This window comes from Helianthus annuus, chromosome 1 (assembly GCF_002127325.2).
Source record: "Helianthus annuus cultivar XRQ/B chromosome 1, HanXRQr2.0-SUNRISE, whole genome shotgun sequence".
Taxonomy (NCBI): Eukaryota; Viridiplantae; Streptophyta; class Magnoliopsida; order Asterales; family Asteraceae; genus Helianthus; species Helianthus annuus.
Window position 1 is genome coordinate 132,457,606 of NC_035433.2, and position 121,896 is coordinate 132,579,501.

The 121,896-nt window shown below is 37.2% G+C and overlaps 7 protein-coding genes and 1 long non-coding RNA gene across 10 annotated transcripts; 4 read left to right on the plus strand and 4 right to left on the minus strand.

The window, feature by feature from the left end:
• The first annotated feature begins 24,180 nt into the window (after positions 1-24,180).
• LOC110878590 (B-box zinc finger protein 25) lies at positions 24,181-26,513 on the plus strand. The gene is made up of 2 exons (XM_022126928.2): positions 24,181-24,789; positions 25,863-26,513. Exons 1-2 carry the CDS (start codon positions 24,274-24,276, stop codon positions 26,082-26,084), a joined length of 738 nt encoding a protein of 245 aa, XP_021982620.1. The 5' UTR covers positions 24,181-24,273; the 3' UTR covers positions 26,085-26,513.
• A 3,542-nt stretch (positions 26,514-30,055) lies between these two features.
• LOC118480198 lies at positions 30,056-31,508 on the minus strand. The gene is made up of 2 exons (XM_035974920.1): positions 30,441-31,508; positions 30,056-30,096 (listed from the first exon to the last, which is right to left on the minus strand). The coding sequence occupies exons 1-2, from the start codon at positions 31,492-31,494 to the stop codon at positions 30,062-30,064; spliced, it is 1,089 nt and encodes a 362-aa protein (XP_035830813.1). The 5' UTR covers positions 31,495-31,508; the 3' UTR covers positions 30,056-30,061.
• A 16,792-nt stretch (positions 31,509-48,300) lies between these two features.
• On the plus strand, positions 48,301-50,817 carry LOC110878581. Of its 2 annotated transcripts, none has more exons than XR_004861820.1 (3): positions 48,301-49,054; positions 49,151-50,049; positions 50,502-50,817. It is a non-coding gene; the product is annotated as an uncharacterized LOC110878581 (long non-coding RNA). The 2 variants fall into 2 exon arrangements; XR_004861819.1 differs by lacking the exon at positions 50,502-50,817 and having other exon boundaries at positions 48,310-49,054; positions 49,151-49,440; positions 49,967-50,236.
• A 27,842-nt stretch (positions 50,818-78,659) lies between these two features.
• On the minus strand, positions 78,660-83,964 carry LOC110878574 (fructokinase-2). The gene is made up of 4 exons (XM_022126919.2): positions 83,455-83,964; positions 80,308-80,640; positions 79,075-79,191; positions 78,660-78,956 (listed from the first exon to the last, which is right to left on the minus strand). The coding sequence occupies exons 1-4, from the start codon at positions 83,860-83,862 to the stop codon at positions 78,825-78,827; spliced, it is 990 nt and encodes a 329-aa protein (XP_021982611.1). The 5' UTR covers positions 83,863-83,964; the 3' UTR covers positions 78,660-78,824.
• Positions 83,965-92,450: 8,486 nt separating this feature from the next.
• On the plus strand, positions 92,451-96,466 carry LOC110931629. The gene is made up of 3 exons (XM_022175016.2): positions 92,451-92,505; positions 95,335-95,744; positions 95,845-96,466. The coding sequence occupies exons 1-3, from the start codon at positions 92,451-92,453 to the stop codon at positions 96,406-96,408; spliced, it is 1,029 nt and encodes a 342-aa protein (XP_022030708.1). The 3' UTR covers positions 96,409-96,466.
• On the minus strand, positions 94,628-100,451 carry LOC110878559 (uncharacterized CRM domain-containing protein At3g25440, chloroplastic). 2 transcript variants are annotated; one of them, XM_022126907.2, is made up of 7 exons: positions 100,310-100,449; positions 100,145-100,207; positions 99,531-99,633; positions 99,078-99,426; positions 97,830-98,231; positions 96,732-97,123; positions 94,628-94,645 (listed from the first exon to the last, which is right to left on the minus strand). In XM_022126907.2, exons 3-6 carry the CDS (start codon positions 99,608-99,610, stop codon positions 96,788-96,790), a joined length of 1,167 nt encoding a protein of 388 aa, XP_021982599.1. In that variant the 5' UTR covers positions 99,611-99,633; positions 100,145-100,207; positions 100,310-100,449; the 3' UTR covers positions 94,628-94,645; positions 96,732-96,787. The 2 variants fall into 2 exon arrangements, with proteins under 2 accessions (XP_021982599.1, XP_021982590.1); XM_022126898.2 differs by having other exon boundaries at positions 100,145-100,451.
• Positions 100,452-102,250: 1,799 nt separating this feature from the next.
• LOC110931625 (microtubule-associated protein RP/EB family member 1-like) lies at positions 102,251-102,820 on the minus strand. The gene has a single exon (XM_022175012.1). The coding sequence runs from the start codon at positions 102,818-102,820 to the stop codon at positions 102,251-102,253; it is 570 nt and encodes a 189-aa protein (XP_022030704.1).
• A 6,176-nt stretch (positions 102,821-108,996) lies between these two features.
• LOC110878551 (myosin-6-like) lies at positions 108,997-115,442 on the plus strand. The gene is made up of 4 exons (XM_022126886.2): positions 108,997-109,500; positions 109,583-109,873; positions 109,939-110,299; positions 115,213-115,442. The coding sequence occupies exons 1-4, from the start codon at positions 109,081-109,083 to the stop codon at positions 115,440-115,442; spliced, it is 1,302 nt and encodes a 433-aa protein (XP_021982578.2). The 5' UTR covers positions 108,997-109,080.
• Positions 115,443-121,896: the final 6,454 nt, after the last annotated feature.

The following is a 121,896-nucleotide window of genomic DNA, read 5'->3' on the forward strand; positions in this document are numbered from 1 at the left end:
GAGTTTTTGGTCATTATCTCGTTGAAAAAAAAATAAATAAATAAATAAGCGAGCTAGAAACTAAATGAAAGTAGCCATTCTATGTAATCTGTGGTTGGGGATAGCGACTCTACAGCCGGAATACCGCTAGAATGTGTGAAATCGACCTTGCAAAATAAATAAAAAGTACCGAGGCCTATGTAATCTGTGGTTGGGGATAGCGACTCTACAGCCGGAATACCTCTAGGATTAGGGAAAGCAACGTCTACGCTCGTAAATGTGAAAAAAAAAATGAAATGAAAAAATGGGAAGAATAGATTTGATTTTAAACTCTCTTGATCTTGGTATAAGGCGGTTAGGAAATAACCCAGTGGTGGTTCCTTTTGTCCTATAAGCTTGAGGGGGGAGTAGGTGGACTTGCAATTCGTAGCGTGAGACCCTAGGTGGATTGACCGAACTTGAACCTAAATTGCATGATAAGGGCTTGAAACCGGGTTGGGTTTAAGAGGATCATTATACTTGCAATCGCGGCTAACACGAGTATCGATTTAATAAAATAACCTAAGCTTTTATCCCGATCGACTATCTTGGCTATGATTCCGTTTGCATTATTCTTTTTCGAGGACGAAAAAAAAAGATAAGTGTGGGGATATTTGATGTATTGCAAAATACATCGGTATTCGCGTCGGTTTTAGTCGTTAGTTAGTTAGTTTTAGTGTCGGTTTAGTTTAGAATATACATACTATTGATTTATTTGTGTTTCCAGGTCTTTACAGCCAAAAGGAGCGAAAACGAGCAGAAATCTGGAATGGCGGAAGGCTGGCACGGAAACCGAGGAAGTCGGGAGCTGAAACGCAGAAAATTTGCAGTTCTGGGGCTCCCAGGCGGGCCGCGTAGACTTAACAGTCAACTTCACGCGCCCCGCATTGACTTAAAGGAGAAATAGAGGAATAACATCCTCTCGCGCCCCGCGTGAACTTAGTCAGATATCTTAGGCGGGCCGCGAGAGATTTGTAAAGCGAATCAGGATTGTAAACCCTAGGCGACCCGCGTAAGCTCAAGCCAATTCTTCACGCGGGCCGCCTGAAGAGTCTGTGTCGGCAGAAGGTTGCGGATTGCATGGCAAGTTAGGGTTTTTGGTTATATAATAACATATACGCGTGCACAGCCGGATTATTACGAACTTGGGCATCTTTGGGCAAGAATTGGCTGCTGATTGAAGGCTGTGGACGTGCTTGAAGCATCTTGGAAGCTTGGAATCATTGGGATAGCGTTTTTGAGCAGTCGGGAGTGAAGATTCGGGTTCTACATACCTTTTTCTTTCGTTCTTCGTTTGTTTAGATTTTGTTACCAATGAATTCAGTTGATACAATGTTTTTGACTTTGTTTTTGATGATGTTTTCCGGCTAAAACCATAAACTACCTAGGCGATGACTATGGCATGACAAAGTTTGGATTTTTATTTGATTATTGATGTGGTTGTGGACTTTTCTTGTATTGTAAACACTATGATAGTTTGTCTTGGTGCATATGTGTGCTTGTGATTATTTATTTATTGGTTATTTGTTCCATTCGATTCTTGGTGACGGTCTTTATCACGGAATAGAGTCGAATTAGGGTTCTTGACTTAGGTGAGTGTCTATATCACATAATAGGTCATTAATTCTTTAGGGTGAAAAAGTGCACTAGTAACCTTAGGAACAATATTCGGTAATTAATTAAAATCAAGTGTGCTGCTAGACTCGTCGCGGAAAGGCTCGAGGATATTAATAGGTCTCGGAGTAGTTATAAGGAATTAACCACCCATTGTCTATTAAGCCAAGATTAAACCCATAGTTGCTTTAGACGTTCGCGCGGCAAAGTAGAGCGTCTTACATAAGCACTTTCAAGAAACTAGAGGACGGACAAGAAATCTAGAAAACCGGTAAGCGTAACATCCTAGGTAGTGCCACAAGAATCGCCTCGAGAGTGTTTGAGGGGCTTAGTGGTATCTTAATAGGTTTAGCATTAGAAGATCCCGGTTCCACACCACATCATTATCATATAGGAATCCATTCTGAGTTTAGCCTGCGTCTAGCCTAGGTAGTCTTCATTCTCACTGATCAGACCCTTCGTTTGAGTTCGTGTCTAGCTTTCTAGTATTATTTTATTATTTTATTTAGGATTTTTAGAAACCCCCCCCCCCCAAATTAATAAACAATTTAGTATGTCGTGTCAGTTTGAGTCTAGATAGAGTCGTAGCGTAGTCAGTAGAGTCTCGTGGGTTCGACACTCGGACTTACTTTAGCTTTACTACGTCGATCGGTTCACTTGCCGGTTGCGTGATTTAGGGTTTAGGTCGAGTCTTAGTTTTATAAATTTAAAGCTTAGTGAGTCTAGAAATAGGGTAATTTAGTTAGTTTTATTTGACCCATTTTCAGCACATCAGTATCTCACGCTCAGTGGGCCTATACTTGTGACGTGTCTGTTAATCTTGACTCGGTTTCTACATCGGGCCCTGAACGTACAACGAGCTTGTAAATCTGTATACAAGATTAAATATAATTGCCCCAAGTTATAAAAGATTAATCTTGCCTCTGTGCATTTTAATCAAAGTGTCGAAATAGTTTGTGCCTGGTGCATCTAAATCAATTTTCCTAAACTCTTTTCAAATGAGTCAGTTGAGTGTATTTACCAGTGAAAACTGATGTATTTTCAAAAGTCTAAGTGACAGGTACAGGTACGTAATAGGCAGGAAGCTGCTCAGGACGTTAATAAGGAATCTTGCAAGTTCTAGGCGCCTAAAGTCTGTTGAATAGTTTTCTTTTATTTGATCCGCCTGTGGATCTTTTTACTTTCCGTTGTAATACTTGGATATTACTTTTATTCGGATGGTAATATATATATCTTTTGCTTCCGCTGTGCATTTAAATATTGTGTCAACTACGTCACGATACTCCCCACCGGGCCCACCGGTTGACACGTGGAAATTCGGGGTGTGACAGTTATACCTTATGGTCACTTCGTTTGGTTAGTTGTATGATAGGTTGTTTAGATGCCCTTAGAAAATGACAAAAATGCCCTTTTCATGCATAAATCTGATTTAAGCATATGTGACCAAACTTTTGACACCTAAACTGATATTATAACATTTTCAAACATGTTGGCATTTAAGACTTATCATAGGACTTGTTTAACCATCCGAACGCGTAGTTACACAAATGACACGTTAACATAGCATAAGCTACCTTAATGGGTCGTAACGGGTCAAAAGCACTTAGGATTACTTTCAAATCAGAATGTAGACTTTGTTAAACCATTTCACATGAGTTCCAACACTCATTTGGTTTACAAGACCTCATTCTATCCGATTCCTCCGATCATGTACCGTTACTTTAATATAGTTACCCGATGTTAGGACACATTAGGACACGTACGAAGCTTTGATATTTCACTTGATTCAAGGATACTTTGCAATCCCAAGTGAGTACATAGCTCCCCCTCTTTTATGCTTTCAATTGTTTTGGGGTGACTCATATGTGCTAAATGCTTTTCAAGTTTTCAAAACAAAGACTATGGTTATATTAAACATGATGATTTCAATAATGTGAACGAACTTGTTGGTGCGTTAGTTCATAACACGAATGACATTCATTAGCTTTGATCAAGCCAACCAGTAGTATGTTATGGTACAATAGGACTGATAATCCCGTTATTGGGTTATTCACTGGATTTGGTGGATAGTTTGGGGTAACAACAGAATCTGTTATTTTAACAAATCATGTGTTGATTTGTTAGTCGAGTTAAAGAGGCCTTTCAGGGTCTATTAAAGATACCCCATGGGTAGTATAGTCGAGTCACACAGGTTTGAATGTGTTCATTAAAGAACGACCAAAAGTTTTCACATTTAAAACAAGGACGATTGACGATTGATTTAAAACAAAGACGAATGATGGTTGGTTTAAAACAAGGACGAATGACGATTGGTTTATAACACGGACGAATGACAATTGATTTATAACGTGGACGATTTGGACGATGGGTTTATGGTAAGTGATTAGATAACGAGACGGGTGTAATGCGATAAAAACATGGTGGATACGCCGTTGGCACTTCCTATATATAAGTGCTTTTATCACATTACATGTCGTAGCGTTATCTAGATCACTTGAACGAATGTTTTCAAATGATGTCACACAACGATGTTTACATAAAGATATAAACCATATGAAGTTTTCTTTCAAAGACGATTTACTACTTGGTTTTACAAAACAAATGTTTTCGGTCAAGATTCATGGCTACAAGGTTTTGTTTTACTTATATCAACTTGTAAAGTTGATAAAAACATATTGCAGTATCAAACACTTTTTAATTTCAAGATTTATACTCGTCGACTCTCGAAGTTGGACGAGGTATTGCAATATGAATTCAAATCCATGAATTTGACATACAAAACCTATGTACTCGCCAGCTTTTTATGCTGACTGTTTTTCACATATGTTACAGGTTCTATTATGTGACGATTATTGATTGCTTGCTTCACATAGGATGGACGCAGGCCTTAGTGACTTTAAAACTTGAAAGACAATTGTTTATATTTATTTGGTTTGTATCAAAACAATGAGTCTATTAACGAAATAAAACGAAACTTCAAATACCATGTGTTGTGAAACAATGATTTTGTGACATGACTCCCCAACGTTTCCGTCGCGGTTTGTTGTATTACACGGTCGGGGTGTTACACCTGGCCCACCCCAGCGGCCCAACCTTGTAGCCCACCCGACCACTCCAACCTCACAACAACACCTACCCACAACACCGTCGACCCAAACAAAACCAACTTACATACCTAGAGCCCGACCCATCACCAGCCACACACACAGAGTCAAACTCACCTCTCGTACTGTCCCTTCCTCCTTCACCTCCCTCTCGAACCATTCGTACGAGTGTTATAGATGGTAATTTGAAACCAAAGCATATTCTTAATCTCTACTCATCTACAGTTGTCCCTATCCCTAGAAATCCTAAGGAAGCCTTGTCCACCACGGAATGGCATAGTGCCATGACCATTGAATTCAATGCACACATGAATGTTATTAGAAGCATGTGGTTATTTTTTCATAAGTTTCATTCAGAGGGTACATTGGAATGTTATAAGGCTCGATTAGTTTGTGACGAGAGTAATTAACATATTAGGGTTAATTGTGGTAAGACTTTTAGTCCGGTATAGGTACCGTGTTCATCCTTGCATTATCTCAGTAATGGCCTATCCATCAATTAGATGTTACCAATGCATTCCTTCATGATAACCTCAACGAGACAGTTTATATATACCAACCAATGGGATTTCGACGGTATATTCTGGACCATGTGTGTTTATTAAAGAAATCTCTTTATGGTTTAAAACAGGCACCATGAGCATGGTATCAAAGGTTCACGGATTTTGTACTTACATTAGGGTTTCATCAAAGTAAGTGTGATAATTCTTACCACAAACAATAGACCGCCTACTTACTCATCTATGTTCCTGATATTATTCTTACCATAAACAACAGTCCGCCACTGCTTTTACTTGATATACTATGGCGTTTTATCAATACATTTCAGCCTGCATGTTTTTTTCTCTGGTGTTAGTCTGACTATATCATGGCGTGTTCAGGTAATGTTTCGAAAGTCTGATTGCACCAGCAGTTATTCATGTAAGCGTTTCGAGCAGTTTGGTTTGTTATGTAGACATGACTTTTACGTTTTGAGTAGCGTGGACATTTGGGAATTTCCAAAACAATATATTCTTAACAGATGGAATAAAGATGCTACTCCAAATCGTCATACTAATTACACAATGAGCCGTGATTTTATAACTAAGCTTGATGCTTATTTTCAAGGTGTGATGGGAGAAATTATTTTTGTGACCGTGTATACTTTGAATCGTTTATTGAGCAACAAAGAGGATATTTCCTTGTACAAGGATCATGTCCAATCCTACATGAAGAAGGTTCATGATATGCAGTTTGTTGCCCTAGCTCCTAGCACGAGGGATAGATTTGTCGAGATAACAAGGCATTACCAAAATGACAAGAATCCCATAAGAGTTCTGTTGGTTACAAGTCTAAAGGATCTGGATCTCGTAAGCGATTAAAATCCAATCACGAGGAGGCAACTGAAAAGACAAAAAAGAAGATGGGGCGAAAGAAAGACAGTGTAAGAATGGTAAACAATTCGGACACTATGCATCCATATGCACACAGCCGATAATCAAAAGAAGATGACATGGTCTTCCAGAGCAGATACAAGCGAAGAATAGCTTTGGTGTTTTCTTTAAAGAAATTGTCCTCATATTTTATTTTTTGCAACTGAGGTTTTATTTTTTTAGCGTTAATATTATACCGAGGTTTAATTTTTTAATAACAGAATTTTGGCGTTAATATTAAACTGAGGTTTTATTTTTATTTTTATTTTATTTTTGGCTTTTTACTTGTTATTAATTACTTTTAGTCCTCCCTTTTTAACTATTGAAATTACCCCAAACCACTTAACACACAATTATTGGCGTTTCATAGATTAATAATTTATGCATTCATCAAAGTTAAAACAGAAGGAAACATAAAACATAAAACACCATAACACATGAAAACATTATTCAGAACTCATCATCCGATTGGATTACATCTGAGAAGTACCCATCACTCCCCTCATCTTCTTCTTCCGATTCTTGTTCAATGTACTCATCTTCATCTTCAGTTTTAACGGCGTCCTTGTCCCCAAGTGCTTCCATTTAAACATTACCTCCAACGAAGCCACTGTCGGGGTTATCTCAGCGTTTAATCATCTTGCATTGCATAACTGTTCTATAAACCTAAGTCTCACGTTGGTTAGTATGTCATCAACTATGTGGTCATCTTCCTACCCATCATTCCACACAACCATTACCAATTCATAATCTTCATCGTAATGCAATTGTCACACCCCGATATTTCCACATATTACCGGTGGGCCCGGCGGGGAGTATCGTGATGTAGTTGATATCATCATAGTCAATACACACAATATAATAGCACAGCGGAAGGCTTGGTGAATAATTACTATTACAAACCATAGTGCCCGAGTGTCCAAATAAAAGAATATACAGACTTGGTTGTAATAGAGATCCACAGGCGGATCATAAAATAAAATACAAGAAACTGAAATAATAGACTTCAGGTATCTAGGGATTTGCAATATCCTCTTATTAGACACCTAGTAGCTCCATCCTATTTAGGTGAGGTACCTGTCAATCAGTCTTTGGAAAATACGTCGGTTTTCACTGGTAAATACAATTAACTGACTCATTTTAAAAATATTTATGAAAATTGATTTAAGTGCACAAGGCACAAATCATTTATAACTTGGGACAATTATTTAAAATAATCTTGTATACAGATTTACATGTTTGTCATACAATTGGGGCCGGTTTGGAAGTCGGTCATGATTAACCGACTCACCACTTATAGAACCCACAAAGGAATTATTCCCAACATGTGGGTTTATTTTAGCATTTGCATTTGTCAGGTGTATGCCTACACCCCGTGCATAGGTCGTGGCCATTTTCAAAGGAAATGAGCCGAGGATATCCAGGACACGGTCGTATTAACCCCCAATGTTTATGCTATCAAACAAGACAGATTAAAATGGGTTATGTAAATTTATTAGTCACAATCTGATTAAATGATTTCATACCCGACCAAGCAGTATTATAATAATACCGTATCCCAAGCCCGTATAAGGGAAAATAAGTTAAAAGTATTTACCTTAGCTAGATGTGAAGAAGTAACTCAGCCGTATATTCCTAAAGCCTTACGAAATACCTTCTACTGAAGCTACTCAATCTATATGGAAGGTTTAATAACCTATTAGGATACTAACGGGCCTTTATTTAAGTCAAAGACTTAGACCGGTTAGTTGGAAGGATACTTTACGGTTCTACACGCTAGATTAAGCGGAGACCGGAATAGAATGTGGTTTAGACCCGATAGGATACTTGTATAATATGGGTAAACTAAACACATTCTGGAATTTGAAGATTTAATGATAAGGTTAAACCCGTTTCGGCTATTTTACGTAAACTAGTCACATAAACCGATCCGAACGCATAGGGTAACCAAATGAATTATATGCAGGTCTCAAATGTTACTATGCTTAGAATATGTTAATACATCAGTAGGATGTTAACATATATGCCCAAAAAGTATTTAAAACCAAATTTAAGTCCCGTAGGGGCATTTTGGTCATTTTAAAGATTATAAAAGAGATTTTTATAATAAACTGAGGTTCTGCTCTTTGGTAATCAGTAAAAATATTTATTTAATCAAATCATATCAGTAAGATATTATACATGTGTGATAATTACCATTTATGGCCAAACTATGCCCCGAAAGGGCATTTTGGTCATTTCACATATGCTTTTAAGGACATTTTTGGAAGTCTGAGTTCATGACTTATACTTACTGTAATTATATTAAAATTTACTTAAAAGTTCAGTAGGTAACAAGTCTTAGGTGTTAAATATGGTTTAAAACCATACTATGCACCTAATTAGCGTAAAATCGCTAATTGACGATAATTAAAGTGTTTTATGAAAATCTGAGATTTTGATCAGTTTTAATTGTCCAAAATAATTTATTTAATGTATAAAATTAGTAGGAAAAGGTTTGGCATTCAAATCATTTGTTAATCTCATTTTATGCATAAAAAAGGTATTATCGTCATTTACCGAATTATACAAGAACTCAATGATATGATCAGATTATAATCTGATAAAAAATTCCAAAAATCCTTAAAAATAATATCTTAACTGTAACACCCCGTATTTTCTTAAATAAAATATTAAGTTCCCAAAAATTTTCTTTCGCAGCGGAAACTCCCAGTCATATATTTAAACCATAAAAACATTTAAAAAAATGATTTAATTGTCAAAAAAAAATTTGGTGTTACTCGTCATTCATAGCAATAGAATCATAAACGAACCTTTACATATAATTAAGAACATAAACGACCTGTGAAAGTTTCTCTACCCGTTCCTCACTAGCTTCATGTCTAACAATGTTAACTAACCTGAAAATGATACACATCGATTTTCGAAAACAAGTGTCAGCTTTTTAAAGCCGAGTAAGATAAAGGTTAAATCATAAACAAGTAAAATATCATTAGTTCATTAAATCATTCGTTTCATGTGATTGCAACTTATGATCCAAACACCACAACATGATCAAGCAAACAACCCTAAGATCGTGCCTATCGTCATCTTATCTAATCTTTATCTTTTCATCTTATCGCATTCATATCATAAACCTTTATCTTTATCGTATCACGTGGTTTTATTCGTTATCTTTCAACATTCATCTTTCATCGTTAAAAACCACGTGGAGGATAGTCCTTATAGTCCTTAGGTCTCCAGAACTACACATGGTAAACCATGCGTATCGGGTAGACCGGTCGGGGGAAAGTCCACTACAACCGACTAAGTGAAGGAGCACAAAAGCAATTCACTGTTGTCGTTAGCCATCGTCCGTAGACAATAGCAAGCAAGTACTTCACGCATGTGGCTCTTGGGCGTGTCTTTAAAATCTTAGTTGCCACGTACCGCTCATGGTGTATGCACACCAAATCTTGGGATGGATCCATCAGAGAGTATTACCTCTCAATCATGTTCGTTTTTTTTTTAGTTCTTTATCTTCTTTTCTAAGTCTTTCTTTAATCTTTATTCTTTTAAGATCCTTAGCGTGCATGTGTCTTAGAGATTCAAAGTCTAGTGTCGTCTACATCGTTTCGTATTATGTAAAGGCGATTTTCATCACTGGCAAGTATAATAATCACACAAGCAACTAACTAAAGTCATCATGCGAACAATAGTACAAATAAATACTACACCCGTAACCTGACCCACCATATTAGATCATGTGCATATAATACCCACATGAATCAAAATTAACTTGCAATAATAAGTAAAATAGTTTTGATGTGTACCCGTGATTTCAGAAAACAATATCTTACCTGAACAAGGCTCACTAGTCAAACAACTTTACAATCGCTTCTCACGACAACGCCTACATTTATATGAATAACGCGTACTAAGATCATATGTTAAAAGAAATGATTCGCTATCTAAATTGAGTCCCTATTCGACTAGTTGAGTTTCTGAAACACGTTAATCCCCTAATTATGTGTTTTGCTTTAACTTGTTGATCTTCAACTCTACAAGCAAGTATGATGCTAGATAAGAATAATTACTCGATGTTACCGAATAATAAACGTATAATATTTGTTATAAAATTGTAACGATAAAAATATGTTGCTAGTATACTTGATCATAAAATATGGCCAGTACTGGAATTATTAGATTTAGTAGATTATCACCATTACCTTTGTATCAGAAGGCATTGATTTACTATTATACGCATGAAAAAAATAAAAATCAAAATAAAAAGAAAACAATTCATAAAACTTCATAGTAAAAAGAAACAGATGGTTTCCATTATCTCTATATAGATCTCGATCATAATCCTTATTTACGTTAAACTGAATTAATCTACATGATCCTATGTGGAATTTAATATATACTCGATTACGACAACACCACGATGGTATGATTACCAGTCCGAGAAACTTGACCAGTCGAACACTTTTAAGTAATTAGTACAGGAACCGTAACATGATGGTTAATTAATCAGGAAAATACATATTCTTAAATCTATTTACAGATAACTAACTCATCATTCAGTTTATGGAAAAATCTTTACTAACTGATATAGTACAAGTGATTTCAAAAGAATTGTCATGACAATGGTGAACCTTCAATAAAAGAGGGTATTAATGAACAAGATGCAGTCGTCGGATTCTTCGTCGACTGCCCCGAAGTAGATTCTACGCAGAATATAATGGCATTAAGGAACATCGTTTACCTTGGGATGATTAGTAGTTTAGATGGCGACTCGCGGATGTGGCTGATCACCGGAACCTCGGCTTGAACCAGATGCGCAACTTGTGGTGGCGATTCAAAGTAGGGTAGAAGAAGGGCGTGACCAGTGGCGGACCCAGGAATTTTTTTATGGGGGTGCGGAACATTTTTAAAAATTTTAGGCCCCTAGGTACATAAGTAAAAAAATCGGTTCGTATCGGGTCGGGTCGGGTCATGTAAAACAAATGAACATCAAACTAAATTTATATAATCATCAAAAACATGTCAAACCTTGTTACAAACATAACTAAAACGTCGACGCCCTACGGGTTTTCATTTTTTGAAATATATCCAAAACATCATCTAAAGCTAATTTCTTAAGCAATTCTTTCTCTATATAACATAAGTTCATCACTCTATAACATAATGTTTCAATTTTAATTTTAATTTTCAACTATTCAAGCCCTTGAAATCATAACGTAAGTTGTAATCACCATAAAAATATATAAACAACATAATCACCCTAAAAATCATCTAAACAACCATAAACAACGTCAAAACACACAAAATTTCAAACCTATTTAACAACTTTATTACCCTTTTTTCTCCTATAATATCAACCAAAATCATCAAAATAACAAAGAAACTTACCCGTGTTCGGATTCCGGTTAGATGTGGTGTCAAACAACGGTGGTATGGAGGCTGATTACGGTGGTCGCCGGCTGCTGGACTGTTGTCGCTGGGTGATGTTGTTCACTTGTTCGTTGGCAGTGCAGGGACGCAAGAGAGAGAGAGAGAAAGAGAGAGAGTGCGGGAGAGAATTTCTAAAGGTTTTGGGCTTTAATTATTTTAATATAGTTTGAAATATTGTAGGGTTTGGTTAATGGGCTAAGACTTAGTGGGCTAGCTAGTTAGGAATTATAAGTGGGTAAAGGTATAGGTATTTGGGTTTAGTTAGGTATTAAAAGTTATATAATTTAGGTAGTATTTTTTTAAAAAATAAGAGTTTACTAAAAAAGTTAAAATATAAATTGATAATACTTTTTACCTAAGGGGTGCCGACGAAAACTTTCAAGTGTGCGGTCGAAAAATTCCATGAGGTGCGGACGAAAAATTTCAAGGGGTGCGGACGGAATTTTCGACAGAACTTAGCACTAAATTTTTTTTCCCCGGGGGTACGCCCGCCCACCTTGAATTATGCTTGGGTCCGCCCTTGGGCGTGACCCTTCTCAGATGCACAACTCTCCTATTTAACTATATTGGTAACCCTCATCATGATGACTATTGCGATTATGTAGTCGAAAAATCCCGATGGATTTGGAGTGCAAGCTTTGACGTGAGAGGAAAAGAAAAGGAATGATTTCCTAACGATTTTGTAGATTATCTCCATTCCCATATTATCATCATTCTTCCCTTTATTATATAATTAATTTTAACTAATAAATAATAAATATCAAGTAATAAAACCTTAAACACGTTTATGTGTATCTCTATATAGAAAAATTCAAATTGAATAAACACCAACTATATCATAAATTTAAATAGTGCCAGCATATAAATCCTAACTTTACTTATTTTAAATTTCAAAACAAAATAAAACAAACAATAATAAAATAAATTATTCAAAACTAAATAAAATAAACGGGTATCACATTAACATAGGTGATGAGTTTTGGGTCAAAACCTATGCTTAAACATGATTTATGCAAGATATCGCCATTAAATTAATAAAAAGCTTCTATTTACGATATCGAGCATAACTCCTGTTTGAGACCAAGAAGTGATGTCAAATTTTCGGGACATACTTATATATCAGTAACAAAGGTTTTTGTCCTCTCACATTTCTAAAAATCTTGTTCATATGTCAAAAGGGCAAAATGGCATTTATAAGCATAATAACGAACATAAGTATATAATTCAAACTACTAAGGACCAGGTAATATAACTCCAGGGGGTTATACTACAATGTAAAGTGGTCCTAATGGAAGCTTAAAACATGGAAGGATTAAGCTTAATCGGGTCAGAACTGAAAGTCAAAGCAAAAGTCAAGCTTTTGTGACTTTCGATTGTGAACCGACCCCTAAACTGATAATTGTCGGATTGAACATGCTTAGACATGTTCAAATACTAATTACCAAGTTATTAGAATGATAAAATATGATTTATAACCTCTGCATTGTTAGTTATAATTATTATTTAAAATTCTAGTCAGTTTGACTTTTTGACTTATTAGTTTGACCCGACAATTAACTAGGCAAACGAAATAATTAGGAGGTGCCCTTTTAAGGGTTAATCACCTACCTTAATATGGTCACATAACCACTTTTAATTCGGACAGTGGCTGGACCATTTGTGATTAAACCGAAAGTCAAAGTCAATTTACGATAACTTTGACTTTTCGGTTTTTAAACTAAAAACTGAACTAAGGAAGGGGGCTAGGACACTTACAAAGGGTCCTAGTTATCTTTTCTACAAACTTGAGCTCCCTTTAAGGCCAGGTATCTCCAGATGAGAGTGTAGGAGTGAATGCAAATGAAATGAGCAAAAGAACATGACACTTAAGTGTCTTTATATAGTTGATTGCCATGAAACAAGATCAAGGCAGGTGTTTAGGAGGTATCTAGGATCACCCCAGGTGTCCTAGTGGTATTACAAGTCCGACAATCAGCCCATGGTATCAATTTGAATGAGTTTAAGTCGGTTCTGAGCTGAAACCTGCAGCTGGCAAGAGTTTTCTGCGCTGGGCACTTTTACGCGGGCCGCGTAAGACTCAAAGGGAGTCTACGCGGGCCGCAACAACCCTCTGATTAGGTTAAAACAATTTCAGCTTTGGCAGTTTCTGTCCCTGATCCTTTAAAACTTTATATAACCTCGTTATTGGCATAAAAGGACCTTGTAGTTAGTTTGTAGAGGTTCAAGGGAGTATAACCAAACTTCGTTAGGCCCAATTTAGTTAAACGATCACCGTAGCATAAGTTTCTATACATTGACGCTTTTAACCCAAAGTCTTGAAAACTTGCGTAACGATCTCGAAACCATGTGAAACTGATGTCACTTATTCTTGAGAGTATATTTGAATATTACGAAGCCTCGGGTTCGTTAAAAGGTCACTCAGAGGTAAGAATTAACATGTTGACACAATTAAGCCCTGTAGTTTATAATCTTTCGATTATTTTCATAAACGGCTTCTTATATCCAATTAATCACTCATTTAAGAATATATTCTTCATGTGTGGTCATTCAGAGGCACAAGTTTGGCATGTTGACACTTTTAGTCCCTCCGCATACATACTTTCGTCGTTTGACAACTTTAGTCCTTTAAATTCAATCTTTCACATATTTAGAGTTTAGGACACGTGTCTTTACATAATTGGACACGTTTTTACGTGGTGTTACAGCCATGATTCAATGATTGACTCGACAATTTGATTTTGATTAATCCCTTGAAATTTTTTTGTCAATCTTCTTATCACAGTCTGTGTTTTGTCAAACAAGTTATACAAAGAAACGCCAAGTTCTAGTATCCGCCTCTAAACATCTTCTTCCATGTTCAGTATGTCGTTTACAGTTTTCACCGTTACCCTTTTTCTGCCGTCGAATATTTGATAGCAAACCTATTGATTGATGCGTTGAACCTCTAAGAGATAATGTTTGTTATTTTTTTTTTTGTTGTGTGTTTTGAAGTTTTTGGGGTTTGGCGTTTTGTAGAGAATGGCGTTTATTTCAAGTATGATAAATGAAAGGGATACATTGTTCCTTTTGCATAATGATGTTTTAGGCGCGTATTTTTTGGCGGGAGTTCTTTACAATAAATGAAAAGCAATAAAGCCTCTGGCATTTCAGAGACTTTATCATTCTGGCGTTTCAGAGGCTTTTATCATTTATGTGACAACGAGTGGCATGTTTGGCATTTCCTTTTTTCAGTCAAAAGACCCTTTTACCCTTAATAAACTCCGCACTTTACGAAAGCCATTGATATTTACAAAAATGTCACCACTTTGTTTTAGTTCATAGATTGTTTTAATACAACGGATGGGAACCGTTTTCACACTTTAGAGCGTTTTCTCCAGATCCTGCCCCTATATATAGGGTAAGGTTCATGCGAGAACCAACTTTAGGGCGAGAACCAATGTGAACATAACCAAAATAAAACAAAACAAACAATGAACCCCCACCCCACCACCACCCAAAAACCTAAACACCCACCGCCCCTTAAAAAAAACTATACCCCACCAAAAACTATCCAAAAACCTAAACCCTCCACCCCCTCCCCCACCCGAGAAAAACCTAGAAAAACCCTAAACCTCCACCCCACCCAAACTAAATGTTAAAACTAAATGTTAAAAAATTTGAATTTGATTCGTTTTTGACCAAGTTCTCGCGGTTTTTTCATTTGTTCTCACGGTTCTCACAATATTTAGCGTTCTCATTTAAACCCTCCCCTATATATATATATATATATAATATGGTTTAGGATCAAATATAAAGGCTTCCAAAAATAAGAAGTCGTACAAGGGGGATCAAATGGACTCCGGTTGACCTCATTCAAGCGGCATTGAAACCGTCTCATCGAACTTTACGTTGTTAGATTTTAGGTTTTCACTTTTGGATTTATAGGTTGTAGATTTTAGAAAATTTTATTTATTATCATTGTGTCTTTTCTATATTTACGTCGTTGTGTCTTTTTTGTGGCTTGTTGTGTCTTTTTCCTCGACATTGTGTTATATTTTTTGGCATTGTGTTATATTTTGCTCGACATTGTGTTATTTTGTGCGATCCATTATGTCTGTACACACTTTTTATTTTTAGAAGGCTTCGTAAAATACGATTTACCTTTTATAATGATGAAATTCCAATATTAACGTATATAGTTACTGCGCCAAATGGATAAAGTTAAAAATAAATTCAAGTTTCTAGCGAATATATAACTTAGTGATACGTTATAAAAGTAAAATATTTATTAAAAATAAGTTGGTAGGTTTAACTTTATACAAGGGTGGGGGATTAGGTGGAATTAATAAAACCATTAGAATTAAGGTGTTTTAACCTTTGAGTTTAAGGGTTTGAGCCTCGGCAAAGACGGATTTATTGTAATTAGGGCTGTAAACGAGTCGAGTTGAGTCGAGCCGAGCTAGACCCGCTCGAGCTCGGCTCAAACTCGATTCGAGCTGGCTTGGCTCGAGCTCGAATTTCAAATTGAGCTGGGGTTTGAGGCTCAAGCTCGACTCGATTAGAATTCGAGCTAGCTCGGCTTGGCTTGGCTTGATCTAGCTTAAACTTACGAAGAACCGCAAAATTTACTACTTAAAAAGCCCTTAAAAATGAATTTCTTTACAGACTAAGGGCCATAGTTGGCATTTAATTTAGGGGAATTGGCCTGTAATAATCCCACTTTGACCTTATTGGCCATTAATAATCTCACCTCAGAATATTCTCCCTAACAGCCTTTCTCCTATTTTTTCTACAATGGTCCCCCGTTAAAAAAAACTTAACGGAGTTAAGCTTTTTTCCAAATTATAAACAGATTTTTTAGGGCTTTTGATCGGAACGATGATACGAGTCCATTGATGTAAAACTTACTTCGAAATAGTGCTCCAAGTGACTTGATTTTGGTTAATTAGAAATTTAAACACCCGAATTGAAGCGCCGGTTTCATCGTTTGGAGCACCGTTTCGAGGCAAGTTTTACATCAATTGACTCGTATCGTCGTTTTAATCAAAAGCCCTAAAAATATGTTTGTAATTTGGAAAAAAGCTTAACTCCGTTAAGTTTTTTTAACGGGGGACCATTGTAGGAAAAATAGGTGAAAGGTGGGACTGGTGGGGGAATTATTCTGAGGTGGGATTATTAATGGCCAATAAGGTCTAGATGAGATTATTACAGGTCAATTTCCCTTTAATCTAACAATATGACTAAATATGCAAGTATAAATAGTTAATTGATTTTGTACATTGTCTTTACCTTTTTTTACAGGGGATATACTCCCTTAATTTTTGTTTTCTAAGCGAGTGGGACAAAAAAAATGAAGGATGTAAACCTTATTGAGCCAGCTCACGAGCCGAGTCAGGCCAAGCTCGAGCTCGGCTCGTTTACAACCGAGCCAATTTCGAGCCGAGCTTTCTTCTAGCGAGTTTCGCACAGCTACGAGCCACGAGTTTTTTGAACACCCCTAAGTGTAATTTAACTTCTTAAAAAATTATACAAAGTAAGAAAACACATAACAAATTAGGAGGTGTGAAATTATGTCGGCAGGTGTGTTATTTGTGGTGCTTAACGATTGTCACGAGCCTTAAAATTTATGTGTTATGATATCCTGAAAAATTAATAATATGGCCGTATTTCGGATGCGATATGTTTATTAAAATATGTTTAAAATAACATTTTATCTATGTTCATGTGTCGACAGGGGCGGTTCTTAGTAGGGGTGTGGCAGGGTCACGGCCCGGGCAAGTTTTTCGGCCGTAGTGCTAATTTTCCGCATTTCGATCGAAATTTTTTATATATACTATGTTTGGCCCGGGCTTTTTTTAGTGCCCGTGTCTTTCGGCCCTGGCACGTTCAACGGGCAAGATCCACCACTGTGTGTCGAATTAATAAAAATTTCTTAATTTATTTAGAAATTACGGATACACGAACGTTCTATCGATTCATCACCGTTCCAGAGCTCTGACAACATAATGATAAACTTTAGTTAGTTTTATCATAATTATTTTTACATAAGATTATTACAAAAAATTTAAAATATGATTAGTTTTCTGTTGACAATCATCTTACATTGATATATAAAGATTTTCGGATAAGATCACCTTTTTAGTTTAAAAAATTGATATTTATAGTTGACTAATTAATCATTATTACAAAAGAGGATGGTATCATCATTAAAAGTTTAAAACCAATGATTGTCATTAGGCCGGTGGGTGTAGGGCCGTTCAAATCGCTCGCCGCTTATCGCTCGCTCGACGCTCGTTCGAAAATTGCTCGGAAAATGCTCGTTCGATTTGACGCTCGGTTGTAAACGAGCCGCTCTGCTCGGTTCGGTTTGTAAACGAGCCAAGCATGAGCAAAGGTTTGCTCGGCTCGGTTCGGCTCGAGTTATTAATTTTAACTAATAATTAGTATATATATATATATATATATATACATACACATATACACATACATATATAAACATGTATATACACATATATATACACAAATATATATTATACATATATATACACACACATTACACATACATATATACTTAAATATAAATAAAATTTATAGTTTTATATATGTCACTCTATTAGATTTTGATCCACTATATACAAATTTACAACTATATCTATACGTGCTAGCCCAACCAAGCCAATAAAAAAATTAATATCAAAACCTAAAAGTTAAATCCTAATCGATAAACGACAAGCCGCTTATCCCCTCAGTGTTTCATGTCGTTACCCTAAGTCGATCAGCTTCTGCTCTCAACGTAATTTGTTCGTGCAATATGATCATCGCCTCATCGGCCACAACATTGTTATTCATAAGAAAAATATTATTTCATGAAACGTGCATTTTTTAAAGACATAAAAACTTGAGACCAAACATTGTTACTAGCTCTGTTATCGAATTTCAATCGGGCGACACGGTTGTTCAAATCGCTCGGACTTCGCTCGACGCCCGCTCGGAATATTTATGCTCGAAAAATGCTCGCTTGATTTGAGGCTCGGTTTTAAATGAGCCGCTCCGCTCGGTTCGGTTTGTAAACAAGCCAAGCATGAGCAAAGGTCCGCTCGGTTCGGCTCGGCTCGTGAACAACCCTAGGTGGGTGTGGCTTAACGCTACCGCGTCACCTCATCCTCCATAGCGCCCCGGAGGCCCCATCGACCACACCACGGCAGTGAAAGGGGGGCGTCATCCCATCGTAAGCTCACCAGCACGTTAACGAGGGGTAATTGATTTGAACGATGAAGGTGTTGGTCAAAAGGGGGCGCTATAGTGTAAAGAGGGGGGGGGGGGAGCTTTATACCACACCCTGCATGTTAAAGGAAGGGGCTTTAAAGCTCAATGTGTGACGTGGACATGACATGACGCTGAGGTGACGTGATAAATCCCTTAGGGGTTTTATACCACTCCCTCCAGCCTTAGAAATAGTTTGCCGTACAAATCAATCAAGTTTTAAAACTGTCGAAAAAACTTGAACAATGTTAATAAGCGGGTCCTCTTTGCTCTGGATTCTTTTGCCCTTGATTCTTGAATATATGCAAACAATGGTCTATGATTGAATGAGGTATTATTGGACATGAGATCGATGATAAAATGAATTATTTGTCGGTAGATGTTTTAAGAGTTAATCACATGTTAATGCTTAACTAAAAGAAATGAAAAAAAATAAGCAATTTAGTTCTCGAGTTTCTTATAAGCTGATCTTGAGCTTAACATGTTAGCTCGTTAAGATACACGAGTCAAGTCGAACTGGCTTGTTTAACTTCGTGCCTGACTGCCTGAGCCTAAGCTAGCTTTGTTTAGCTAGTTAAAGAGGCAACAATATTACACGAACCTGGAAATCAAATCAATACAAGTACTCGAACATGACACTTACGTATTCATGGGTTTACATAAACACTAGTCGCTTAACCTGACTTTATTGCATATCAGTATTCAGAAATTACAAATACAATAATAATAATAATAATAATAATAATAATAATAATAAATGTTTTATAGGAATCCGTTCACGTAAAGTTAAACAAACACTTTTATTAATCACTTTAGAATATATAAGCAAAAGAAGGCAGTAAATTACAGTACAATTACAACTAAAATAAAGAAGAACACGAACATAACATAAACATAAAATCGAAGTTCTTGGCTAAGGATCGTGTTAGACACGGGTCTCTTAAAACAAATTTCGAGTCTCTTAATAAAACTCGTTTGTTTCCAGAATACCACAGGTTAAGCAGTATTTGTAGTCCAAAATTAGAAAATATACATTTTCTATATTTGTAAAAAAATATTATTTTCACAAAATTTCAGTAAAATAGTTTTTCTTTATAGCAAGCAGAAATTAATAAAATAAAATCCCAGCGCGCTGCTGGAAAAGAGTATCAGTACACACATAAAGTGGTTGCATTCAAAGAACACGGCTTGCCTTTCCCTTTTTTAACTTTTGATGAAAAGACCCCCAAAAGCTAGATACAAAATACATTTCAACTTTTTCCTTATAAAATAAACACATGACTTCACTAAAATTTTAGCCTCACCTTGTTTAACTTTTATTTGAAGGACAACGATATTTTATTAAAATGAAACCAGCCAAAAGCTAGAACAAGCAACAAACAGAACATAAATCAAAGAATTACAAAGCTAAAATATTAAAAGAAAGCAAACCTGCCCAATCCAAGGTCCATAATTTACACCTATTTATCACCCATAAGAAACCAATAGGCTTATGAATGTCCAAGAAAAGAGCGGGAACCCGTAGTGGTGGACCTTTGCTCGTGCTTGGCTCGTTTACAAACCGAACCGAGCGGAGCGGCTCGTTTAAAACCGAGCATCAAATCAAGCGAGCATTTTTCGAGCAGTAAAAATTCCAAGCGAGCGTCGAGCGAAGTTCGAGCGATTTGGACAACCGTGTCACCCAATTTAAATTTGCTGAGAGAGATAGTGACAATGTTGGGTCTCAAGTTTTTATGTCTTTAAAAACATTCACATTTCATGGCAAAATATTTTTCTTATGAATAACAATGTTGTGGCTGACGAGGCGATGATTATATTGCACAAACAATTACGTTGAGAGTAGGAGAAGATTGACTTAGGGTAACGACATGAAACATTGAGGCGATGAATGGACTGTCGTTTATTGGTTTAGGGTTTAACTTTTAGTTTTGATTTTAAGTTTTTATTGGCATGGTTGTGCTAGTACGTATATATATAGTTGTAAATTTGTATATAGTTGACCAAAATCTAATAGATTGGTACATATAAAACTATAAATTTAATTTATAGTTAAATATATATGTATAAGTGTGTGTGTATATATATATGTGTATGTGGGTATATATATATGTATAATTTATATTTGTGTATATATATGTGCATATATATGTGTATATACATGTTTATAGATGTATGTGTATATATATATAATTAAAATAATAATTCGAGCCGAACCGAGCCGAACGGACCTTTGCTCATGCTTGGCTCATTTACAAACCGAACCGAGCAGAGCGGCTCGTTTACAACCGAGCGTTAAATCGAACGAGCATTTTACGAGCAATTTCCGAACGAGCGGCGAGCGAGCGACGAGCGACGAGCAATTTGAACAGCCCTAAGCCTCACCTTGTTTAACTTTTATTTGAAGGACAACGATATTTTATTTAAATGAAACCAGCCAAAAGCTAGAACAAGCAACAAACAGAACATAAATCAAAGAATTACAAAGCTAAAATATTAAAAGAAAGCAAACCTGCCCAATCCAAGGTCCATAATTTACACCTATTTATCACCCATAAGAAACCAATAGGCTTATGAATGTCCAAGAAAAGAGCGGGAACCCGTAGTGGTAGAGCTCGACCAAAAGTTTCGCGGGTGTGGAAAGTCATGAGACCAATTTTTTCCTATCGTCATGTTTTGGGTCAGCTATTCGATTCGGGCCGGGTCAAACAATAATAACTCCAAATAAAGCTAATAATTTCCATTAATTCAAGGGATCCGTTCTTACACATTAAAAAACTAAATATGAACCATCAAGTTTCAGTTATATAAAAACTAGTTTAAAACTTTATTTAACCTCACTTCAAGTTTAAAAACAATTATAAAAAATTACTAAAAGCCCAATTCTTCACATTTTTTTAACTCAATATGAAAATATGTATACTTTTTTGGACGATAAACTTGGTTGGGGCAGAGAATTTTTAGATAAAATAATTGGAGAGGGCGGACTTATATAATTTAAAAAATTTCGGACAAAATGTCGAAAAAAATTACTCTATTAATCGAAACAATGACAGGGACGGATGCACCCCCTTGCCCTTTAAAAGTTTCGCCCCTGGGTAACCCGGGTATACCCAAAGCCAAAAGGCCACTCATGTCCGTGTTCACAGACAAAGCGAGTGATCCGGCCCGTCATCAATGATAGGGAAAACACATTACCTGAAAGTCAACTATAGTAAAAACCCTAACATACGCATAAGATTTTGTCACAAACAAAACTCCAACCGACCCACTATGTTTAACTAAACTCCAACCCTTCTAACTTTATATTAAACTAGTAAAATTCCTTGCGCTTTGTGGCAGCAGGCCCGGCTTTGTGGGCTGGGCAGCCCGGGCTAGGGATGAGATTTTTTACTGAAATACCGGTACCGTACCGATCATAAACGATACCGGTATCGGTATTAGATTTTTCGAAATTCGGTATTGGTAAAAAACAGTATCGGTACCGGTATTTTTCGGTAAATACCGGTATTAATACCGAATTTAATAATCATCGGTAAAAAGCATAGAATCCATTGAAGTAAGTTAATTTTTTAATGGTTTGGTTATATTTTATCAATATATCTTTTCTTATTTTTAGATTTTTAATATCTTTGTGCTTGGTTATGTAAGGAGACGACACTATTATTGAAGAAACCCTTTTTGTCGAACTTGATGGTGACTCGGAATTGGATAAAAGTCGAACCCATGGATGTTTAATATGTTTACTTTTTTTTTATATTCCTCTATATATTACTCTAATGCAGTTAATAATGGATGGATGGGTTGCACATAATATTCTTTTAGGTAAACAATGGATGACACCAAAGCGGTACCAATGTGGTAAAGTACCGAAATACCGGTACCGTATCGGTACCGAATCTATAAATACGATACGGTAATCGGTATCCACATTTCCTCAATTTCGGTAACGGTATTTACGGTATCGGTACCGGTACGGTACTGGTATTGTACCGATCTCATCCCTAGCCCGGGCAGACGCCAAGGCCCAAAAGGTTTATAGGGCCCAACAAAAATTTAGGGTCAAAATTTTTAAATGAGCACTGTTATCTTAAATGTTTAATAAATGACTTTAGTAACAAAAAATGAAGCTAGATTAATGGTTAAGATACTTAAATTTGAAAACCAAGGTCATGAGTTCTAAACCCTTCCTTTACATTTTTATTTCCTAAACAATTTTCAGTTAATCCCATGCATTTTTTATTTCCTAAACTGTTTTAAACTATCAATTCACTTAATTAATTGACTCTTCGATCTTGTTAACAAGATAATTATATGATTAATTGGTTAATGTTTTGGGTTATAATCTTGAGGTCATGAGTTCAAACCCCATGATTAGCATGTCATATCGTGGTTTCCTGATATATATTTGATGAGTTTATATTATACCAATTTTTTTGTTTCGCCCGGGGCCCAATTTTTTTTATAATTCTCGGAGACGGCCTTGTGTGGCAGATTCGAAATGTAAAGTAACTCGAATTTTTACCGTCTAAATGAAAACGTATTATATTTGACCCGACTTGTTTCTAAACAAAAGTTATGTCAAAACGTAGACAAAGTAAAAAGCTCACATAAATATAAGCACGGAAACGTATTATATTTTATCTGACTTATTCGCGAAAGAAATTTATGTTGAAACGTTAACTAACTTACGTAAAAAAAAAAAAAAAAAAAAAAAAACCGTATTATGTTTGAGACTACCTATTTCTCAAAAAAAAAAAAATTATGGCAGCATCGAAACATAAAGTAACTAGAATTTTTTACCATCTAATGTAAATGTATTATAGTTGATCCGACTTATTTTAAAAATCTATGTCAAAATATAAACCAACTAAAATGGTACAAAAACGTATTGCATTTGAGCCTATCCGTTTCCAAATTTAAAAAAAAAAAAAAAATCTATGTCAAAATATAAACCAACTAAAATGGTACAAAAACGTATTACATTTGAGCCTATCTGTTTAAAAAAAATAGACTGAAGCGCAAATCAACTTACCAATACGTAAAAAAAAAAAAAAAAAAAAAAAAGCAGCACGTAAAAATTGATTATAAGCTTTTAAAAAATTGAAGGGTTGTAAGCACGATGGTGAATTCGTTTTGAAAACGAAAATCAAAATGACACTAAAAGATTAAAAAAAAAAGAAACAGTCACGTGGAGTACGTATCTTGTTATTGTAGGTTTATATAAAATAGTATTTATAAGGTGAATTCACAACCACTAATATTAAAATACAATCAAAATAATATTAAAATACATTCCAAATAATCAAGAACCACTAGAATCAAACTCACTCCTAGCCACAAAAAAAAGTCACAGCGTACCAAGTGTGAGCGATCCACTGTCTTCAAAATCTCAAAAAATCTCCTCCTTATCATCTTCACCCTCCAACCAAATTCACAAAATCTACAACATGAAGATTCAATGCGACGTATGCGAGAAATCCCCAGCAACCCTAATCTGTTGCGCCGATGAAGCAGCACTGTGTGCGAGATGTGACGTTGAAGTTCACGCAGCAAACAAGCTAGCAAGCAAGCACCAGAGGCTGCTACTCAACAACACACTCTCCGATAAGTTACCGCCGTGTGATATCTGTCAAGAGAAAACGGCGTTTATATTCTGTGTGGAAGATCGGGCTCTGTTTTGTCGTGATTGTGACGAGCCAATTCATTCTGCGGGTACTCTTGCTGCTAATCATCAGCGGTTTTTGGCTACTGGAATAAGGGTGGCGGTTGGATCTGGTTGTTCGGGTGTGGGGAGTGAGAAGAATACGTATGAACCGTTGCCGCCGGCTGCTGAGGTTAAGATTGCGGCTGTGCCGGAGATTGTTCCGGTGAAAACTCCGGTGCAGCAAGTTGGTGGGTATGGTTCACCGGCGTGGGGTGTTGATGATCTGTTGCAGTTTGATGATTTTGAGCCCTCTGATAAGGTAACTACACTAAAAATGTATTTATTTTTAACTTTTTTTTACATGATATTATTAGGGGGTAAATGAGACTAACTTGGTTAATCTTGAACTCGGCTTGTTTAACTTACTTAAGCAAAAGCTCGCCTTATTTTGAACTCTATTCTGATCAATGGTTTATCAAGCTCGAGTTCGGCTTTTTTATTATATATTAGTTCCTTTATATATAAATAATTTTAGATTTTTTTATGGTCTCGGTCTCGGGCTCATTGTTAAACAAGTTTATTTTAATGCTTTAGGCTCTTTAAATTCAGCTTGATTCGAGCTTATAAACGAGCCACTCTCGAGCAGCTCACATGCTTGATTCGAGCTTTTAAACGAGCCACTCTCAGAGCAGCTCACATATAGATTGGCTCTTTTACAATGATATATATATAAAAAAGATAATAATTTTAACAGAATTTACAATTACAATTTATAGGGTAGGGATAGTGTACATTAATTCAGAAGTGTGAGAAGTGTATTATAACACTATATAACACCATATAAACACCGTATAACACTGTGTAACACCATATAACACCATATAACACTATGTAACACTATATAACAATATATAACACTATACATCTATCATATAAATGCTATCAGACAAAATATAGTGTTATATTTGTTATAAGTGTTATATGGTGTTACATCGTGTTACCCGGTGTTTATATGGTGTTATATAGTGTTATATATAGTGTTATATATAGTGTTATAATACACTTCTCACACTTCTGGATTAATGTACAGGATCCTCTACCATAATTTATATATATATATATATATATATTAACTTTTTTGTTTTAAATCAAACGAACCAAATGAGCGAGTCAACTAGGTAGCTAACGAGTGAGTCAACAAACGAGCTTTTACTTTGGCTCGTGCTCAGCTCATTTACAAATTTCGGAGCCAAGCCGACTCACCTCGTTCACTCGTTTATGAATGAGCCAAAGTCGCATGTTTATTAAATAACCCTATAACAATTAAACATATGAAAGTTATTTCACATAAATCTATGATGAATACTAAAATCTAATTCCATTGATGTGCAGAAAGAACAACTCGAATTCGGGGATATCGAGTGGTTAACCGACTACGATGTGTTTGGCGATACAGCTGCCGAAGTTCCTCAACTTCCAGCGTCACAACCGATCAACACCGGCTCATTCAGGCAAACGAAGCTATACGGGTCGAATAACAAGAGACCTAGATACGATCTACCGTATATTGAAGATGATGATGAGCACAACTTCATGGTCCCTGATCTTGGCTAGACTGAAAGATATGTTTCGAAATATCTGTTTGGTCCTCCTATTTTTAAATAATTGTGTTTTGGTCCCTCCGGTTCTAAGATGATCTATTTACCCCCCCCCCCCCCCTCCTATTTAACCGTTGGTTAACGAGGGTTACGTGTTGGTGATGGCGATGCGACTACAAGTCCAGTACTATGACTAGTATTATTAGTGATGGGCTGAAAGTGTATATCATTCATAGTATGAGGACCAATTATTAATTAGTTCTAAGTCCATATTATGGATGTTTGATTATATTTTTATGTAGTGTTGTTATGTAATTTTTAGTGTTGAGTTAAAATCACTTAGTATGTCAGTTTGGTGATTATTTATGGATAGTAAGTGTTGTTATATGGACTCTAATGTAATCAACTAGTAATTTTTAATTCTAAGTTTTTTGATTTGTTTTGATTTTGTTCTTTGACATTCTGTTAAAAACTATGGTATTGTGATGATTCAATAACAGAAACAACAAGAACTACACAAAATAGCGACAAAACAAAGTGACAAAATCTTATTTAACCCAAACCAAAAAAGTACCCCCCAAACCCTAGATCTTACAATCGTAAGATCAATACAAAGAGGAACGATACAACCAGACTTGATGATCATCCACTGATGATCATCTATACCAACAAGTACAGCAGATCTCTCCAACAGATGAGAGAAGACAAAGTACAACCGGAGATACAACCGGAGATAACAAACCCTAGATCTAAACAGAGAAACGTAACAATAATTGGGAGTGAATAATGATCGAATGAGAGAGAAAGTGACTTTTATACTCCTGCTGATCAACAGATTCACTTAGCACCTTGAAGTATCAGAATGTCCATAATACACCCCTGCAAGTTACAACGGACTACCTCCAAAATATCTGGCCCATGAATCTGTTATAACAACTTAAACAATAATAACGATCAGTAGACACAGCCCACATATTAGGCCCAATAAATAAAACAGTATAACCCAAATTGAATGAACAGCCCAGTATCTTTTAACACTCCCCCTTCATTCAATTGGGTTTAAACAAATCCAATAATCCCAAACGATCACAAAAACCATTATGTTGAGTAATACTCAGCCCTTTTGTAAAGATGTCTGCCAGTTGATCCTCGGATTCAACCTTTGTTGTAACAATGAAACCATTCGACACCTTCTCTCTTAAAAAATACAAATCAATCTCAAAATGTTTCGTACGCTCATGAAACACAGGATTTGCAGCTATTGACATAGCTGCACTACTATCACAAAATACTTGTATTGGAAGACTACATTTGACATTCAACTCATTTAAAACATTCACAATCCACACAAGTTCACAAGTAGCTGAGCACATGGCACGGTACTCAGCTTCACCAGTCGATCTTGAAACCGTGGATTGCTTTTTACTTTTCCACGAAACAAGATTTTGACCCAAAAATATACAGAAACCAGTGACAGACTTACGAGTATCCAAACATTTAGCCCAATCAGAATCTGCATAACAGGACAGATCAAAACTACCACTCTTTTTGAACATTAAACCTTTACCTGGACTAAGTTTTAGATACCGTAACAACCTTAAGGCAATTTTCAAATGAACAGTCAACGGCTTATGCATAAATTGGCTTAAGTACTGAACAGAATAACTAATATCAGGACGAGTTATAGACAAATAGATTAACTTACCAATCAATTTTTGATAATTGGTAATATCAATCAACTCAGTCCTATCACTTTCAGCCCTCTTATTCACAACATGACTCAACTCTATTGGAGTATTTACAGGTTTACACCCAAGATACCCAAATTCAGCTAACAACTCCAAACAATATTTACGTTGATTCAAACACAGCCCACTTTTATCATATACAACTTCCAAACCAAGAAAATACTTTAGTATTCCCAGGTCTTTAATTTGGAAATTATTACTAAGCAAAGTTTTCACTTTATTGATTTCCAAATCATTATTACCAGTTACAATTATGTCATCAACATACACAAGTAACACAACAAATACAGAGGGCTTGGATAAAACATACAACGAATGATCACAAGAACTTTGAACAAATCCTATACCAAGCAAAACATCAGTTAGCTTTTCATTCCACTTTCTAGGGGCCTGTTTCAGCCCATACAAAGACTTAACTAATTTACAGACCTTAGACTCATTTTTGCTATAATAACCTTCAGGAAGAGTCATATAAACATCTTCCGATATTGAGCCATATAAAAACGCATTATTTACATCTAATTGGTATAATGACCAATTATACTGAACAGCCAAGCTCAAGACACATCTTATAGTAACCATTTTGACTACCGGTGAAAAGGTTTCACCAAAGTCAATCCCTTCCCGTTGGTTATACCCTTTAGCAACTAACCTCGCTTTATAGCGCTCAATCTCACCATTAGACCGATACTTAATCTTGTAGACCCATTTACATCCAATGGGTTTCCTACCACTAGGTAAGTCAACAAGTTCCCAAGTGTTATTCCGCATTAAGGCTTCCATTTCAAGGTTCATTGCTTCAACCCACTTAGAATCCTTTGAAGCCTCATTATAACAACTGGGTTCAGTTGACTTACTTAGTTTACTAATAAAGCTCACATTTTCAGCAGATAAACATGCATAATTCACAACTTTATTAATATCATATTTCACATTACCACTTAACACAAAATCCTGGAATTTTTTAGGAAAAGATACATTTCTAGAAGACCGTCTAAGACCTTCTAGATTTCCCTCAGCTGGGCTGATCTCATCAGTCGACACAACAGTGTCCTCTGCCCTGCCAGACTCCCTACTACTACTACCTTCTACACTAGAACCTAAGTTATGACCTGAACTACTTAGACCAGGAGCGGCAGACGTAGAGGGACCTGGCTGCTGATCATCACTGACTGTGTCGTGAGAATCAGTAGTACCCTCTTCATCATTGGGAGTTAAAGAAAACTCAGGTGAATTTGTTTCATTTTTATCAAAAAAGTTTATCAAGTTTAAACTGTTATCAATATTAACTTCACCATTAATTTGTTTAGACTTAAAAGGATACACATGTTCATAAAACTTGACATCTCTAGAGAAAAAAACCTTTTTCTCATCTATACTCCAAAGTTTATAACCCTTTTTTACATTAGAGTACCCTATCAAAACACACTTATCAGCATGATAAGCAAATTTGTCAGGTTCATTCAAAATAGTACTGAAACAAAGACACCCAAAATTTCTAAAATAAGACAGAGAGGGTCTAAAACCAAACATTAGCTCATATGGACTCTTTCCACTTAACACAGAAGATGGCAACCTGTTAATGATATACACAGCAGTTAGCACACAGTCACTCCAAAATCTTAAAGGAAGGCCACTCTGAAACATTAAAGTTCTGGCTGTATTTAAAAGATGTCTGTGCTTACGTTCAACTACCCCATTCTGTTGTGGGGTATATGAACATGAAGTCTGATGCACAATACCTTTCTGTTTACAAAATGTACTCATTTGATTATTTATAAATTCTGTACCATTATCACTTCTAAACATCTTTACCTTCTTTTTAAACTGTGTTAATACAAGTTCATAAAAGTATTTCAAATTTTCAAACACTTCAACTTTACTTTTAAGCATATAACACCAAACAGTTCTAGTAAAGTCATCAACAACAGTTAGAAAATATTTATAACCTTCATAGCTAGACACCTTGTAAGGTCCCCACAAATCCAAATGTATTAGATCCCCTAATTCCTTTGACTTATGATCACTCAAAGGAAAAGGAACCCTAACCTGTTTGGACCTGTGACAAACCTCACAAGGATTATGTTCAACATTTTTAACATCCAAACTATCTTTTAACACAGCCAAAACTTGATCAGACGGATGACCTAACCTACTATGCCAAAGATCAGATTTAACAGAACTATTAAAGCACAAATTAGCAAAATTACCATTTCTACCAACAAAATACAACCCATTCTCTTGTCTACCAATCACCAGAATTTTCTTTGACCTCAAATCCTGTAACATACAGTTGTTCTCATTAAACAAGACAGCTATTTTATTGTCTTTTGCTAACTTGTGAACAGACAATAAATTGACACTATACCCAGGAACATAAAAAACATCTTTTATAATAACATTGTTAATCAATTTAAGATCACCAATTTTTAACACACTAACACTTGTTCCATTTGGGTGACCAACCTTTAACCCACACTCAGACACATCTATACAATTAAACATGTCCTTATCACTTTTAATCATGTGCTGATTAGCACCTGAATCAACAACCCAATTATATTCATGACTAAAACACACACTGCTAGAACAACTCAAAAAACCAGACATACAAGCAGACATACCTCCCATATTGGACTTCTCCTGATCCCCATCAGGTTTTTCACCAACTAAACTCATTAGCTTTGCAATCTGTTCTGGAGTAAAAGGCAAAGCAGACACAGCAGAACTAGAAGGACCAGAAGACATACCAGACCTACTAGTATTATTACCATTATTTTTACCAAAAGACACATTACCCCTTTTTTTCATACCAGGTGGATAACCAATTATTTCAAAACACCTATCAACAGTATGACCTATCATATTACAATGAGTACACTTTAGATTTGAATTAGGTCCTCTAAAATTTCTTTTTGATGTGTTTTGATTAGATTGATTAGACCTAGCCACATAAGAGACACTTTGACTCTTAGAACCACTACTTGAGAGTCTATGTGACTCCTCTCTAGAAACAATAGAGAAAGCAACTTTAACTGATGGAAATGTTTCTCTTGTTAAAATATTAGTTCTCACAGGTTGATAGATATCATCAAGCCCCATGAGAAACTGCATTAACTTTATAAGAGCAGAGAAGTCATTATAGTCCTTAGCAGCTTGACAAGAACATGAAGGCAGTTGAAGCATTGCATCAAACTGCTTCCACATTGTTGTCAACTTATTATAATATTCAGCAACAGTACTACCATTTTGAGCAATACAGTTTATTTTCTTATACAGATCATAGACAACAGAACCATCAATCTTATCAAAAGACTCTTTTAAATCAGTCCAAACTTCAGAAGCTAGTTTAGAAAAAACTTGACCAAGAAACAACTCTTCTGAAACAGAATTCAATAACCAAGTAAGTACAACAGAATTGCATCTATCCCACTGAGCAGCTAATATCTCATCATCCTTAGACTTTTCCACCTTACCATCTATAAACCCATACTTGTTTTTAGCTTCTAAAGCCAACTTCATAGCACTAGACCACACAGCATAATTCTCAGTACCTTTGAGTTTAACACTAACAATGGTTAAACTACTGGAGTCACTAGGGTGTAAGTACAATGGATCTCCTATATCCAATTTACCAATCAAAGTCTGAGAAGTACTAGGAGCAGGTTCAGGAGGCATAATGACAAACAATAATAAGATACCAGATATACAAACAAACACCAGCAGGTAAACACCAAATATACAAACAAACACCAGCAGGTAAACAACAGCAAACACACAGAACAAAAGACAAAACAGCCAAAAAACACTATGGCGAAACTGAGTCAGGGACCAGATTCCAGGTTCATCACTCAATAGGTGCCTGGACAAGCCTTTACTCAGAAGCCAATCTACCCTAGACAATCAATAACAATCAAGAACAAATATATGTGCCGGTCCTCACTACCCCGACTTCAACTACTCCAATCAACAGAAATAAAAAAGAGAGATAGAACCAGCTTACAGTGGGTGCAATAAAACCTTCGAAGATCACCAGATCTGTAGTTTTCAAGAACTACTGGATCTGATGCAAGAAACCACAAGAAAACCCTTCTGGTCAGTTTGCCCTAGATCTTCTAAGGATCTAGAGACCAACACAGAAGTCTTGACAAGAAGAGGGTACAAAGATCCTTCAGATAGTGAACAGATCTAACCAGATCTGTTAACAACCAGCCAACCCTTAGCTAGGGTTTAGTCCAATCACCACCAAGAACAACCAGATCTAACCAGATCTGATATCAACACAAGTTTCCGAGCACAGAAACCCTAAACAAACAACAATAAAGAAACTAATCAGAAAACACAAGACCAAATGCAGCGGATATACAACCAGATCATCAACAGGAGCTCAAGGCTCTGATACCATGTTAAAAACTATGGTATTGTGATGATTCAATAACAGAAACAACAAGAACTACACAAAATAGCGACAAAACAAAGTGACAAAATCTTATTTAACCCAAACCAAAAAAGTACCCCCCAAACCCTAGATCTTACAATCGTAAGATCAATACAAAGAGGAACGATACAACCAGACTTGATGATCATCCACTGATGATCATCTATACCAACAAGTACAGCAGATCTCTCCAACAGATGAGAGAAGACAAAGTACAACCGGAGATACAACCGGAGATAACAAACCCTAGATCTAAACAGAGAAACGTAACAATAATTGGGAGTGAATAATGATCGAATGAGAGAGAAAGTGACTTTTATACTCCTGCTGATCAACAGATTCACTTAGCACCTTGAAGTATCAGAATGTCCATAATACACCCCTGCAAGTTACAACGGACTACCTCCAAAATATCTGGCCCATGAATCTGTTATAACAACTTAAACAATAATAACGATCAGTAGACACAGCCCACATATTAGGCCCAATAAATAAAACAGTATAACCCAAATTGAATGAACAGCCCAGTATCTTTTAACACATTCTTAGTAATGATTTTACTTTAATTTTAGCTAACGTAATGTTGTAACATATCAATGATTTTATTGGTTTTTTTGCATGTGTTACTTGTTTGGCCAGTTATTTTTAACGGTTTAAGTGTTCAAATAACCTTTTTACGAATTTTGAGAATTTAGATGTTATTAACTCTTATATTGTGGTGATTAGTATGTGATAATTAGTTATATTGACTGGAAATTCCAAAATTCCAACTAAAACGTCATCAACATAGTTTTTATGTGTATTCAAAATCGTACAAAAAATTAGGTAAACATAATCAGTTTCACACACAAACTTTCAAAGGTAAAAAGCTCTATGAGAAAACATTTGACTTATACCAACCAACAAATCGTCCTGTTCCATTCCAAATTAGCATTCTATAGTTTGAGGTAATCCATGTAACAATTAATACCATCGGTTTCGAACATCAGGAGCTTAGACTATGCGTAGTGGAAGCTTTGAGCGGACCTGAGGCGTGCCACCTAGGAATGGCCTACCGTTTTTGGAGTCATGCCGGTTGTGGTGCTCAGCTACGAAGAGGAACAAGCAATCCATCAAGAGCTACGCAAGCAACAGAGAAACACATAATTTTCTCATCACGGATTTAGTTGAACATAAATGGATCCATCATCATACACGAGATGATAAGTAGTATTGTTTTCTTATTTGTGTAACGCTTTGAAATATTTATATTAATGTTTTTAATGTTAAATTTATAAATGTTTAAAAATTATTTTTGGTTAAATGTTTAAATATAATGTAAGTTAAAAATCTATATCTATACATCCTAATAAAGAACATACCTAGGGTGCCACATGACACTTTTCTAGCCTCCATTTCACACATGGCATTTTTTAGGCTACACTTTGACACATGACACTTTTCAAGTCTCCACAATGGTTCTTTTCTCCTGCATAAACAACCATCCTTTATTTTCCGGTTTTTTAAGGACCCGTTTAACAATATGGATCTAAGAACGGATTAGGTATAAATACTCATAACCCATCTATAGTTTTCATTATTCCTCAAATCGATGGGTTTCTGCAACTCAGACCCACCGCTCTTTCTTCTTGCTTTAGAAATCCGTCCAAAATAATACTCTTAGATGAAATCGTTTGACCGGTAAAACTACACCACGCTTTCTCACACACACGATTCGATCAAACGCCTCTTTCAATGAAACCCTAATCTCCTTTTTCAATTTGATGCTCTCAGTTTCGTTTATGTTTTGACGCATTGCAATACCACACAAACTCAATCATCGGTAATTTTGTTCTCAATTTCGTTTATGTTGAAGCATTGCAATGCCACCACCCTCACTCGATCTGTAACCCTCACTGATTTCCCATCGTCCACCACCGGAGAACCATCATTGCCGTCCATCTCCGATTCATCGCCACAAATTTTAGGGTTTTTACCATTCGCTCTCTATATTCGTAAGTTTTCTTATTTAGTTTTCAAATATATCTTCGTTTATTCGCATGTGCATATCCAATCTGATTATTATTATCTATCGTTTTGGTTTATAATTTCCGCTTGGTGTTAGTTATATTTCTTTGTATTGTCTAATTAGTTTTTGAATTGTAATTGAGTTATAAGCATGCTGGTTGATTCGATCTTGAGTTTCAATTTGGGGCACAAAGTTTGTTAATTTAATTTATTATTAAGGTAACAATAGGTTTTTGATTTTGAGCCTACATTGAAGTTTCTTGACTTGATTTTGGCCTGATATTGAAATTTGTTAATGATTTTTGTTAGTCTCACAAGGTTTGACATTGATATATTTATGAATGTGGATATTATATAACAATTAGATTAATTATTTGTGGTACTTGATAAATTAGATTATCATTCATGTGTGTGTCTAATGAGGATTTGACATTGATTCCTTTCATGCTAGGGCAAGAAAGTATATGATGTGATTGTTACCTAGGTGTTCATGTCATAATATATGTAATAGTTAAGCGGGTATATTCACATTGATTCTGATTGAAGGATTAGGAAGCGCTACAAATGAGAGATAATGAAGGAACCAGTCGAAATCTATGAATTAGGGATTCAGGTTGGAAGGCATCTCTTATGGCGTTGGAAGGTCTGTTACATTTTATCTCTGCACATGGGAATTTTTTTCGAGGTAGATAACTTTTGTGTATTAGTAGTGCTCATGTAAGATGATATGTATATGTAGTTCACCATGCTGCAGCTTCTCCTGTATCCTGAATTTGACGACTCAGCCCAGTTGTCACAGGTACACGGTATTCTCTCATAACATTGTGGAAGGTTCCATGATATGCTTATTTCACAGGTATTATGCGATTCTAACATTATATTCGATGGTCTCATATTGAAACAAATAAGCTTCTTGCTGAACTTCTAGAGGCAAAATAAGCAAGCGACAGGTAGGATTATATGAGCCATGAACAACCTTTTCTTCATGGTGTAAGTTTCTTTTCCACTTTTTTGGTTATCAAGCAAGAGGTTCTTTGCCATCCAAATTTGATTGTGACTACGCATATGTAAGTTTATTTTATTTCATTACAATTAGAGTTAAAGCTTAGGTTTCCTTAGAAGCCTTTGAAGGATAGGCAATGAACTAATGAAAACGATAATGGCAATGTAGGTACTTGGACATATTTGTTACCATATCCTAGAAGTTGATCTTAAGGGTTGTATCGCCACTTTAACCAACTTCAAGAATGTAGGACCGGTTTTTCGACCGTTCGATTGCGTAACGAACGTTTCACGTGCGGAATCCGTGAACGTGCGTGACCGAACACACAATAATGTACTACTAACGTGATTCCATTGCAAGATTTGACGTGTACGATACAAGAATCACGATTACACCACTTTCTCTCTCTAGACTTTCTCTCTCTAAACTTGGATCTCCACCAACACAAATGTGAGAGAAGTCTTCCAAAAACTAACTAATGACATGACATAACCACCTATTTATATGGTCAAGGCACTTTAATGATAGTTATCATTAATTACAAGTTTGCCACCTTGCCATTTCTATCTAGATACGACATTATGCGCTTGATTCCTTCCGGCTTTTCACTACGACTCGGATTGACGAAGGCGATAGACAATAAATGCATCAACAATCTCCCCCTTGGATATTGCCGTAGTCAATCTCGTAGCGAAACTCGTCTTTCTTTCTCTCTAAGACTCGAACGAAGATGTAGTCGACAGACAACTGCACTAACAAACTCCCCCTTGGATGTTGACGGAATCTTTAGTGAGAGTCTTCAAATACTCTTGCTCGAACAGAATCCTGGTGGATCTGTATTTTCTTCAGCTTCCGTTGCTCTCTTTCTTCAGGCCCTTCAGGCTCCCCCTTTCGTCAAGCTTCCGTGCTTTTGGGATCGACACCTGGCTTTCCAGATACAAGCTCCTTTAGCGTTGAGCTCGTCTTCAGACTCCCCCTTAGACTTAGCTGTCGGGATCGTAGTCTGGCTTTTCGTAGCAACAAATACGGTCACTGCACTCCAATCGTTGTATCTCCAATCTCCGCCTCGGTTGGTGAAACCTGCACATCTCAAGCACTCTATTACAAACCAATAAAGTTGTGATTCAACTTAATGAATCAACTAAACATTTGAGAATTTTCATATTTAAAACTGATTAAAAATTCGAAACATTCCAAATTCTGATTCAAATTAACGAATCATCTTAAACATTTCAAACCAATTAACCAACCTGTCTGTTCATCATGTTTAGCCTTTGAGATTTTGAATGTCAGCTTTTCAATATCAGTTGTCGAAAATCTTTTTGGATTTTTCAAAATAAGAAACATAAATGCAAAAACAGAAATTAAATGCAGAAATGAAATATGTACAAACATATTTTTGTGAGTTTGTGCAAGAGGATCATATCAGTTTTGAGACACATCACAAGCACCGTTAAGCTTTTAATCGTTTTAAGTTCTAAACGATTCACGTTGATTGACGATATAGTTGTCCTCTTAAATTTTCATACAATTTTCAATCTATTCAGGATACTATTTAAGTGTTTTATGAACTTAGTTCAATTCATGTGTCCCACCTCTTGAATATACTCTCGTATCCAGAATCCCAATATTCAGTCTTACAGGCAAGAATACTACAATGATATCTGTTCATAAATTAGGGGTTAAATGCGAGAACTGAGGGATCTCAGGTCAGAACTTCCGTTCAGCAGAGAGATATCAGCTTCGACTTAGCAGTGTGTCCCCTTTAGAGGATCTTTTCAGCTACAACAGATGATTATCAATTTTATTGTCTAATCAGCTGAGGGCTTTATGCTATGTTTCAAGCATTTTGCGGAAAGTATTAGCCAAGGACTAGGTCAGAACTACCGTTCAACAGAAGTCCCGGAATAATACCCCAGACATCATAGAGTATAAACACCTAGTATATCAGAATACGAGACCTTTCAAACGAGATTTCAGGGGTTACCTATATATCCAAGTAGTGTTCCCCACGAATTTCACAAGTTTGAAATTTTAGGTTTATATCCCGAATAAATCTACTAAATGTACAAAAACCTATCGTCACATCATCAGTGAGACCGTTTATTACATTTGACATTACATTTCTTTAGCGTGTTGTGATAGTCTACTGATGTACTATCATTTCCTCTTTTTTTCACAACAAAACTCGTTTTTGATTTTTTCGATGTTTTTGACTTTTTCAAATTTTCTAATTTTTTTAAAATTTTTCTCCCCCTAAAATCAAAATATGTTTCAATTTTGATTTTCTGAGAAAATTTGAAACAAACTGTACAAACTTGACAACTTGATGAGAATCACTTCAATTCTCTATCCACCTGGCATAAACAATCAGAACTCCCCCTCACAACAAACTATATTCCCATTAAGATTTCAAAACACTTAAGTTTGTTTTAATCAAAATGGTTTTTCCGGAAAATTAGTTTTGTGTGACATTTCATAAACACGGGGTTTCATCACTTTGTTTTTCAAATTACCACTTGTAGGAAAAATGAATCAAGTACAACTTAATGTCCCTGATTTATCTTTTGAAAGACGAAAAATCACCAGAGTGAAATTTCTCAAGAAATATGCCGATTCATGTTCCACGCTTACCAACCTGGGAACTCCGGCAAGTAAGGTTTTTCATTTGAAAAGTTTCACCCAAGCCTGACTGTCCTTGGGTGATTTTGAATTCTTGTTCAATAATGGTGGAAAGTTTTTCTCATCCATTGTTAAACCTGAATTCTCAGATTTTACCTCAATAACCGGCTCTTCTGGTTTTGACGAACCAGAATCATTGCCTGAATGTGGCTTGTCTAACTTTGATGAGCCAGATTCATCGCCTGAAGGTGGCTTGTCTGACTTCGGCACGTCAGATTCATCGCCGACCTTTTCCTTCTTCTTTAACTCCTCTTTTGTCCTCAGATTTGCATCTGACGAATTCGGTTTACTTGACTTTGTTGTCGAGTGAATCGATTCATCAGCACTCTTATTCGATTTGTCGGGTGAACCCGAGGACAAAATCTTTTCCAGATATTCTCTGGCCTTCTTCCTCTTCTTTCTCAGTTTGTCTTTTTGCCCTTGAGAAAACTTCACTTTCTTTCCTTGAACTTTAGGTTCTTGGACCTTCTGTTCTTTGACATTCTATTCTGAAACTTTCAGTTTCTTGGGCTTGACAGTGACTGGTTTCTTTGCCAACTTCTGAGAATTAACCCTCAATCTTTCACTTGATTTCCTTGGGCAATCTCTCGCAATGTGACCTTGGATTTGGCAATTATAGCATCTCCTCTTCTCAAATCTCTGTCTCTGGCAGTTAACAGCAATGTGTCCTTGATATCCACATTTGTAGCACATTCTGTTATCGTACCAATCACCATTGTCATACCAAACGCTCAGATCAAAGCACTGTTTGGCTTAGTGATACTCTTTCCTCTTCTTGATTGTTGGATTTGTCTTTTGAGCACTGTGGTCAAACCTGCACCACTTATTACCAACAATTTTTGAGTTTTCATTTTTCAATTTTTGTGATTTTTGATTGCGATTGGATGATTGATCTGATGAGCTTTTATTATCTTTTTGAACAATTTCAAATTTTTAACTTTTTGTTTTTGTTCTACACTCTTCTTAAAAGGTTTCTGCTTTGAGCATTCACCTATTTCAGTAGATTGCAAAACAGTATTTTTGAATTTTTCTTCTAATTTTAAAAACAATTTTTGTTTTTCAATGTTTTCATTTACATCATCAGATGTCTCATCACAATCTTCAACTTTGACATTGTCAAAGTTTGTGACATCGTCACTTATTGGAACAGAATTGATCGGTTTTGGACATGAAATATTCACATACGTTGAAGAAATCACAAAACCTTTCAATTTATTTTCAAGCTCATTTATTTTCTTTCGAGCTTGATCGCCTTCTTTTTCAAGTTGAATAATCTTCTGAAGATGAGAATCTATCATTTTTTGCTTTTCGATGTTGTTTTTGCTAAACACATCCCTCCCATCTTCAAGAATTTTTATTTGATTTTGAAAATCTTTTTCCATTTTTACTTTTTCATTTTCTGAATTTTTTATTTGATTTTTCAAAATATTTTCTGATTTTTTAAAATTTTCATTTTCTAATGTCAAACTCTCTAAATCCCTCAAGAGTTTGCATTTTCAGTTTTCAGATCTTCACAGTTTAAGCACTTTTCAATCATCTTTACATTCTCAGCTTTCTTCTCAACCTTGATAGCTGAAATGTCTTTAACCTGCTCTTCTACCTCTTGAACGATTTCCTCAGATTTGCATTTGACTTCATCAGTTTCTGCATTACTAATCTTTTGTAGTTCAATTTCTCGCTCTTTAATCTTCTCGATATACATGCCCAAATTCACTTCTAAGTATATCTTCTTCCAATCTGACAAATACGTTCTCCACCCATCATCCGGTAACGCATTTGCTAACTTGTTAATCCATTCCTCATTTGTCTTGGTTATCTTCAAACTCACCATCATCCAATACAGCTCGACATACCTTTTTATCAATTCTTCAATCGATTCTCCATCGATACCTGAAAAATTATTGAACTTGTTCAGTGCAGTATAAATTGCAAAATCCATGTCTTGGTAATGAGAAATACACAGCAACAGATTTTCAATCAATTAGAAAATTTCACAAAAATTTGATGAATATCCGATTGTTGAAAATCCTATGACAACAAATCACTTCGAATTACCTGCAAACACACAAATAAACAATCAGTTTAAACTGAACTGAAACCGTAAAAGTGTGTGTTGATGAAATTGATATAGAAATCGTGTTGAAGATCCGCGAAAATGTTCCAATGAATGCACACTATTAATTCAACTGTCCCCCAAAAATTTCGGCTCAGGTTTTCAACAACTATCTTAACAGAATTGGCCCACTAAGATGAAACTCAAGATATACGGCCCAAAAGAAATCTTGTCTAAAACCTTAACAGATTTAAATCTGTCCAATAACACATAACAAAGTCAACACTTTTTTTTAATTTTTTAAACTGTTTTTACGAAAACCAATTCACACCAATTCACAACATCATCATTTTCATTTTTTATCTTTGCCACTATGTTTTTTTTAGTTTGAATAGTGGGGCGGTGCAATTAAATGGTTGTTTGGCCCAAATTTTAGTAATGGGCGGTGCAAGTAAATGGTTACTTATCAAACTATTAAATGGACGGTGGCCTCTAGAATTTAGTGAGCATCTTAATGAGCTGTGATTTGGCCTTTTTGTTCCACTAAGCCGACCAACCAACAAACATTCACATGCAATATGAAATCAGTAACAGTGGCCGACAACCTGTAATGCTCAGACAAACTTGTGAAGAAGGTGACTAATAAGCGACCCTAAAACCAAATCTTTTGAGCGGTCCAGACTTTGACACAAAAGCGGTTCTCAACTGTTTGAATAAGCAGACAACATATGTAATTATGAGCGACCCAAAGACTGACTAATCAGCAGACCATACCATTTGCCCTATGAGCGAACCAACCTTCTGACCAAAAAAGCGATCCTCAATTTTGATCAAATAAGCGATCCAAAACACTGCATTACGAGCGGACCAACCTGTTTGATGCGAATCGGACCAAAAAATCACGATATCTCCAAAACGACTTGGAGTTTCGATCTGAAACTTGGTAGGGTTGTAGATCGGGTCTATGCGCACAACATATCCAAAAATCAGACGAAATGGACCGTATTTACCCGTTCAATTTGACGAAAAACGATGAAAAACGTGAAAAATGAGTAGAAGATGAAGAAATCGACGAAATCGGATCTGATTTGGCTCTGAAATCGCTGAAATCTGTACGAGAACGATGTGTTTGATCAAGCAATCGAGCTCCTAGCTCTGATACCAATTGTAGGACCGGTTTTTCGACCGTTCGATTGCGTAACGAACGTTTCACGTGCGGAATCCGTGAACGTGCGTGACCGAACATACAATAACGTACTACTAACGTGATTCCATTGCAAGATTTGACGTGTACGATACAAGAATCACGATTACACCACTTTCTCTCTCTAGACTTTCTCTCTCTAAACTTGGATCTCCACCAACACAAATGTGAGAGAAGTCTTCCAAAAATAACTAATGACATGACAGAACCACCTATTTATATGGTCAAGGCACTTTAATGATAGTTATCATTAATTACAAGTTTGCCACATTGCCATTTCTATCTAGATACGACATTATGCGCTTGATTCCTTCCGGCTTTTCACTACGACTCGGATTGACGAAGGCGATAGACAATAAATGCATCAACAAAGAATCCATCTAACAAGTGGTGATGTGGAACTGCTCCAAATATGGTAGGGTATCTCAGGAATCTAGATGTGAGCAACTTTAATTATGATTTCAATAACATTAAAACATATGTGGCTTAAATTTGTTTACAATTAAATTTGTTTACAATTAATAGGCTTTGTTGAGCATCAAGCTTCACAGTCGTGTAATAACAATCGGAAAACCTCTTCTCTATCAAGCATATTTAATCAACAAAAATATTTATTCAACAAAGAGCTAATACAAAAGGTAAAGCTCAAGGTAACCAACTGTAACAACTCTCACAAAAATCAATAATTAGGATGATAATTAGTCAATAAGGAAACCCTAATTGAGACACCCGAGTAATTCTGCATTAACCCTAAAATTTTCAGAACAATCGGAATCAGGATCAGGGCCCCTAAAACTCAAGGGGGGCAAACCCTAGTTGGACGATTATCTAAATAAAACGTTGTTTAAATCTGATTGGTCAAATTAGTTGATTCAGCCAAGCTAGTCCCGAGCCTAGGCAGCCTATAATTAGACTGCTTAGCTTACGGACCGTAAGGGAAATGGCATACGGTCCGTAAGCGAGTCCCAAAAATCACTATAAATAGCCGACCTTGGGACTTGAACAATGAAGTTGAAACGACGCTCAGAATCTCTGTGTACGTCGAGTTATATCAATAACAGTCCACACCACACACCAAATCTCGAAACGCTGCCGCAATCAGGGTATTAACTCGATCGCTGTTCAATTCTTTTCTTTCCGTCAGCTTTTATTTTTGTAAATAATAGCTCGGGATTTTACCCTCTAAATCCCTAAACTCTCCTCGTTATCAGGGTAATAACTCTAATCGCTGCTACGATTCAATCTCCGATCGACTGAAACTATCTGACGGGATGTTTAAGTGATATCCTTTGTCATTAGTCGTGATTCTGACAGGATGTTTAAGTACCACCCGAACTCGGGGAATACTCTGTCATTCGTTGTGAATCCGATGGATGTTTAAGTGATTACACTTTGTCATTCGTTGTGAGGGTTTTTATCTCGTGATTATCGTTAAAGTTGAATTGAGTTAATACACTAATACGAGTTCTTGTGTCTAGAAATTAGAACTCACAATCAGTAAGCTGTTAAACTAGTATATCAAACTTAACAGTTAAGTTAACTGAGTAGATTAATTAATTTGTTAATTAAGTTTAGTATGATTAATTAATCAGTTAATCAATATTAATTAAGCTAAGCAAGATTAATTAAGCTAAGTAAGTTATTTAGTTAAATGGAAAAGCAAACTTAATAGTTAAGGAAACTTAATAATTAAGGAAACTTAATAGTTAAGGAAACTTAATGGTTAAGGAAACTTAATAGTTAAGGAAACTTAATAATTAAGGAAACTTAATAGTTAAGGAAACTTAATGGTTAAGGAAACTTCCTAGCTAAGGAATAAATCTACCTATAAATAGGAAGCTTAGGATTCATTTTTCTTTGCTCATTTCTTTTCTTCTTCTCTCTATACGTTGGTGTTCTAACCAATAATCACCGATGCGATGCTTGTCCGATCGATTCAGGAACCAACTAACGGATGCCAAAGTGCTATACTTTGAGAGTTCGTTAAACGGATGCCAAAGTATTATACTTTGAGAGTTCGTTAAACGGATGCCAAAGTACTATACCTTGTGATTTCGGTAAACGGAATCCAAAGTGTTACACTTTGTGAAATTCATTAAGGTTCGAATCTCGTGACTACCGTTAAGGTTTGATTTGGGTTTTACACAAATACGTATTCCATTCTGTTAAACTATATGTTTAACTACCGAAAATACTTCCCACTACACACTCACAATCAAACAAACTATTAAATCATCAGAAGATCCAGAATAATAAAGTGCATGCTTAATTATCGGAAGAAGTAGAATCAAGAAGCTTGTTTACTCAATCTTGCATGCTTATAAAATGAGTCATTCTCTTTTTATCAACTATTTTACAAAACTCCAAATTATTTTCAAAGTTATAGTTACAGGGATTAAGTCTTTGTAATCACCAAGTTACAGCCGGTATGTAGGGTTTTGTATACATTACTTGCTAATCTTCAACATTGGGGCAGCCAATGGGTGATATGACCATAATCACAGACACCACTGGACAGGTGGGCCAGTGGGTCGAGTGGTAAAGTACCGTGGGTAGTTGGTTTGATAGTAGAGACATTGTAATCGCTCTTAATACTGTGAATTATAACAAATCTGTTTTTATAAAACCTGAATGAACTCACTCAGTATTTCCCGCTGACAAAACCTTTTTAAAACGCGTTTCAGGTAATTACAGTATATTGGAGTAAGAATTGGATCCGGCACCGAAGGCATCAAGAAGTGGCTTATTTTATTAATTAAATCAACTTAAGAAATATTGTTTTTGGGTTTATCCCGTATTAAAAGCTACCTTTGTAAAACATGGAATTTATTCCACCTATTTAAATAAAATCCGGTGTTTCTAAACTCTGATATTTTTCCTAACTCACGGTCCTGATGAAATTTCCGCTGCAATGTTTTTCAAAATAATCACCGGTACCACTGGACTGCTCACGGCACCGATTCCGGCCAGGAGGGGGTCGGGGGTCGTGACAGTAAAAGGTGGTATCAGAGCCACTACTTTAAGCCAATAGGTGTTGTGATAATAATACCTAAGCTTAAATAAAAGAGTTAGGAGATTGCTATTAACTGGTAGCACATCTGATAGTATTTAGACTTGAACATAAGAAAAGATGCCTTAGTATAAGCTAAGCCACTTGTTTACGCAATTAGGTGTTATAATAATACCTAAGTTTAAACGGAGAATTAGAAACTTAATATTATCTGATAGCACTCTGAATGATATTTAGACTTGAACTTAAGAATTTTGCCTTAATCTAAGCTTCAAGATAAAATTACTTATAATGTAATGGATAGTGGTATGCTATAAGAATGACGGTTAGCAGGTAATAGCACTTAATTGCTATTAATTCTTGCTTATTAATATTACTTGGTTTAGAATAAAGATATGTTATGGAAATATAAATTTCCTTGATTCTGGATAAAAGCCCTAATAAAAGAGGCACTTTTAAAATCTTGAAAAGATATTATTTATGGGAAATAGAAAATTTTCTCCGGCAAAACTGGGTATAGAGTAGCAGACTCTCCAGCTTGTCCGGATATACTGAGATTACCTCTCCGGCGCGAACCGGATAAGACGGGGTACATAGTATGTCAAACAAGTGACAAGATTTCCCTAAATAATATCATGAGCTGATATCTGACTTATTTTGGAAATACAAATCTATTATATACATTTAACCTTATGAAAGGTATGTATATTACAGCATGTGAAATATATAAATATATAGATATGTATATCTATAAAGAATTCCAAAAGTCAATTAAGAATAAAGCACAAGCATATGTGTCAATAATAAATATAGATTTCTTTATCAGGAATCTCTCACATATATCTTTAATTTCGATGGCAAACATTCTTTCGTTTGATCATCTACCTCGTAACTCGTGCAACAAAATAATACCAGAAACCCATTAAGTTGGAACACCATCCAAAAAATATAAGAATTACCAATACGTTATCATAAACTATTAACGCAAGTAAGAAACATCTAAAGTTATGCTAATGCACCAGAAAACACAAGAAACCTAAAAATTTTACGTCCACAAGACATCAAAGTGTATCACATACAATTTCCAAGGCAAGACCTTTGAAAAATATAAATTTAGGCACGATGATACCAATACTAAATTCCGTCAGTAAAAGAACTCCTAATCAAAAAGCGGCACTTTGCCACATGATCTTACAAACGATCAAAATCTCGCTGAGGTATGTTGGAACAATATTTCACAAACATCGGTGCATAGTCTAACCTGAGTCATAATTATTAGCACTACAAAAGAAGTCATATATTTTTGCAAATCCCCTATTTCATTTCACTTCATTTCGACATTCTCTGATAATGTCATTTAACAAATAGTTATCACACGAAATTCCAGATAAGTTCTTATATTTTTTTCGTTGAAATTCTGACTCTGCCTATAAAGAGTTGACTTTCGTGTTTCTACTTCCTCTAATAGTCATCATACCATGAGGATTTCTTTCATGGTAGCAAATATTGATCTATTTCATTTCTTGGTAAATCCACACTTTACACATGCACTGTTTGTTGCGCATATGGTTCGTTTGATTTATGAAGACCACTGGAGGGCTTTATTCCAATTTGTTATTTTTATCAAAAGTTCAAATATCGTATCACTATACTTGATCTTTGCATTTATAAACCACGTTTATTGCAAAACGTTGACTCTTTGATATCGAGTCAATAAGTTTCTTGAAAAACTCAATTTCCTTTAGCATACATGGTTTTGTTGTAACCATATCCAAAATTTCTTATTGATACATGAACTCATTTTGCTTACACCGAGTTCAATTGTTTGAACTTGCTCGCATTACGTATTCAATTCAAAGTCCCATATGATGGATTGAAGCCATCATATCCAAAATAGTCCTGACAAGCACTTCAATTCTCTTGAACCATAACATGCTTGTTTAGTCTTCGAATTCATCAAATCATTTCTTTGATTACGATCACCTTGTGGTGACATTTTTCCCAAAATTTGAAAATTTCGCTAATCTCGTTTAAATTATTTATTTTTGGTAAATATTTGTAATAAAATATTAATAATAGTAGGTATTAATATTATTTTTAGGTATTAAGGTTATTATCAAGACAGGTATTGGATAGCGTAGCCTTAGTTAGGCATGGACTGATCACCTATGCTTAAACAAGGCAGCACTAACCAATATCCAACCATGATAATAACTATTTAATGTATATAAATTAAGACATCATACTTATTTAGTAAATTTCAATTATATATAAAAATATTTTTATATTATATATAGAAATATATATACTTTGTACTGAAAAGAAAAGACATCTATTATCTATATTAAAACAAAACAATTTGGTGCCACTTGGCCTTATTTTAATCCTCTAATTGCCACCTGGCATTTGCTTAAACCATCTTTTTTTGGTTTAGGAGGGAAAAACTTTTCTCTTATCTCACACAACAACGCCTCCTTCTTCCTTCCATGGTACAATTCATAATTTTTATTCATCTTTCCTATGCCCATCATCTTCTACATCCATCGTTGTATCTATCTCTTCCATCACAACCTAGATCTCAGTCTAAAGCAACAAGCAAAAGGTATTTTTTTTCTTCTAATCTTTAAGCTTTCCATATTTTCTCTCAATCAATCTCACACAAAACCCTAAATCTTAGCCATATGGACATCAGCGATTCATCTCATATCGACGATGAATACTTTTCAATAGAGGATAGTAAATCACGTGCTCATCTGATTTTGAGGATGGCAATGTGATGAGGATGATGGCGACAAATTAGTTTCTAATTTCTCTCTTCAAACCCTAAATGGTTGAGCCGTTTTCCTCTGCAATATTCAAATCGACGATTTAGAGATCTATCTTTGATGACAATCAACAATCTCTTCATCTACTTTTTTCCTTTTGTCAGTTTCAATTCCACCGCAGACTCTTCTTATCATTCAAGAAAAAGGTACGCTCATAAATTTTCATGTTCGTTATTCGTTTTTCAAATCATAGGTACGATTTGTATTGACTGTGGTTTTTTTTATTTCAATTTTAATATCCTTTCAGATATAGGGTTTCAGTTAAATGAATACGTTTTCTTATTTCGATTGAAATTCCATATTTTCATGTTTCCACCGCAATTGTAGATTACTGGTGTTGTGATTCGATTTAGATATTTTCGTTTATGATGAGATTGTTGTTGTTTTGTTTTTAATCTGATTATTCGGGGTTTTTTTTTCATCTATGTTTACTGGTGTGTTTATATTTGTTCTTATTAGGTTTGTGTTGCTTATTGTTGCCAATGTACAAGTCAAGGTTAAACTATTTATATGAATAAGGTGTGTTTCTTTATGATTTGCGGTCTCTACTCCAATATTTGATTGAGAACTAGCAAAATGTAAAATTGATATGATGTTTATTTGTTTCAAAAATATATATACTTTGTGTGAGGTCTTCTAGGTTTTTGATGAAATGGTAAATGTGTTAGGACTTAGGAGTGAAGCCAATGTTAAATTTGTTTTTGTTTTCTGATGGCTATGTTAACCTCTGATTTGGGGTTCTTTTTATGTTATTTCCAAAAGTGTTGCAGGGTGTTTGGATGTGTATTATGTGACCTACATTTTGTATGAAAATCTTAATTCTTAAATATAATTACTCTTACTCCACATCATTCAGAAGTGATATTTAGGAATCAGTTTAATCAAAAAATATATACAAAAAGCTATAAGAGTTCTTTCAAATTGATACATTTAATATGAATTTTATCTTATCTTTTTTAGTAAAAAAAAAGAACTCGAATCACAATCATAGTTGCTAGAATGAAAGCGGTTCAATGCATGAATCCTGTCATTTATCTTATATCTTTGAATCTATATTCGTGAATTTGGAGTGACTACATCTTTACACGCCTTAAGTTTTGTGTTATGTAGGGATGAGCAAATGGTATCGGATACCTATTCGGAACCGGTACCGACTTGATTTTCGGTACCGGTTTGGCACCGACATTTTGCTTTTTTGGTACCAGTTTTACCTTCAAATACCAGTACCATACTGGGTATTTTCGGTAGCGATTGGCATTGAAAAACACTGAGACCTGCACAATAGCCACTTCTACTGTTTGTACAAACAAGGTTTGATCATAGTTTTTGAGCCCACTGTCACATGGGGTGTTGAACCTAACATATAGTAATATTACCTTTTTAATATTACATATTCTACAAATAAAGGTGGTATAGAGAGCTTTTGTATGAAAACCCTTTGCTGCTAATTCAATCTTTAACTGATTAAAAGACGTTCTTTGAATATAATGTTTGTATGGGCTTAAATAGAAATATAGAATACTAAGTTTACCTCAACTATGATTCACCTTTTCCAATAAAGAAGTGTATAAAAGAAAGTAACAAATTGTACACAATCTAAAAGAAGATGCACTTACTGACTTATTTATGCCCACATATACTGCATTAACGCAATGATCACCGATGACACTTCATTTGCGAATGTTGTGTTTTGGTATAGGGTGCAAAGTGTGCGAGCTGGGTTGCAAAGTGTGCGAGCTGGGGGAAAGTTGGGTAATGGGTCAAAACTGGTCGGGTCAGGTTTGGTTGACCCATAACTTTTATATATAACATGTAGTTTCTACTTTAATTACAAAATCGTGTTATTTCATGATATTTGCTTTTATCCAGGTTTTTGTTTTGATAATTATCCGAACATGACAATGATGCATATCTTGAAGCCTATGAAGGTCTTTGCCGGAACTATCCTTACATTGTTGAATAAGAAGAGGGAGTAAGGCACCTAATGAAAATCCTTGCAGCCACTAGAAAGTATTGGTATGAACTTTGTTATTAATTGAGTCTCATATTACAAATTCAAGATCACTGGTTGCCTCTGGATCCCGTGGTGTAAGGATCCGTTAAATTTTGCAGACCCGCCTTATTATTTTCGGATATATGTGCCTTTGTCATAAAGAGACGACCAACAGACAACGACAACAACGATGCAGTGATAAACAAGACAATTGATGCCGTATTTTTTATAGCGCTGTGGTGCTTGAATCGGGTTGTGATTGGTAACGATTTGCAATGGTCGTGCCTACGCAACTTATATCGGAGGTTAGTATGGTGAAATTTGCAGTTTTTAAATTTGAAGTCGCATCTTTTTCATTTACGCAACTAATGGAGTTGATCAACGTCTGCTATCTAATCTTCTCATACAGGTATGTTTGATTCTTTTGCGTATTTTTAACTGAAATTAGTGTCCATTTTGAATCTGTAATCCACTTAAAAAGTTGCCTCTTACGACCTCGGTCCCGACCGTTTTACGAAATTTAATTGTATAAACTCTACTAATCTGAAAGTCAGCTTGCCACTATTTTTGCTTTTGTAATTTTAATTTTGAACCTTTCATATTTGCTATTAGTTTAACAGATGTGATAAAATTTGTTCTATTTTTCAGTTAGCAATTCTAACGCAGAAAACTACATGAACCTGATTCTTGCAACACTATACATTAGTCCATCACTCCATCTTATGCTTATCTAGCAGGAACAACGTTGTTAACACTATAGTATTGACTAATAAAAAAGTTAAAATAATCCTATAAAATATCAACAAAATTAAAAGCCATATGGAATTATTCAATCGTGAGTGTTTTTTGCATGTTTATTGTTCAAGGTAGATGATGAGTAGACATATCTTTAAGTATTCTGGATCCCTTTACATGTTTATATTTAAAACTAACAGTGATGAGATAACCGGAGCGACGTGTTGAAGCTGGTTAGTTTCGTGTTGGTCATATTCATTTAAGTGTGGTCATTTCCTGCCAGGTATGAATTTTATCACATTTGATTTTAGTTATTTATGACCACTTTTAAAACTTATCATAGAAACATCAAGAACAAAAACCACTTTCTTGTGCTAAATTTCTTTTTATAGTTTTTTTGCCATTCAAATCTATAAGAAATGGATTTTCAAAGCAAACAAAGTTTGATCAATAGGTCATCAGTCAATCAATTTTTCTAATACACCCAGTAAAAAAATCAATAAAAAAATTTTGTTGTTAAAAATCCTTTTTTATTTAATAACCTTGAGAGATAAAGGTCATGTTTTGGGATGGCATTAATGAAGCAAGCTTATTTTCATCAGGTTTGCTCGCAACATGTTATGTTCAGCAATCATGTTCTACCTATTGTGTTTTAATATGTGACTTGTGCATTACCTCGAAGTAGCAATTACGATTATTAGCATGAGAAAATTTGACTTTTAGTTGAATATGCAGTAAAGTATGTAGAGAAGAAGAGTTCGATGAAGACGTAGAAGGGAGGAACGAGAGTCGAGATAAGGAAGAGAATGTTGTGGTAGTAGAGTGGTCGGTTGGTGACGATGACGGTGAGTGGTAGCGGAGGAATTGAACCAGACGAGTTTGGGCGATGGTGAGTGGCAACCGATAACGATGGCAGTTTTGGAGTCTTGAATTGAAGCGTTGAGCAGTGATTTAGGGATCGGTGTCGGCTACGTGCTCTGTTGTTTCTGCAGTTAGATTGTTTTGTTCTTTTTCCTAATCTTTAATGGTAGATTGGACCATGCTTAGTGAATGAAGATGACACAATACTTGGTAAGAGGTTTTGGAGTAATGCTATATTCTAAGTATTACAATTATATGCATTTCATGTATTTTCATTACATTAAGTGTTTCCGACTTCAAATGAACGGGCAAACACGCAAGAGACTTCAGACCATCTTTTGGCTGAATGCGAATTTGCGAAGGAAGTTTAGAGGCGAGTTTGCAGTTGGATAGAAGTTCCAGCCCCTGTCTCTTTTTATTCTGCAAAAAACGTGTTGCAACATGCCTGCGGGGTTGACGGGTCGAAAAGATTAAAGTAGGTTATAAAAACCGATCTTTATGAAGGCGATGTGTCGGATATGGCTCTGTCGGATTGAGAGGATATTATAGTTCATACATGGACTTCAATGCCGGTAGATATTATATGTTTGTGTTAAGCCACCCGCGAAACTCGCGGGATCTTAAACTAGTATTTTTATAAAACAATCAAAGGGACGAATAAAATTATCTAAATAATTGTCTAAGTATTTATGAACAAGACATATTATAAATAAATGTTCACCTTGATTAATATTTCACAAACTATTAAATATTTATAGAAATATTCTTTTATAATATATATATATATTAAAATATCAAAAGTTATTTACGCAAGTCAATATTTAAGTATGCTTAATATTAAAATAAACATTTATTATTTTACTCTTATGATTTAAAATACCCTATTATAAAATTTTATAGTTAAACATACTTGATTTTAAAAATGATAATCGTGGGTTCTAGGATATTAGGTAAACCTATTTATAAAACATATATCATTATTTTGTCAAAATTACCACGGGTTTTGATATTTTAAACCTATCTATATTTATTTATTATTCTACTTTATGATAACATAAAAGGAAAATGTATTAAATCAAAATATCACCTATCTTTAATCAAACAGTTTGATTAAAATCATCTGAATACAATTATGTATTAAGACAAAAATACACTAACTTTATTGCCTTTTCACCCATCTCAGCACATTGATTTTCTCATATCATAATTCAATATTTGACAAATCATTTTCATGCTTTTATTTCATTTTAAACCTGTCAATTCTAGGTCTTCCTCAGTTGCCAATCAAAATAAGCTTTCTTTTGACAAAGAATTTTATTGATTCTAAAAGTCCTTCACATTCAGTGATCATATATCTTTTTGCTTGAACCCAATCACCTTGGAAACTATATCATTTCATCTCATTCGTTTGAACATTTCATCTTTTGAAATATCCAGATTCACTTCCTTGAAACTCTCAGTTAATTTCGAAAACGGTGAATTGATTCGGTCACCATAATTATTGAGCTCTTTCAATCATAACAATACCTTGCAGTATCCGTATAAATTTGTAGCCTGTGCTAATAATAAACCCTATTCATTCGTCATTCGTTTGATTTGTCATATTCTTGGTACAATTATGTACTCAGATTACGATACACTAAATTCTATTGTCCAGTACCATTTAAGTAAACGATATTGATTTTCGGATAATCAGTAAACAAATCATTTTCCATACTTCCATTCACAAATAGATATTTATCAATTCGGAATCTCCCTCAAATTGATCAAAGTAAGTTCATTTCGGATATTGAATCCAATTGTTCCTATAAATCATTTTATTTTTCATATCCCTCCAAATATCTTTTGATTCCATTCCACGATACATTGTTTCTCTTAGTTAAAAGAAGAAACATAACCCCAAGAAAATATCATAGTCCAAATCTCGAGGACGAGATTTTTATTAAGGTGGGGAGAATGTAACAACTCTCACAAAAATCAATAATTAGGATGATAATTAGTCAATAAGGAAACCCTAATTGAGACACCCAAGTAATTCTGCATTAACCCTAAAATTTTCAGAACAATCGGAATCAGGATCAGGGCCCCTAAAACTCAAGGGGGGCAAACCCTAGTTGGACGATTATCTAAATAAAACGTTGTTTAAATCTGATTGGTCAAATTAGTTGATTCAGCCAAGCTAGTCCCGAGCCTAGGCAGCCTATAATTAGACTGCTTAGCTTACGGACCGTAAGGGAAATGGCATACGGTCCGTAAGCGAGTCCTAAAAATCACTATAAATAGCCGACCTTGGGACTTGAACAATGAAGTTGAAACGACGCTCAGAATCTCTGTGTACGTCGAGTTATATCAATAACAGTCCACACCACACACCAAATCTCGAAACGCTGCCGCAATCAGGGTATTAACTCGATCGCTGTTCAATTCTTTTCTTTCCGTCAGCTTTTATTTTTGTAAATAATAGCTCGGGATTTTACCCTCTAAATCCCTAAACTCTGCTCGTTATCAGGGTAATAACTCTAATCGCTGCTACGATTCAATCTCCGATCGACTGAAACTATCTGACGGGATGTTTAAGTGATATCCTTTGTCATTAGTCGTGATTCCGACAGGATGTTTAAGTACCACCCGAACTCGGGGAATACTCTGTCATTCGTTGTGAGGGTTTTTATCTCGTGATTATCGTTAAAGTTGAATTGAGTTAATACACTAATACGAGTTCTTGTGTCTAGAAATTAGAACTCACAATCAGTAAGCTGTTAAACTAGTATATCAAACTTAGCAGTTAAGTTAACTGAGTAGATTAATTAATTTGTTAATTAAGTTTAGTATGATTAATTAATCAGTTAATCAATATTAATTAAGCTAAGCAAGATTAATTAAGCTAAGTAAGTTATTTAGTTAAATGGATAAGCAAACTTAATAGTTAAGGAAACTTAATAGTTAAGGAAACTTAATAGTTAAGGAAACTTAATAGTTAAGGAAACTTAATAATTAAGGAAACTTAATAGTTAAGGAAACTTAATGGTTAAGGAAACTTCCTAGCTAAGGAATAAATCTACCTATAAATAGGAAGCTTAGGATTCATTTTTCTTTGCTCATTTCTTTTCTTCTTCTCTCTATACGTTGGTGTTCTAACCAATAATCACCGATGCGATGCTCTGTCCGATCGATTCAGGAACCAACTAACGGATGCCAAAGTGCTATACTTTGAGAGTTCGTTAAACGGATGCCAAAGTATTATACTTTGAGAGTTCGTTAAACGGATGCCAAAGTACTATACCTTGTGATTTCGGTAAACGGAATCCAAAGTGTTACACTTTGTGAAATTCATTAAGGTTCGAATCTCTTGACTACCGTTAAGGTTTGATTTGGGTTTTACACAAATACGTATTCCATTCTGTTAAACTATATGTTTAACTACCGAAAATACTTCCCACTACACACTCACAATCAAACAAACTATTAAATCATCAGAAGATCTCGAATAATAAAGTGCATGCTTAATTATCGGAAGAAGTAGAATCAAGAAGCTTGTTTACTCAATCTTGCATGCTTATAAAGTGAGTCATTCTCTTTTTATCAACTGTTTTACAAAACTCCAAATTATTTTCAAAGTTATAGTTACGGGGATTAAGTCTTTGTAATCACCAAGTTACAACCGGTATGTGGGGTTTTGTATACATTACTTGATAATCTTCAACATTGGGGCAGCCAATGGGTGATATGACCATAATCACAGACACCACTGGACAGGTGGGCCAGTGGGTCGAGTGGTAAAGTACCGTGGGTAGTTGGTTTGATAGTAGAGACATTGTAATCGCTCTTAATACTGTGAATTATAACAAATCTGTTTTTATAAAACCTGAATGAACTCACTCACTATTTCCCGCTGACAAAACCTTTTTAAAACGTGTTTCAGGTAATTACAGTATATTGGAGTAAGAATTGGATCCGGCACCGAAGGCATCAAGAAGTGGCTTATTTTATTAATTAAATCAACTTAAGAAATATTGTTTTTGGGTTTATCCCGTATTAAAAGCTACCTTTGTAAAACATGGAATTTATTCCACCTATTTAAATAAAATCCGGTGTTTCTAAACTCTGATATTTTTCCTAACTCACGGTCCTGATGAAATTTCCGCTGCAATGTTTTTCAAAATAATCACCGGTACCACTGGACTGCTCACGGCACCGATTCCGGCCAGGAGGGGGTTGGGGGTCGTGACACCAACTCATTTTGACTTCTAAGTGAAGGATTGTGTTGCCATTTGTAGTGATGACCTCTGTGGCTGCATTTTTATTATTTTTCAATATGGATTGTGCTTTCCACCAAAATCCTTCAACAGCAGCTTTGCATAACTCTCTCTTTTTTCTGATGTTGTTAGTGGCTTCTAATTCTGGAGCTCTTACGAATCACGTTCTGAATTCAAATCTTGGTGAATCATCATCCGCATTTCATTTCAATATTTTAAAATTTGAAACTCTCATTCTATAACTAGAGTTACTCTTACAATTCTATTCCGAGTAAGTGGTGAATTATCCATTTGAGCATTTGCTTTTTGAAGAATGTTGGGCCCAACTACAGTACGTGGGAGGAATTAAGTGAAACAGTTTCTAGAGACGTGCAGATAATGGTTCGAATAATAATATTGAGAGGCGAGATCAAGGTATTATATATATATATATGATATCGTGTATGTATATAAATTACATCATATATTATTTATTTGTATTTTCTTTTGGAGTAATGTTCTTACATAAAATTATATATGGTTGCAGGATTGTATGATGTGAAATTCTACCTAGAAATGAATGCAGATGGAATTTCAAGAAGAGTGGTGTTGCAGTTCTTTCACCCCTAGACCTGGAACAGGTTTGTTTTTGTGTCTCAAGTTTGCAAAATAGAGGGCCATTATCTATTTCTTTACTCAATAAAATGTTATTCGGATTGTATTTTATCTCAAATGGGTCAAATAAAAGTTGTCTAAAAGAGGAACATTTTAAACGGGTTGAAAGTGTCCAATAAATGGATCTTAAACTAGTAATTGGGATTGAGGTGGATCTAGCGGCTATAGACGCAACAGTGGTGTCACACCCCAACCGATAGCGGAAACATCAGAGTGAGACGAAAACGAGATTGCAAGAGATTTCATAACACTATTTTACGACAATATTTAACAAAACCAAATTTCATTTCATTGATAAATATTCAAGTACAACACTGGAAACGAAATACAAGAAGGTTCAAGAAACAAATACAACAAGTACATGAAACGAATACAACAACAATACTAAAATTCTAAAGTGAGTTTCTAGGCAATCCTACTAGATTTCATCATCATCATCATCGTCCTCAAATTCCTGCAACACGTTTCAAAGTATAGTTCAACACAAATGTTGTAGGATCCGTTCGCATAAATAAATAAAATAAACAATATTTTATTACTGATTACAATACAAGGAAAGCTAAAAATAAAATACTAGAACAATACAACTGAAATAAACCAAAATACAAGAAAGGAGTAGAAGCAGAGTGGCTGAGGCACGTGAACACACGCTTCCCTTAAAACAAATTCCGAGTCTCCCAGGAGTACTCGTTTTGTTTCCCAGGGTACAACAGCCGGAGCAGTGGTACTGCCGGAATTCGCCTACAACCCGAAGGTTACCTTGAAGCTTGTAAGAAGAAGATGAACAGAAGAGTGTAGAAGATTGTTTGCATATAGCTGTTGTTGCTGGTGTCCTTCTGAAGTGGGTATGGAGCTGTATTTATACAGCTCCTAGGTTGAAACAGTCAAAATGAATTAAATGAGAGGTTTAAATTGCATTAAACGTCTTCAATGCAATTTAATACGTTATTTAATTCTCAGTCAAAGCCTATTAACTTGTCAGTTACGAAGCTGGACTGAAACTGCCTAGTCATTCAATGCTGGAAGCTTCTGCGCGCGCCGCGCGCCCATGCGCGGTGCGGCATCTTGGCTCACTGCCATGCGCGCGTGCGCCACACTTCTGCGCGCGCCCATGCGCGGTGCGGCATATTGGCTCACTGACCATGCGCGGTGCGGCATAATGGCTCACTGCCATGCGGCGGTGCGGCGTGCGCCACGTCACCTGTGAGTCTATACGTGCGCGCCACACAGTCGCGCCGCATTGGCTCACTCTGGTGCGCCGCGCACGGCACAGCAGGACCCATGCACCATGCGCCCAACCGCGCGCCTCGTGTACCTGCGCGCGCATGCGCATGACTGCCCACGTCATGCGCCGCATCACCTACCACTTGGTCCTTGCAACACCCTTGTGCTTCACCACGCGCGCGCGGTCAAAAATACAAAGGCGGCTCTCAAGCGGGCGAAGTGCAAAGTGCGCCATCAAAGCGCCACATTGCGCCTCATCGCCCACGCCACGCGCGCGCGCGCGAGCGTGTGCGAGTGCGAGTGCGAGTGCGAGTTAGGGTGCTCCGCACCCTTCGCGAGGACACTAGTGTGTGCTTCCATGAAACAATAAGGATGGAGAGTTCCACCTTAAATACCCATTTAAGTTCCATCTCTCCTCCTATGTGGGACAAGGTGCTACTTTCCCTTTAGTTTCAACATTGAATGTTCCAAACACCCAACTTTGAGCATCGATATCTCATTCATCTTAGCTCGGTTTTGGACGCGGTTTAGTTCGTTGCGAAGCTCTTCCAACATAGAACACAAACCCGCAAATAAATACATAAAACCCGCTCATTTTATTATATTTATTTCTAGTCCAAAATAGGAAAAAATCATTTTCCTATATTTGTGAAAAATGCTATTTTCACTTATTTTCCAACAATCCCCCACATGAAAAATGTTATTTTCATCAAATTTCCAACAATCCCCCACATGTATGGAAATGGATCTTTTCCTTACACTTTTCAACGATAAACTTCGACAGTTGAGTATTGCAAGATAGGTAGGTTGAAGCCTTTGAACCTTCTTTTGTGAAGCGCACTTAGCTTACTAGCGGTGTGTAGACGCGATGTCCTTGAACATACCCCCATTTGTGTAAACGACAATACACTTCACACAATACTCTCCCTGGTTTGGCCAACTCCTCATTGTCGTGTCCTATTATGGTCCTGGAACACTGGCCTGGTTCTGCGAGAGCTCTAGGATTTGCGCACCCCACAAATCCATTTGAAGCGACCCCACTTCTCTCTAACATAGGTGATTCCCATGAATCATTAAAAGCATCATGGTTATTTGATTTCCCGCAATCATTAACCTTAATATGCTTAACCTCACTTCATGTCACTGATTGGAATGGACTAGGAAGTATATGTAACTCCCTTTTATTTAGTTTAGGGTACTCCCCCACAGTGACTCCGTTTTGGTAATATGATTAAGTTGTCCTATTGAACTTAGATCTTGGGATCTCCAGTCAACTAAGTTAGGTTTCCCTCATATTCCCATTAACCACGGGCTTTAGTCCCATTCCTCTTGACGACGTTTCTACTAACTCTCTGCTTAAGCCTTTTGTAAACGGGTCCGCAATGTTATCCGCTGAACTCACATAATCAATTGTGATAACACCCGTTGAGAGTAGTTGTCGTATCGTGTTATGTCTACGTCGCATATGCCTTGATCTGCCATTGTACATCAAGCTTTGAGCTCTACCAATCGCTGATTGGCTATCACAATGTACACATATGGCTGGCAAAGGCTTTGGCCATCTTGGAATATCTTCCACGAATTGACGTAGCCATTCCGCCTCCTCGCCTGACTTATCCAAGGCGATAAATTCAGATTCCATTGTGGATCTCGCTATGACCGTTTGCTTAGAAGACTTCCAAGCAATAGCAGCTCCTCCAAGTGTAAACACGTAACCACTTGTTGATTTGGAATCTTTATTATCCGATATCCAGTTTGCATCAGTGTATCCTTCGATCACTGCTGGTTGTCGGGTATAATGCAGTCCATAGTCTCTTGTGTATCGTATGTATCTAAGCACCCTCGTGATAGCCTTCCAATGATCCGCGCACGGATTGCTGGTGTATCTACTTAGCCTACTCACCGCGTAAGCCAAGTCGGGTCTAGTACATGCCATTAGATACATTAGACTGCCTATAATTCTTGAATACTCTAACTGAGCAACTCCAACTCCTTTATTCTTCTTGAGATGTTGGGAGGTATCAACTGGAGTTCGAGCGACACTCGTATCTCCCGAGTTGAATTTTTCAAGAATTTTATCCACATAGTGAGATTGACTTAACACAAGACCTTCTTGGGTTCTTATGATCTTTACTCCAAGAATCACATCCGCTAAACCCATGTCTTTCATGTCAAATCTCGCTTTCAACATGCTTTTAGTAGCTTTGATAATTTTATCATTACTCCCAATGATAAGCATATCGTCTACATAAAGGCATAAGATGACATAACCTTCATTTATGTCTTTGAAATAAACACATTTGTCGCACTCATTTATTTTGAAACCATTGTCAATCATGACATGATCAAACTTTTGGTGCCATTGTTTTGGTGCTTGCTTCAAGCCATACAAAGACTTGACGAGTTTACATACTTTACCCTCTTGACCTGGGGCGGAGAAACCTTCAGGTTGCTCCATGTAAATTTCTTCTTCTAAATCGCCATTTAGAAATGCGGTTTTAACGTCCATTTGGTGAACTTCCAAATTTCTTAAAGCCGCTATAGCAAGAACCAATCTAATCGAGGTTATGCGCGTCACAGGAGAGTAGGTATCAAAGTAATCTAGACCTTCCTTTTGTCTAAATCCTTTAATCACCAACCTAGCCTTGTACTTATCAATACTTCCATCAGTTTTCATCTTCCTTTTGAATATCCAGCGATATCCAAGTGGTTTGCAACCAGGTGGAAGATCTACTAACTCCCAAGTATGATTTTGCAATATAGAATCTATTTCATTTCTTATTGCTTCTTTCCATTGAGATCCTTCTGAAGAGGAAACCTCTTCGCGATATGTATTGGGCTCGCCCTCAACCATATAGCTAACGAAGTCTGGACCGAAGGATTTTTCAACCCTTGGCCTTTTACTTCGCCTACGATCGGTTTCTTCAACCTCAGGTTGTTCATGTGTCTTATCATGAACCACCTCATCAACTGGTGTAGATGAACTTTCACCTACTTCAAAATTGGGTGTTGATGACGTTGCATGTGTTTGTCTTCTCAAAGGAAACACATTTTCAAAGTAAGACACAACGTTAGAATTCACCTCCATAATAGTGTTTACGTGTACATCAGGATTCTTGGACTCATGTACAAGAAAGCGATGTGCACTACTTTGATGTGCATACCCAATAAATATGCAATCAACAGTTTTGGGTCCTATCCTAAGAGCCTTAGGAGGTGGTACAGTCACCTTTGCTAGGCACCCCCACACTTTCAAGTATTTGTATGAAGGTTTCTTCCTTTTCCATAACTCATATGGAGTTTCGTCTCTCTTTTTGAGTGGTATCCTGTTCAAGAGATAATTAGCCGAGAGAATGGCTTCCCCCCACAGTTCGTGGCTCACCCCAGAACTTATCAACATGGCGTTCATCATTTCTTTCAAAGTGCGGTTCTTTCGTTCCGCCACGCCATTTGATTGTGGAGAGTAAGGAGGTGTACACTCATGTACAATGCCACTTTTTGCGCATAACTCGGCAAAAGGTGCAACATATTCGCCTCCTCGATCGCTTCGCAAAGCTTTTATCTTCTTTTGAAGTTGATTCTCAACTTCATTTTTATACAAGATAAATTTACTTATTGCTTCATCTTTACTTTTTAGTAAATATACATAGCAATATTTAGTACTATCGTCAATAAACGTGATGAAGTACTTATTTCCACCTGTTGTGGGTACCGCTTTTAAATCACAAATATCAGTGTGAATTAAATCAAGGGGTTCGGTTATTCGTTCAACCGATTTTGATGATGTTCTTGTAAGTTTGGATTCAACGCATGTTTCACATTTATAGTGTGAATCAATATGGAATGTTGGTATACAATTTAAATTGATTAAACGGCGTATTGAATTAAAATTTACGTGACCTAATCTACCATGCCATTTATTCGATTCAGAAAACTCAAGCATATAAGTAGAAGTAGTAGCAATTTTATTCATGTTCTTGACAGCCATTACATTCAATTTGAACATTCCATTTTGGGCATAACCCTTGCCTACATACGTTCCTCGTTTAGTTAGTACAAATTGATCGCTCTCAAAAACTAAACGAAATCCAAACTTGTTAAGCAACCATCCCGAGACTAGATTCTTGCGCAAGTCTGGGACATACAACACGTTGCTTAGAGTGAGCTCCTTCCCTGAAGTCCACTTCAAGATCACCGTTCCTTCACCCATGATGTCAGCGGTGGCTGCATTTCCCATATACAGCTTCTCTTCTCCAGAAAACGCCTTGAAGGTGGTAAAGAGACTTTTGTCTGCACAAACGTGACGGGTCGCACCCGTATCAACCCACCAACCTTTTGGAGTATTGGTCACCGTATTGACCTCATCCATCATTGCGCTTTTGTCGGAAATCATTGCCACCAAAGGCATTCCGTCTTCATCCACCATGTGCGCACGCTCACGCTTTGGTTTCTTGCATTGGTTAGCCCGATGCCCCGGCTCGTCACAGTTGTAACAAGTCCCTTGGAACGTTTGAGGTTTCTTTTTCACAACCCCTTTCTTCGGTCCAAGGTTGCTAGCCTTTGCTTTCCCTTTCCCTTTGTCCTTTTTTGTAACATCCGCTAAAAAACGGTCTCAACGGTACCCAACCTGTTATGTAAGCCGGAGTACCCAACCTGTTATGTAAGCCGGAACCTATACGTATATAATGAGAACTTAATTTCTTTCCTTTATTTCTTTGTTATTGATTTTGTGATGTGCCATTCTTATTTAATTAATACAAAGTTTTTTTTAATATATAGAGTTAAGCCATAATTAATTTAGACAAATTTGTCAAACTATAAGGTTAAGCAAAATAGTCATCAAAACTCAAGGGGCCAAAGTGAAAACATGATATTAATCTCATAAATGTTCAATTGCAATTGCATTCTATTGTTTCAGATCGAAACGAACGCCGCTTCCATTTCACTTTTTCTTTTGGCAATTGTTGTCAAATAATTAAAGTCTTTAACTCCAAATTAATGACCATTACTTTCATAACTGATAATCAAAGCTAAGCTTAAAAAAAAGAAGAAGAGAAATTGGCCTCACAAGTTACTATCTCCACACAACCACCATTGCCACCTTTGTTTTACCGGTGTGTTCAAGTCATTAGTGCCATCAATCCCGACTCACGAATCAGAGTTATCACAGACACAGAACTCAATTCCGAACCTTTCGGAAATCATCGGATCATTCCCATAGCCTCTGTTCAACCCGTTGGACCCGATCGGAACTTCGCCGGACATCCCAACCTCCGACCCCCATTAACGTCACACATCCAAAAGTTTCCGCCATCGGTTGGGGTGTGACAGATTGGTATCAGAGCCATAACTATAGGGAATTAGGAAAATTGTCATGCTTTTGACCTAGTCTATAGTTAAGCACCAAATTCGACCATACTTGCTTCACATGTTATTTTTTTTTATGAAACATGTTTATGTGCTATTCTTGAAATGTCTTTTACGTGTCATTTTCTTGAAATGCTTTATGTGCTTATACTTGTTATTATTATTTTGAACATACGTCTTATACTCGTTTATACTAAAAATCGAAACCACTCGTATCACACAAACGAGACGACTTCACCAAAATAGGCGTGAAACCCACAATTTGGTGAACAACTCTCAATCCATCTACTTTTGCTTTTTACAGGAAATTCACCATCAAGTTAGGAGTGAAATCCTCACCTTGATGGAGAAATTTAAATTCTAGTGGACCCTCGTCAAAGTGTTGAAATTAAATATTGACCTGACGTGTACCAACCACACTTAGGAAACGAAATCGCCAAGTTAGGGGTGAAACCCGCACCTTGTCGACTAGTTCCACTCCTTGATTATTTTTTCCATAAATCCCGCCAAGTCTCGGAATTTCGATTGATTTGGGACATGTAGTAACCGGAAGGGTAAATACCGTTAACCGACTTGTCGGCAAGAGTATTCCACCTATTAGGCCAAAGCATGCTCCTCAAATTCAAAAGACTTTTCGACCACTTTGGTTAGTCAAAGTTCCGTTTTGGAACCATCCAAATTTTAATCAAACATGTGTTTCTATTACTTATCTTATACGATGCAACCTTTCAAACTCAAATTTATTTTCGATATTTTCTTTTCACACACACAACATATTAAATTTTTTCATACATTTATACATATGCAAGATTTCATATAATTTTATGCATATTTCTTATAACCAAAATGGAGACATATCATCGAGATAGGAGTGATTTTCTTACCTTGACGATTAGCTCCACTCCTTCTTTACGTAAACCGACCTCACCATCGGGTTAGGGGTGATTCCCTTACCTATGTAATCGTTACCAAAACTTTTTCTCAAAATATTTTATTATGCAAACCCGATCATGTCTTATAACTAAATCTTTTATCATTTATCAAAATACCTACTTATATCAAATTTCAAAGTTTATTGTTTTGTCAAACGTATTTCTTACCCTACTATCTATTTTTTTATGTAACTCGCATACACCAAACTTTTTAATCATACTTTAAAATGTTTTATTACCCGATATTCAAAACCTTACGAAATGCTACATACCAACTTAATCGGTCCAATGAATCTCTTACCCATGAACTTCATATTCGACTTAATCACTAAAACACACTCACGTTATATCACCACACTAAAGACTTTCATTCTCAAACGGAATTCAAACCAACTTTCTCATATACTTAAAAGATCCTATAGATATTATACGATCGTTTTACCAAAGAAATTTTTTTGACATCAACAAATCATTTGTTAAAACTCTTCCCAATCACTACCAAGTTCGTTTTGCTAAATTTCTTTTCTAAGGATCAACGTTTTCATAAGAACCTTCAAAATTCAAAATTTCTTGTTTGGATGCAAATGAAACAAACCCGCATTTTCGAAAACTTCTTTCCACACCACTTAATCCGTCATTCAAATTTCAAACACGTGGGCTAGAAGACTTCATGGGGACCGACAACCTTCAACACACCTAATTTTTTTTTTAAAAACAAAAGTAGCATTTCCATTCATTACCAAATACGTTATGCATAACCAATGAGTACTTTATGCTCTCTATATTTACAAACTATATTCTACCTTCCAAATCAAACTCGATCTATTTTGATTCAATAAACTCAACATTTCGCTTACACAACTATACATGTATATCATCATACACGTTTTAATCAATACTTCGCGACGAAATCACTTATATCATTCGTTCTACATATTCAAATTGCTCGAGCGTTTTATATGTCCAAATTCGTTATGCTCCAATGTACGCTATATACGTAACTTTTATTGTTTGTACCTACACTTATACTCATGAGTTTTATGCTTATACTTATACTTATACTCATACTACTCGTACGTTTTATGTCTATACTCATACTTACGTGGATGTTCATACTTAAACTTATATTTATGCTTATACTTTCATACATACTCATGATTCATACATTCGTACCCGTACGCGAGTGGAATCCGAGGGATTCGCTTACGTGGGTCCCATACATACTTAAGCATGGACTTGCTTATATACTATATTCTTATACGTATACATTCTTATTTTTTTATGTATACCATGATTCATACACAACTAGTACAAGCTATGTGGATCATGCGACGATCAAAATAATCGCGGGTGCACACGGGATTATAATGATAGGCGTATGAGAACCATAGAGTGTACTACTGTGTATGGTAAGACACGGAACGTAACGTGGCACCGAATACGAGACAGACATGACATGGTTAAAATATGGTGGATACGCCGCTGGTACTTCCTATATATAAGTGTTTTCACCATGTTACCAAACTTTCGTAAAACGTGCCATGAGAAATTCAGTGTTTTGCAGACCTTTTAGACCTAATTCAAACTTTTAACAACTCCCAAACGCATTATATATCCGATTATCCACGACGAGACCTCATTCTTAACGCACTACTTTCGTCTATCCAATATTTATGCGATTCTTATACTTGCATTCATTTATTTAAGGTCAAACGTTCACTTTGATACTCAAATTATTCTCCATGATTCTTTTTCTTCTATACGAACCTCGTACGCGATCAAGTCTGTTTAAACGTCTGAATCTTAACTTATCTTCTTACCTCTAAAACTATCCTTCTATTCTTTATTCTTGTGCAATATACTTAGTAGGCCGTTATCACTTTATTTAAAGTACCAAACCTTCCCGTCCCTCTCAATAAACATTTTTTTTTTATAAATGTGTGATTTTATACTATTCTTAAAACTTCCTACGCAAACTACCTCACTTTTATTGATTTCAAACCATTTTATATATAAAGATCCCTTTCGCAAATACAACGCAATTGTAAAACAACTCCAAATTTAGTTATTCAAAACTTGTTTAACTCGCTTTATCTATACACGTTCCACCATGCTTATGCCTCAAAACCATTTTAGCCAAACAAATTCTTTTACAAACCTACATCTTCGTTAAAAATTTCATACTTTTCAAAACGTCTCAAACTCCAAACTCGCAATTTTAAATAATCAACTCGTGCCAAAACTCTTTCAACCCTTCCTCTTAGATTTCGAGGGCGAAATCTCCTAAAGTAGGGGAGACTGTAACATCCGCTAAAAAACGGTCTCAACGGTACCCAACCTGTTATGTAAGCCGGAGTACCCAACCTGTTATGTAAGCCGGAACCTATACGTATATAATGAGAACTTAATTTCTTTCCTTTATTTCTTTGTTATTGATTTTGTGATGTGCCATTCTTATTTAATTAATACAAAGTTTTTTTTAATATATAGAGTTAAGCCATAATTAATTTAGACAAATTTGTCAAACTATAAGGTTAAGCAAAATAGTCATCAAAACTCAAGGGGCCAAAGTGAAAACATGATATTAATCTCATAAATGTTCAATTGCAATTGCATTCTATTGTTTCAGATCGAAACGAACGCCGCTTCCATTTCACTTTTTCTTTTGGCAATTGTTGTCAAATAATTAAAGTCTTTAACTCCAAATTAATGACCATTACTTTCATAACTGATAATCAAAGCTAAGCTTAAAAAAAAGAAGAAGAGAAATTGGCCTCACAAGTTACTATCTCCACACAACCACCATTGCCACCTTTGTTTTACCGGTGTGTTCAAGTCATTAGTGCCATCAATCCCGACTCACGAATCAGAGTTATCACAGACACAGAACTCAATTCCGAACCTTTCGGAAATCATCGGATCATTCCCATAGCCTCTGTTCAACCCGTTGGACCCGATCGGAACTTCGCCGGACATCCCAACCTCCGACCCCCATTAACGTCACACATCCAAAAGTTTCCGCCATCGGTTGGGGTGTGACATTTTTCCCCTTGCCCTTTGTGCCTTTAGAGGATTGCCCATGCTCAACCACGTTTGCACTAGCACTAGGCTGCACAAGGCTGTTTTTTAGGGCGATCCTATTCTCCTCTTCTATACGAAGACGAAGAACAAGGTCCTCTACCGACATTTCCTTCCGCTTGTGTTTAAGATAATTCTTAAAATCCAACCAAGCAGGAGGTAATTTCTCAATCATGGCTGCCACTTGAAATGTCTCGCTAAGTACCATTCCCTCGGCATGGATGTCATTTAGTATAATTTGCAACTCTTGGACTTGGTTCATAATCGGCTTGTTATCAACCATTTTGAAGTCCAAGAAACGGGCGACAACAAATTTCTTTGTTCCCGCATCCTCCGTTTTGTACTTTTTCTCCAAAGACTCCCACAACTCTTTGGAAGTCTTGATATTGTAGTACACATTATACAGTGCATCCGAGAGACCGTTGATAACATAGCCTCGACATATGAAATCCGAATGCTTCCACGCATCTACCGCGCTCAGAGCCTGAGCGTCGGTCTCCCCTTCCGCAGGTTGGGGAGCGGTTTCCGTCAAGAACCTCGCAAGGTTCATGGTGGTCAAGTAGAAGAACATCTTCTGTTGCCACCGCTTGAAGTGTAGACCCGAGAACTTCTCAGGTCTTTCAGCATGATTTGCCACTGTGGACGCTCCCACAGTGTTGGCAGGGGTTCCAACTACAACATTCGTATTGTTGTTGTTTGAGGTCGACATTCTGAAAAAATTAAAATTTTAAAAGTTTAGTCAAAATATTCTGATTTACGCAAAAACCAGAAGTAAACAATTAAATTTTAATTTTTTTTTTTTACCACAAATTTACTGTTTAGGCTTCTAAGTCCAACTTTGAAGACCAAAACAGAAAATTTTAATAATTAGAACTTACTGATTGGCTTCTAAGTCCAACTTTGAAGACCAAGTCAGAAAGTTTTAGCAAATTTATAGGACAATTCTGATGTAAGCAAAATTGTTTTCAACCAAAGTCGCTCCTTTAAAGAAGAAAACAAAAAAAAATCTGTTTTTAAAACACAAACTGAGTGAAATCAAAACTGGTTTGAATCACAAACAGAATGGTTTTGATTACACGAACGGTTTTAAAAATTTGTTTTAAGATTGTAGGATCCGTTCGCATAAATAAATAAAATAAACAATATTTTATTACTGATTACAATACAAGGAAAGCTAAAAATAAAATACTAGAACAATACAACTGAAATAAACCAAAATACAAGAAAGGAGTAGAAGCAGAGTGGCTGAGGCACGTGAACACACGCTTCCCTTAAAACAAATTCCGAGTCTCCCAGGAGTACTCGTTTTGTTTCCCAGGGTACAACAGCCGGAGCAGTGGTACTGCCGGAATTCGCCTACAACCCGAAGGTTACCTTGAAGCTTGTAAGAAGAAGATGAACAGAAGAGTGTAGAAGATTGTTTGCATATAGCTGTTGTTGCTGGTGTCCTTCTGAAGTGGGTATGGAGCTGTATTTATACAGCTCCTAGGTTGAAACAGTCAAAATGAATTAAATGAGAGGTTTAAATTGCATTAAACGTCTTCAATGCAATTTAATACGTTATTTAATTCTCAGTCAAAGCCTATTAACTCGTCAGTTACGAAGCTGGACTGAAACTGCCTAGTCATTCAATGCTGGAAGCTTCTGCGCGCGGCGCGCGCCCATGCGCGGTGCGGCATCTTGGCTCACTGCCATGCGCGCGTGCGCCACACTTCTGCGCGCGCCCATGCGCGGTGCGGCAGCAGGACCCATGCACCATGCGCCCAACCGCGCGCCTCGTGTACCCGCGCGCGCATGCGCATGACTGCCATGTCATGCGCCGCATCACCTACCACTTGGTCCTTGCAACCCTTGTGCTTCAACACGCGCGCGCGGTCAAAAATACAAAGGCGGCTCTCAAGCGGCTCGCGGCGATGCGAGCGTGCGAAGTGTAAAGTGCGCCACATTGCGCCTCATCGCCCACGCCACGCGCGCGCGCGAGCGTGTGCGAGTGCGAGTGCGAGTTAGGGTGCTCCGCACCCTTCGCGAGGACACTAGTGTGTGCTTCCATGAAACAATAAGGATGGAGAGTTCCACCTTAAATACCCATTTAAGTTCCATCTCTCCTCCTATGTGGGACAAGGTGCTACTTTCCCTTTAGTTTCAACATTGAATGTTCCAAACACCCAACTTTGAGCATCGATATCTCATTCATCTTAGCTCGGTTTTGGACGCGGTTTAGTTCGTTGCGAAGCTCTTCCAACATAGAACACAAACCCGCAAATAAATACATAAAACCCGCTCATTTTATTATATTTATTTCTAGTCCAAAATAGGAAAAAATCATTTTCCTATATTTGTGAAAAATGTTATTTTCACTTATTTTCCAACAAATGTATTGACGAGTATACAAGTTTATCTACTAGGATAAGTATTAAAGTTAAAACAATTCCACATGTTTAAACGTTAACTTAAACTAACATAATATACTAGCATGCAACTATATAAATCAAACCAAAGATTCTCGCTAACGTAATCTAATCATTAGATGTGAAAATTTTTGAAGGAAGGCATTAGTTGTGATTTTTTTTTTTTTTTTTTTTTTTGAAAGGGGCATTATTTCATAAAAAAAAAAAACAAAACTCAAAAAATGAACAGGTCTAAGAAAATTGGGGGCTTACAATGAAGGGTTTTTTGTTTAAGAATAAGAGTTCGTCCTGCTTTGTAATCCACTGATCAAGGCAGTGTTTTAAAAACCGGTAAATATCGGCCGGTTATACTGGTATTACCGTTTCCAGATGTAAACCGGTACGAAACACTCCGGTAAATAAGTGAAACGGCATAAGGTTTGTACCGACGATAAAATCTGGTATACCGGTTTGATACGTAATACCGGTATCGGCCCAATGTTATTTTAGTTTGTGTGATTACTTATTTTTATTATATATGTTACTTATCTTACGTAATTTTTATATATTATAATTATTCGTAACTAAATCTTCTTATTTAATATTGTCTGAAACGAAAATAGTTATCCTCTAGTTTATGAGGATAACGATAATAGTGAATTTCATCTTTTATACGATCATGAACTTGATGTATTCAGGGCATGTTTGGATGAGCTTTTCTGTTTCTCCTTATTGACTTTTTAACATCCTTATATCCTTTTTGGAAAAGTCACAACCAAGTGACTTTTTCATTTCTCCTTTTCAATGCCTAAAAAGCTCATTTTCACCTTATTACCCGAACACTATTTCACAAAAACTCATTTTTTTTTCAAAAAGTCAATAAGTTATAAGGAGATAAAATAAGCTCATCCAAACATGGCCTCAACATTCAAATGGCTTAAACATATTGTACACTTTCATTTAAAAGAGCTTGTTGGAAAATTGAATGATTTTCAATTATCTTTTGGATTATTTCTTTATTATGGATTATCTTTTAATATGTAATCATGTATTTTTGGATTAACTTTTGAGTTAATGTTGTAATTTATGAAATTATAGAGTTAACTAGTCAATCCGGTTGAACCGCTCGGTACAACCTGGTTCAACTGATTGAACCATTTTTTAGCCTAATCCGATTTAATTTAAAAACCGGTTTTTAAAACATTGGATCTAGGTAACGAGTCAATATCATGTTTCATCATTTCATATTTAATAATGATTTTGGTATAGATAAAAAGATTTAGACGAATTTCCCTACTCTTTTAAGAGTTTTATTATAAAATTTTCTTTTATATATTTCATCATAAAGTATGTTAATTTATTTGAAAATAAAAGGTTAGGTGAGATATGGGATTTGTGGGGGTAGGTGGAACAAAAAGCAATCATTTTAAGTTGTATCATAACCCATTTCCACTTGACATATATTCAAACTTTCCTAAAATTTCACATATTTTATTCTTAATCTGACTAGACATCTAATCTAAGTGATATGTATGCATATATATTATTAAATTAATTATAATTACTAGCTGCCATTCAAATTTGTAATATACAAGTGGTTTAGGAACTTAGATGTGCATATAATTTAGGGGTATTTTGCATGTGTTTGTGACTGCGGCATGTGTGCACATATTATACATGTCCTTATTTTTAGTATGCTACTCTTTCATCCCTTATTTTGTTAGTAGTAGTTTTTTATGTCAATTTGTTTAGTTTTGTATGTTTCTTAGCTATCTGTTTTGAGCTGGGGGTTTCTCTGAAAAGCAGTCCCTCTATCTTATGGATGAAGGTAAGGTTTGCTTGCATTTCACTCTCCATAGACCCTATAAATAGCTTGTTGTTTGTGTGATTTACTAGATATGATTGTTGTTGTTTGTTTGTGTGATTTACTAGATATGGTTGATGTTGTTTGATTATTCTTCCTTTGAAGGTTAATGTATTAGTCATACACCCATAAATAATTTTGTAGTACCTTTTTAAAATAACAAAACCTTAGATATTTTATTATTTTAAATTACAACAGTAAGTCCACGAGTTTATTTCTAAACTAGTGTTGGTGCAGAAAATATTTACAATTTTAGTGTTCTTAGAAAACTATTTACCAAAGTAGTGTTTTTATTTATTTTATTTTGTAGGTACATTTTATATAACAAAGTGGTGTTTTCATTTATTTTAGTAACTTTTTATTATTTAAAAAATATATATCATAGTTTCAGTTGAATATTTGAATCAGATTTGCATTCTTCTTAGTGGACTTTGTTTGTAATTTAATCAGTTTTTTTTATGATAGAACAAAAAGATTGAAATCTTTATATTTAGTTTGTAAATATCGAACAGAAGGACTACATTTATATTTAGTTTGTAAATATCGAACCGAAGGACTACAAAGTTTTAACGATGACTTTGTCAACTTTGCGATTTCAGAATTTTTACGAGGATGCAAAAGTCGAACATAAAGATTGAATGGTAGGATTTCATGGTTTTTAAAAATAAATTAAAATTTTTATAATTGCGTTTGTTCTACATAATGGACCCAAATTAATCTATTATTACATGATATTGAGACGTCCTCCCTCAACAAACGTATTTTTAATATGAACCGAATTAAAATTTTTATTTTTTTTATTTTAAGAACACTCGCAATCCGCTTTTATTTGACATTTTAATTTTCGCTTGTATATGATATAGAGACATGTAACAACTGGCTTTATTTGTTTCTTTTATTTTTCGTTTTTATGGGATATAGAGACCGATGGCAAGTCAAGTTTTAGTGTTTGATTATATTCTTTTGTGTAGACAATAACCTTATATTCATGAGATAAACATTAAAACGGGTCTAATAATGGTGAATTATTTATTGAGTCATGTATATTAAACTAGGGATAATTCTAGGTTTATTAGATATGTTTATTTAGTTAGTTTATTTAATTAGTATTTTGGGACTAGTATTTTTATATTTCGTCTTTGACATGGGTGTATTTAAAAAAAAGAATTATAAGGAGCTGGTAAGAAATACTACAAATGGATGGAATGAATAACAGCATACAAAAAATAGAAAATGGATTGATTAAATAAAAAATAAACAAAATAAGTCTGATATGTTAAATAAAAGAAAAGGTAAATACAAAAATAGATGAAAAACACTATTTTAGTAAATAGTTTTCAAAAAACACTAAAATGATAAATACTTTTTTCACCACCACTAGTTTAGGAAAAAACTCTTAATTCCACTTGCCCATTGGTACTATATTAGGTATGATTAAGTTATGTTAAGAAATGATGGCATATGGAAACACTAAATGTGCACCAACTCAACCCCACCTTAGGGTGTAAGGGGTGCTCACCTAATAGGTGAGTCCCCCCTCTTACACACAACCAATCACATGGTGCCATGTCAACTCCCCTAATACACTCCCCTAATACCGATTTTTGATGGCGGCACTCCCCTATTAGGTGAGTTCAAAATTAATTTTTTTTTTTTGGTAAAATTATGGATGTTTAAAAATTATATAAAAGACATTTCATTAAATTTAAAAAAAAAAAATACATTCAAACTAGAAAAAAAACACATTCAAACTAGAAAAAAAAAACACATTAAAAGTAGAAAATAAAAATTACATTAAACCTAGAAAATTAAAATTTTAGAAATCGCATGGCCACCCGTACTTGTTAGCGATTTCTCGCTTTCGGGCGAGGATGATCGGCAACATACTTGGCGGAACATCGTCGTGCGGCTTAAGGAAGGTTTTCATATCTCGATCGTAATTGTAGTTTTTCATCGTCTCGAGTTGTGCCGATATGAGCTCGCGAGCCTCCGACTCTCTTTTTTTCTCAATTCGATCGTCTCCAATTCTACCGCTTGCTTCGCTTCTTTCATGGCGGTGTACACTTTGAATTGTGCCGCCAACTCGGCCGAGCTTCCCTCGGACGATGTAGCTTGACGCTTGTCTCGCCGTTGTGCTCTTTGTGGCGAGGGATCTTCGTTCATATCCGGTATTGAAAAGTCTACGTCAACGGGCTTTCTTTTATGTGCCGAACCTTCACCTTCCTCGCCCATCAATGGGACTTGGGCCCATTTCTCGTGTTTTCGAACGACCTCCCACGCCTCGATGTGTTGAAAACCGCTTGGAAATCTTTCCTTAAATTCTTTTAACGCGATTTTCATCACGTCGAGATCTTGACATCCGCTTGCTCGTGTGCGATCCTACATGTTATAAAATAAAAAAAAATATAAAGTGTTAAAAAAGTATGAACTTGGAAAAAAATAAAAAATATGCAATGTTAAAAAAAATATAATTTTTACCGCTTGTTGGTATAGGCCGTTGAAAAAAGTTTATTTTCGAATGCATCGGGTTCCATTTAGACCGTACTTGATGAACGGTCCGGTTACTTCCACCGATAGTTTTGTTAAAGTGCTCTAAAATTTTACCCCAAAAACTTTCGCGACTTTGTTGATTGCCCTTTTTTTTGTTGGTAGAACAATGTACCCACGCCTTCGCCAACGCCTCTTCTTGTTCTTTTGTCCATTTTTCGCTCACCGTTTTCCCTTTTTTTTCTCGAGCCTCGTCTTCTTCGTTGCCCGCGTCTTCGTCCACATTATATTCATATTCCTCGTCGTCGTCGCCCAAATTTTGAGTTTCGGGCACTACCTCATCGTCCTCGTCGTCCTCGTCAATAGGTAGAGGACGTTCGACATTTCCTCGTGTAGAAGGAACTTGTGGAGAACGATAAGCATATGGGTCGAAGGCGGGGGATTGAGGAGGAGCGTCCATTGATAGCAAATTTTGAAAATAGCCGAAATTGGGTTGTTGGGTGTTGTAAAACGAGGGGTGTGGAGGTTGTTGGAAAAAAAACGGGGGTTGTGAAGTGTATCCGAAAGGGGGTTGTGGTTGAGCATTTGCACCGCTCGAACCATCTCGAGACGGTTTCGAGACCCGTCCCTTAGTTTTTTTCTTGGCCTCGCGGGGTCGGTTCTCCATTGCTCGGTGTATAAAAAATAAAAAGTGGAGGGGGTTTGGTTGGAGAGTATAAAAAATAAAAAGTGAAATGGTTGTGGTTGGAGAGTTTAAAAAAATATAGAGAATGAGATGGGTTGTGTATAAAAAAAGGGTGAGAATGAGTTGGGTATTTATATTAGTTTAAAAAAAGTGGTTTTTTTTTTTTTTATTAAAAAGTCGACCGTTCAACGGTCATCTCCTCGATCCACGCAAAATTTACATCGGTGAACCACCACCCAAAATCAACCCCGATTCGGGACCCCGCGGGGATGGCGGCGGTGTTCCCGATCGGGGAAAGCCTTCACCGAACACCCTCACCGAAGACGCCCCGTACACCCTTAGCTCAAATGATTCGAGTATTTTTATCAAAGAGATTTAGATCTCAAGATAACATTATTGTTATTATAATTACTATTATTGACTTTTTTTATTCAAGTAACTTTTCATTGTATGCAATTTTGGTTGATTAAGTTTATAGAATGCAAGTTATGTCTTGAAAATTGGATTGATCAAACATATAATAACACATTAAGCTTAAAATATATGAACAGAACTCATGTTCACGTCACTCATTGTTATCCTATATTTCTTTTTCGCATCAAGACCCACGCTTCGTGGTGTAGCATCATTCAAGCCCATCTTTTAGACTTAATTAAATTAGTCTAATACAAGTGTAAACAATAATATACAATATACATGTAAGAAAGTTTCATAATGTATTTGAAGGGGGGAGTAATGATAGGAATCCGATTCTGATTAATAGGAATATAGATTGGAATTGAAATACAAATCGAAGATAAACAATCACCGAAGTGATCCCAGGGCTACGCCCTCTCTCACTGCACAATCGCAGGAGCCCTAATCGATCTAACAAACTCAATCCTATCCCTAACATGCCTTATTTCTCTATTACTTATACTACCCTCCATATTACACTATAGCCCCTTAAGAATACCTATACATCACTTCCACCTCATAGCTCATTCCTATCACGGACCCAAGCCCAACCCAAGGTGGGCGGGCGCTGTAACACCCCGTGTTTTCGAATGTCAAAGTCAAAGTCAAAGTCCAAGTCAACTTTGACTTCTTTGACTGTAATTAGTCTATTTTATGTTTATTTGTATTATGTGGAGTAAGTGTTGTTAATCAGAATATATCGAAGTAATCGAATGTTTAATCGACGCGAGCCGATTTACGACTGTGAATAGTAGGAAGTAACAATGCGATAAAGTTAACTAATTAGTAATCAAACCGATCTAACCATCATCGAACTCGAATCTCAAATTTCGCGAACTTTGGTTGTTATTATACGTGTGTGTGTGTGTCTTATGTGTTACCTGTGCATGTTTACTTTATGTTTTGTGTGGTGATCAATCGAATCAATCGAAACTCAAATCGAAACTCGAAACTCAAATCGAATGCAATCGAAATTGAATTACGACAAATGGTAACGTAAGGATAGGTGAAATATAGGTGATTGTATGTTAGATATAGTAGTTGGGACTGAAAGTAATTTGAATAGGAAACTCTACCGTACTCGTATCGTCTTCAATCGAAATCGAAATATCAAAAATCGTCGCACCGAACACTCGAACCAGGTTGTGGATCGATCAGGCTGTGGATCGATCAGGCTGTCAGCCGATCGAACAGCCCAGCCGATCGGACGGACTGTCCTATCGAGCTGGCTGTCCGATCGGGATGCCTGGCCGATCGGCCAGCCCTTTCCTCTTTTGGAGCCTATAAATAGAGCTGTCATTGTCATTCTTTCCACTTTTGGAAACTCTCTGACCGACCAGCTCGTGCTCCTCACCTTTTCTCAGATTTCTTCCAATTCTGGTAAGTTTTCATCCTGAATCTTGTACTTTCTTGATCAAAACATGCTCCTACACCTTTCTATCTTTCAAATCTTGATTTCTAACCGTGAAATCATCAAGATCTAAGCATTCTAGGATGATGTCATCATGGTGTTCTTCAAGAACATCATGTTTTGGCCTCAATCCACCATGAATAGCTCGGATCTAACCGATTTCCACATAAACAAGCTAAGATCTATCAAAGATCTAAACATTTACATGATGTAAAGGATTTGAAAGGAAGATTTCCAACTTTCTTTCAACTCTTTTACACTCAAAGCCTTCAAACCGGTAGAAACGGAGCTTGAGTCAACTCATCAAACATTCTAGCGGATGAGTGGTTCAAGATTAGGATTCTATCTACGAGGTTCACCGATTCCGGGTTAAACATTAAACTACCGTTCTGAACCGTTCACTGGCCGGATTTGGGTGATTCCTGTCCGAGCAGGTGAAACAAGGAAGAATGGAAGTTCCATGGTTTAGCTCGTTGTCAGACTACCTCAATACAACGTCAAATCAACAGAACATGCCGACCAGGTCAGGATGCTGACCGAACGAACAGCCCAACCGATCGGACATGTCAGCCGATCGACCAGGTCAGCTGATCGGCTAGCATATGGCCCCACACTTTGACAATTTTATGAAGTATAGTATTGAACGAGGTGATGTTCGATCGAACGAGCCGTTTGATAACATTACTCATCGGATGATGAGATACTATGCTTCAACCCTTAATCGACTTTCAATTCGTTGGACGTATTGGAATGCCACCCGATCGAGCATGCTGTTCGATCGAGTATGCTGTTCGATCGAGTGATATCCTGTGCTGAGGACTACTACTGAAGTTCCTAACCGATCGGTTAAGCCGGCCGATCGAACAGACCATTCGATCGATCGACCTGAAAGGTAAGAACATTTCAGTGTTCTCAAATACTACAACGAAAACTTCAAAAGGTCAAACCATTATACACAAACACATCCTACTCAAAGGAATAAACAATCCACTCGAACAGTCCAGCCGATCGAGCCTACCGGCCGATCGAACAGACTGCCCGAACGGATCTTCCAGCCGAACGAACAACCCGTTCGATCGAACCTACTGTTCGATCGACCAGGATGTTCGACCCACTCACACTTGTTTCCATTCTACGTGTTGCTCATCGTTATGCTATCGAACTATTCAGGCTAACCCTACTCTCAAGCGCTCCCTTCAATCCATCAATCAATCGCTGTGAGTATACTCGATCCCTTTTTGCTTTTAGCACTTTTGGGTGGTACATACGTTACTTATATCAAAACACAAACGATCACACTACTCAAACTATTTGAACGCTAACCATTATGCATGTATTACGTGACTAAATGAATGCTTGTTGATTGTGTTTACACGTGGAATGCTGTCTACCTGCCTTAACGACGTAGTACTATAGTTTGGACTCAGCACCCGTTCACACGGGGGTTGTTAAGGACAATTACTTGCATGGATTACGGTGGTAATCATGTATTGCGAACTGTCTCGGACAGTCAACCCGCAGTCACTGGTATCGATAGGTCCATGTCGATAATTAAGATGCTTCGTTTTCCTCTGTGTACGCGCTGGTTATGTGTAAACTATTCGAACTCTATATTCTATTATCAAACTTGTATGCTCACCTTTACATTTTATATATTGACTTTATTTTAACGTATGTGACAGGTGTTTAAGATGTTTTCTTGCTAGGAAAGCGAGGCTAGAATAAAGCTCTAGAGACCCCCAACAAATAGTTGTCTGTCAGGAAAGAGCAACTAGAGTATAGTTGTTTGTAGATCTTGTCAGGCTGGGTCTTTAGGAGCATTTGAACAATATTTATTTGTTTTATTTAAATCTGAGTTGTCGGAACAGAGTATTTGACTAGTTGTTATCTGTAATAATTTGTTTGTTATTTGGGACACGGTATGGGACGTGTTATTTAAACTGAATAGTGATGATAATTGTTATGGAAACTTCTGGACAATCTGTTTCGCTCAGTGCCATGCCCCGATGATTCCGCCATCGGTTGGGGTGTGACAGGCGCACCCTCGGGGAAAAAAATTAGTGCCAAGTTCCGTCGAAAATCCCGTCCGCACCCCTTGGAATTTTTCGTCCGCACCCCTTCAAATTTTTCGTCCGCACCCCTTAGGTAAAAAGTGTTATCAATTTATATTTTAAATTTTTTTAGTAAATTCTTATTTAAAAAAAATACTACCTAAATTATATAACTTTTAATACCTAACTAACTAAACCCAAATACCCATACTTTACCCACTTATAATTCCTAACTAGCTAGTCCATTAAGTCTTAGCCCATTAACCAAACCCAACAATATTTCAAACTATAATAAAATAATTAAAGCCCAAAACCTTTAGAAATTCCCTCTCGCTCTCTCTCTCTCTTGCATCCCTGCACTGCCAACGAACAACATCACCTAGCGATAACAGTCCAGCAGCCGGCGACCACCGTAATCAGCCACCATACCACCGTCGTTCGACACCAAATCTAACCGGAGTCCGAACACGGGTAAATTTCTTTGTTATTTTGATAATTTTGGTTGATATTATAGGAGAAAAAGGGTAATAAAGTTGTTAAATAGGTTTGAAATTTTGTGTGTTTTGACGTTGTTTATGGTTGTTTAGATGATTTTAGGGTGATTATGTTGTTTATATATTTTTAGGGTGATTACAACTAAATTATGATTTCTAAGGCTTGAATAGTTGAAAATTAAAATTGAAATATTATGTTATGGAGCGATGAACTTATGTTATATAGAGAAAGAATTGCTTAAGAAATTAGCTTTAGATGATGTTTTGGATAGATTTCAAAAAATGAAAACCCGTAGGGCGTCGACGTTTTAATTATGTTTGTAACAAGGTTTGACATGTTTTTGATGATTATATAAATTTAGTTTGATGTTCGTTTGTTTTACATGACCCGACTCGACCCAATACGAACCGATTTTTTTACTTATATACCTAGGGGCCTAAAATTTTTAAAAATGTTTCGTACCCCTATGGAAATATTCCTGGATCCGCCACTGCGTAAAAGTTTGATAATGTATTTTAAAAGATCTATAAAACTTTTGAATATAAAAGATTTGATGGTGTAAGTTTAGATAGTCATGTGATACACAACTCTATTTAAAAATTTATGAAATTTTGGAAAAAGCAAGTTGGGGAACTATTTGAAAAATTAGTAAATTAAAACAAAACGATCTAAACAAACATACCAATAAGTAAACTAGGGTTGAAAACACTTCATCACTCAAATTCTTCAACCTTTTACAAACTGAATTCTGTTTCTTTAAACATTGATTGATGATAATACAAAATCATTTCAAAGAAATTTTATTATTCGATCAAGAAAACAAAAACAAAACAGACGACGAAAATACTATCTAAGGATGAGCCTTCAAAAAGGCGTCGAGCTCTGGCACAGTAGGAAGGGCAGGGATCGCACCCTTTTTGGTGGTAGTGATCGCTCCACAGGCACACGAGTATCTCAGTATTTCTTTCAACCTTGCTTCATCCTGCATTTCAACACCATTAACATTATTCCGAGTCAAAATGGGTCATATGTTGTGTTATTTTGAGTTGACCCGGAACACTTCTATAAAATATATATAAGTATATATATTTTCAAGTTACCTCGAGCACGGATTGGTCATCAACGATCTTTGTCAGGAGAGCGCCAACAAAAGAGTCACCGGCACCTGTTGTGTCCACTGCTTTCACTGGGAATGCACCCACAGTACCATGAAAATGCTGCAAATTTCAAAGATTCATAAAAAAGATATTAGAAATATGATGAAAGCTTTCTAGACAAAGTTTTATATTTTCAAAAAAAAAAGTATTATTTTTTAAATTTTGATTCAAGATCCAAGACTCAGAGGATTAAAGCCTTTTGATCAGTGAATGTTTTACTTTCGGCATGAAATTAATTGTAAATGTGTGCCAATGAGGATGAAAGGTGTTAATTCAACATGAATCATGATGCAGGACTCTTTATTGTTATTATTTAATGTAAAGCAGGAATAAAGCAGCTGGATGTGGGTCCTTTTCCTGCAATAATATACTTTATAACCATATTTTTATATTAAATGCTATTTAAGTAATTAAAGTGACCAAGATGGTCGCTTATTGGATAAGACAGAACAGAATAATAGCACTTCATAATCTAAGCTTTATAAGAGCATTCACATTCAATCCACCATATTTTCACCCTAAATTACACTAAAAAACACTATATTTTCTCTCTTCTTTTCAATTAAATAATATTTTTTATACCTTTATCATTATCTTTTCTTTCTTCTCCACTCACAACCACTTTCAAAATATATTAAAAAATTATAGGGGGTGAACAGTGTCCCCCCAAATATACAGATGAACAGTAACATTTTCTCTCTCCTCCACTGATAACCACTTTTTATACTTTTTATATTTTAAAAACACCACACACATAATTTAGTTATTTGGATGTGAATGCTCTAAAAACACTATTTTTAAAAACAACTCGTATCTAAAAATCTAATATCTAACGCTCCCACTATTCCCACACCCTACACGAGTGTTTTGAAAACCGGATCTGACTATGCTAGCGGTTTCTGTTACAAGTTAATAGACCGAATATGAATGAACATGTTGGTTTTATACAAGCCATATAAATAAGCACATTGCATATATGTCATGTTCTTAAAATGTTGATATGACTATCCTTTCTATCTAATAATACTTATTAAAATGTAAGATATAAATGCAATTATTAATTTTCTACCTAAAATAGTTCTAACCCTTTTCTAGAACCAAAAATCCTAAATCAAAAACAGTTTAACTTCATACAAATAAAAGTTGTACATTGCAATGGGCTAACTGGCTACATACCTTGGTGTAGTAATTGCAACCTTTGTCACCAAGAGTAACCAACAGAAGCTTCAGATTAGGGTGCCACAAAGACATTGCTGACTCATCATCAATCTTGTCACTTCCGGTGAGAAATTCAAGCTCGTTATCACTCACTTTGATTACCTCAGCCTTTTCCCATATGCTCATGATTTGCTCGCGTGCCTCCTCGGCTGATGGCCACAATGGCAGCCGGAGATTTGGGTCATATGACAGAAGCGCCCCTGCTTCCTTTGCAACTTCCATTGCTTTGAGATGTGCTGATCTGCATGGCTCCACGATCAAACTTATTGATCCGTAATGGAAAACTTTTGCCTGCAAATTAACAACCATAAGTTTACTTGCCATTTTCTTGATTTATAGATTATGACATGATGTATTATACACCTTTATGCAACAACACACTGTTACCTACTTTTTTCCAATTTATTACTTTGAGTAAACTGCCATTTTGGTCCCTGTGGTTTGGTCAATTTTGCCACTTTAGTCCAAAACTCAAACTTTTTGCATCTTGTGGTCCCTGTGCTTTCAGTTTTATTGCCATTTTGGTCCAAAAATGAAATCAGGTCATATTTGTCTTATAAAATCCTGTTATTTTGTCATTTTCCGCAGGGGCAAAATGATAATTTCTTTTTTATAATTAAATACCATATTTTATAAGACAAATATGACCTGATTTGCCCCTGAGGAAAATGATAAAATTGCAGGATTTTATAAGACAAGTATGACCTGATTTCATTTTTGGACCAAAATGGCAATAAAACTGAAACCACAGGGACCCAGATGCAAAAGGTTTGAGTTTTGGACTAAAGTGGCAAAAGTAACCAAACCTCAGGGACCAAAATGGCAGTTTACTCTATTACTTTGGTAAAGATTTTGAGCAAATTTTTTTTAAAACGGAACAAATGTTCACAGTTTTTTAAACTATAAGATTACATCGAGATAGTTGGTAAACGGGCAATAAGCTGCGCCGCTACCCCTTTTTGAATAGCAAAACATGTCAAACGATAATAAAACCAGTTATTATTATCTTATCAAATAACCGAAAACGACCGAAATCATTTGTAAAAAAATGTGACAATATACTTGTCTTTCTATCCCTTAAAGAACCTACCATAAAGCAAGCAAGATGTTATCAAATCACAATAACATTCTAAATATCAGTTTTACTAATTTATATTCAATAATTGAAATTCATGATTTGCTTAAGTGATTAAAAAATGAGATCATTACTATACAGATTTGTCTTTAAGGTCAATTTATAGTCAAATAAATTATCTTTTTTACTCCAAATTAACAAAATGTAATGTAAGTGGTTAAACAAAGCCAATATGTTTTTAGCAACAATCAAACAAATAATTTAAACAAGGATACATGAGAGAATGAAAAAGAACAAAATACTTTTATTTTAAAGTAGTTTAAGCTTTTGTGTGTGTGTGTGGGTGGGGTTTATTGAAGATATTAAGTCAATGCTAAAAATAAAGTTTATTCAAAAAAATAACCAAAAACAAAGTCATTCAAATTTATTTTTAACGTAATATTAAAGAAATATTAAATTTTAATAATCAAAAAACTATATAATAATTTTAAAAATAAAATAAAATAAAAAGAAAAAGAGATTGGAGAGCCCGTGCTGCTAGTTTTACTCAATTGTACAAAACCACGTGTACGTACAATGTCTTCCTATTTGGTGCATGAAATGTGTATCACAGTTCACACCTACCCTTTCTTACATCTTTCAATAATCATACCAACGCAAAAGTATAGGGGTCCTTTATGCTCATTTTAGAAAGCTGAGGACCACAAAAAAATTCCTTTTTCCTTTCTTGCAAGTAAGATAATTTAGTCTTCAAACATTGATCACCGTTTTAGCCCTTGGCGGGAACTAGAACGATTTAGTTAGAGAGTTATCTCTAAGTTTGTTCTTCAAAAACTCAAAATTTATAAATAAAAATTCAACGGACCCTCTTGACCCCCTCTGGTTCCGCCCCTGATTTTAGCTGGATACCATACATATCAAAATATTCCATTTCGCTTAAAATTATTTACAAATTTTGAACACAAATAAACTCAGTTGCCACTTTAGATCACATATATATTCCAAATATTGGATCATCAAATATATAATTAATTAAATAAAGAGTTTACAAATAATACTTTCAAAAAGTTAACTGCTTAAACTAATTATCAAAGAGTTAATTTAAATATTCTTTTAATTACCACTTGATAGATTAAATATTAATCAATTGTTTTGCACCATCATATCAACAAAAAAATATTCAAATTTTATATTTGGGTTATATAATTATGTTGGCAGGTCTCTTCTCAAATCTCAATAAGCATAATCTTTAAATATAAGTGATGAGTAGATCTCCAAAATAAAATTACAAAAATATCAACTTGAATTAAAAAATATCATCATACTCATTTCAACATTTTTTTCTTGTCAAATCTCAACAAATAATCCTCTTTTTTTCTTGCATGCAAGATACTTAAATCTTTAAGCATCAAATAAACATTTTAACTGAAATATCAATCATATCAAATAATCCATCACCTTATTCACAAAATCTAGAACATAAATAAGCTCTATTACCCTTTCACAATCACATATATATTACAAATACTGGATCATCAAGTCTAAATACCAAAGAGTTAAATATAAATTCTTTTATCTACCACTTGATAAAAAAATTAATAATTAACTGCTTTGCACCATCATGCATATCAACAAACTACACATTCAGATTTTTTGCATTTTATAATTCTTAACCGGTCTCTCTCAAATCTCAATAAGCATTATCTTTAAATACTATTAATATTGAGTAGATCTCTAAATATAAAATTAAAAAAAAAATCAACTTAACTTAAAAAAATCTCACCATAAGTTTTTCTAATTTCTTCTGGAATCACAATCCATAGAAGTCAACAAAACTGTCTTTTAGACAATTAAATTAATTATTATTTTATTAATTATTAATATTATTATTAACAGTATTAAATCTAAGTAGGTGGTTGAGCGCGCGTGGAATGCACGCGCTTCCAGATTTCCACCAGGAAATGACGTCAAACACAGAGAATCACAGATTCTACTATACGTATAGGGTTAACAGAGTTTGAAATTCTTACAGATCTAATAATCTCAAGGTTCAGCTCCTCCGGCGTCAACAACATATCGGCGCTAGGGTTCCGGTAAAACATAAACTCACGATCACCGTCCGATTTCAACGTAACAAACGCCAACGCAGTTCTCGCACCTTTATCAAAGCAAATTCCCTCACCGGAGACACCGTTCTCCTTCAAGATCCCGGCGAGCATGTGACCGAACTCATCGTCGCCTAACTTTCCGACGAACGCCGCGTCGCCGCCTAGCCGTGAGACGGCGATCGCGACGTTCGCCGGAGCGCCGCCTGGTGCTTTCAGGAATCCCGGTGCTTCTGCTAGTGAGACGCCGGAGACGGTGGGGACGAAGTCGATTAGCATCTCGCCGAAGCTGACGATCAGTTTTTTGTCGGTGACTCCATTGGTGGCCGCCATTGATGAGCTTGAGAGAAGAAAAAAGTTGCAGGTTTTTTAAGAGGAAAGAGATGATGTGAGGGAGGGATTAGAGGGTGGGTGGTGAGAGGATATATATAGACAAGATTGACTCTTATATAAAAGTTTGTGTACGATTAATATTAATTAATATTGTAATATATTTTAATTTAATTTTTATTATTATTAATGTTATTGGTTGAGAAAGTTATACAAGATGTAATATGATTTGGAAAATGATATATGATACATTAATAGTATTTGATCAATTGATTCGTATGGAAAGCTAGAAACAACCCGGTTTACAAACGGGACAAATTGTTTATCTCAATATGTTTGGAGGGCATTATTGCTTAATCGTTTTTAAGGATCAAATACAGTATAAATATTAGTGGATAGGTGATTACGTTCGATATTTGAAGTCTATAAATATTAGTGGATAGGTGATTACGTTCGATATTTGGAGTCGATCTCCTATAGATTGCTTGCTTCATGTAAAGCATGTTTTCTTGGTCTTTTCATCCTTTGGTGGTTCTAAAAAGAAATTTGTGATGTGATTAATTATTCTCCTTTTGTTACGGAATAAAAAGAGATACGTGAGTTAGAGTAAGTACACAATCATTGCTTTGGTGATGTATTATATTTTGATACGTTATTAATATTGACAAGTATAAACTCTTAAAAACGGACTAATTTTATAATTTTCTCTTGCTTATTTTAACAACTTTTTGAGAACCAAAAGTAAATATTATTTTTGTAGTTTAACCCACATTAAAAATAGACTAATTTATAATTTTCTATTGCTTATTTTAATAACTCTTTAAGAACCAAAAGTAAATATTCTTTTCGTAGTTTAACCCACAATAAATAATAATTATGTCTTTAGCTTTCAATGATAAGTCGGTTGTTATTAATTTCTTTTTAACTTAATCCTTTATGTTGTCTTTTCAATTTTCATCGAAAATACAGACGTTTTTTTGAGGAACACGAAACTAAATATACACAGTGATTCAATTTTCCTTCATTTTTTGTATAAATAGGCATATTTTTGGTCAATACCATAAAATTTCAGAGAAATCATCCTCATGATAACATACCTATACACGCAACTATTTTGTCTTATTTGTTTCGGATATATTTTCTTTTATTTAAAAATGTCTAAAAATTAATGGTTTATATTTAAATACAGTTATCTTTATGATAAAGATCTCATAATTAATAATAATAATAATAATAGTAAGTTGGTTTAAAATGAGGGTGGAGATAAAATAGGAAGTTTATTTGTCTAAGAATGCTAAGAAGTGATCTTGACCATCCATTTAGTTAATCAAGGACTAAGATTAAATGAAAGAAATTGAAGCAAAAAAAGGAGGCGCGTGGGTTTGTTAGGGGCATTCTAGTCAATCCAGCACAATAGTTTCTCTCTCCTCCAATTCCCCCCCCCCCCATTTTTTAAACGTTAATAACTTTTTCATACGACATTATTTTTTTATAAAAATTGCACAAAAAAACGAGCGTTTTTTATCTTTAAAACGAGTATACTATTGCTATATTTTCAAAAAAAAAATTGAAAACCCAGTTACGTAAAACGCAATGGAGAAAACCCAGTTGCGTAAAACGCAATGAAAAAAAACGTAAAAAATGACTTTTTCTAAAACGCAACGCACCAAAAACACAAAGAAATGTCTTATTTCTAAAACGCAATGACCAGCAAACACAAATAAATGTCTTATTTCTAAAACGCAATATCCTAAAAACACAAAAGAAAGTGTACTTTCTAAAACGCAATGGACTGAATGTGTTTTACCTAAAACGCAATGCACCCAAAACACTTAAAAATGTCTTATTTCTAAAACTCAGTGGTCAGAAAACACTTAAAAATGTCTTATTTCTAAAACGTAATGGCCAGAAAACACTTAAAAATGTCTTATTTCTAAAACGTAATGCCTAGAATACACATAAAAATGTCTTATTTCTAAAACGCAATGGCCTAAAAACACAAAAGAAACTGTTCTCTCTAAAACGCAATGAACTGAATACACAAAAAAATGTGTTTACCTAAAACGCAATGAGTAAAAACACTTCAAAAATGTTTTATTTCTAAAACGCAATGACCAGAAACTGTTGTTCACAGAACCAGAAACTGTCTAAAACGCAATGACCAGAAACTGTTGTTCACAGAACCAGAAACTGTTGTTCATAGAACCAGAATTTGTCTAAAACGCAATGACCAGAACCTGTTATTCACAGAACCAGAAACACTGTCTACGAATGCAGTTTTGTATGTGAATTGTCTGAACCAGGAAGCATGAGATAAAAAACTGTCTACGAATGCAGTTTTCCAGAGGCAATTTACAGAAAATTAAATTTTCTAATGCATTTTTATTAAAGCAGTTTAATCGGAAAAAAAATTTCCGAGCCAGGGGCTCTGCCCCTTGGACCCTGCTACCAGGGGAGCTACCCCCGGACCCCCGCCAAGATCGTAAAACGCAACAACTAAATCAAAAACCCAGATCATAAAATTGAAATTAAAGAATTTCTTACATGTATCGAAGCCGATTTCTTCAACGATTGACGAAATTTGAATGATAGAAACACTTATCAGCGATCGAATCGAACGGATCGAATGATTATCTTCAAAATCATGAGAAAAAAAAACAAGATTTTGTATGAAATTAAACTGGGTTTTCTTCAAAAAAGCTGAAGAACACGTTAATCGGATGTTTGAATCATTGATTGTTGACGAAAATCGCACTATAATGTAGTGATTATTGAGATAGAAAGTGAAAAAAAGGTTGAAGATGCTGGGTTTTGAAGTTACTGGGGAGAAGAACGAAGAAGAAAGGATACAATTGACTAAAATACACTTGCTCTTTATTTTAAATGTTGTCACATGTCATAATCCTATTGCTTCCTATCCTTTCTAGCCAAAATAAACTTCCTATTTGATATTTTCCCTTAAAATGAACCTAAATATAGTTTTGGGACTTTTACACTTAAACATGTATGTACTAGATCGGTATTACACACAAAAGTTATGTTATGTATTTTTTAAAACAAAGTATTAAAAATTTGATGAAATTAGATTTGAACCAAAATTTTCTAACAACGTTTGATTCGTTGATTCCTTTCTAGAGTCAATTTTTAACTTGTCATTATTTAGAATATTGGTAGCGTTTTAATCTTAACAACTAAAACATTAAGATCTATGTTACGTTTCTTATGTTTATATAACACCTAGTTTTTTACTTTGTTTATTGCCCATAGCTAGTGGCCAAAAATTTTTGAATTTTGAGGATATTAAATTATTATTTTGATATTTATGAATGGGTGGGTAGTTGATGAGTGGTGTTAGAAGTCGCCCAAGGTTTTTACATGTACTTTTTCGGTGTCATTCTTTCTTTTATATAATTAAATATATATATACACACACACAGAGTCAAGACACTCGGCATAAAGCCAATGGGCCATTGGAAAACCATGACATGTTGGTTGTTTTGAGAAACAAAAATAAAATGTTTTCAAATCAAGAACCCTTGTTGAATAAAAATATGAGTTTAATGTTTTTATTTCGATGTACATTAGAAAAAGTTTTCTTGTATCATATAAGTACCATTGTTCTATTAATTTTTTTTAATTTAATTTATTTAGAGATATATGCTAGAGCAACAATACATCAATCTGATATAATTTAACTTGATGTAATATATGAATTCATAAAATTATAATAAAAAATTGAACCTTTTTATGACATTCGTTCATTGTATAACAATTTTCAAATCCAAGACTTAGTGGTGTGAGATAATTGACCATGACCATCATCAACCCTACAATTTGGCCAACTTCGACATCACCGTGTCTGACTAACCCTCTTGTGATCGTAACCAGGATTAGGTTTGCACATTCCTTGTTATTTTAATTGATGAGATATTTGTACATGTATACTTGGATGTTTAAGTTGATTATAAGCATACTAGATTATAACCCCGTGTATTACACGGGTTGAATAAATGTAATTTTATATACCAAGTAATAAAAAAGTTATATCTAAAAAAAAACTCGTGTATGATCCATTACACTGAATGAATAAATATAATGTAATCGGTTAACATATATAGTCGTCAAGATTTGTCTTTTAATAAATGAACTTGGATGTAATATTTATTTATTATAACATTTACTTTATTTTTTATTTATTATTATTAGGCTAGTAAGATGTATATCATCAATATACGTTGTGATATAGATATAAGCTAACATACTTCATTCAAATATCTCATTTATCTATTATTGTTTTTATTTAATTAATGGGACCGTTTTCACAGGTGGGGGGAACTAACGAATAGGAAAACAACTTTCAAATGTTTACGTATTTACATTTCCTTTGGTATGATAAAGCTTTGTAAAAAAAAAGTGTATCCAAAATAAAAATAAACTTTGTACTCACCCACTTATATTATTAATTTCCTAAATATTTAAAACACATATTAAATTTAAACTAAATAATTATCTATAATAAAGTAAGAAAATTATCTATAATTTGGTGAAAGAGATTAAACTAAATAATAATTATCTATGTTTAAGTATGAGAGTTATTTATAATTTGATGATAGATAACCTAATATGATGACATGTGTCCCTTTAATGGTTTCTTTTATTATATGTATAGATGATTGCGTTTTTCACCCTCATGTGAAGACTTGTTGGTTGATTTTGAATGTAGGACGATATCATTGTGAACTCCTCGTCCGTGCAGATTCCACCGATAGTTTAGCCAAAAATAAATGGGTAGTGTGGTATGGAGTTGATTTATATTTCTTAGTTTTGATTTTGATGATTTTGATTGATTCTTTCTGTAAAAGGAAAGGAGTTAATTTTCATGATGATTTTGATTGATTCTTTCTGTAAAAGGAAAGGAGTTAATTTTCAACGAGCTCATTGTTGGAGAGCCAACAAACCATTGAGTGAAATGCAATTATTTCATGTTTAATATGATGAGTATAACAATCACACCAATTTGTAGGTTTGGCGATGTAGTTTTCTTGACCTTTTTACCTAATATCGATATGAAAATCATTAGATATCCATTATAATATCCGATATTAAAATTCATTAGATATCTATTATAATATCATTATTACTTATTTCTTTGTGTGTTTCTTGTTTATCTATCGTTATCCCCTTGTTGGATAATAAGAGTTGATATGTTTTTTCAATTTTTATTTTTTTTCGATGTATACATGTCGGATAATAGTTATATATGTATGCGATAATGAATAACAAAAAAAAACCATACATTTAGTATTAATAAAAAAAATAGTAAATTGCATAAAAAGATAAAAAGATGACAACAAACATCCAAACATTTAGTATTAATAAAAAGCAGTAAATTGCATAAAATAGATAAATGGATAACAAAACAAAATACCAAATATTTATTCCCAAATATATGTGATATGAATATGAATGTAATGTATAATTCGAACCAACATATACACAATCCAAAGATAGGTATCATGTATGTATGGATATCCACATAAAGACTCATATAAATTGAAAGGACATATGTTGTGTGCATCATCCCTTGCCACATCAACAATATTAGTTAGGTAGCGTTTGGTACGAATAAATAAAAGGTGAAATGAAATGAATTATTCTAACGAAATTAAAAGAAACATGTTTGGTTATCATGTAATAATGGAATGGAGCATAAAGACTCATATAAATGATATGGATATCCAACATATACACAATCCAAAGATAGGTATCATGTATGTATGGATATCCACATAAAGACTCATATAAATTGTAAGGACATATGTTGTGTGCATCATCCCTTGCCACATCAACAATATTAGGTAACGTTTAGTACGAATAAATAAAAGGTGGAATGGAATGAATCATTCTAACGAAATTAAAAGAAACATGTTTGGTTATCATGTGGTAACGGAATGCACCATTCGAAAGGAATGTAACTCCTTTCAAATATAACAATTTACATTCCTTGGTAAGGGGGTAGGGGTGGTTGTAACAACCCGCACCTTCGTGCATTGTTACTACTCGATACACTCGTTACGCCTAACACCAAAGATTCGGATCATAATGAAACTATATCAGATATATCGCTAAATCGAAGTATAATCGAATAATTACGCGTATTCTATCGCTATTACAAACCTATTTTCAATAAATCGTAACACTCACGATGATGTTGAGTGAGGACTTAATCTACCCTCCTCGATAACCGTGAGGTGTCAAAACGTAAACAAGCAACGCTAACAAAGACTATCGGGTGAGTACCATGTCTCCAGCCATCGTGACGATGACGGCAACACGAGCAAGTAGTGCCCCGATAATCATCGTGGCACATCACATCGAAGAACGCACTCGAAGGCACGCGTAACTCGATCATCACACCGAATATTGGATATATAGATGCGTATATGCGACCCTTTTTGTGAGTAATTATGATAAATAATTAAATAATAATATAAATATACGAAAATATGGCCCAAACAGTCGAAAACGCGCCGAAAACGAGGACTAAAGGCTTCCGTACGGACGGGCCAGCCAAACGGCTGGGCCAGTCGATCGGACGGGCCAGCCGATCGGCTGGGCCGCCCGATCGGACAGAACAGCCAACCGGCTGGGCCGCCCAATCGAACGGACCAGCCGATCGGCTGGGCCGTCCGATCGGACAGGCCAGCCGATCGGCTGGGCCGGCCGACCGAACGGGCCAGCCGATCTGGCGCGCCTTTCCTCCTTCTCTCTCCTTCCTTGCCTATAAATACCCCCTCTTCACCCCCAAACACTTGTTGTTGCTGCTGCTACTCGACCAAGACATTCCAGCCCCTTAATCTTCCGATTTCTCACGATTCTTGTAAGTTTCCAACTCAAATCATGTACTTCCTTGATCTATATGCATTCTTTCATCTTCCTACCTTTCAAATCTCAACTTCTAACCATGAAATCATCGGATTTGAGTGTTCTAAGGTGATGTCACCATGGAGTTCTTCAAGGGTGATGTCATCCCATGAAGAGCAACTCAGATTCGAATGGTTTCCATACAACTTTACATAAATCTCGTCTAAATCAATGTTTTCTAATCAGGAAGCCATGGATTTGGGGTGTTCAGAGTGATGTCATCACAAAGTTCTTATGAACTTCAAGTGTTGGCCTCATTCCACCAAGAACAACACAGAACCCAGGAATTTTCCGAAAATAATCAAGGTTCCCACATCAGATCTATACATAAAAACGGTGGAAACAGAGCTTAGACCGACCTTCTACTCATTCCTAGTGTCGTGTTGGACAAGGATCTGATTCCTGCCGAAGAGACGACCGGTTTCGGGTTAAACACGGAAAAACCGCCAAGAACGGCCAGTTCTGATGAAACGGGTTGGTTCCCGGCCGTTAGAACAGGTCAAAATTGATGGGGTTTCAGTTGTTCAACACGTCACGACAACGTCTCGACCAAAACCACCGAAGAACACGCGAAAATCGCCGAAAACAGCTGGACAGGCTGGCCGATCGGCCCAGTCGATCGAGCGGCCCAGCCGATCGGCTAGACCAGTCGATCGAACGGCCCACTCGATCGAACGGCCCACTCGATCGAGCGGTCCATCCGAATGGGCCAGTTCCAATCCAATTTTCGCCCAATTTCATGTAATTCGATACCGTTTAACGCGTAACCCAATACTCATGTAATTAGTCTGAAATCAGGACATTCTCAGGCACCATCCCGTCAATCCAACCAAATACGCACTGTGAGTATACTTGACCCCTTTTATCGAATTTTGGGTGTAACATACGTTCCTTATAAATCGAACTTATCAAACGAATGATTCAAATTGTTAATCTATCACTTGCGAATAATTGTTTGCATAGATATACGTGATGCTAGTTGCATGTATGCTAGGACTTATACTCGTGACGTCCCACCCAGACTAGTATATTACTATTGCGCCCGACGGGGTCTAGTTATGCCATCGAAGAGTCGAGCATCGAGGAATTAGCTGGTAGTATCAGTTTTGTGAGTATATATGTCGTGTATTACGTTTATGCATATGGAAATTCGTAGCACTTTTAATCTATTATTCTATTACCTACCAAACCTGTATACTCGCCAATACTTTTGTATTGACAATATTTTAACGTATGTTGCAGGATTAGTCGAAGTCTACATCAAATCAAGCTAGGAAGTCTAGAAACTCACCTAAATTCTAGGTTGACTGATTAGAATTGTTCGAGAGGACAAGAAATCTGTGATAACTTATGTGATTGTATTGTTTGTTAGTATGGGATGACAAATGTAATGAATATTATCGCAATATAGTTGTTATGGATTCTCTTGAGCAATCTGATTCGCCTAGTGCCGCGCCCGATGATTCCGCCATCGGTTGGGGTGTGACAGTGGTTATCACTCACCACTCATTTATCACTCACAACATCCAATCAATTTCCGTCATGTCATCAACCATTATTCCATCACTCACAACCTTTTTTAGTGGAAATGTCCATCACTCACAATACCCAACAATAAACCCTCACATTCCATCACAATCTTCCATTTTTCACGCGTTAAATTTATCATGGGAATTATGTTTCACGCGTGGAAATTGATGGGTGGCGGTGGTTTGTTCGATTGTATCACGCGTAAAACTCAATTATCATGGGGATGTTATACCCCACCCCGAGTCCCCTAAGTGGGTGTTTTTTTTCATTTCTTAAAGATTGGAAAGAAATTTATTATTATTATTATTATTATTATTATTATTATCATTATTATATTTATATTTATATTTATACTAATATTAATATATATCAAAATTTTTATTATTAATTTTTACCATTATTATTGTTATTATTATTATTATTATTATTATTATTATTATTATTTTTGAGACAAATATATTTTTGTCGTTTGTAATACAATTGTGTTTTGTTACTTCGTCTTGTTTTGTCTATCAAATTGTACAAAATAATGATTTATTCTATTCATATATGAGTAACCAAACATCACAATGGAATGGAGTCCATTTCATTCCATTGTCCATTCCATTATCTCGTCCATTTCATTCCCTCATCCATTCCATTACCCCATACAGTGTTCACCCACCATTTAGCGTAAAGATAGTGGTGTTTTTTAATTATTAATTAATATATAAACCAATCATTTAAAGCCACCTCAACTTATTACCACTTTCATATGTCACATGCACCACGACACACCCTAAGAGGGCACATAGACATCCGGGAAAATCGAGAAATGAGTTGTATATGAGTTGGCACTTGTATCCGGGGAAAAGAGATCGACTATGGGAATATTCACCGAACTAAGTTGAAGTGCAAGAAGAAACTGGTGCAAGGGGAAAAAGGAATCGAAGAATTGCATTTGCATCCATGAAAAATGGGAACATCGTTCCCCCTCGATGAAAAGGGAATGCTTCGGGGAACTGGGACGACTCTGTGCTGCCGTGGAGTGAAAGATGAAAGCCCTTGTCGTCCATGTGGCAGACTTCATTTTCACCTTTCACATACACCACAACACATAGCCTAACCGAATGAACGGCTTTGTGTTATACTTTATCTTTAAAGGTCATATGAATAAAAGGATGAATTTAGTGTAAAAATATCCCTAACTAATAGTCAACCGCATTGTATTTCAATGCATAAAACTTTTGAAATCAAATTTTATCATTATAGTCACAAACTCGTAAACATCAAATTATCTACTTATAAAATCCAAATAAAAAAATGAAAATACCGGTGTTTAGGTCGTACCAAACAATTTGAAATGTGACCTTGAGCGTTTATGTATTTGATTAAATTACAACACAAAGAGAAGATCAAGGACCAAAATGAGATCGACATGTGCAAGTGGTCATGTTAAGCACATTGGGAATCAATAAAAGAAGACCAAGTTTGAGTAAAGTTTCAACTTTTAAAGCATCAACAATTCAACATCCTCTCTTGCTTGTAATACAAACAAAACCTACCTTTTCACATGGGCATTTCAACAACCTACTCAATTATTATTTTTGCATCTAATATGGTCAGGATGCAAGCTCTAGTGCACTATATAAGCGCTTAAAAAGTTCATTTTGATGCATCAAGTTAGGTTGGTAGATGTGGCATGTAGGTTTGTTAGTGGATCAGATTCAAACAAATCATCTCATGGTTCAATCTGATCCACTAATCATTATCCTGGTCCAAATCACTATCATGGTCCACCAGCACACATGATTAAGATGGTAGACAATACCTTGGTATTCTCAGATGGTCAGAGACATCACTACATTGTTTTCAAATTGTGCATTTCATTTTTGTACACCAACTAACTTTAAGGGGGGGGGGGGGGGGGTGTTTCCAAATGGCAAAGCTATTACAATTAAGTGTTACTCCTCTTGAGGTCAAGGGTTGGAGCTCCGTCAAAGACAGATTAATGTAAAAATTTGCTGTCCAAAAACATATTTAAACTTAGTTCGATATACGTGTCAATTTTAACTGAATTACTCACAAATATGTAATTTTGGTTTTAAGTTTCATGTTTAACGGGCCATCCGGTAATAAAAAGTTAAAACTATTGGTATAATATTTTATTCGTACTTTCACACACTAAGTATTTATAAAAAAAAATATTGGAAATAAAATGTTTCTCGTTAACCCAACCAGAGCTGTGCCACAATTACCCGCTTTGAGTTTTGACATGCTACACAACCCAACCCAACCTACCTGACCCACCCATTTTGGCATTTTGACACCTCAATTGATATGATAACAGAATCCTTAGGGTGTACGGGACGCAATCGGGGAGTGGCTCGGTGAATGATTTCCCCGATCGGGAACACCGCCGCCATCCCCGCGGGGTCCCGAATCGGGGTTCAATTTGGGTGTGGGGTTACCGCTTGAATTTGCACATTGATCGAGGAATATGACCGTTGAACGGTCGACTTTTTTATAAAAAAAAAAAAATCACTTTTTTTAAACTATATAAATACCCAACTCATTTTCACCCTTTTTTTATACACAACCCATCTCATTCTCACCCTTTTTTTATACACAACCCATCTCATTCTCACCCTTTTTTTATACACAACCCATCTCATTCTCTATATTTTTTTAAACTCTCCAACCACAACCATTTCACTTTTTATTTTTTATACTCTCCAACCAAACCTCCTCCACTTTTTATTTTTTATACACCGAGCAATGGAGAACCGATCCCGCGAGGCCAAGAAAAAAACTAAGGGACGGGTCTCGAAACCGTCTCGAGATGGTTCGAGCGGTGCAAATGCTCAACCACAACCCCTTTCGGATACACTTCACAACCCCCGTTTTTTTTCCAACAACCTCCACACCCCTCGTTTTACAACACCCAACAACCCAATTTCGGCTATTTTCAAAATTTGCTATCAATGGACGCTCCTCCTCAATCCCCCGCCTTCGACCCATATGCTTATCGTTCTCCACAAGTTCCTTCTACACGAGGAAATGTCGAACGTCCTCTACCTATTGACGAGGACGACGAGGACGATGAGGTAGTGCCCGAAACTCAAAATTTGGGCGACGACGACGAGGAATATGAATATAATGTGGACGAAGACGCGGGCAACGAAGAAGACGAGGCTCGAGAAAAAAAAGGGAAAACGGTGAGCGAAAAATGGACAAAAGAACAAGAAGAGGCGTTGGCGAAGGCGTGGGTACATTGTTCTACCAACAAAAAAAAGGGCAATCAACAAAGTCGCGAAAGTTTTTGGGGTAAAATTTTAGAGTACTTTAACAAAACTATCGGTGGAAGTAACCAGACCGTTCATCAAGTACGGTCTAAATGGAACCCGATGCATGCGAAAATAAACTTTTTCAACGGCCTATACCAACAAGCGGTAAAAATTATATTTTTTTTAACATTGCATATTTTTTATTTTTTTTCTAAGTTCATACTTTTTTAACACTTTCTAATTTTTTTTATTTTATAACATGTAGGATCGCACACGAGCAAGTGGATGTCAAGATCTCGACGTGATGAAAGTCGCGTTAAAAGAATTTAAAGAAAGATTTCCAAGCGGTTTTCAACACATCGAGGCGTGGGAGGTCGTTCGAAAACACGAGAAATGGGCCCAAGTCCCATTGATGGGCGAGGAAGGTGAAGGTTCGGCACATAAAAGAAAGCCGGTTGACGTAGACTTTTCAATACCGGATATTAACGAAGATCCCTCGCCACAAAGAGCACAACGGCGAGACAAGCGTCAAGCTACATCGTCCGAGGGAAGCTCGGCCGAGTTGGCGGCACAATTCAAAGTGTACACCGCCATGAAAGAAGCGAAGCAAGCGGTAGAATTGGAGGCGATCGAATTGAGGAAAAAAAGAGAGTCGGAGGCTCGCGAGCTCATATCGGTACAAATCGAGACGATGAAAAACTACAATTACGATCGAGATATGAAAACCTTCCTTAAGCCGCACGACGATGTTCCGCCAAGTATGTTGCCGATCATCCTAGCCCGAAAGCGAGAAATCGCTAACAAGTACGGGTGGCCATGCGATTTCTAGTTTGAATGTATTTTTTTTTCTAGTTTGAATGTATTTTTTTTTCTAGTTTGAATGTGTTTTTTTTTTTTCTAGTTTGAATGTGTTTTTTTTTCTAGTTTGAATGTATTTTTTTTTTTAAATTTAATGAAATGTCTTTTATATAAATTTTTAAACATCCATAATTTTAACAAAAAAAAAAAAAATAATTTTGAACTCACCTAATAGGTGAGTGCCGCCATCAAAAAGGGGAATTAGGGGAGTGTATTAGGGGAGTTGACGTGGCACCATGTGATTTGTTAGGTGTAAGATGGGGGACTCACCTATTAGGTGAGCACCCCTTACACCCTTACTATTTTGGTGGACTTGGATTTGATAAAAGAATTGAGACTTAATTGTTACATTAAGTTTCTTCATTACAAGAATCTGATTCAGTGCTAGACTCATCTGTGCAGTTCATATCACTTAAGGCCATAACGTAATCATCGTCACTGTCATAGTCATCATCGTAATCATCTTCATTTTCTGATAGTTTGTTGTTGGATCTGTCAATTTCTACGACTTTTTTTGGTTCTACTGCGCCTTCACTTGCACCATTAATGACAGTTTTAGGTTCATGATCAGCATGGTTACCATAAAGTGCAACGTGCCTTTGATAGAGTTCTAGTTCCTTCTCAGATATAGCGATGAAATGCCTTACAGATTCGAGTGATTGTTCGTATTTTGACTTTTCTAGCGCCTGCATGAATCAGATGACAAATGAGAAAGGCGGAACTTGTAAAATGAAGTTATTGCCATTGTTATTACTTATTAGCTAATTTTAAATATGAACCTTACATCTTTACAAGAGTTAATAGCCAAAATGGTCCCTGAGGTTTGCTCACTTTTGCCACTTTAATCCAAAATCCAAAATTTTTTAATCTGGGTCCCTGAGGTTTACAATTTGTTGCCATTTTAGTCCAAATTTCAAAAACTCCCTTTTTTACAGTTGCAACCAGCCTATTTTGTCCTTTTGTGCAGGGGTATTTTGGTCATTTTTATGAGTTGTTATAACAAACTCAGATCAAGAACCCAGAATACTCCTGCGTAAAAGGACAAAATAGGATGGTTGCAACAGTCAAAAAAGGGGGTTTTTGAAATCTGGACTAAAATGGCAACAAATTGCAAACCTCAGGGACCCAGATTTAAAAATTTTGGATTTTGGACTAAAGTGAGCAAACCTCAGGGACCATTTTGGCTATTAACTCTCTTTACAAATACATCATGTCATTTCAAAATACGTCTAGTTCTAATAATACGAGGAAGTCAATTCAGTCAACTAAACATATCACTTATTTGACTAAGAAGAAAGCTAACAATCAATCAATCAAGTAAAATAATGAGAATATAAAAACATAATACACTGCTATAATTAATTTTAAAATAAAGATACAAAGGACGCTGACCTTTTTCTTTGACAAGGTGTCAATTGGACTCATGACCTCAGGCTGCACATAATCCTTTCCGCGATAAAAAACAATGGTGTCGTCTCCGATTATTTGTATCGGGATTCCGCCACTTAACCTTGCAATTTCATTAGCATAATCTTGAACTTGACCGGGTTTACAAGGCTTGCAAATGACCTTTACCGTCTCATGTTTTTTCCAATGCATGTGCATATTAAGAATAACACCTCCAAATACACCTCTTCTTCCAACCGGTACATAATTCGACCCTTTTTGAGCCATCTTTTTCATGTAGAATCGTTCTTCACCTGTCATGTCAACCGGTTTCACCATTGGTCCCTGAAGTTTAGAAACTTCGTACCGTTTGAGCCTTTCAATAAGTAAAGATTCCTTAAGTCTTGCCTGAAACACAAAAGGTTGTTTGAAACACAAGTTCGGTCAATAGAATGGAAGCTGTTATCTAGGCACTCTTTGAAAGCTAACGGCAACTTGTATACATGTACTGAGTTAAACCGTTGAAAAATATTTACTGTTAATTAGGGCTGCAAACAAATCAAATGTTCAGCAAACAATTCATGAACCGTTCGGCAGGAAGTTTGTTTGTGTTCGTTCGTTTATTAAACAAACGAACACGAACAAGAAATTTTGTTCGTTTAGTTAAATGAACAAACATGAACAGAGTCCGCGTTCGTTCATTTATGTTTGTGAACGTTCGGTAACGTGTTCGTTTATGTTCGATAGTTCATTAGTGTTTTTAGTTTTTATATTTCATTTAAATACTTCAAAATTCCGACAAATAAAATACCTAATAAGTGTCAGTGTATTATATATTTTGTTCATGGACGCTTGTTTGTGTTGGTTTGTTTCCATTTGTGTTCATGAACATTAGTTTAGTTCATTCGCGTTCATCAACATTCGTTTTCGTTCATTGCCTAAAATTAACAAACAAACACGAACCCGTTCATTTCCTTAACAAACGAACACGAACATAAAATCTTGTTCGGTAAGTGTTCATGAACAGATATTTCTTAACAAACGAACACGTGTTCGTCCGGTTCGTTTGCAGCCCTACTATTAATATGTACATGTTCTATTACATTCTTATCACTCCAAATCCTATATCAGTGTTATAATCACAAAGATTCTCATTCCCTTAAAAAAAGGTGTGATTTTGACTTTTAAGGTCAAATGAACTATATCAAATTCAAAACTATAATCTTTTGTGATATTTGAAGAAACAATACTGACCTTTTCGAGCTTATATTTGATTCGTTCTTCAGCATTAGCGAACTTGCCTTTGCGTTTAGATCCTTTGATGGTGAGACGACGGGGGTCATTTTTGTTAGCCGATTTTCTTTTTTGCTTTTCTTTCTTCCTCTTCAGCTTCAGCCGTTTCTTTGTCTGCCACTTGTATTTCTTCGGCGGATCAACTTCAAATATATCGAATTTGGGTTTGCCTTCTGATATCACGCATCGCACAGATGATAAATGTGATGTCGGTGACCCGTAGTGCCTAAAAATGGTCAAGTTTCTTAATGCCCACCTGCTGTTCGACGAAATGGGTGAACCAAAAGTGGGTTCTTGACGTATAATTTGCCTGGATTAAGTTCAGCAAACAGTTAATTGGCGTTTGTGCGTGAAATGTAACAAGTATAGATTTTCAATAGGGTAATTGAAGCAATTGTGAAGATGGATGGATACCTTTGAGAGGAGGTGAAAGCGGGTTTAAAAAATGAAGCAACGCATCGTCTTGTTAAGCCGCTAACTGAACGACTTGCCATACGATTGATTCCGTGTGTGCAGCCTATAGAGAGAGAAGCAAAGCACATCAAACAAGCCCCACAAGGCACAATGTGTGAACCATCATTGAGCTATCTAGGATACAAGACCAGTATAAGCAATCAAGTAAACAATCTCAGTCTAATGGAATCACACATATCAATATCTGATAAACACACAAATTTAATGAAACCCAAATGCTACTGATTCATAAAAAGTTGAACACCAAACACCTGGAGTCCTTTAAAAAAATTAAAAAAAAAAAAACTCATTGAGACAAAACATCAAACACCTGGAGTGCGCTTTTTTTCTCCTCTTAGTAACTAAACTCACATATATAGCATCTCTAACCCAGATTACAACAAAACAAATATGCGATTTCGAACAACCAGAAGTTAAAATCTTTATCCAACATAACCAAAAACTGATACAAGAAAAAATCAAGCACCCATCTCAAGATTCGATAAAAAAAATTAACGAGTCTAGAAAACAGTAATGATTCACATGAAATACGCGTACGATGGGGAAAAACAAACCAGTTATCAAAAGCTCGATGTGGGGAAGATGATCATCAGCGCCGCTAAAGAAGAATCCCTATGCTGATTCAATGTGTTTATGTAAACGAATAACCATTAATTTGAAGGCCCCCGTATGTAAAGAAGATCAGAAGAGTGTCTGTGAAGAACCAAAATCATACTAACCCGTATGCTCATGTTCAATCAACCCGGGTCCTATTTTCAGAAAATGGATATCTGAGTCCTTGGATTTCCATAGTAGAGTGCTCTTGGGATGTGGCGAACACAAACACTCTCAAGGTCTATATGGTTCGGTCGGTTCACCTATTACTCTCAATCGAAGCCAAAATTGAAGATATCAGTTAGTCTATTTTATTAATTGATTGATTTTCCGTTAATCAGTTAGATTTATTTGGTTAGATTAACGATTTTTGGTTCGGCTTGTTTAATTTTGGTTAATTGTCAAAACCAAACTTTGGCTAAAACTTTTGTTTATAAATATTTGAAATTGAGATTTAAATATATGAAATGGATGTATAAACACACGAAATGAAGGTATAAAATATAAAAGACATGAACCGGAGGTATAGAAACTAGAAATTTATGAATATATGAATACCGTTTGGTTCGGGTAATTTTGGTTCAACTAGGGTACACAAAACCGATAATTGTTTTTGGTTAATGCAGTTTTCCGTTCAATTTCATTTGTTTAGGTTAGGTTTCGATTAAAGATTTAGTTATTGCTCACCCTAAACACTCTTAATCAATTAACATATCAATTTTTTTAATTAAAAAACTATAACAATACCACACTCAAATTAAAGAGAATAATATGGTTATTTTTATAGTGTAAGTTTTTTTAAATATTAATGTACGAGAAATTAATGGTCGTTTAAAGATCGTAGAGGCAATTAGTTTTTCATAAGTGGATAAAGTGTAATATATAATTAATTAATCAGAACTTGGTAACTTGGTTAAAGATGAGAGATTAAAGTGTAACAAAGATGAGGATTTCAATGTAATTAGGCTATAGGGTGTGGTCATGACCCTCATGATCACCATGACCCTCCACATCAGCGCCATGTCACCTACTTCTAATCCATCATCTAAAACCACTACCCTACGGGTGTGGTCATTACTCAAACCATTATTATATTATTTTAATTTATGTTTGTGAAAAGCAAATGAAATATTAAATAAGGAAAGGAGGCTCATGGTTGTCATGGTTTAATCCATGGGAATCATGGTGGATGAGACAAGGGGATGGTGTAGCAATACATTAATGGTCCTACGTGACGATTAATGATCCAACCATGCCCCTCACACCCTATATTAGTGTTTAAAAGACTAATTTACACTCATTTTAGGGTTGTACTTTATGAATTAAACTAAAAAAATAACTTTTGAGTATCTTAAGATACTCTTCCATTATGCATTATATATAGTACAGATTTGCGTCCCTATGTGATATTTTACCTCCCTTTGATTTAGTGTTAAACTCCAAAATTAACTAACAACATTCATCAGTTTATATCAATGTTGCTCTAGCATACCAATATCCATAAGTTTCTGTGTGGGTTTTTTTTTTTTTTTTTTTTTTTTTTTTTTTTTTTTTTATAACTCAGTGTTAACAACTAATGTAAAGTTGCATGCATAATACCATGTATCTAAGTCGCATTGAACTAATGCATTTCAAACAAGTAAAAAACTTAAAACTTGTAGCGCATTTCAAACATACTGAAAACTTGCATTATGATAAGTATCAAACTTGAATCAAAAGAAATAGATAGGAAGACTAGAAAGAAATTTAGAGAGATAATAGACTAATTTTTAATAATTTTCATTCATGATTTCTCCAATAAACAAAAGCATCCTTTTAAGGAGCACAAGAATACGTAACCACTCAACCAACAAACTCCTAAAACTATGACTAACTTGAGATCATGGGCATCCCCACTATTTCCTATTATTTGACCACATGTTAAATTAGACATTTAAACTAAAATAAGAAAACAATTAAAATAACTTTGCATTGCACGAACTCTTCACATGGTTGCATGATCTCAACTTGGCACCTACTCGGACCCGGGCACGTAACAATCCACCCCGCTCGAACTCGTGTTGTCCTCAACGCGAAAAATGGATACGACTTGGTGGGAACCATGGTGGACGCCACTCGACTCGTACGGTAGCATTCGGAGCCGTGTCGATATAATGCCACGGGGGGCGCCAATCGAGTTTTCTGACCACCCCTTTGATTGATGCCATTTGTTTCGTTGTTGGCGGTGAACTCACAACCTTCTTCAACCTAGAAGAAACCATTGATGTCTGAATTAGAGATGAGGTAGGTTTTGGTTTGGATGACGGCTTGGTCGCAGTGGCTTTTTGAGGTGACGTTATTATGGGTTTTAGGGTTGGTTTTGGAACGATGGTCGTTGGAGGTGTGGTGGTGGGAGCTTGTTTCGGTGTCATGGTGGAAACGGCCGTTGGTGGAAGTGATGGTACGGGAAAGGAAGTTGGTGGTGGTGAGGCGGCAACAGTTGACAAGGTTGGCGGTGTGATGATGGAAACGGGTGTTGGACTAGAAAAAATGGGTGAGGTTGCCCATCTTCTAGACTCGTTTTTGAGAAGACCAATCATCTCAAAAAGCATCGACTCGATTCGATCCATCGAAGCATTCCATTCATGAGTGTCCATGATTCACGGGTGGATCACGGTGGCTCTGATACCACTGATGTGGTTCCAACGGTTTAATCGTTGGCCAAAGAAAATAGAAAGAAAACTGAATAGAAATTTAGAGAGAAATATTAAGACTAGGGGTCTGTTTGGTATGGGGTAATGGAATGGACGAAGGAATGGAATGGACGAGGTAATGGAATGGACGAGTGAATGCAATGGATCATTACCATTCCATGTCTTGTTTGGTTACCATGTGTGAATGGAATGAGCTATTATTGTGTATTGTTCGGTAGGCAAGTAAAGCGGAGTAATAAAATTAGCGGTGAGTGGTGGTGGTGGTGGTGGTCGGTCGTAATGATTATGGGTGGTTATAGGTGGTGGTGGTGTGGTGGTGGCGGCGAGTGGCGGTGTGGCGGCGACGACGAGGGGTGGTGGTGGCGGAAAGGTGGTCGTTGGTGGTGGGTAGCGGCAGAGGTGGAAATTGGTGGCGGCGGTGGCGGTTGGTGGTGGCGTTGACGATGGTGGTGGGCGGCGGCGGCGGCGGGTGTTGTTAGCGGTTGTTCGCAACTGTGGGTGATAACGGTGGTGAGTGGGTGGCGGCGGCGGCGGTGGCTGTCGGGGTGAGGTGGTGGCGGGTGGCCGCGATGGCGTCGGTGGTGGGTGGTGGTGGTGGGTTGTGGTGTTGTTAATGGATGGTAGAAGAGGGGATGGAATGGAAAAAAAACATGGGGGGTGGAAGGAATGGTTTTGAGGGAATAGAATGCATTTTGGAATGGGTGATTCCATTCCATTGACCAACCAAACACCTTTTTCTTCATTCACTCGTAATCATCCATTCCATTCCACCTCTCATTCCTGCATACCAAACACTACCTAGTTCTTTTCATTCATCTATAAAATGAAGATACAGGCTTGTTTAAATAAGACTAACAGTTGTAACCATCTAACCCATTACTCCATTTACTCAACTAAAAAGTAATAACATGCCTAGAAAAAAGAAAATCATGCAAAGACTGGTGATGACATGTAGGGGTGTTCAAAACTATCCGTATCCGAAAATCCGATCCGAAATATCCAATAACCGAATCCGAAATATCCGAAAAATCGGATATCCGAAATTCGGAAATTCCGAAATTCGGATATCCGAATTTTTCGGATTCGGATTCGGATAGTGATTTTCAAAATTTTCGGATATTTCGGGTATCCGAAATATCCGAAAATTTAAGTTTCATTTTTTTCGGATTTCCGAATATCCGAAAGTATCCGAAATATCCGAAATATCCGAAAAATATCCGAAATATCTGAAAAATATCCGAAAACTTATATTCGGATATCCGAAACTATCCAAAATATCCGTTTCAGAATATGAAAAAAATAATGAAAAAATAAAAATTAAATAAAAAGTTGGATTTTCGGATATCCGATTTACTATCCGAATCCGTATCCAAAATTTCGGATACGTTCGGATACGGATTCGGATAGTAAAATATCGTATCTGAAAATTTCGGATATCCGAAATTCGGATATCCGAATTTTCGGATATCCGGTTTTGAACACCCCTAATGACATGTGCCACATCCGTATGCTAATGGGTCATCACCAGTCTTTGCATGATTTCCTTTTTTCTAGGCATGTTATTACTTTTTAATTGAGTAAATGGAGTAGTGTGTTAGATGGTTACAACTATTAGTCTTATTTAAACAAGTCTGCATCTTCATTTTATAGATGAATGAAAAATATTAAAGAGAGTTATCTCAAATCTTGCTTCCTACTATTTTCTTTTGAGGTTAATCCACTCAACCTGATGTGGTTCCAACGGTTTAATCGTTGGCCAAAGAAAATAGAAAGAAAACTGAATAGAAATTTAGAGAGAAATATTAAGACTAATTCTTTTCATTCATCTATAAAATGAAGATACAGACTTGTTTAAATAAGACTAACAGTTGTAACCATCTAACCCACTACTCCATTTACTCAACTAAAAAGTAATAACATGCCTAGAAAAAGGAAATCATGCAAAGACTGGTGATGACCCATTAGCATACGGATGTGAGTTGTGACACATAACATTCCTTCCCGCTCAAAACAATCCTTGTCCTCAAGGATGAATTCGGATCATTAGCGGTGTACCACGGTGGCCGCCACTCTTTGATAGCCAATGTGATGTCAACAAGGAATGATTTGGTGATATTTGCATTATAACTTAGCTTACGGCTATTAAAATTACCATTAGTTGATTATACAATGTTGACTTTTGCCTTTGAAGTGATCATGGATTTCATTGATCCAGTCTTCCCATTTACGGCCCACACAACCTCTTTGATTAGCCTTGAATCAGGAAGATGGGAAATGGTCTCAGCACTTCCTATTTTCATCTCCTTTGCTAGTTTTGTAATAGCCTCCACCGGTTGCTCAACGAAGGCGTTTAGCCGATTAGGTTGAGTTTCTGTAGTGAAGAAACAGTGATCTAATTAAGGTGTTAATTAGAGGGGTTTATGTTCCTATCATAATGGTTAATCTTCTTTGAGGTATTTGAGCTCCGACTGGTAAATCAACCTGCAAAACAGAACACCGTTACTCGTTAAGAGGGGAATGTGGGGGTTTCCCTCTTAACCGGGCTCCGGCGTGAGAATAAGCGACTGCTTTGAGAGTAATTAAGTAGCTAAGAGTAAGAGCCGAGAGAATAGAATGAATAACCTGAGGAATGAAGTTCTCTATTTATAGCCAGAGTGGTGTAAGAGGTTGTGGGCTGATGGGCCTTGGGCCAGAAACGGACAACAACGAATATGCTCTTTGCCTCGCTGGCCTCGACTGCTTAGTGGCTTCTAGATGCTCGTCGGTGCTGGCGCACCTTGATTGGAGCCACGTGTCATTGTTGTCGGCCTTGTTGTCCCTTCTGTCATCAGCAGACAAGTGGAGATCGTGGGGCAGTTGTCCCCGTCTCTTGATTGGTGCCATGTAGGCGTCCTTGTGTACTTATCGTCAGAAGATCGTGGCGCACGATGGAACAGAGCCTGCTGGACGTTCATTGGCTCTTTTTACTGCCACTTGTACCCTGTGTACCTCTGTAGGTAACAGCGCGTCTTCTTATGGAGAGGATTTTGTTTGGTGGCAACTAACCCGCGCGGGGCTAGTGTGCTCACCTATACCATTGTTTTTATGCTAAGTGTTGCTATCTGACTTTATTATGTGCTCTTCCTCGCGCGGGGGTAAGTCATAATGTGACGTAAGCTGCGCGAGGTTGTTATTATCAAGCTGTTATGCTAAGGAGTATGGTCTCACGTGCAACCTGTTATGAGGTTTGCGCGACTTTTTGGGACCATACCCCTTCAAGTCCCCCCAGTCCAGTGCTGCACCATGCGCAACGCAAGTGGTTGGAGCTCTGGACTTGATAAAAATAAGAGAAGGGGAAGTTGTCCTTTTGGTCTTGACTTGTAAGGCGCATGTAGAAAACTGTTGTTTTCGATGCGCAGGTACTAGGCAGGTGTCGAGTGATATCTTGTTTGTCCTTTTAATCGCGCGAGGTATTAGTAGTTTACGTATATCTGGTGCGACTCTTGTGACTTCTGCATGAAGTTACTTGCACGTTTTATGGCGGGAAACTTTGAAATTTGAACCTCTGACAGGTTGGTGAGATAAGTCGCTGAGGGCGACGTTTGAGTTGACCCCTGGCACGGGTGTCATCATGCCGCCTGCGGCGGTTGCACTTCATGTCAGGAGAGTGGGTGCCACGCGCGCGTGGTAACCGTCGTCCCTGTTTTCCCGCTCGACGTGGCAACCTCTCGTTGGTTGCCCTTGCGGCTAGTGCGGCACGGTTACCCATCGCATTAAATGCGATGGGTATAAATATCCGAAGAGAAGAGTGAGAGATTCACTTTCTCTTCGTTTCTTCTCCAATTTCCTCTCAAAACTCTTTGAATCTTCAAAGTGTTCTTCATTTTCTTCAAGATTTCTTCAAATCTTCAAACCTTCTTCGAGCCTTTTTCCAGATTTTCTTACGAATATGAGTGAAGAACATCAAGAGGCTCCTGTTAGTGAAGAGGGACCAGTTCCTGTCCTCAGGTGGGATTTAGGTCTCTTCGAACAGATTGTTCGAAGTTTTAGGTTTCCACCGGAGTGGGATGCCCGGTATCCGGCTCAGGGCCAAACCGCGGCTGATGCCCCACCCGGCTATATTACCCTTTATGAAGATTTCTTTCTTCAGGGTAACTTCCGGCTGCCGGCGACCAATTTTCTGGGTAGCATCCTTTCTTACTACCAGTTCCACATATCTCAGATGAGTCCACCTGGGATGGTGAGGGTGAGACACTTCGAGTTCTTATGCCAGTCTCATGGCATCGAGCCAACTGTCGACAAGTTTCGATCATTCTATCAGCTCCAAAGGACGATGGGGTTCTTTTCGTTTGCAAGCCGAGGTGCGGCGAAGAAGATCTTGTTGAATCCACCAAAGAGTTTCCATGACTGGAAACCCAAGTTCTTCTTCATCAGGGAAGAAGTCGTGCCGGTCGCTATGACCTTTAGGGAATGGACTGAGGCCATACCCAAGGAAGATCTGCCGATCCCGAAGACGGCTTTGTGGTACCAACAGCTGACCTCAACCCCTAACCGGGTGTTTGGGGAAAATGTTCTAGTTGCAGCAAAGATGAGTGACCGGTGGTCACCTAGCAGTAGGGAAGTTCCCGTTTTAAAGCTTGGCGATCAAGGTTAGTCGTTTGTTTGTTCTCTTTCCAAGTGAATTTGCTGCAAATGTTTCTTACCCTTTTTTATTTATAGAAGTGCAACTCTACCAAGCTGCCTTCACTACCTTTGGTGGCTCCATGGGTGTTCGCGCTGTGCGCGATGATGAAGAGAGCTGGTATGACCAGATTAAAGGAAACTTCATGTTTCCAGCTGCTGATGCCTTTGCTTCGCCGCCGACTGCTACAGAAGGTGCGCAATACCCAAAACCTCGTCCATTGCGCTCTGTGACTCTCGCTGGGAAAGAAACTTTCTATCTTTCCAGCGAGGAGTCCGTAGGATCTTCCAACGGCGAGCTAAGCTCTTGGTCTAAAATATTTGCAGGTGTGTTGCGCGACCTGGGGATTGACCCAGAGGAGAAAAAGAAGAAACCGGTGAAGAAGAAGAAGAAAGCGGAGCCGGAGGTGACCAGCAAGGGCACTGGCCCTAGTCGCGCAACAGCTGCTGCTGGCAAAGGTACTCTTCGCCTTCGTCAACGTGACTTGGATGATTATGTGATCATCAGTGACTCATATGAAGGTTTATCTCATGTAGTCAAGGGAAAAGCTGGTGCTGGTGGGTCAAAGAGTTCTGGGAGCGCGGGCTCTCGTTACCCCGATGCTGGCGCGACCCCCAGTTTTCCCGAAGATATAGAAGAGGAGGAAGATGCTGGTGCTCGACTTATTGGGCGAAAGAGGGGTAGGAGCGAGGCTACAACTGGTGTGGCCTCCGCGCCTCAATCTGTTGTGATCCCTGCGATAGGGAAGACGAGCAGGCTGCGCTCGTTGTATCAATTTTCTCCTGGTATGTTCTTTTCTTCTCTTCTTTTCTAAAAAACTTCTTTGCTTATACTTGCCTTGTTTTGTAGAGATCAAGAAGAAGACCCCTGAAAAGGCGGTTACATTCGTTGAGGCGGGGGCAAAAAGGCCCAAGATAACCGTCAGGTCCACTGACGCTGCAGCTCAGGACGCCGCGAAGGCGGCTGAAGCGCAGCGAAAGGTGGAGCAGGCGCGTAAGAAAGAAGAAGAGAAGAAGATTGCTGAGGAGAAGAAGAAGAAGGAGGTAGAGGAGAGAGAGAAAAGAGAGGAGGAGGAGAAGAAGAAAAGAGAGGAGGAGGAGAAGAAGAAAAAGGAGGAGGAAGATAGGAAGCGTAGGGCGGAGCAGGAGAGGCTGGCTGAGGTGGCTAAGAAGCAGGCCTTGGAGAAGGAGATGGCGGCGAAAAAGGCTATGGATCAGCCTTTGAAGTCTCCAGGTCCTGAGGTCACCAGGCCAGCCAGCACCGGCCCTGTTAATATTTCGAAAGGGTCCGGCCGCTACTCTTCTAGCGGCGCGAGCTCTGGTGGAGCTGGGGGTTATAACCCCACTGTGGTAGGGGCGAAAGATACCGTTGGAGATATCTACTACAAGACATATACTGAAGAAGAGCGCGGTGATGCCCTCCATCAAGCCCCTGGAGCTTAAAACAGAAGGATACATTTGCTGAGTTTAGCGCTTCGCGTGAATGGTTTTTGAATTCCTTCCCCCCTGGTGAGGTTAATCGGCAAAGGGCAAAAACCCATGAGATGTTATATCGTACTTATATTCTTGGGGAGGCCAATGCCCGCTCTGCCAACCATCAGATCGTTCGCGAATGGCGGACGATGGTCAGAGAACGTGCCGATTGGGAGGGTTACCGCGAGCGTACTCTGAAGCGAATTGCGGAGTTTGAGAAGTCGAAAGCTGCGCTCGACGAAGAAAGAGCCAAGTTTGAGGCTGACAAGAAGGCGGAGGAGTGGGGCCGCGAGGGGCTGCAGAAAAAACTCCACAATGCTGAGGAGCAACTGGCCAAGGAGAAGGCCGAGTTCAAACGTATATGCGCCCAAGACAACGAGCGTACTTATGCTCTACGACAGAAGATCGTTGGTCTTGAGGCTACAGTTGCGGACTTGACCTCAAAGGTGGAGGAAGCGCAGGGTGAAAAAACTGCCAAGCAGCAGATGGAGGTTAGTTCTACTGATTCCCGCTCTTCCTTTTTGTTTACGAGATTTCTCTAAGTCAATTCTCAAGGTGTTTGTCAATTTTTAGGTTGAGCTGACTGAAGCCAAGGTGCAATTGTCTAACAAGGACAAGGATCTCCATGCCAAGGACGTTGAGATAGCGGAACTCAAGCGTCGCTTGAATGAGCAAATCGACAGATGCGAGTCTTTGGAGATTGACCTTGAGGCTGAGAAGGTCAAGGCTGCTGATGCTGAGGAGGCGCGTGCTGTGAGCACTGCCGCGCTGAATGTGGCTCAAACCAACTACTCTGAGGCTCAAGGTATCGTCGATACACTTGTCTCAGAAGCGGAGTGGATGCGCACTCGTGGAGTAGTGATGGTAAGTGCCTTGTGCTTTTTTCTTAAGTTAAGAGTTTTTTCTTTAATGCTTATCTTTTGTTGAAGGTTGCCAACTCCATCTTGAATGCGAACGAGCTAGATCGCGCTGTGGCGGCTCTGACAGATGCGGCGCGTGCGGTGGGTCATCGAGGAGGTTACCTGGAGTGTGCTGATCATGTTGAGCAAATGCTTGGGCAAGAATTTGACACAAGCCACTGCTCAGTAACAGATCGTGCCGATGCTGCGCTGGCAAGTGCTGAAAATTCCTATGACAACCTCTCCTTGCCTATCATGGAGTTGGTTGTTGAATCGTTAAAGAAAGACGACTGGTGCCAGCGTCTTAAGGCAATCCTCGACCCACCGGTCACCGTCGAGTTGTCCGACGAAGAGCCAGCTGGTGATGATGGCGGTGATGGTGATGATGATGGCAACGATGATGATGGTGAAGACGACGGAGATGATGGTGATGATCGTCGCGAAGAGTAGGAGAGTTTGTTGAGTAGTTAGTTGGTAGGCACTTGTGCCTTTGTAATTTCCTTGATAGTCTTATGTATGATGCTGCGTAGTTGCGCAAGATGTTAATGGAACCTTTTGTCTTTTTCTGTTGCAATTACTGCATTGTTATAAAAACTTATGCTAAATTAGCTCGAATAAATGGAAGCGTTATCTAAGTATAAGGTGGCCACCCGGTCTCGCGCTTTGTTTGCGGAGGACCTTGGAGGTGGTTTGAACCATCTCAAAATGCTGGAGTGTTTTCGCGCTAATCAGAAGTTTAACATGCATTTGTAACGAAAAAACAATGTAATAGAACATGTCGTATGTTTTCATTCAAATCAGAAGTTGGCTCTTAGGCCTTCATACATATTTGCCAATGGCTCGTAGCCGGCGTGGCGAAATTGAAAAATGGCGCGAGGCCGAAAAGGTTACATATAGCATTTGCGCAATTGTTGCGCATTCCAAGTTCTTGGTAAGATGTGGCCATCTAAGGTGCGCAATTTGTAGGCCCCTTTGCCTAGGACCTCATGAATCAGATATGGGCCTTCCCATTTAGGTGCCAATTTCCCTGGGCGTTCCGCATTTGACGCTTCGTTGTCGCGAAAGACGTACTCCCCTGGATTGAAGGTACAAATGCGAACCCTTGTGTTGTAGTACCTTTCCAGCTGGGTTTTGTATTTGGCCTCTCTGATTCTTGCGATTTCGCGTCGTTCTTCTAACAAGTCTAAGTCTAGACGCCTTTCCGCTTCATTGTCAACCGTGTTGACCGTGGTCATTCGCGGCGAGGGCAAGCCAATCTCCGCCGGGATTACCGCCTCTGAGCCATAGACCAGGCTGAAAGGGGTCTCGCCGGTACTCGTCTTTGGCATGGTCCGATGAGCCCATAAAATGCTTGGGAGCTCATCGACCCATCCGCGCCGCCTTGTTCCTAATCTGGCCTTTATCCCTTCGACGATGCATTTGTTCACACTTTCCACTTGTCCGTTGCCTTGTGGGTGCGCAACGGAGGTGAAAGTGTGTTCAATGTTCATCTCCTTCATCCAGTTCTTAAGATCGTCTGAAGCAAAGTTGGTGCCGTTGTCTGTCACGATCTTGAGCGGGAGGCCGAATCTGCATATGATGTGCTCCCATATGAACTTGCGCACAATCATAGCCGTGGTGGATGCAAGGGCTTTGGCTTCTACCCACTTCGTGAAGTAGTCGACAGCTACTATAATGAACTTCACGGCGCCGGGGGCATCCGGGAAAGGTCCCACCATGTCAATTCCCCATTGTTGGAAGGGCCATGCGGTGGACACGGGAATGAGATCGTTTTTAGGACGCAGTGTTTTTGGAGAGTGTCTCTGGCAAGAGTCACACTTGCGGATCTCTTTCATTGCGTCAACATGCATACCAGGCCAGTAGTAACCGGCGCTCATGATCTTCGCGACAACCATCCTTGGTCCGGAGTGGATGCCGCAAATCCCTTCATGGATTTCCCTTATCAAATAATTCGCGTCCTGGGGGTCCACACAGCGCAGTAGTGGTCCCAGGAAGGATTTTCGGTATAAGATACCGCTGTTCATTTCGTACTGTAGTGCTTTGTTTTGGATCTTTCTTGCTTCCGCTTTGTTCTCGGGAAGCACCCCCTCTTGCAAGTATTGGATGATGGGGGTCATCCATGATGTCTGCCCTGTTTCGATTACGTTAACTTGGCGCAATAAAACCGATGGGTTCTTGAGTACCTCTATCCTTACATCCTTGGCGAGATGTTGAAAGGAAGTCGAGGCGAGCTTGCTCAGGGCATCTGCGGGCTTGTTTTCTGAGCGATTTATATGTATGACTTCGTGGGTTTTGAATTGTTGGAGCAGTTCTTTCGCTTGTTCCAGATACAAAGCCATGACTTCACCCTTCGCGTCGTATATGCCGTTTACTTGACTGGCTATCAGGAGTGAATCCACATGTGCGCGCAAGTTTTTTGCTCCCATCTTGATGGCGAGGCGTAAGCCTGCCAGAAAAGCCTCGTACTCAGCTTCATTGTTGGTGTTTTTGAAGTCGAGCTTAATGGCGTAAGTAAACTCGTGCTTTTCTGGGCTTACTAGACGTAAACCTGCTCCCGCGCCATCTTCATTTGATGCCCCGTCAGTGTAAAGCATCCAAGTTTCTTCTGCTGTGTTTTCCTTGGGCGTCTCTATCATCTCGCATTCTTTGATTTTATCAGCCGGCACTTCCGTGATGAAGTCGGCGAGGACCTGCCCCTTAATGGCTGGGCGCGGCCTATACAAGATGTTATGGCCGCCCAGTTCAATGGCCCATTTCGCCAACCTGCCTGATGTCTCAGGCTTCTGAAGTATAGTGCCAATGTGGAAGTTGGTAAGCACAGTTATCACATGGCCTGTGAAGTATCGGCGCAATCTTCGGGAGGCGTGTAGTAGTGCAAGAACCAGCTTTTCCATTGTGGAATATCTTGTTTCCGGGTCTGTGAGTACCCTGCTGACGTAATAGATCGGGGTTTGCACGCCATTCCTGTCTACCAACAATACTGACCCTACTGCCTTATCCGAGGAGGACAAGTACAGCACAAGGGGCTCTTTTTCAAACGGTGCCGTCAGCGTAGGGAGTTCGATCAGACACGCTTTCATTTGTTGAAAAGCTGTTTCGGCTTCCGGGGTCCATTTGAACTCTTGCTTCTTTACGCAATTGCGCAACGTGCTAATGAAGGGATACGACTTTGCGGCGTGATTGGAGAGAAAACGATTTAGCGCGGCCAGCCGGCCGGCTAGTCGTTGCATTTCCTTGATGTTTCTTGGTGAAGGCATTCGTTCTATAGCTTGGACCTTCTCGGGGTTCACCTTGAAACCGCCGTTTGTGACAATGAAGCCCAGAAACTTCCCTTCTTCCATGCCAAAGGAACACTTGGCTGGATTTAGCTTCATATTTACGCTGCGCAATGAGTTGAACGTTTTTTCGATGTCTTTTAACATTTGGTCCTCCTCGGGACTTTTCACCACTAGATCATCGATATAAACCTCAATGTGCTTTCCGATGTCACCTGCGAAGGTTTTGTCCATCAAGCGTTGATAAGTCGCGCCTGCATTTTTTAAACCAAAAGGCATTTTGGTGTAGCAGAATATTCCAAGATCAGTCCTGAAGGCTGTCTTGTCTTCATCTTCTAGCTTCATCTGCACTTGATGGTATCCTTTATAGCAATCCAGAAAGCACTTCCATCGGTATGGCGCGAGAGAATCAATTTTTTTATCGATCTCAGGCAAGGAATAGCAATCCTTTGGGCACGCCTTGTTGAGATCAGTGTAATCTACGCACATGCGCCATCCGCCATTTGATTTTTCTACCATCACAGGGTTCGCGACCCAGCTTTGGTATCTTACCTCTCTCAGGATTCCAGCCTTGAGCAACTCACAAACTTGCTCATTCATCGCTTTTGTCTTATCCGCGCCTAGGCTGCGCCTTCGCTGGGCTTTTGGTTCTACAGAAGGGTACGTGTTTAAGCAATGCTCAGCTATGTTGCGCGGGACGCCGGTCATGTCTGACGGGGTCCAGGCAAAAATATCCATGTTGCGGAACAGCAGTTGCTTTAAATGTTTTCTGATGTCTGACGAAATGGCGTGGCCAATTGTCACTGTCTGCTCTGGGTACTTGCGGTTTAGGACCCATTTTTCTGGCTCGGTCGTAGAGACCTTCGCCACTTTTGTTGGGCGCAGCTCTTCAGTTGACATCACTTCTTTCTTGGCGTATATGATTGCGACGCCTGTCTTGGTAGGAAAACCTATGGCAGAATGAGGTGTTGAAGTCACCATGTTTAGTTCGCCTTGTGTTTCCCTTCCAAGAAGCACATCATGCCTTGATTTCACTGGCATTACCATAAAGTTCACATTTGTTGTTCTTGAATGTTTCCCGTCAGAGAGTGTGACAGGGAAACTGATTTGGCCGAGAGGGAAGACCATTTCGTTGCAAAAGCCGGACAAAGGATAATCAACTGGCTCGAGTCTCGCTTTGTCTTCTTCATCGAATTGATTGAAACATTGTTCGTAGATGATGTCGGCTGTGCTTCCTGGGTCGACGAAGATGTACTCTGTTTCATAGTGACCAATTATACCAGTAATGACGACGGGTCGTGTAGCGCGAGGACCGCCGCGCACTACTGGGAATATGACTTGCTGTTCTTGCCAAGAAGGCTCATAGGGCCGTTTGCCTTTTTCTCTCGCGGTGTATCTTGGTCCGTTGACCATGTGAGTCTCTAGCCGTCTCACCTTTTTGTGGCTGCCTTCATCGTGACGCTGGAGCTGACGGGTGTCCTTGCGCACATTCTTCACTAAATGGCTTAGCTTGCCGCTTTTGAGCGCTCTTTCGATTTCCTGGCGCAAACTGTAGCAGTCATCGGTCAAATGCCCCGAGTCTTTGTGAAAATCGCAGTATAAGTTAGGGTCTTGCCCTTTCTTGTTTGTCATCGGCCTTGGCGCCTTGAAATCGACATTCTCCGTCATCAATACCTCCTTTGGAGTTTTTGTGAGCGGAGTCCAGTGTTTGTCACGGTTGTCGTCTCTGACTGCTTTCTTGTAACCGATTAGGTCAATCGTATCTCGCGCATCTTCTCTGTAACGTGGCCTGTCGTCGCGGCCTCTGGGTCTCTCAGACTTCCAGTCATGACTCTTGTACTTGTTGCGCTTGTTGTTGTTGTCGCGCGGCCTCTCGTTTGCTCTTGAGAATCGATCTTCGGAGTAATAACCCTTTCCACCAGCAAGGGACTCCTCGGTTTGCGCGACGATCTTTGCTGCTTCCATCAGTTTATCCCACTCTTTTGGCATCCCATCTTTGCCTGTGATGGTTCTAATGAGGCTATCACAGCGTATAGCCTTCTTGAAGTTGGTGACCGTATAGCAACAGGTACAGATTTAGGAACCGGTACGGGAGTAGTTGTTGTGGTGGATGATGCTTGTTTCGGTGGTGCTGTTGTGGCGGAAGCCGGTGGTGGGGCGGAATGGGTGGATTTTGCGGCTGTTGATGCAGGTAATGGTTCAGAAAAGAAATCGGTTGGTGATTGGATATGGGTTTGGGGGGCTTCCCATGCGGTTTGAATCGATCGGAACTCGTGGAGAAGGGTTTGCAACTGAGACTCGAGCTTTGCAAGGAATTCGTTCATCCATTGGTAGAACTCGGTTTCGGATAGAGTGTGAGCAACCATGGTCCGGGGGGGTCACGACGGCTCTGATACCACTAATAAGTATCAAACTTGAATCAAAAGAAATAGATGATAACACCAGAAAGAAATTTAGAGAGATATAGACTAATTTTTAATAATTTTCATTCATGATTCCTCCAATAAACAAAAGCCTCCTTTTAAGGAACACGAGAATACGTAACCACTCAACCAACAAACTCCTAAAACTATGACTAACTTGAGATCATGAGCATCCCTACTATTTCCCATTATTTGACCACATGTTAAATTAGACATTTAAACTAAAATAAGAAAACAATTAAAATAACTTTGCGTTGCATGAACTCTTCCCATGGTTGCACGATCTCAACTTGGCACCTACTGGGACCCGGGCACGTAACACATTAATGTATTTCAACCAAATGATCAACTAAAGACTATAATCATCAAAATAATAGTTGTTGTTAACAACTATCAAAACAATAGTTGTTTTTAACAACTATGATGTAGTGTTAACGACTATTATCTAGGTCTACAAGAGACCTAGATCATTAAAAAACTACTTAGTGGTAACGTTTTTTTTTTTGAACGGCAAGGAACGATGTGTCAACCACCGTGACATCGGGCGTTGTGGCCAAGGTCGACTACTCGATCGCCGCCAGCCCCTTGGCTCTTCCAGATGCGCGGAAACCCGACCTCCATCCGCCCGAAGGCACGACAGTGGAATAATCGGCAAAACCTCGCCTTCCATCCAAGACGAACCGGCGCCACCTGTATTCACCATTCACCTGGATGCTGCAGAAAATAATGGGGAGAGTGGGAGTCGAACCCGGGTCACAAGGAATACCAAGTTTTTCCTCAGCCACTCCACCACTACCTCATTAACTACTTAGTGGTAACATAATTTATATACCCTTAATTTACAACATTTGTGTGCATAGAGGTGTGTACCTCATGCTTTGGGATGTTTTAAAAAAATGATTTTTCACTTTTAACCCGAAACTATTTGTTTTTTGACTTATATCACCAAAACTTTCATCTTTTGCAATTTAACCTCACAACTTTTCTACTTTCAACTTTGGTCTCCTATACTTTTCATCTTACTCAATTTTTCATTTTACGTTCCGTTTCGTTCTGAATTTTGTGAATTAACACGGCGCAACGTGTGTGTGGATCAACGTTTTTACGTCATCTGTATTTCCCGTTTGATATGTTCATCGCAACGCGCAAGTCCTATATCAACTTAGTCATTCTTTTCTATATTTCACGTTTCGGTATAAGTTATTCGCATTAACAGGCCGCAAGTTCAGCGTTGGCGGCCCCGCCACAACCCGCGAAGGGGGGGTGCTTAATACTAGTTAGGCATAATTAACAACTATGATCTAGTGTTACAACTATGACCTAGATCATCAAAAAAATAATTAGTGTTAACATAATTAGTTATCATTATCATACAAGAAAAGGTGGTCCATCCTCATACTCGATCATGTCTTCACTTCTATATGGTGAGCCACATTCAAATCGCAGTTCCAGGTTCAAGTTGTTCCAGAACCTAAGAACCACATTTAGCTGCAACACCATATGGGTTATGGTACCGTTGACCCTAATGCCAACTACAAATTGTTCAAATTCAATCATGAAACTACACTATTGTGTCGAAGCTACAAAAGTAAACTACACTACTTATACAAACTGAACTGATTTTTACCTCTAACTCCTTGTGTGTTGATAAAGTCTTCCACATAAAACGACATTTGGACGATCGGTGTTGTGTGGGTGAAGAAGTCAGTGTTGTGTGGGTGAATGGATCAGTGTTGGTTGGGTGAACGGATCGGGGAATGGTGGATGATCGACGATGATTTGTGGTGGAACGGTGGATGGTCGGCGGTGGCAGCAAGGTTTCTTAAACGATGGTCAGGTGGTGGGATGGTGGCGGCGCGGTGGTGGGAGGATGGTGATTTTTTAGGGGAATGGATGTAACACCCTCGACCCTACCCTAGACGGGAGTTGTGAGCAGATACAAGTGGTACCGGTGTTTATTAAAAATTATCGCAGCGGAAATTTTATCATGATCGGGTGTTAGGAAAAATATCAGAGTCTTTAAACACTGTAGTTTTCATTTCATAAACTATGGGATGAAACCCATATTTACATAAAGGATTTTTACGGGGATAAACCCTTAATTACAAAACACGTTTTATTCAGATTACATAACCACTTATTTAAGCTTGGGTGCCTCATATCACTTTTCCTTCTTTTCATTTTAAATCACCAGAAACGCGTTTAGAAACATTTGATCAGTGAAAAAGAAAAATACTGGTGAGTTCATTCAATTTGTATAAAAAGACACATTCTTATAATTATAACATTAAGAGTTTTTACATTTGTTTATATCTTACTATTACCCAAAGGTATTTGTCACTCGGCAATTCTTGTGACTGTGATCATATCACTTGTTAGGGCATAGGTTTTTATAATTATGGATCGGGCATAGGTTTTTATAATTATGGATCATACATCCTGAGGTGTTGCCTAGATCAGTTATCCTTATCAGATAGTGCATGGACTCAGAGGATCAAGGATCCTTATTATTACTTGTGATTTTTAACAATTGTTCACGATGTTTTCTAATATTCATGTGCAGTTTATTGATGAAGTGAACTAAGTCTCAGCCGGAATCTCGGGAATAATTCGTTCAAGATGCTGCACGTGCTATTTCCACAAACGGTCATGGGGCTTGAACGTGGTCTTCCAAGATTTTCGAACTTAGTTGTTAGGCTTATTCAAAATGGGCTGATCAAGTGTTAGGTTACACAATTACACACACACACACTCTCCCGCATACACTACGAACCTGAACTCTCACAACACTCATAGCTTTCAGTTGTAAAACACTTGATCAATATCCGAAGTTGTAATCTCTTTTCAATTGTGCAATATAGTTGATAGTGATAGTTTTCACTATCCGAGGTTTTTATGCCGGCGATCTACTAGTGATCAAGAGCTTTTCCTCGTACGAATCTATGTGTTTGATTACCATATTCGTTTAATACTCATTTTATCATTGTTCATCACTTAAGCACTCTACCTCACTTTACAGATTTGGTTACATTATCCTTGATCAAATTTTTGACCAAAACATCACTGTTGATCATTCTCTTAACTAGTGAAACTCATCAAATAGTGTATACAAAACCCCACATACTGATAGTAATTTTCCTGTAAGAATACAAAGACTTAATCACTTTAATATAAGTAATAATTAGAAAACATTTAAGGGTTTGCAAATTATTTGAGAAAACGAGAATGACTCATTTTGCAGAATTAGGGTTTTTAGTTATCGCCTCCTGGTTTAAGTCCTGGGTTCCTAAATAAACACACAATGCAACACGTATTAGTGTATTAACCCAATTCAAACTTTAACAATAATCACAAGATCAAAACCTCAACGTAGTTAACAAAGTATAGCCTTATTCAGGCAACACTTTGACATCCATTGATTAGTTTCAGATCAATCGATAAGGTATCGTACCAGTGATTAGGGGTTAGTACACTTCCTACGGAAAAGAGGATCGAGGTTTAGGGGTTTGGGTATTCGAACGACGGAATAAGGGAAAAAGAGTGTCGATTTTCAAATCGAATTGGTGCACTGAAACTTGTCCCATGGCTGCCCTTATATAGACCAGTTGGGCTTCCTCTGCGCGTCGCGGCATGATCAACGGCATCCCCGCATGATGCGTGATTGGAATGTCGCGCTCCGGTCAAAGATTATAATCCCGAATTACCCATAACAATGTGTTAGTGGTAGTAAGGGGTCGAACCACGAAGAGTTTGTGGTTTGCGAATGGATTTGATTGATTTAAAAGGTTTGTCACTTATTACGAAGCTTGCTATAAATTTTATAACTCTGTTTGTTGGAAAATGGGTCGGAATGAACCGACAATTTGATTTTGATTATTTAACTAATGGAAATTTTAAACAACGAAACAAAAACTTAATGATTGGTTTTAAAAAATATAAGAAAACAAGGTTCACACCCGGTTCAACAATTGCAAAACCTAGGGTTACTAAATGTTTTAGCTTAGGTTAGATGAATTAGTTCATTTACGGTTTTACAATCACAAGATTTAGGTGCCAATTGCTATCGACGTTCAAGACGGACCACAATGCACTTCATTACCTCGGATAATTAAATCCTAACACAAGACAAGGCATAAATGCACATATTCATTTAACAAAGTCAAATTCTATAACTCATTCGACAATTTGCAAATTCAATACAAACGTAAGACAATTATCCAATGTTTCAAATGCAATTCAAATTGTCACAAACCAAGTATCAAACAAATAATAACCCTAAACCTACAAAAGTCTACACTGGGGTGAAACCTTCGAGAATTTACAAAAGTCTACACCAGGGTGAAACCTTCGAGAATTAGCCGCTCATGGAAGCATGAACGCGATCACCGGATGTTGAGAGCTTGAATATTAACATCTTGAAGCTTTGAATATGAAGGAGAAGATGATTAGGGTTTAGGGTGAAGTGATGGTGATGAATGGGTGGATGATTGGTGGAATTAGGGTTGTGCGAATGAAAGTGACGATGATTCGGATTGATTATGGATGATTCAGAGGATTGGAGATGGATTGGTGATAGTTCTTGGCTCCAAGAGGTGATTTAAAACTCAAAAGTAGGTGTAATCCCCGTTTGATGGCCAAAAGATGTCTTTTAATTCGTCAAAATCAAAAGAAATTCAAAATTCGCGACACCACAAAATTGCCGTCGCCGATGGCCAAAGGGCCCGTCGCCGACGGTGCATGGAAATTCCAACTTCGCCCGACGCTTTATTCACCTGTTTACGGAACTTGTTTGGCGACGGTGTGTATTCGAAGGCGTCGCCGACGGCCCTCCATGGCGTCGACGACGATACCTTTAACCCATGATCTCCGTTTTTCGCATATCTTGATCCTGGTTGACCCGATTTGCGTCCTGGTGGTCCGTTAAGCTCCTGATTAGTTCCTTAAAATCCGTAAGACCTGCAAAACACAAATCCCATTAAAAGTAGGCTATTCGAGATTAAAAGTTAAGTAAAAACATGAACTTAAACATAAATGAACACCGGTTTTTGACCACGTATCAACGCGGGAGCTACCAGCTAGGGCTAGGCCAGCTTCGTCACGCGTATAGGCTTGCCACTTGTCGCTCGCCCGTGCCATGTGTCTTAGTCCCCTTCCGCACGTTGCGAGAGAATCAGGGGTATCCCCCGCGACGCTCTTGAGCGTCCTGTTTTTTTATTTCTTTGTTTAATGCGTTGGGTTTCGTCGTGTAGGTCCGGGGTTTCGATTATGGTTATTCCTAGGGTCTTTTGGGAGTTGTTACAAAGGATGAGGTTGCAAATTGACAAGGCAGTGAAAAGGGGGTATAAGTTCAGGTTAGGGTTCTTGGGATGTGAAAAGACGGTTTTACCCCTGCTACGGTATATTCCTCAGGCACATAAAAGAATATACTGACGACAATTGGCCTGAGGGACTCTGAGTGTAGCGAAATGAAAACCACAGGGACTCAAGTATCAATTTTTTTAAAATAGGGACTCAGGTTGACTATTACAACATACCATAGGGACACAAATTATAGTTTACTGCAGTTTGTGTCCTGTGATATGTTGTCAGAATCAACCTAAGACCCTATTTTTAAAAGTTAGATACTTGAATCCTTGTGGTTTCCATTTTGCTATACTCTTAGTCCCTCTCCCTTGCTGACATCACTTCTCTGTTTAAATGAAGGTGAAAAGATCCAATTACCTTTTCGTTTGCATCCATCTGTTATGGATTTATTGTATTTATGTCCGCGTATTTTTATATTTTTACCTCCGTTTGATTTAGTGTTAACCTCCAAAATTAAATAACAACATCCATCACTTTGTATCCATGTTGTTTTACTAGATTAACATCCTTCTCTTATTGTCGGAAAGGTAAAGAAGGAAATGAGATTTGTTTTTGGCTTGATGTATGGATGGGAACAGTTACATTCAAGGAGAGTTTAACAAAAGGCGTAAAATAAATGATAGAATTAGATGGAACTCGTGTGGGATGGAATGGAAGTGAGATTAGAATCGAAATCCGGCTACTAATGAAGAAATGGAGGAATTGGAAAGACGCTTCCAAGTTTTGGTGATGGGAGGGAGGAACAGATCTAAGGATGCTTGGGAGTGGAAGGGGATAGCTCAAGCATGTTCTAGATGCCTTTGGTTAAAGCCTTGATGTCGTTGAATGTGGACATGAGTCATTTATATGTGATGGATTGGTGTAGATGGCTCCCACTTAAATGCAACATTTTTATGTGGAACGCGATTTTGGATAGGATTCTTGCC

Bases quoted from the DNA above. Each gene is read 5' to 3' on its own strand.
- LOC110878590 (XM_022126928.2), top strand. From the start codon at position 24,274: ATGAAGATTCAATGCGACGTATGCGAGAAATCCCCAGCAACCCTAATC. The intron at 24,790-25,862 runs GTAACTACACTA...ATTGATGTGCAG, and splicing joins ATTTTGAGCCCTCTGATAAG to AAAGAACAACTCGAATTCGG.
- LOC110878551 (XM_022126886.2), top strand. From the start codon at position 109,081: ATGTTATATCGTACTTATATTCTTGGGGAGGCCAATGCCCGCTCTGCC. The intron at 109,501-109,582 runs GTTAGTTCTACT...GTCAATTTTTAG, and splicing joins CTGCCAAGCAGCAGATGGAG to GTTGAGCTGACTGAAGCCAA. The intron at 110,300-115,212 runs GCAACGATGATG...AGGCTATCACAG, and splicing joins CGGTGATGGTGATGATGATG to CGTATAGCCTTCTTGAAGTT.
- LOC118480198 (XM_035974920.1), bottom strand. From the start codon at position 31,494: ATGCCTCCTGAACCTGCTCCTAGTACTTCTCAGACTTTGATTGGTAAA. The intron at 30,097-30,440 runs GTATGTCTGCTT...TGTATGTTACAG, and splicing joins GGAGAAGTCCAATATGGGAG to GATTTGAGGTCAAAGAAAAT.
- LOC110878559 (XM_022126898.2), bottom strand. From the start codon at position 99,610: ATGGCAAGTCGTTCAGTTAGCGGCTTAACAAGACGATGCGTTGCTTCA. The intron at 98,232-99,077 runs GTCAGTATTGTT...TTTGTGTTTCAG, and splicing joins TCAAATATAAGCTCGAAAAG to GCAAGACTTAAGGAATCTTT. The intron at 97,124-97,829 runs GTCAGCGTCCTT...TGATTCATGCAG, and splicing joins ACACCTTGTCAAAGAAAAAG to GCGCTAGAAAAGTCAAAATA.
- LOC110878574 (XM_022126919.2), bottom strand. From the start codon at position 83,862: ATGGCGGCCACCAATGGAGTCACCGACAAAAAACTGATCGTCAGCTTC. The intron at 79,192-80,307 runs GTATGTAGCCAG...TGAAATTTGCAG, and splicing joins GTTGCAATTACTACACCAAG to CATTTTCATGGTACTGTGGG. The intron at 78,957-79,074 runs GTAACTTGAAAA...GTTGAAATGCAG, and splicing joins ATGACCAATCCGTGCTCGAG to GATGAAGCAAGGTTGAAAGA.
- LOC110931629 (XM_022175016.2), top strand. From the start codon at position 92,451: ATGGGAATTATGTTTCACGCGTGGAAATTGATGGGTGGCGGTGGTTTG. The intron at 92,506-95,334 runs GTATCACGCGTA...GTTCTCCACAAG, and splicing joins TGGCGGTGGTTTGTTCGATT to TTCCTTCTACACGAGGAAAT. The intron at 95,745-95,844 runs GTAAAAATTATA...TATAACATGTAG, and splicing joins ACGGCCTATACCAACAAGCG to GATCGCACACGAGCAAGTGG.
- LOC110931625 (XM_022175012.1), bottom strand. From the start codon at position 102,820: ATGGACACTCATGAATGGAATGCTTCGATGGATCGAATCGAGTCGATG.